Here is a 142,264-nt window from a genome sequence, read left to right on the forward strand (position 1 = left end):
TTTTCATGCACTGTAATAATAATAAGAAGAAGCCTAGGAAGAACAGTAGAGTGCATTTTCATGCACTCTAATAATAAGAAGAAGAAGAAGAAGAAGAAGAAGAAGCCTAGGAAGAACAGTAGAGTGCATTTTCATGCACTCTAATAAGAAGAAGAAGAAGAAGAAGCCTAGGAAGAACAGTACAGTGCATTTTCATGCACTGTAATAAGAAGAAGAAGAAGAAGAAGAAGAAGCCTAGGAAGAACAGTAGAGTGCATTTTCATGCACTCTAATAAGAAGAAGAAGAAGAAGAAGAAGAAGCCTAGGAAGAACAGTAGAGTGCATTTTCATGCACTCTAATAAGAAGAAGAAGAAGAAGAAGAAGAAGAAGAAGCCTAGGAAGAACAGTAGAGTGCATTTTCATGCACTCTAATAAGAAGAAATCGGATAACAGTAGATTGCATTTTCATGCACTCTAATAATAATAAGAAGAAGAAGCCTAGGAAGAACAGTAGAGTGCATTTTCATGCACTCTAATAATCGTAAGAATAAGAAGACTTGGAAGAACAGTATAGTGCATTTTCATGCACTATAATAATAATAATAATAATAAGAAGAAGAAGCCTAGGAAGAACAGTATAGTGCATTTTCATGCACTATAATAATAATAAGAAGAAGCCTAGGAAGAACAGTAGAGTGCATTTTCATGCACTCTAATAAGAATAAGAAGAAGAAGAAGAAGAAGAAGCCTAGGAAGAACAGTACAGTGCATTTTCATGCACTGTAATTATTGTGTTGCATTTTGGAGACACCAAGCGCTCCGACTGATGAACGGCCGGTGAGGCCTGATGTGCAGGAGCGCCTGTTGAATTCACGGAGCTAATGAGGACAGGTGTTACTAATTGAATAAACTTGTCTATTTAAAACTAGGAAGTAGCCATAGGGATGTAACACACTGACGAAGGCCATCAGGCCGAAACGTTTGTCAATCAACCCCTGTGCTAAAATGAATTAAAAGCAAGAAAAGACTTTTTGGAGTGCGACCATTTGTTATTTGCTTTTAGACCAACAAATAATAACCCAAAATGATTGTCATGATACTGTCATGCATGAGATTTTTTTTTCTGTCCTGGACTCGGTCTTGTCTTGGACACAAACCTCTTTGGACTCGGTCTTGACTTGGTCTCAACTAGACCTGGTCTTCGACTTGTCTTGGACTCGACAAAAGTGGTCTTGAGCCATGTGGGACACCTAAGCTCCAGTGGATGTGGCTCTTCCCCAAACTAATGAATAGATAGATAGATAGATAGATAGATAGATAGATAGATAGATACTTTATTGAAATGTAAGGTCTCAGTAGCTTAAGACATCACACACAACATACACTACAACATAAACAGGATGATTACAAAACAAATCCACATGCCTAATAAGGACAGACTAAAATATACTAATGGATCCACATGAATGTAGGCCTACTAAGGATGTATAAGCATTGTGGCTCTTGCAGTGACAGGGCAGGAACTGATCCTGTGTTTCAGTATGTGGTAAGGTGCTCTATGTCAGGGAAAATATGGGAAAGCTGTAGGGTCTTGTCAAAATTGCATGTGGATTTAATGTGCCTTCACATTGTAGCCTATATGAGGTCCGGAAAGCAAAACAATTTCCTCCATTACGGCAACCCATCCCTTATAATGTGTTCTCTCTGCTGGCTGCATAACAAATTGCCTATTGGTGATAATAAAGACACCTTGATAGCCTACATTTAAACTTATCTCGTGTTTCGCTTTTATTTTGACGCTTTTCGGCGCCCTATTAACCGCTTTTGCCATGTAGGCTATTGTCGCTAGCTTCCTTATGCTTTTTTTTTTCACATGGGAACAGTGTGGGCATCACCGCCACTCACTGGCCTGGAGGCTTGTGGAACCTAATGTCAGCCACTTGCAGCCAACCTAAATTCACCACGTCGGTGTAAAAAAAATAATTGGGGAGGACTCATAAAAATTTGTCTGAGTTGTTGTTTGTATTGAGCTTGTATTGGCAAAGTGAGCTCTGAAGCATCAGAAACAATTTTATGCTTTCTCCTACTCAATAGATGGCAGGATAGCCTACAGAATAGCAGCTGATCTCCACAACGCCATAGAAGAAGAGGACGGAAGAGAAGAAGAAGCGGAGAAACTGAAACAACTGTTGTGTGTTGATCATTGAATCGACGGCTTTCTTTCAGAATGATGCCGCATCGACGGTGTCCGTTTTTGTTTTACGTAAATATGTTAAACATGAGTGTAGCTGCGTTAGAGCAGCAAGATGCCCAGTTAGGTAGTAAATGAAAGTGAGAGTGTGCATTTTTTGAGTTCACGTTCAAGGTAACAGCTAAGTGAGATGGTCCTTATTGGGCAGCTAACGAGCTAAACGCCTAGTTAGCTACCTAGCGAACTTGTTATTCCTTATAATCTCTATAAAGATTGTAAGTGTACACGGAGTCGTGATGATCTGGATGCATGAATCACAACAGGAACAGACCAGGATGGGCGAGGTGTTCAAAGGAGATAGTAAGGGAAGATAATACGTTACAAAAGGCCATTGCGGGACCCTGTCCAACTGAACAAAGTAATAGTTCACGACTAACTGTGATTGTTGTAATCTGTCGACATCCTGTACACTTGGACAGTGCATTGTTGGGATTCTTCAAATCACAATCCCGATAGTGAAGGTAATAAATCAAATTCATGGCCAGCACTTTGAGCTCTTTGCCTACTTCTTAAGTTAACTATGTTACCTTTTTTGCTTTTTGTTTATGACTTGAATGTCAGAATTATTTAACATTACACTAACATGTAAGCTTAATATATAGCTTAGTATATATGTATAATATATTTTTTGTCATTTACATAAGTTAATAAAAACTCAAGTGTACATGGTCGCAGTAGCCGAGAATAGAACAGTTCATGGACTCCATTTACTAGTTGCAGTCATAAAAAATCGTGTTTGCACTGCCACCTACTGGAGTGGAGTAATTCTACTGTATGCAGGGCAAGAACATCCTTGCAAAAAATGCTTAATATAATCCCATTGTTTCCTCTGAAAATACGTTTTAGTTAAACACTGAAAATGATTGTTTACTAAACACAATATTTCACCCCTTTCTATCAAATTAGTTGAAAAGCAAAGTGCTGCATGATTTTCATCATTGATTTTATTCTTGCTACTCTCAAATTTGTTTTGTTAAATAATACAGTGATCCTCCTCAGGACATTACAGCCTAATGAACTCCTATGCTTGGTATGTGCATGTTACAGATGAACTCTGTTAAGGGTGGCACAGTTACCTGGCGGCCACAGCCGTGGCAGGATGCTGACAGTGGCGGAGGGGAGCCTCTCTCTGACAGCGACTCAGAAGAGGAGGATTTTCCTGATGACAGCACTACGCCACTTGGAGACTATATCACACATGGTTAGACATAATCATTGTCATTTTCATAAGATGGGCCTTTTGATGTATTGTCGTTGCTGTAATTCTGTGTCACTTCTCTTATGCAGGCCTAAAGCAATTACTTGATGCCCAGCAGCTCTGTGATGTCACTCTCCTTGTGGAAGGGAAGAGATTTATGTGTCACAGGTGAGCTGTACCTAATGGCAAAGTCTTTTATGGATATAATTATGCTTGCTTTAAAGGAATTATCCGGAGTAAAATGCACTTTAGATCGATTTACGGATGATTGGGGGTACATACGTTGAGTTGACATCAAAATCATGTCATTCGGATGTGTTTTGAGAAAGTTTGATTGTACCGTTTTCAGTCACACAACTCGTAGCCTGGAAGTGAGCAGGGCATTTCAATTTCGCCGCTACAAAACGCTATTTTTATACCTCTTCTACAGTTCCAAACAACATAACACTTACGTGGTAGTGAGTAGAGTGTCCCTAAAGCCAAACCGAAGTATCCCGAGGTCTTTATGTGGTCGAATAGAGAGTCCAGAATGAATTTCATCAAGCCAGTACCTTTCCGGAAATGTTGCCATCTTTGCTGTAGGAGTCTTATTGCTGAGTGTGTTGTAACATGCTCTGGAAATTCACAATTTCGTTGACTTTTAAAAAAAAAAAAAAACATAGTCCAGTCCATACAACTTCATTTAAATTTCGAAAGAAATACTGGACTATGTTTTTTTTTTTTTTTAAACGGCGACGAAATTGTGAATTTCCTGAGCGTGTTACAACACACCCACCAATAAGACTCCTACAGCAAAGATGGCAACATTTCCGGAAAGGTACTGGCTTTATGAAATTCATTCTGGACTCTCTATTCGACCACATAAAGACCTCGGAATACTTCGGTTTGGCTTTAGGGACCCTCTACTCACTACCACGTAAGTGTTATGTTGTTTGGAACTGTAGAAGAGGTATAAAAATAGCGTTTTGTAGCGGCGAAATTGAAATGCCCTGCTCACTTCCAGGCTACGAGTTGTGTGACTGAAAACGATACAATCGAACTTTCTCAAAACACATCCGAATGACATGATTTTGATGTCAACTCAACGTATGTACCCCCAATCATCCGTAAATCGATCTAAAGTGCATTTTACTCCGGATAATTCCTTTAAGGCATGGGGCCATTATGTTAATGATGGGCAAAGTGCAGTCTATTATTCGTATGTAATGCCTTGCGGTATCCAGCTCTTTATGTACATTACATGTCTCTTCACCCAGGATATAGTGTACCCACCACTGAAAAAACTACCTGTGCCATAATTTGAATTTTTTTGAAAGGAAAAAAGACGGATTTGGCTAAAATGACCAAGATAGGAGAATATGGCAACACATGCTTGAAGATGAATTTACTACTCTTATTGTAAATGGAAAGGTATGTCCATTTCATGTGATTTGTACAAGTCTAACTAATGATGGTTAGAGGCTAAACATGCCATTCTTATGGCACCTGAAGAGATATGTATGAACAAAATAGAGAGGGGATGGGGGTCTACACAGGGGGCCAGAGATGTAATGATCTCATTAAGATATTAAAAATGATATAGAAAACTGTTTGAAAAGCGTTTGCTCTTAATAAGGTTTTGTTGCACCATGTTTTCAACAAATGTGTGTGTTTTGGCCCTAGGCTATCATCAGCATGCAGCATGATATTAACCAATAAGAAAAACACCTGCACAACATTAACACCTGAGCATTCCTACTGCTATGTAAGCGAGGGTAGGGGTGGTGGTGGTGGGGTTGTACTGGCTGAGAAACTCCAAGAATGGAACAAGGGAACCTGGGTGTTCCATGTTAGGGAGGGCTGGGTAGAGATATGAACAGAAGGACTGAAGCACTTGGCAAGAGAATCACTGCATGTTTGGGTTAAATGGAAAACAAAGACCCAGATCTTAATCAGTTTTAAATACAGGACAACTACAAACAAAGCACTGTCTCACAATGAGTGATCTGTGAAGAAACAAGATGAACGCAGAGCACAGAAGTACTCATTCTGAGAGAACTGCGGCAGTGTTTTAAAAACATAAGTAGTTGTTGACAATTCTCCTATTAATGTATATAGTTGGATAACTTATGATGATGGTTGTTTTTAGGGTTCTTCTAGCTGCAGTGAGCCCCTATTTCCGAGCTATGTTCACAAGCCCCCTGGTGGAGTCTCGCCTTACAGAAATCCGACTGGAGGAAGTAACACCAGCAGTTATGGACACGGTCATCCAGTTTATCTACACAGGGGAGGCTGGGCTTAGCCTGGACACAGCAGAGGACCTCTTTGTAGCAGCCAGCCGCCTTCAAGTCATGCCCCTGCAGGACCTGTGTTCAAGGTAAACAAATGCCTACTAATGCATTAGTACTAATGCGTTTTAATGTGACATTCAGGGGTGACACATGAATAATACTGATTCAAAAAGCAACAGAGTATTTTATTAGCGGTCGCCCCATACCTATGGCATATATTTGTGTGTATATCAGTGTACCACTATCGGCATTTACATATTACATTTTAAGCAATAACACATTTTTCTATCAGTTGATTATGGTAATGAATGTGTATGCATTCTTCCTAGAAAAAAATATGTAAATATAAGCTGAGTTGTTTCTGTCTGCAGGTTTCTGTTTGAGCACCTGTCTGTAGAGAACTGTCTGGGGATGTACTCTCTGGCCCGCTCACACCACGACCAGCTGCTCCTGCGAGCCTCCCTGCGGTTGGTGGCCCAGCACTTCCCGCGCGTGGCGCGCCAGAGGGACTTCCTCCTGCTGGACCCCGGCACCCTGGGCAGCCTGCTGGAGTCGGACCGGCTGGGTGTGGAGTCGGAGACGGAGGTGTATGACGCGGCACGCCGCTGGGCCGAGCACCAGCCAGCCGAGCGCTACACCCACATGCCGGCGCTGCTGCGGCACCTGCGGCCGGGCCTGCTGGCCCCGGAGGAGAGCCGGCGGCTGAACCAGGAGCTGGGCCCGCGCGCTAGCGTGGAGGCCATGGGCGGGCCACTGCGGCCCCGCGAGGGCATGTACGAGAAAAAGATTGTGTGTGTGGACCTGAAGCCGCGCGAGGACGACGGGCTGCGTGAGGAGGACTTCACAGTGGACTGCTTCGACCCACGCACGGGCAAGTGGGAGAAGCTGGCGGCGCTTGGCTCGCTGCTGTGCCCTGGCTGCACAGCCATCGGCGGGCGTCTGTTTGTTGCCGGCGGCATCCTGCGGCGCGGCCAGGTGTCGGCTGACGTGCACGAGTACGACGTGGTGGCCGACCGCTGGCTATCGCGCCCGCCCATGGCCCAGCCTCGGGCCATGCTAGGCCTACTGGGCTGCGGCAACTCTTTGTTTGCACTGGGCGGCTGCAACCGCTCGGCGCTGCTGGACTCGTGCGAGACACTGGACATGGGCACCATGTGCTGGTCGCCGGGGCCGCAACTGCCCCTGCCGTTGCGCTCGTTTGCCTGCGCCGCGCTCCGCGGGCGCCTCTACCTGCTAGGCGGAGCCACGCTGGAGCAGAACCGCGCCGTGGTGCACTCGGGCGTGCTCATCTACCACACGGCCACAGCGCTCTGGACCCGCGTGGCTCTCGACTCTGGCGCCACCTGCCTGGCGGGAGGTGTGGCAGTGCGGGGCGGCGTGTGCGCTGTCGGGGGCTACATGCGCGACGCCGCAAAGTTCTTGGATGGCAACTACACGCAACTGGAGCCGCTGGACGCCACAGGGCGGGTGCTGTTCTTCCGAGAGGGGCGCGGCTCCGGGGCTGAGCGAGAGGTGACCCCAAGCTTGGACCGTGGCGGGGGCAGCGACCGGGCACCAAGCCCGGTGGTCTTCCCCGGGCTGCCGCGGAGAATTGCGGCGGGAGGCGTGGCGCGGTGGAAGCGGCGCATCTATGTGCTTGGCGGTGAGAATGGCTCACGCTTCTACGACAGTGTGTACTGCTGGAAGCCAGGCTGGCGCAGCTGGGTACAGAGACGCGAGAAGCTCCCGGGGGACACAGGCGGCGTCAGCCAGTTCGGCTGCACCACCCTGAAGTTCCCGAAGAAACACATCCTGGCCAGGCTGAGGTCCGTTCAGGAGAACAAGGTGACTGACCACAAGGGGGAGGAGAGAGTAAGGGGCCGGAGGAGGAGGCGCAATCAAGAAACGTAGTCATTGCACAGCAGTACCTTTTTAAATGTCTGAATCATGCTTTGAAACCAGTACACTACATTACGCTTGAATGAGGGGGTCACAGAAAAAGCCCAGGGGCTGGACCTTTAGAATGACCCACAGAGTAACCAAAAATGTATTGTTTTGGATTACTAATTAAAAATAGGTTTTGTAGAGACGAACAAAGAATTTTTGCCTGGGTCATTGTGCTCATGTTTGTGAGCAAATTTTATGGAATGGATTGTTCAATAATTTTTGGTTACAAAAAAGCTTACATAATGCATACTGGTGTCTTACAACACTACGATAAAACACTGTGTCTTAAACATTGGTTGGCAAATACATTTCCTTGCCAAATGTTCAACCCCCTTGAAAGATTTTCTAGATGAAAAAAGATTAACCTACAGTAATTTCCTGTGTATTAGCCGCAGGACAGTGTTATGCAAGTTAAAAGAAACAAAACCATGTTAATGCCATATTAACTGCCCCCGTGTATTAACCTCATAGCTGAAAATTTAGCAAAATCAATGTATAAGCCACGGCTAATAGTTGGGAAATTACAGTAATTTACACACCTGTAATTTCTCAACTATTAGCTGCGGTTTATACATTGATTTTGCCAAATGTCTTCACCTATGAGGTTAATACACGGAGAAATTAATATGGTATTAATATGGTTTCGTTTTTTATTGAAAACACTGTCCTGCGGTTTATACACAATGTGGATAATGCACAGGAAATTATTGTAATATGCTTTTGGAAATATGCTAGTACATAAATGTTTATAACAATACAATTTCAGATATGCACAGGAGAGACATCTCGCTCATTATGGGCTCTCTAACAACAAATATCGACTAATTCTCCGGTCATTCCTCTTTGTTGCTGTGGCTTTTAATGATCTGGGGCCGTATTCACAAAGCCTTCTATCTTACCACTAGGAGTACTCCTAAATCGCACTAAAAGGTTTTAGCTAGGAGTTTTCTCTTAAAAGTTATTCACAAAGCCTTTCAGACCTACTCTTAGTAAGGAAAAATGACAACTCCTAAACTAAGAGTGAGTCTTCGTTGCTATGGATGACGTCATTACTCATGCACGAGCTTGACTGAAGTGACCACCTTGATTGGCTGATGATTGTAATGCGGGAATGATTTCAAACACCTCCCTTACGATGATGAGTGACAGGTCTGAGAATGCATGTGCTACACAAGGACGGAAGATGATGAATAACTGAATAAAAAGGCCTAGCCTAAATGAATAAAGAGTAAGGCAAAACAAATAGCCTATAATGAAACATACAGATTCATGGAGTATCTTTGCAACATTATTAAATTAATCTGTCACCATATGCCTACGTTTGCAAAGAGGAGGAACATTTTAATTTGATGCACAATGAAACGTTACATTTAATTTACATGTTGACAATGAGTAGTTCTAGTTGTTGGTTGTTATTGCATTCCTTTTATGCCTACAATGCGAAATTGTTCCCTCACGATTGGAAGCTCCTGTTGCGCATACCCATTTCAAAACATCGCAACGTGAAATGCCACAAAAAGCTGTTTGTGAATAGGTCTTACTGAGTTAGGAGTCCTCTCGACTTCTTTTAGGCTGTCCCAGACTTAGGTGCTACTTTTAGGTCTAAAATGCTTCGTGAATTACTTTTAGTGAAAAAAATTAGGAGTCCTAAAGTTAGGAGTGACACGCCCATTATTTTTAAGAGTTGCTCCTAAATTCGCCACTTAGGGGCTACTTTTAGCCTTAAAATTCTTTGTGAATACGGCCCCTGATCAGCAATATAACCACAAGCCCTTGATGTGGGCACCCACGAAAATCAACAAATTCTTCAGTCAGTCCTCTTTGTTGCAAGTACAAATATTAAGTCAGAAGATATATGTATTTACTTTTTGTTATCTAGAAAATGTTGACTTTCAGGGGGTTGAATATATGAGGCACTGTAGGAATTTTTCATGATTCCATTTAAGTTAGTTAAAATCATAGTGATGGACCAGGCAAGTGTACTTTTTCTAAGTTGATGATGTTATATTTCATTTCAGACCTGTGAAATAAATGCATACTTTGCTTTACATTATATCAAATGAAGTGTGTAGCTATTTACTTACTTGGGGGATGCATTGTTTCAGGACATACCCAGACTTCAATATGGGCTCTCTTCTTAGATAAGATCAATAACCACTATTTCCATCTCCACACCTTGTTACCATAAAGCAATTTGATTTTATGGTTTTGTAAATAAAAAACAAAGTCTTACAGAAATAAAATAGGAAATGTGACATTATAGAATGCATTTATCACAATGACATTATGTGGGATCCAAAATGTCAGCCAGGAGGGTTTTGACCAAGCTCCTTAAACCTTTTGCCAAGTTAAACTGTAAGAATGCATGACGATGCAGACACTACAAATATACATTTTATTAATGTATTTTACAAAACTACTTTACAAACTTACATGGCATTTATATCTAGAGTACAGAGCCAATACAGACATTAAGGAGGTGTTCATTAAAAGGCCTTGTAGAGTGCTCTGGAAAAATGTCCCAGTGATTACTATAGAGCGGATAGGACTGACTTCCTGCAGTTACCTTACCCAGATTTAAATCTTAAATTGATATGCATTTAGGACCTCTTCAAATGTTGGCCCAGTACAATTACAGAAATAAGCGTGGAATGGTCATCTTGTTGGTGTCAACAGGCTCAAAATGTACCAATGCTTTGCATGATTCAGTTTCTCACCACAAAAAACAACAAATTCAGAAACAACTGGAATGGAAGTTTTGTTTTGTTACCACACAGTCTTTTGCACATGCACACAGATGATATCAGAACAACGCAGAGTGGCTCCTCAGTAGTGGTAGACCTTTATCTGATTACTCTCATCCAGACCCAGTTGGACGAGTCCACCGAGGGAGGACGGAGGCCTATAACGGGTAAACAAGGGTCTGCCCAGCTTTGTTGAGGAAAAAAACATTTACAGAACTTTAAACGTACAAAAACTGAATGCAGTCAGGCATATGGGAAGATTCTATTTGACAAAAATGGTAGTTTTTCACTAGCCTGGTAATACCAGACTCACTACTTAATTTCACTCTGCGAAGAGAGTCTGGTCACTAATAGGAATTTTTTCCAACTCTAGTATAGACCTCTGAAGTTTGCCTACAAAAAAGCTGCCATCTTTGAGATTCGGTATCTGCCGATTTTTTCCTATGGGAAAATAACATGGGGATTTTGAATTATCGCACCTGTTAAACTCTCGCGGGGATGAAAAAGTCTGGAATGCAGACGCTTTCCTGAACACACTTTTGTCCTCTGCCTTTGAGTGGATACTGTGATCTCCGGTACGTGAAGGTGGCACACTTACATTTTTGCTACCCCAGAGCTAACTCGCCAACTAACTTAAAGGATAAATCCTTTCTCCTTTAATGGCAAGTTGCATCGCACATTAGCTCTAGGGTAGCAAAAATCAAACTGTGCCGCCTTCACGTACCGGAGATCACAGTGTCCACTCGAAGGCAGAGGACAAAAGTGTGTAGAGCAAAATGTTTGCATTTCCGATTTCTTCGTCCCCGCAAGTTTAACAGGTGTGATAATTCCAAATCCCCATGTTATTTTCCCACAGGAAAAATCTTAAGATACCGGATTTCCTTACATGGGCAAAGATGGTAGCTTTTTTGTAGGCGAACTTCAGAGGTCTATTGTAAAAGGTATAGACTGCATTTGCGAGCTTTGAAATCATTGGTCCAGCCTAACCAATCACATTGATCAGGGATTTTCAACAATACTTCCTACTTCGCCTAACCTGTACAAACTGATAAAAAACGGCCATGGCAAACAAGAAAGAATGTAAACCTATCTTTCCTGTACATACATTTATACATTCTTCCGACTGCAATTTGTTTTTATGTTTGCAGGCGTTGCTACTTCCATTTATCACAGCCATTTTCGATTTCAAAACTGTAGTGTCATTCCCGGTCATAGCTGATTGGCCCGTCACCCTTTGCAGTGTTGGGAGTAATGCGTTACAAAAGTAATGTAATTACTGTAATATATTGCTGTTTGCGGTAACGCGGTAATGTAAGGCATTACAAAAAAAAAATTGGGTAATATTTACTCGGTACAAACTTCAGTAACGCGCGTTACAATGCAGTTTAACCCAAAATTAAGCGCTTGTTTTGTTTTGATACATATTCGCAAACACCACGCGAGAACAACAGAGGAGAAAAAATCCGCGCAAAATAGTACGTTATCTCCTGATACTGGTTGAATATGACTGTGGCTGCAGCAGACTCGCAGGCGGACTCTATTTGCTGGATGGACATAAGCCTACGCTCATTATTTTCAGCTTGTCAGAGACAAGGCTATGAAGAACATAATAGTTAGTGCACTTTGTGTGGGAAACCGAAAGATCTCTCAGCTCGCGAAATAGCACAAGTAAATTAATGAATGAAACATCTAAAGTAGTGCCACGCTAATCTTTTTGATTCTTGATAAAACACAAACTATGCTGTTGTGCATGTCAGCTTTGTGCTGTGAACTTTAATTGAAGAGAATAAAGCGATAGAAATGCAGAAAAAGATTGTGTAGCCTGGCAGTGCCACCGCTTCCACCACGCGCATCACGCACTTTGCGTTGGGCACCAAAGGACAGAGGGGGCACCCAAATGTAACCAATGAATAGTAGATTTACTGCAAACTGCGTTTCACTCTTCATCAATAACGTTTACAATGTCAAAATGCACTAACACGATGTTACATGCAAGTTGGATACCTTTTGGGTTCTCTCAATCACCACGTAGTACTAGAATTGGTGGGTCTTCAATCATTCGTTTTCCAAGCATTTAGGCTACATGAAGCACATGATATGCTGAGTCGACTGAAACGCATTCCATTCAGATAGCTAGGTGGATACCAGGCTCATAATTCACTTGTATTCACGAAATGTGAAGCAACATGTCATTGCATACTTCCATTTCCAAAGCAAGAAAGGTTGCTTAAAACAACTTAACATTGTGCATATTATTGTTAATATTGTGCTATCAATGTAACTCAAACAAATAAGGCTTGTAAACAAGAGCTAGCAAAAGGGCATTATGACAACGTAAAGATCAATGCTCTTAAAGTGACAGTGCACCATTTATAAGTAAAACAGCATTTCTTCAGAAATTAATGTTTAAAAATACACAGTAATGGTCTGTAAATAATAGGCCTTTTATTTTACTTTAGGTGTTTAAGTTATCATTTAAATGTCACTCACTCAAAGCCACTCACTTAGGGCACCGAAATGGCCAGCAGGCCACCATCTTGACATGTCTTTATTAAAGGAACCGTATGTAAAAATTGTATTTCAATTAATCATAAAATTGCCCTGATATGTCACTAGACATTACGAAATCATGTTCATTTCAAATACTTATATCACTGACTGTTAGTCTGGCCAGGATATTGTCATTTAAAAAGTGAAGTTGCAGCCCTCAACTGATGTTGATGTTGTCATGTTGTGTTTTGGCCTAATGCGCCACCCTCCACCTATCTACTAATCACAAAGTCAGTAGTGTTTCGTCATCCGGTTGCCAACTCTGCCAGTCAGAGGGGAGGGGAAGTGGATACACTGCTCTACAGTAATTTGAAAGTGATTGTAGTACCCGTTTTGGCCACAATCTTACATACGATTCCTTTAAGCTTTGATTTACAATATAGTTAGCCTGGTGTTACCATCCTACGTACTTCCGGCCAAAATTTTATTTCAGCCTCGCACGTAGTCTGGCCCAACAGACAGTATGCGGACGAAGTCACCGGGCTGCGTAGAACAACAATCGTCTGATAAGCGGCGAGAAGAGATAAGAGGAAAACTGGCGTGTGACAAGAGCTGATATAATCTCGGTGACATGACGCTTTTGGTATACAACTCTCGGTCTGTGGCTGGCGCAAGTTAGGGATATATCCACTACGAAGAGACTGCCCTGGCGGTCAGGTAGCCTACATACTAGCCAGCGGTCTGTTTACTACTGCAGTGTTTTTCAACCTTTTTTGTGCCACGGCACACTTTTGACACTTAAAATGTCCCACGGCACACTAACATTCTGTGTGAAGAAAAAATAAACATACCATAGCCTAAAATTTCAAATAATACACAGATATGGCCTTATTATGGCTTCTATGCAAGACCTGCTCAATAAAACAAGTGCCCTCTGTTTCATTTGTAGGTGACTATATCTAATTTAATTGCTGTTATGAACTGGATGTGATGATTCTGTGAATACTGGATATGGGGCCCCCGTTGTACAATGCCTGCATACCACAAATAGTGCAATCATACAATCAATGAGACACACTAGTGTGCCCCGGCACAGTGGTTGAAAAACACTGTACTACTGAGAGCAGAAGTGGGAAGCGTAGGCTAATAGCCTGAACTCCGACGCACAGCATACGTCATTACCAAACGTTGCTGATTGGTTAAGGGAACTCCAATGATTTTAAACCTCGAAATAAGCATCCGCCCATTACGGAGACGGATTCTTATTACTTTGTTCCAGACTGTATGACGAAGAGAATTCGTAGTCACAGGCGGTAAGGGCCAGGCTACAATATAGTAGGCTCTCTGTTGATTTTAATGAGTAGGCCTAGGCCTTAAAGTTACAATATTTCTATCACAATTTACCAGACTTTGACCTTTTGTCGGTTTTAAAAAAAAATCTGACTATGATTGTTCCTTGTATTGCATTATGAGCACTGCGCCTATTGCATTCTACTGCTGCCTTAAGCCTAGCTCAGTCATTATGCTATACCACATCTCCCTCCATTGGAAGAGCAAGCTGCATTGAGCATAATAAACTGCATTTAGAATGGCAAATCCATATTTCTAGATATTTTGGTGAAAGTAACTTAAAAGTAATGCAATAGTAGTGTAATGCCTTACAATTCAGAGACAGTAATATTATAATGTAACAAATTACTTTGAAATGACAGTAATAAGTAATGCATAGTACATTACGATTTTGAAGTAACTTGCCCAACACTGACCCTTTGTGCCTGAGGGAAACGTTTGTGTATTGTTGTGTGCTAAGCTACTAGTACTGTATTCTCAAAGAAGATTCTAGGTGGGTGTGGCCAGGGTAGTTTTTCACAACCACCTCAAGGCTGAGTTTAAACAGCAGTGCTAAAGCTGTCAACTTTGTGGTACAAATAAATTATGATCAGTTATGATTATGACATGATTAGTGATAAATTATGGGCTAAATATGCTAAACCTATCCATTGAAGGGGTTGGAAAGGATACATGCCAGGATCTTTCCTGCGTGTTTCAAGCCATCTCTTGTTGCACTCAATCAGGCTTTGCAACTGCTGGTCATCCATCTCTGTGGACTTTGTAGACAACATACTCTGTACCTGCTCACTGACAAACAAACCAACAAACATGTACAAAGTTAATAAATAGAGTCATACACAGAGTATTTCTTTTACATTTACACTAGAAGAGATACACTTGGGTGGGTGTGAAACAACAAAGGGGGATATTCTCTTCTCCAGAACGTCAAAAGAACAATTATAATCATCTGGCAGATTTATTTAGGCAAGTTCCAAATGATAATTATGAGCACTGTGACAGAGGGCCCCAATCTCAGAAGTAGGAACAGAATATCAAAACACCTACCTTGTTGTAGGAAACCCTGAGAGGTTGTAATTGCCTATCATTGAATAACCTCCACGGACGTTCATAGGAAGCCCTATGACAAAGAATCTTAAGTCAGCTATGCACCTAGGTATGGCATCTGAGAAGATCAAACCATCTGATGATGTCAGAAATGTTAAAAGACACTCAAAGGCACCACAAAAGACAATTCCATTTATAAACTGTAATTGAGTGTCAATACTACAGCTGCCTTACCCAACTTACCAGAAGATAATTTGTTGGAGGCAACTGAATCCTCACGTTCCTTCTGGAAAATGAAGCTGTTGCCAGCCCTGCCTAGGTTACTGGTGCCAGTCCTTGCAGAGGCCCAAGGCCATCTGGATGCAGACAGCAGGCCAGAGGAGAGGGCCTGTTCCTGAGATAAAGGCACTGATAGGGGTTGGTAGGAGGCCTGAACATTCGGTAAGAGTGGAGCTTTCTTTTGAGACAGAGAACCCAGAGCCTCTAGGACCGTGTTGAGCTGCTCAGAGATGTGCTGCAGGGAGTCAGCTAAATGCTGCACTTTGGCTGGGACAGTTGGATGGACATCTAAATGGAAACATAGAGGTTTATAGACCCTTTCAACAATAAAAACGAAAACAATGCTTGAACGTTCTATTTGGTTCCCAATCTACTTCCTCTGCATTAAGATAACATATGGAATGTTAAAACGGAAACCTTGTGGGGCCAACTATGATGCTGATAATGGAACTCTCTTGAAAGGGTCTATACATTAAGGTAAAAGCTTACACAATAAGGTAAAGGGAAAAAAAGAATAGAAAGTACATAAATGCTAAAGTAAACACTGACATTGGAATGAAGTACTACTAACCTGTCCCTTCATGGCCATCGACACTGCTCATGTCTGAGTCTGTGACAACAAATGTGACTTTCCTATCCACATCATGTCTGTACGTGTCATTGTATGAAAACTGAAAAGAGTTGTGAAAAGCAGAGCAACTTGAAATGGACTGGAAACCTAGACAGTAACACTGACTACATAACGTATAAACACTCAGCAATCTTCAGCAAACTTCTTCAGAACCGGGTTCAAACATGTTACAATACACACCATAAATATATTCTTGTATGTCATGACATTGACAGATGGAAGAATAAAGTTGGGCACACCTCATCCACCAATGAGCTCTCCAAGTGGGTGAGTCTCTCTGCTTTCTTCTCTAGAAGACTCTGTCCCTTCTGCACAGTAGCCCTCAGCTGCTCGAGATGATTCGCCTCCTTGACAGAGAAGAGGAGGGGGCAAACACAGACCGCATGGGTGTGAGAGAGACCTCACAATGCATATGGTGGTGCAAAGACCATTGATACGCCCCAAACAGTCTCTCTGATCCATATGTGCTGCCTACCTGCTGGAGGTTCTTCAGCAGCTCCTGGTTGGCCCCCTCTCTGACGGGGCCTTGGAAACAGCTCGAGCGGGCAGCCATCAGGACTGCCTGCCTCTCACTCAAGCTACCGCTCTGCTGCTCCAGAAAGTTCCGGGCCCTCTGCAGCGACATGCCTTCTGACGATATGTAGTACCTCAGACTGAGAGACAATTTATCATGAGCAATTATGCAGTCACATACCGGTACTCGGAACAGATCACACTGGAACACCTACTCACCCCTCCATACTCTCGCTGCTTTTGGGGAGTGGAGGGGTGGAGGATGCCTTCGGGGGCTCCAGGTCCTCCACGTGTAACGACTGCTCATCACTGGGAAGTGAGGAAGACTCCCGGTCCTTCTTTCTCGTTTCTTTACCCTTGGTGTTGACCTTTGTTTGCCTTTGTTCTGACCTGGAGGAAGAGACTCTCTTCTCTGTCCGCTCCAGGTCGCTAAACACGCATGTCAGAGAAACAAACATTTGAATCATCAGTCCTAGTTTGTGTAACTGACAATCATTCAAGGTTTTTATCAACTATCAAGGTTCATTATTGTTTGGTCAAACTGTGTTGCCAGATTGTGTTATCATATGGTAAGTACAAGCGTGAACTGTGTTGTGAAGATGTCTTGTTGGCAATGGTGTGTTTTAAGGGTGTCGCTACCTGACACGGCGGCTCAGCTGGTCACAGCGCTCCTGCTGCAGTTCCAGCTTCTTCTCCAGCTTCTCCCGCTCGGCCTTCATGGCCTGGTTCTCCTCCTTCAGGCGCTCCTTCTCCTGCCTCTCCAGCTGGGCCTCCTCTCTGGCACGGTCCCTCTCAAGTGTCACTTTCTCAAGATCCTCATGAAGCCCCTCGATCTGTGGCAAAGGGAAAAGCCTAAACATGCAGCAATGATGGGGTAGCTCAACAAACATACTGTATACACACACACACACACACACACACAGTTCTCTCAGTACCTCATTTTCTTTGAGTCCTAGTTGGTGTCTTCTCTTTTGGATCTCTGATGTCTGTGAGAAACAATGGAAATTACTTTATGAATGAAGTCATTACAAAAACGTCAAACAAATTCAAAGTCAAAAGATAAAAAAATACTCCATACAAATTAGTAAAAAAAAAAATACAATTAGCAAAAAATAAATACAATACACAGTACACAAAATGACCAACAACAACATCTGATTTTAGATTGGATTGTTTAAGATAAATAGTACCTGACTAAAGAGCATGGCTTCCTGAGTCTTCAGATCTTTGGCACGTATGTCCAGTTGTAGCTCTAGTTCCTTAATCTCTTCCTCCTGAAGAGCATGAATGAAAATCATGGCATTTCTCTTGATATTTCTAATGTGTTTTGGGGCTCATTATAATGTTACTCAAAACACACATTGAACATTGAGGGCCTTAATTTAAATAGTAAAAAGTCAATGTTTGAGCAAAGTTTCTCATGCATAAACAATAGCTTCTCTGTGATATGTGGGAGCACTAAGCTGACTCATCAGCGTATGTGCTTAAGGTCTTGCCCATGGCGTTAAGTTAGAAAATAGGTTTTGCCTAGTTTATGAATAAGCTTTAGTTAGTGTAATTTCCCAACTATTAGCCATGGCTTATACCGTACATTGATTTTGCGAAATTTCTTCAGCTATGAGGTTAATACACGGGGGCAGTTAGTATAGTATTAATATGGTTTTGTTTTTTTAACTTGCATAAAACACTTTCCTGCTGCTTATACACCATGCGGCTAATACACAGGAAATTACTGTAGACTTCAGACTTTCTTCATCATTCAAATTAGGTGTATCTGTGTGGTGAGTGCTGTCTGCTGGTTTAGTGGCTACCGACCTTCTTGGAGTACGCTTGACGTGTCCTCTGGACCTGCTTATCCAGCTGGGTTTTGAGTTGCTCGAGTTGCAGGTTGTGTGAGGACAACAGACGATCCCTCTCCCCTTGCAGGGTGGTCCGCAAATGCTCCCTCTGACTGCTCTCCTACACAGACACATAAACAATACAAACAACATACCCAAACTTTAATTTAAGAGATAGGTGCTCTTGAGAAGAGGTGAAAAAAATCATAACAATTATTGTGTATGATTATTAAACTCAACTTAGAAACCGCGTAACATTGCTTAGCCTTACCTTTTAAAATAGAGCTGTTCATTAAATGGTCAGTAAAGATCCATATTTCATAACCAACTGCAACAAAAGTCAGTACACTTTTCATTCCATTCATTTTTTTACATCTGCCTGCCTTTATTTTCAGATTCAATCTTCCTAAGCAGTGTGGATGATACCAGTCCTCTGATGCCACAAATCTATGTACAGGTACTGTTATTCATTAGCCTGACGTAGCCAGACTTAATTTTATTCAGAATTTGAGCGTTGCACTGCATCATTGGGACGTGATTATGGGGCGTGTTTCAACCGATACAAGGGGAAAGATGCCTTTGCACACAATTGGGTAGACTCAACCAATCCTGTTGGGAGAACAGGCAAAAATAACAAATGAAATGACTAAATCACTGTTTTTTGTTCAGTTTTTTTAAGTTATTGCACTGTCCATATCTTGTACAACTGACGCAATAGCGAAATCTAAACGTCCAGCTTCTCTAGTGACAGCCTTTTTGTTGTAAACAAAATCAACAAAAGTGTGCTCAGGTGACGTGAATGACTAGGCACCATTTGTCTTTTATGGTATAAAGCCCGCCCAGACAATTTGATTGGTACGCCCAGCTTTCATACGGGCATAGAGGCTTCTCAATGGAACAAGTCCAGACCAAATTTCTTGACCTCGCATAGTCAATTTGGGCTGGCTTCCAGGCTATTTATTAATAGACTATTCTTTTCAGCTACTCTTTGTTGGTGGGATTTTGTCGCTACAATGGTGTTCTATTGAATTTCAGTCTGGGAACATGTATAGCCAGGTGACAGCTCAGTTAAAAACGTGCATGATTTTTGCTGGGTTTTTTTCTGTTGGAAAAAGTGCTCTCCAGCCAAGCCTTGTGAGAATAGCAGCATATAGTAACGTCTCCCTGACATCTTGGAAATCACACATCTGTGTCTGCACATTCCTACCTTTATCTCTAAGTTAGTATTATGACGTCACTGTGGTAGTCACTATGGTTGGTTGTATCAGTTCTATGAACAATGTTCTTTGCCAGTGTTTTATCAGTTGCAGTTGTATGCCCTTCTATGAACAATGGTTCTCTTAATGCAGCTCCTTGAGTGTGGCCAGAGGCGCTTACCTACCTAGTTTCCAAGGCGAGGCTGCGTAAATAGCTAATAATCGATGGTGTCATTTCTCGAGGATTGCCATTGCACCTTCAGTCAATGGTAGTATGGCTCTTCCTTTACTTACATTCTTCTGCTGACACTCTAATTTAGCTTATGTTCAGCAGTCTGCTGATGTTCTTTTACCCTCTATCTGAATGAACACACTCTCACTATTGCAATCTAATTGTTCATGCATGATTCATTGGTGATTTGACGTTCACAGGTTATTTGTGACCTTGTTCATGAAGTTCACTGCTAATCAGACGTGTAGTCAGGTTTGCTGCAGAAATCAAGATAAAAACTGACTTCAGTTATGTCGAGTTTGTACTTTTCAATGTGGTCAACCAAACCTTCCAATTATGCATACGATTAAATACTTAAGTTAAACATAAAACAATGGTTTATTGTATACTGTAGATGTGGGCGTGAAAAACCGCATCAAATGAAATGCTAGTGTCACTGCCGTAATTGTTCAATAGACAATCTAGGATTTTCACTTACTGTAGACAAGCACATCTCGGTGCTCAGTGATATAAGATATAGGGATTACTACAGCATGAAGAATAAATCACACAAGACAATACGCATCATGCAGATCTATTGTCTATCTGGATTTACTTGTAATTAGCCCAGAACCTAGCCTGGCTAACGTCAGACCTGATCTCATTGAGATGGGGTCTGGGAACTAGACATTAATTTTCTCGTATTTGAAACGTGGTTTACGAATGCCCAGAGCCGTTTATTGGGCGCTACGAATGTCTATCAAATGTGTTTGTACGTAGCTCATAACGGCGTCTGTGTGTCGTCATCGTCTTGCTGCCCTCCCTCCGTTTTGTGATTGGTTCCTTCGTTGAGGTGAAAACGAAGTCCATAGAATCCAGGCTGCCTAGCAGCGTGAATTAAATCGCGCGCGTAAGGCAGCATGGGAAAACCCAAGCTACCCAGAACCTTTATTGAAGCACACACGTTTTCCTGAACTTGTCGCAGAGGGAAGGTGGACACACCTGCTCCACATGCTCCAGCCTGATGTCCTCCAGCTTCTGACGCTGCTCTTCTTTGAACTGCTCCACCTTCCTGTTGTGGTCCCGCTGAAGCTCATCCCTGATCTCCAGCAGTACGTCTCCAAGCTGCACACACATGCCAACGTGTACAGGGAAAAGTAGAGTGAGCAGACCTTCATGTATGAGGTGTAGTTTTTTTGCGTGCAAAGGCTTCTTTATAATGATCACTGTACAAAATGGAATTTCTATATAAATGAATTTCATGATCTACATTGTGAAGGAACATTTCTGATGGGTCTAACCTCGGTCCGATACTCTGTCAACTGTTGCTTTGAGCTGCTCGGTACCTCCCTTAGCATCTCGTCGGTCTTCGCCTGTAAAGACATGCCTCACTCAGGCGTTTGTCCATGCATTGCGCATACACAACTACACAACCTGCCTTCGATCCAGGGCTTAAAGCAATGAACATTTCTGTGCCTGAAGCTATCAGACATCTATGAGGACGTCATATATACTGTAGTCTAATTGCCTATTTTCAAATCTTAAACGTACCGACTCACGCCTGAATTCAGGCACAATGCCTGAAAACTTTAAGCCCTGCTTAGACCACATCCACCAACACTGACCTCCAGCTTCAGTGAGGCCAGAGCCTCCTCGTTCTTCTTCTGCAGCAGCCTCTTCTCCTGCGTGAGCTCCAGCTCCGACTCCTCCTGCAGTCGCTGGAGCTCGCGCCTCTTCTGGGCCTCCAGACGCTCACGCTCTGCTCTCCTCTCCTCCTCCAGAGCCCTCTGCAGCTCTCTCAGCTTGGCCTCATTCTCCTCTCTGGACAAATGACATGTAATGGCGTAATTACGGCTCCCACACACAGCTGCGTTCCGTCAACGCATTCCAGTGGGTGTTCCCGACGTTAGCTATGCAAATGAATTGAAGTAAAATCGTAATGTGATTGGTTGGTGCCGTCCGTAGATTGGCTTGATTGGCCGGTGCCGTCTGTCGGTGCAGCAACAGCTGAACTCCTCAACGCGAGCAGCGGGAGAAACGCGACGCAACGGACCCACAATTCAGTTCGGCAACGGATCAAGTGAGCCCATTTAAAGTGAATGGGATGCGTCTCCAGCAACGCGATGCACGCAGCTGTGTGTGGGAGCCGTTACTCATTATGAACTTAGCTTATCTGACTTGTGCATATCTCAGAAAATTGTGATTGCTTGACACAGTTGTGATTGCTTGACACAGTTGTCATACCGAAATTACACTTGAGTTCACCTACTGATTTCCAATCGTCTACACCAGCGGTTCTCAAACTTTTTTCCCCCCGTACCACTACCTACTGTACATACTGACTCGGCTCGCGCATTTTTAACACCTTTCCGACATTGCCTTTTCTCACGTTCCCACTATTGGAAGCCCGCGTACCACCGGTGGAACATGTACCACAGTTTGGGAATCCGTGCTCTACACTACCTCCTACCATACATCCTCTCTCTCTCTCCTCGACTGCACCACAGCGGCCAGTGGTTAATTGTACTCACTCACTCTTCTGGTCTGATGCCAACAGCATGCTCAGATAGGCTAGTTCTACGACATGAAATAGTGCATAAAAGCTTGCCAGTGTCTGAAAGGATGTAGGGATGTATACTGACATGAGCAGACGCTGCTGGATTTCTCTCTCCCTCTGAGTGCTCTCCCTGAGCTGCTGGAGCTGCTGGGCCGACTCAGCTCTCAGCCTGGCCTCCTCTTCTCTCCTGCTCGAGTCCAGCTGCAGCCTCAGGGCTCTGGAAAAAACAACAACAACAACAACACAGAATCACTTAAAGATTTCAGCACCTAATGCCAGTGTCTATAAAATAAAATGGCACAGGAAAACAAATGCTATTGAAGCAGTAATACTAGCACTAATAGCCGAGCGCTCTATTCACACACCTGAGGTTGGCCTCGTTCTCCTCCTTCAGTCGTCGCTCCTCCTCTTTCAGTCGTCGCTCCTCCTCTTTCTGTCGGCGCTCCTCCTCTTTCAGTCGTCGCTCCTCCTCTTCTTCATCGATTTGCCTTGCATCCTCTTTGAGAAACGTTAACCTCTGCTTGTCTTGGTAACTCCACGGTCTTCCATGAGTGACGTCCTCTACAAGTTTCGTCCTTTCGACCCTCGGCCTTGTTTGCTCTGCTACCTGAGTGCTTGTCTCCTCTATCTCACTATTCAACTCCTCTTCTCTTGTTTTTAACTTTTCTTTTTCCTTTAAAATGTCTGTTCTCTGTTTCATTATATCAACTTCCATCTTTTTCAACTTCACTTGCCCTACCTTCACCATCCCTTTTCTCTCCTCCCCCAGTTTTTTCTCTGGAATCTTTAGCTCCACCTCCTCCTCTTCATCTTCCATCACTTCCCACTCCTCATCCTCCTCATCCCCTTCCAACTCAACCTCTAACTCCTCATCTTCTTGTTTTTCCTCTTCCTGTTCTTTACTTTGTTCCTCTTCCTCTGATTTTTGTCTCTCCCCCTTTCTGCTCATCCTTTCATCTACCGACCCTCTGCTCTTCTGCATGTCTGCTTCATTCTGCTCCTCGTGTTGGTCCTCGTCTGATGAGGCGTGGGAGCTCCGCACCAGTCCTCTCCTGGGCGCTGCCACTGGAGAGGCACCCAGCTTCCTCAGCCCGGAGCTTTGGCCCTCCTCTCCTAAAGTGCTGTGTTTCATGTGAGTTGAGGAGGCCTGGGACACGTCTGGAGAACTGGCACACAACTGCAGCCTCTGCTCAGCCAGGAAGCTGTCTCCATCCAAACCAAGTAGATACCTGTGCATCAAAACAATACAGAACATCACTCTTGTGACTGAAATTGTTGAGAGAATTGCTTTAAAACTTAAACTGTTTACCATGTTGTAATGAAAGGGTAAGGCTGAAATGAATCCCATTTCTCTGTTTTACCCCTTCCCCTTCATCTTACCCCTAGAAACCGAGTGGCAAGACATACAGTATGGGTGAAAATATTCCCCTTGGAAATGAGTCACCACTTAAGTCTTGTCTCACAAAATGACACACAAAAAGATAATACGCCATTATAAGTACTTTCCATTTCCATTTTCATAAATCATCATCATCATCATCATGATGGAAATGACACACAAATAAGCTAAACTTCATAGCATCCTTCTGACCACCAGAAATCCAATGTTTTTGACCAACCTCTCTGTGAATTTCCCTCTTTCTCTCTGGTCTTCTCTTTGTTCTCTCCCTTTGGTCTCCCTGCTCTCGTCATCCTCATTCTTTTCTCTCTAGAATAAAAACACAATGTGAAATAGCGAGCACAGCATTTATTTATTTTTTTAAAAAGGGTATTTCAATATATATATAAAAACTTGCTACATCAAAACTGCATTTATTGCTGGCTGCATCAAAATTCCATTTGTGCATATTATTTGATATGACTAATTGATTTCTGAACAGTACTTAACAACACAGGCATACCTTGACATCATCAGTGGGTGATAAGGTTTTGCGTTTTTTGCCACTGGCAGCTGTATCCTGTAAAGTAAATACTCTGTTATGGTGCTGCCTCTCCATCTCTTTAGCCCACCCCACACTACTAAACATGCAGAGGACAAGTCCATCTCTACTCTAGCAAATGAGCTCTACCCACACACCCACACTCAACACAGACACACTGAAGCCAGGCCAGCAGAAAGGCAAGGAAGCCTATGAGACAGGCGAAGGGGTTGCAGAATGATACTATAGCATATGAACCTGCACTTCTCAATCCAATCCAATCCAATCCACAAGTGCTAAGCTTCACTGCACCGATATGCATCACCTTAGGACTTCCTATCTTACATCTGAATAGGTCATCCAATTAAAGAACTACTAGAGTTTTGAGGCACTTGCATCTACCTTTCTAAAATTCTAAACTGATGGATTGGAGAGTTCAAGTACAGACCTTTTGAAAGAAGTCTAAAGCGTCTGGGGCAGGAGTGAAAGCTGAAATGCAAAACTATCTGGAGCCCTACTGGGTGTGTCACAATCCGCAAGCTTCAGACAAGGCCTAAGAGCAAGCCAGGAGAGGCATGCATGGGGAAGGGAAGAGGGAGCAGAGCCAATTAACACAGACCCCTACCTCACAGGGCAAAATAGTTCGCTGCACCGTAAGCAATTTCCCCATGCGTTCCATCCGCGGAAGCGACATGAACGGGATTTCTCTCTGTCCACCTCCAACCACTGATCTGGCTCTTTCTTCTCCCTTACAGAGGACCTCAACAGCTTCTTCTTTGCTCACAGATGCATGGCTTTTCTCTGAGTCTTCGTCCCTGGGTGTAAGTGCAGGGCTTTTGGGGGTTGCCCTACCCTTCCCTAGGGGTTTGCCACTTATGAGCCTCTCACTTTCTTTGAAGAGACTTTCTTTGCCTTGGCTATCTGTCCCTTGTTCACTACAATCTTCTTCTAGCTCTCTTTTAACACAAATCTCTAATATCTCCTCATCACTATCTGACTCCTTGGGTTCTGTTTTAACGCACTGCTCTTCTGGTGCGATGCCCTGTTCTGTATCCTTTATTACATCATCCTCTTCGCTTTCTTTAACATTTTCTCCAATGCTGTTCTTTTCTTCCTCTTCTTCTTCGTCTTTTACCTGGCCCTGTTCTATTTCCACAACCTCACTTTCCTCTTCCTGTTCAATGACTTTAGCTTCCTCTGAGCTTTGTACAAATCTATGCATCGTATCCACCTCCTCTGTCCCACTTAATTCCTTCTCACTTAAGCTCATTTCCTGTTTTTCTACATACTTTTCAATGACTTTTTTTTTCTCACTCTCCTCTTCCTCCTCCTCATCTTCATATTCTACAGACATCTCCATAATGTCTTCCTCTTCCTCCTTTAACTCCTCCTCCTCCTCAACACAATCATCACTTTCTAATACCTTTTTGTCTTTGCCTTTCAAAACAACCTGCTCACTTTCACCTTTCTGTGAGATGTTCTCTGAAACACACCTCTCCAGAATATCACTCTCCTCACCACTCTTTCCTCCCCTTGAAATGTTTCTGTCGCTTATGACACATCTCTCCAGGATGTCACTGTCGTCTTCCTCACCATCCACACTACCAACGTCCGGTTTCATATCGGTCTCAAAATCCTCTTCATCATATACCTCTTCACATAACTCAGCACTCTGCTTTTCTGTTGTCTCCCTCGTGCCGCCTTCACCCTGTGAACAGTCCCTTAAACTGATATTATCCTCACTCTCCTCTGCTGCTTTCGGGGTTTCACTTCTCTCAACTGCATCCATCACGTCTTCAGCATCTTCTAGTGCACTCTCACTTTTGTGATGCCCAACAGAGTCATCATTTTGAACAACTTCTTCATTACCTTCAAATACCTCAACAACTTCTTCACTAGGTCCACTGCCCTTTCCATTTGCTTGTTCAGTGTCACTGGATCGCTGTTTTACCTCACTCCTCTCTGCAAAAACAGCAGCCTTCTCAACTTCGCTGGTGATACACTTCTCTATCACCTCACTGTCAAATTCCTCTTCTCTCTTGCTCTCTCCTTCTATACTTAGATAATATCTCTCAAGGCCTTTACTGCTGTCATGTTTCCCTCTGGAATATATAGCAACTACTTCGTCGCTCTCTTCCTCAACTCCTTTAGGTTCTTCCACACTTTCCTGAGCTCTCTCCAACATGTCACTATCATTCTCCTCTCCCTTTTTCTCCTCACAGTTCTCCCCATGACTCATCAGGCTTTCCTGGTCATCTTCTTTACACTCCTCCTCTTCCTCATGACTCATGAACTCTTCACCAGCTTGTTCTTCCTCTGGGATCTCCTCCTCCTCCTCCTCAACCTTCTCTTGCCCGTCTCCATGATCTCTACTGCTGTGACCCCTGCTATCTCTCTGTGCGGGTGTGCTAATATGTGGGCCAGTTGTGAGGTCCTTCATTTTGCCATTTGATGGAAAGGAGGAGTGGGGAAGGAACCAGGACAGGAGAGGAAGGATGTGTAAGCGTGCAAAAACATGATCAATACCTTGTTATGTTTGGAGACAAGAAGAGTGACAAAGAAGAAGAAAGGTGGACAAGAAACTAACAAGACGAAGGATTGTATGCACATGAGTTAATGGCACATTCCAAAAGTTAGGGTCAGAGCGCATGTTATAGTCCAGCAGACAAAAGCAACTTGACAAATATGACATCAAAATGTCAAACTTCTTGCTGTGCTGTTTCTAATGAATCCCAGAATCTGAAACACTTTTTTCTCTTTTTTTGTCTTTGAACCAGACAAGACTGGTTTATAGAAACTATTAATACTTTCATTCTTATTATTTGTCTGCTGGGGCTGGTTACACCAAGCGAGCAAGTCTATACAAACTCTCTGGGTGTTTATGTTAAAAGATTATGCTCTGTGATGACACTGAACAGGCATGTAGCCAGATTCTATCTGAATGGTAGCTCTGATCTTTAGACTCCCCAACCAGCTGGCACTTAGATGAAAGAGTAAGTAGCTACTGCAGCTATCCATCCATTAACTGACCTACATACATACTCACTTTCCCTTTCCCTTCACTTGGGTATGATCTATGTTACTATATGTAACCTTAATAATTGTGTATGGCCTTTTTTGTCTACAAGTAGCAAAGTTTCCCATATCTGCTGATAGCTAACAACTCTATGTTATTGCCATGGAATTCATGTGGACACACACTGCTACAACAGGCCTCACCCAAACCAAAAGCATTAGGTGAGATGGTGTAATGGGTGTCCTGTCTAACTCATGGTTGTAGCTACAACCTTTTCAGAAGTTATGACCATGTTAGTTTGGCCCATTGATGTAACCAGCTCCTGGAATATAAAGATACTTTAAAGATAGGCCACATTTACACAAGAGTGAGGAGAGGATAGTGAAACAATGTTGAAGGACCAGAGAGAGCTGTAACGGTAGTAATGATAGTATGGAGACGTTAAATAAAAAGGGAAAGGTCCACAGGTTAGGTTTCCATCTACAGCCAAACAACAACATGCCAGGTACAAAGACACAAAACAAACAAAAGGTAAGCATGTTAACTGTCACAGTCGAGATTGTTTAAAAAGGTTTCTTGGAAATAGATACATGTACTTTATGTATGTTTTTGGACATGTGTGTGGGCTAGCCCAGTAAATAGTGACAAAAAGACATAGATAAAATATAAGCTATTGAATACCTGAGAGCCAGGCTCTGGGCTGTGGTCCCTTACTAGATCTTGTAGCTCTGGTTCAGTCAACTCCTCAGGAGGAGCACTGAGACTAGCCTCGCTGTCCTAAAGCACAGAGGGGAGTCAAGAAAAAAATCAGGAATGTGAATCTTATTCTAGAACTGGACAGTGCATATATTTTAATATTAGGGGTGAACATCTGCCTAATGTTTTATATTGTAAGTAGTGCGTGTAAGAGAGGTTTTTCACCATTAGTGAGGTTTTTCAGCATTATTCAAATTCAATCAAGTTAATTCAACTTAAAACTTAAAATATTAACTTGGTGTTGTCTTATAGTCTTATAAGACTATAAGGAGAGTACATGGAGGAAATGTTACCTCATACTGAAAGCTTTTCCCCAGGGCATCCAAATCAAAATGCAGATTGCGCATCAGTGGGCTCTGGCCTGAAGGTCTCTGAAAAAAAAAAAAGTACATTCAAGACAAGACACCTTCAAGAAAGATGAGAAAATTTGAGAGTTGCTGGCCATTACAGACGTTACGGTGCCAAAGTCATGAGGCATATGCGTATAGCCAAAACACTGTGCTCTCCCTCTCCGGTGAAGTCTTCATGCATATAGAGCTGCTGTTTTATATTCTCTTCGATTGTCCTGTATGTTGTACTCCACTCTTTCATCACTGCTACGGATGCGACCTAGCACATGCAGTAGCAACCATAGAATGTATAAATTAGGGTAGCAATGCACTGTGGCTGCTGTTTGTTCATCCATCATGCTGTATGTGGTAAACAAACAATATATGTGACCACATATATTGTGTGTCATACACCACCTTCTGCAATCTGGGTATTTACAACGAGTAGCGAGTATTACAACTCCCACCCGTCAAATGTTGGCTTGTAAGCATTATATCTGAACACCCGACTTCGTTTGAAATCCGTTCCTACTGTAATTGCAAGTACATTTTCCAGAGCTCAAGTGTGAAAAACGGCTAATGACTCCAGGAAGAGCTATTTCGAGTACACCTTTTTTAGCTCATCTTGGTCTACATCTGGAAAAATTAAGATTATCAATGGACTGGCTCCTCCAGTTTTAAATCAGTTTGTAAAAACAAATCCACCCACTTACAGATCTACACGTAACGCAGTAAAAGGAGACTGTGTAATTCAACTGAGAAAAAGTAGTTTTGGCAAATCTTCTTTTTCTATTAGAGCTGCACATGACTGGAACACAATACCATCCTATATTAGAGACATGAAAACATATGACATATTCAAATCCAATCTAAAGAAGTGGCTAATCAGCAACCAGACCTGTCAACACTGAACAAAACAAACACAATAACACACCGCTAACGACTCTACTCTGCTTGTCAGTTTTATCAGGAGACTGCACACTTACCATCCTTGCCCCATGCTCTCTCTTCTTTTCTTTCCTTCATTTTATTATGGTAGGTTAAGCTTATTTTTATTTGTTTGTAATATTTTCATAGTATGTCTTATGTATAAATTGTCATTTTATCTTTTAGGTCTGCAATGATGTGTGTAGAGTTTCTTTTAGGCACATCTGGCCTGTTAACATCGACCCATGGACAACAGATGCAAAATAGCCATTTTGGCTAATTCTGGCGCATTTACATTTTTATATTTATTAATGTGCACTGTGACACTGTCCATGTCTAAATAAACCTTAAATAAAAATAAATAAATAAATATTCAAAAATTAAAAAAGAGTCCACTGTACATTTGAATATGGCCGTCAAAATACGGCAGCCATGCCATGTATCAAGATAAAATACTGTATTTTGTATTTGAAAAATTTGAAAATGTCATACTCCATTGAAACATTTTTAATGGAGTATGAAATGTATCGGTACACTGGTGAGTTAATTAAGTAGACAATGTCTGACAGAAACAGACTTTCTACCTGACAAGCATTCCATAATCAAATATGCTGACCCCCCTGTTACTGACATCCCAATATAACCTTATGGTCATCCAAATAAAAGCTAGTTTTAAAGTAAGTCATGTTCAAATAACTTTTCATTAATGCCTCATAATGATAATCCTAATTTACTTTCTTGATGTTCAGCAATAGATAAAAGAGCTGCTATGCTACAGATAAAAGAGTAATAGATAAAAGAGCTGCTATGCTACAGGAATTCGGTTATTGGGGGCCAAGCATCGGGAGGACGCTCAAGAAATTTGGTGACATTTGACCTCTAGGGGGCACCGTAATTGACAAAAATGCATTTTGGCCAGTAGTTGATGATGCGCATTATTTTGCAATGGAAGTCAATGGCAGCCCATAGAACCGTCTGGTAAAAAGTTATACAATTTTGCACACTAATTGGGGACAGTCCAATAATTCATTTCACCAAGTTTCATGTTGGCACCTCAAGCGCTCTAGCGCCACCAACAGGCCAAAGTTGGACTTGCGTTCACGCACGTAACTTCTGACCCGTTGACCCAATTTTCAAAAATGAGGTATCGTTGGATTCCTTGGACCAAGCCGAGTTCAACGCACCCTATGACGTCATTTTCCGCCATGATGGATTTTCCGCCATATTGGATTTTAGTGACAAATTTTGTCTGATCGTCACCAAACTTGAAACACATGCTCTTCAGACCAAGCCGCACAAAAGTTATCCCTTTTCGTCTTCGGAACTCAAACCGTTTGCCCGTAACAGCCAATCGAAGTTTGCGGCGAAGCCGCCAAACAGGAAGTGAGCTCATATCTCAGCAACCCATTCATCTATCATAACCAAACTAAGTACATGGACTCGGAACCCAATCAGGGGTACGCTCAAGAAATCTGGTGACCTTTGACCTCTAGGGGGCGCTGTAATTAAGAAACATGCTTTTTGGCCTGTAGCTGCAGTTGTGCTTAGAATTAAAACGCACTAGTGGTGTCTGGTAATACTGTTGGAGGTCCTTAGGCCGACCGAAGCCAACTTGTGATGTCATCATAATTGATTCGGCCGCCATATTGGATTTAATCAAAAACACGTACAAATTTTCGCAGGTCACAAATTTCATCTGTTCTTCACCAAAATTGGCAGAGACCATCTTCAGACCATGCCTGATGAGTGCAATGCTTTCTGGAACAATTGACAGAAGCATTGACCTGTACCAGCCAATCGAAATTTGCGGCGAAGCCGCCAAACAGGAAGTGATTTTATATCTCAGCAACGCTTTCATGTATCAAAACCAAATTTAGTACATGTACCTCAGACCCCATCGGGAGGACGCTCAAGAAATTTGGTGACATTTGACCTCTAGGGGGCACCGTAATTGACAAAAATGCATTTTGGCCAGTAGTTGATGATGCGCATTATTTTGCAATGGAAGTCAATGGCAGCCCATAGAACCGTCTGGTAAAAAGTTATACAATTTTGCACACTAATTGGGGACAGTCCAATAATTCATTTCACCAAGTTTCATGCCGGCACCTCAAGCGCTCTAGCGCCACCAACAGGCCAAAGTTGGATGTGCGTTCACGCACGTAACTTTTGACCCGTATGGCCGATTGTCAAAAATGATGTATCGTTGGAATCCTTGGACCAAGCCGAGTTCAACGCACCCTATGACGTCAATTTCCGCTATGATGGATTTTCCGCCATATTGGATTTCATCAAAAAAACTTAAATGTCTTCACAGGTCACAAATTTTGTCCAATTGATACCAAACTTCACAGATATCATCTACAGACCATGCCTCATTAATGCATTGCTTTTTGTCTTCGGAACTATAACCATTCGCACATAACAGCCAATCGAATTTTGCGGCGAAGCCACCAAACAGGAAGTGAGCTCATATCTCAGCAACCCATTAATCTATCATAACCAAACTTAGTATATGGACTCAGGACCCAATCAGGGGTACGCTCAAGAAATCTGGTGACCTTTGACCTCTAGGGGGCGCTGTAATTAAGAAACATGCCTTTTGGCCTGTAGCTGCAGTTGTGCTTAGAATTAAAACACACTAGTGGTGTCTGGTAAAACTGTTGGAGGTCCTTAGGCCGACCCAAGTTAACTTGTGATGTCATCGTAATTGATTCGGCCGCCATATTGGATTTAATCAAAAACACGTACAAGTTTTCGCAGGTCACAAATTTCAGCGGATCCTCACCAAAATTGGCACAAACCATCTTCAGACCATAACCTATCAATATATTGCTCTGTATAACAATTGACAAAAGCATTCGCCCATAACAGCCAATCGAAATTGGTGGCGACGCCGCCAAACAGGAAGTGAGCTCATATCTCAGCAACCCTGCCATGTATCATAACCAAAGTTACTACATATATTCATGACCCCATTAGGAGGACGCTCAAAACATTTGGTGACATTTGACCTGTAGGGGGTGCTGCCATTAGCAATATTGCATTTTGATGTGTAGTTGCTGATGTGTTTTATCAATCTTTTATTTTTTGATGTGAAACTGATGACAACATGTTCCATCCAGTTAATTCTAATGCGTGCGTGCAAGGGCAGGGCAGGGCAGGACGGGGTGGGACGGGCTGGGGTGATTAGGTGTGTGTGGGGGGGGGGGGGGGGGCTGGCTGGCGGAGGCGGTGGCAATACTCAGCCCTGTTGATCCCGGGTTTCTGCTGAGTTCTATCTTGTCGCCATGGCTACTCCGGCCTATTCTGCTTGGCCCCCTCATTGCTGCTTGCAGCTATATTGTTCATATTTTGTTGCAAAAGAGGCATATTTCATTTGTTTATCTTCTTTAGTGCTGCTTTAAGTTAAGTTGTTTACATGAGATGAAGAGTTCGGTTCCAAAACGCTATATCTCCATTTTTGAAAACGTTAATAAGTCATGTTATTTAATTGTGTATTTCAGGTAATATTAATGAAACTGCTGTTGTGTTATTTGGACAAAGTAAAGATAAATTACATTTAAAAAAAATATTCATTAAAATGTAGGATATAGCGTTTTGGAACCAAACTCTTCAGATATTCATGCTATTTCAACATCATTGTGTTATACAGATAGCATTTAGATATTTAGCATCGCAACATCAATGTTAAAGAAAGAGAACTTTGATATTTAAGACTTCAAGATGAAAAACCATCAAACCATCAAAACCATCAATAAAATCCATACCAGAACCCAGACTTCTGGTGATCTTTACTGTTTCTCCCTGATTTATTTCTCAAATATAATTCTGCAACCTAATGACTTGTAGGACCAGTAGGAACTTATGATCCCCCTATATATTTTTTTTGTTTTATAAAAAGTACATATATTATCAGTTAAGATTCAATTATAGACCCGCCAACCTTGAAGATTTGTTTTGAGTACCTCAAGCCGAGAAAAAAAAAAAGCTCACATTGGCCTTCATGCATGCAGCCTAAAACAGCCATACGCGCAAGATACATTTTGGATAGCGACCCATCTTTAATGTCGCATATCTATCTAAATTTGATCCAAGGTGAAAATGTGAAACTGAATCTGAATTTACAGAAGCTTTATAACTTTGGCAATCTGTTTTAGAGCTTAATAATCCTGAACTATGCAAAATTGATGGGGACTGATGTGGATATGTTGTCCATTTACTTATCTCTATTCAATGTCTGGTCTATTATTACCTCTTTTCAATCCATTGTTATTAGATACTTATTTTGTAAAGAAATACATCTACCCCTCATGTTATGCCAACATATTTAATTCAACTGAATATAGGCTACAGTAGGCAGAGGCTTATGGACATCTGCTGTTGTCAGTGTGCAAGCTATCCCTTAAAGGCACCCTTAACAAGATTTGCTCTCGGGGTCCCCCTCTGGTTGAGAAGCGGCATAATAAACAAAGTAAATATGCGTCTTTTGCAACAAAGGTTTGAACATAACTATACTCTATGTTATGTATAATATAGAGGGAATGCACCGACGGCAGTCTGTAGAAAAAGATTTTGCGTTCTGATTTCGGAGGTGGGGGGCAGTGTCCTGCCCGAAACAAGAAAGTTCCTAGGTTGGTAATCGTCTACAGAGGGCTGCTCAGACAATGGCAGAAGTGCGTCATGTTCATGAGGTTATGTGCTCTCAAAATGATTTTGGAAACGTTATGTTAGGTGGAATTATTAAGGGTGCCTTTAACTTACAATAGCCTATATGTTTGTTTTTTTAAACATTCAATGTTCAATTCTTACCTGCTGACTAATTCAAATTACTGATTGCTTTTAAAGAATTTCACTTGCACATGTACTCAGTTTCTTTCAGGTGGCGGTGTCTTTCTGCCATCCGTGAGGCTGCAATGATTTCATTATCACAACTAAAAGCTGCACGATCTCCATCTGGAAGCCCAATATTGGGTCTCACTTATTTTCATGCTAATAACCAAGAAGAAATGGATCTATATGCTCCAAATAAAAAAAAAAGTAAACTCTCATCACTGAGCAGCTTAAAATGTTTAGCCTAGGCCCACTTTCAGACTCATTGTTAATGGCTACATTTGGAAAGATCTGCACTCCCTGAGAGCCTTTTAGTTATGAAATCTTTAACCATCAGCAACACATGGAAACTATAATACTAGTTAGAAATAAGTGGTGAACAAGTAATAACTTTCCAAGACAACATCGAACTATTAGGCCTAGGTGAATTCACAATCTTTTAGTTAGTAGTGATCACAAATTTGCGAGTGAACAGAAGCTCACATCATCAAGTCTCATTTAACCCACTGTTGGCCGAAGAAAAAAATAAAAAGAGGCTCACTTGTCACTTTTTCTCCTACTCTTACCCTCGCATGAAGTAGATCTGTGGGAGATTCTACGCTCCAGGGAGGTTTCCGGAGAAGTTGGATGTTTGTTCGTTTTTGCGTAGTTTTAAGTAAAAAATCGTACCGGCGTACTTTGATGGGAAAATGCGTGGTTGCTATGCAAACTGCGGACAGGTTGGCAGGTCTGCATTGTGCATTGACAGTTGTCTACTTCTTGAGTAAACCTGACAGATTATACACTGTACTCATACCTCCCTGTCTGAGGACTTCTCCTCCTTAAAGCCAGGGCTGAGACGGGACATCTGCTCCTGTTGCTTCCCTTCCAACACACTAGACCCTAAACTGGACAAAGGGCCCTGTGGAACAAAAAACACCATTTGGAAACAAATAACAAAAAATCTTACCAAATACACTATCCTATGATCTTCACATCTCACATGAAATGACAATGCAACACTCTATAAGGATTCATCTTTACCCCAAGAGAAGTCTTCAGGGGTTCCAGACCATCTGAAGAGAGGAGGGACCCACGAAGAGGCGGAATGGACGTGTCAGCTCCAAAACCCCGCAGAGGTGCCAGGGAACTCAGAGGCGCTGGCAAGGACCCAAGACCAGAGCTGAGAAGCTAAAAGTGTTTGAGAAGACATTACAATGTCTGCTGAGAAGCACACAGATGACTCTTTAGTATTAATGAAAAATATTTTTTTCAAATAAATGGACCTGCCACACTAACCATTCCACCCAAACTAACTCCTGGAGGGTTGAGTTCCTGTTCCTTCTTTTTCCCTTTCTTCTCCTTCTTGTCTTTCTTCTTCTTCTCTTTTTTCCCACCAGATGTGACTGCTGTCTTGGACGTGCGCGGCTGGGCCCGCTCCCGCTCCTGCAGCACTAACTGGCGGTACTGTTCATCACACGGGTGGTCCCAGGTGGACTGCCCAGAGGAGAAATTGAAGTAGTACACGTCTCCAGTGACATCCTGGCTGTAAGAGGAGAGAAAAAACATGTCGACTCACTATAAAGAGGAGAAATATGAAACAATTCTTTATCAGAGGCTAAATAATGCCAATGGAGATAATCACAATGGTGAAACACAAAAAGGGCATCATTAAAGTATCAGCTAACTGGAAACTGGCACACGGTGTCACAGTATATCATGCAAGATATTTCAAGATTCATCTTCATCTAACCATGGTTTCCACTCCGGAGGTAAAGGGGCCACAATCCCCTCTCTCGCCAACCAAAGGAACTCTGGTTCCTTAACAGGATCGATTCCAATTTCTCGTGCATACTCATGAATCTCTGTCGATGGGACAACAACACTGCAGGTTAATAGAAAGTAATTACATCCAAATAAAAATCCTTTTTTTTTTCTGAATTTAAAAATTCCAACAGCTACTCCAACTACTCAGATACCTAGTTACCTTACCTTGTTCGGAAGGGATATAGTTTTCATCATATTCCTCCTCAAGGATCAACTGATCTCCAATCTTCAGAGCAGCTGCAGTCATGGTGCCTGCACAGCAAATTGAAGATACATAGCTACAAACTCCAGAAACAGGTGAAATTCAGATCAACTATTTCAGAGGACAATTGAAAAGAAATTAGTTGCGAACAGAACACACAATGCTAGTAATGTCAAAGGACCCCTGTCATTATTATCTATCTATCTATTGTTGACAGCAGTTAACATTTGTGTCAACATGCCTGGCCTGCTACTGTCCCTACTATTCTAATGCACTGCGTTGCATGTGTTGTTATACATATGTATGTGATGCTGAGCCCACCTTCTTTTGCTGTGGAACACGGAGTGATATATGAAAACAACAACTACTGGAGACATCGATCAATCAATCTATAAACGTCTTAAGGGATAAACTTCATCATTTTGCGAGTCTCAGTCATAGGCGTCATGTCTTCACATTCTATATCAAAGCAAATTTTGTGGAATGGTCTAATTTAGCTCACTCGAGCAGAAACCCTACAAAGTCAGAGGTCAAGTCGCCAGTAGGTTTGACGCTGTCACCTAGCAGCTTATTTCATGTGTTGGCCAAAACAAACCAGCTCGTTCATGTTTAAACAAAAAGTTGAAAGCTATTAACGTTAGCTTCTGATTGCTAGTAACATCCGTGTGCCCATCATCTGCGGAGTAATTGTAACGAACAATCTTAAACACACCTTGTTAACACTGTGATTAGCTAGCAGCATTACCTAATAAGCTAATTTACGTTACCTAAACCTCTGCCAATGGATAAACCTGAAGCTAAAGTAACGGTAGCAAGTTAGCAACACGTTAGCAATTGTTAGCTGAGGTTAACCCTGCCGAGCAGGCAGTTTTACAAAGATATCGCCGGGTCCTTACTAGAAAAGTGAAGTCGCGGACGGTTTATAGTTTCGTTTTCATTTTGAGGTGCCACGTAATAAAAATGCAAAATGAAATACTACACAGACACAATAATATTAATCCGTATAAAGAAAGTATGCTTCCGGTGTTCACACATCCCCTTGGCAACCACATCAGCGCGAGGCGTTCTACACAGAGCTTCTTCAAAGTTGTTCAGCCAATCCCAACACTTCTTTCATGCTGAGTGCAGACAGCCAATTAAAAATGACCTTTTTTCTGCGGCGGGCAGAGGTAGACAAAACCATGAGCAAAACGAAATATTAGAAAACACAAATCAAGGAGGAAACGTCTAGCTAAATCAAAGTTCTTATCCAGGTACATTCGGTGTCTCTGATGTTAGAGGTTAGAGGTGAGGTTAGAATACGTATATGCATTGTGTCTAGTCTAAATGAAACAGCCATATATTTTGACTTTTCACACATTCAATAATAATTTTTTTTCTTGTCTGTTAATCATTTTATTGTAAAACCGTAAGAGAACATAATACAAGTCATAACACAAAACAAAAGATACTTTATCCCATTATTAAAGGTGTAACCTTTCTAAATAGTGCAACAGCTGCTCATCACAAGCATGTTCATGATTTACTGATATACAATCAATTCTTGTAAGATCAATTCAGCAATAGTACAGTATGGGAGCTTGACCACAGGAAGGACTCAAAACATTAAAGGCCACTGATTTGGCAAGACACATATTCCCTCTCAATCACAAACACGTAAAAAACAAACATCCTGATTGCAGTTATACAGACAGCAATGACAGTAGTCTCAATGGCATGATTGAAATGTGCAGGGATGTGATGATTTAACATTTATTAATTGGCACACTGAAACCATCCACTTGCCCGGGGCACAAAAGCGTTGTGTGAAAACCGCCAGTCGTTCTTTCTTCGCATTTACGTGCAATTAGGTTTGCGCCCATGCAAATGACTAACTGGCACAGGTGAGAGTTAGTCCATGGATTAAAACACATAGATTTTGTCTCTCTGTACGTTGTCAAGATCGTCATCCATAGTCAGCAGAACCTGTAGGAAGAAGTTGAAAGTTGTTGTCAGGATAAAGGCTCTAAGAGATGGGTCAGGTTGGCACAGCATTTGAGCAACTACAGATGACTCACCAGGAAGGAGCCAAACATGGCGATGGAGGAGAGGAAATGCCAGATGTCATGATCATCAAAGAATGAGAGCAGGATGCACTCTCGGTTGTGCTCACGAGACTCAGCAGGAGTTTTCTACAGCAAGACGGAGCATAAACTAGTGACCACACTGATGAATGCAGTTGGTTGGTCGTGTGAGTCTTTTATGTTTTGCATGTATCCATGACAACAGACTGGTTAAATTACTTCTAGATTAGTGTCTATTCTTATCAGACATATGAAATATATACAATTCATCCGATATATTACAGATTCAATACACAACAATTTAAGTGTTTATATGCAATATTTTCCATACTACACAGCTGACATTAATGTATTTAAAATGCTGCCGGGTATGGCCATGTTCAGTACTGACCTGCCACGTGCTGAGTCCTTGGAAAAAGAAGAACAGTGCAAAGCCCCAAACCACTGCTGTGAAGAGGATACACACCAGGGCCAAGCACTGGATTCGCTCACCACTGCGGAGCTACACACACACACACACAAACAAATAATTTAAAAAACATTGTCACATTGTACTTTGTACTTGTACTATGCACAATGACAATTAAGTTGAATCTAATCTAAAAAAAAAAATGGGTAAGTCACCGTTAAAAATGCACAGAATTGTATCCTCACCTTCATAATGATGTAAAAGGCAAAGTACAGCAGAAGATTGCAGATGGCAATGGCTAGTAGATATGAAGCAAAGTCACTGGGCCTCTCAATCAGACCATATGCAGCCCTGAAGAGCATTTGAAGGGGTTACTGGATATCTGATTCTGTTCTCTACTGAAATGTTGTTGTTCCACTAATACAAAATATTTGAAGCAACTATTCATGCATGAAATGCTACTAAAATCTTAACATTAAATGTAATCTTATATTATTTCATTCTCATTCTTTACAGTATTTGTGTCTAGATACAAAGACATGCCATATACACAGTCAATAGGAAATGTAATTGTTATATAGCTGTGAAGTGTATACTTACAGGGACCAGTTAACAATGTTTCCCATGACAAGTAACACCATCCGGTCCTGGGATAAACAAACACCAGACACAAATACTTTTTAAAGTGTACTCACAGATAATCAAGCATCATTTTTGATCTCCTACACTATTTCTTGACCTCCCACATGTTTATAATATTTCCTGAGAAATGTTTTACCAATATATGCGCAAAGTTGTTTTTCAAGAAACATGACGAGTCTGATAATTGTGTCTTACTCACAATGTACATGGGACCACTGCATGTTCTGATACAGTCTGTGTAGACAATGTGCAGTATCCGACGGAAAACTCCAGAATCTGTAATCCACAATTGATTTACAAAAAATGCCTTTTCATATACAATATTTTCTGTTCTGTTACAGCCAAGGAATAGCATTACATGCTAAGCCTAGACTGAATATATAACATATTGATAGAAATAAAATAAAACAGTGTAATGACCTATATATTGTTTATTTTTCTGAAAATATATTATAATGTTTGATACACCCTATTAAAACCAACAGTCATGTGTATGGGCCAACACTGAGGGCACGACCATGTCAATTCTGCCTCTGCTATGGAAATCATGACAAAGAGCTCACCAAGCCGCCAGCGGCCCATGTAGTACAGTTGAGTACTGAGGAGCATTGTGGCCAGGATGTGGATCACCGAGAAGACGATCCAGAAAACAGTGTTCCCTTTTCCAAACACCTACGAGGAAACACAAAAACACACTTTGAACATTCTTCCACACACAGCAGTGACCAATGATATTTAGAAAAATCATTTCATTCCACACAAGCTGGCTGTTTATTTTCTTGTCAACCACAGGCAGTGAACAAAACTAATTCACGATCAGTTTCAGAATAATCTACCCATGACGTACAGTATACTTGTTTTACCAAGGGACAACATTAAGGCGGAGATCACACTGGAAATAACGAAGGGGCAGCGGTAAGCGTAACACAACGCTCACACCATAATAAGTTCTATCTCGTTCCCAAGTAACACAAACTACGCTAGCATTGCGCTTTAAAAGATGAATCAAGTTCAATGCTCAGCTTGTTCAACGCTAGCGCTGCCACAGTTCCGCTGCCAAACCATATAATAGAGAACGATATGAAACCTGCCGCTTGCCGCTGGCCAGTGTGATCCCCGCATCATGCAGATGGTGATTAGAAGGTTAAATCAATGCTGCACTTACCACACCCAGCACAGAGAAGAAGATGACTGCCGCAAGGCAGGCATAGGCAGTGTAGGCACTGGCATTGATGTCTGGATGCCTCTTTTGGTAAAGTTTCAGCATACAGAGTCCAGCAATCATATACATAAAGGATGTGTCTGCGAAGGAAGGGGAAATTGATTTCAGACAGAACCCCTTGATCTTTCTAGTGTGATTCCTGCAATGACCTGTTGTGTCCAACTCAAAACAAAAATGTGTGTGTGGATCGAGGTCATAGCAGAGCACTCTGTTTTCTGTCCTGTAACAAGGTCTAGCATTTTGGTCGGAGCAGTAGTGGCTCCTAAATGTTTCAACTCCATAACAGCAAAACTAGAAGTTGACTGGGGCAAAGTGAAAAACACATCTTAAATAATCATGCACATGAACAGTTAACACAATTAAGAACTTCCCTACCCCTAAACATCCGCTTGTCGAGCGATAACGTAGATTATGACAGCAATTCAGCGATCGGCAAATTGGTAATACTGTTAACCTGCTTTTTAAATTCAATCTTATTGTTAGCATGTGATTGTTTTGAACAAAAGCATGAAGATATATTTTTTACAACAATCAACATTGATTTACTGGATAACACTGATTCAAATATAGCCTATATACCTACATATGCTTATTTATCATTATTTTTACCATTTATGTGTCAAAATCAACGTTATCGCTCGATAAGCGGTGTAGCCTTCTGACATTCAACATAAACCGCATACTCAATATAATGATCTCACCAAACTGAAAGTTTGTGTAGTTGGGGCAGACATGGTAGCAGGCACTGAGAAGCCCCTCCATCATCAGAGCTGTGCCCATTGCATAAAACAGACCAAAGTGTTTCGGAATTCCACATTCCTGAGAAAGAGAGAGAGAGAGAAACAGAGAAACAGAGAGGTTCTATTTAATACTTTATATAATCATAGCGGCATAATGTATGTGTTATATTTCATGTGATGCATGGGATAATCTACATTATATTGCTCTCTGATTTGCTGAGATCCATCTCACCAATGCAGCCAGGTCATTCCGTACAAGCGCGCGGTTGTGTTTCATGTCTCTCTGAAGCACAATGAGGAGGAAGAGCAACCCCAGCATCACGTAACCAAGGTTACTCAGAATATTGTTGAAGGAACTAAATGAAAATAATTAAAAATAATTCAATAAATAAACTCAACATGACAATTGAATGCACTAAAATCAACAAGTGGGCTTCATAACTGCTTCATTAATATTCAATAAACATGTAACATTTTCTAAGAGACAAGTGAAGCAGTGCTTTGTGAAAAGAAAATATATCTAATACATTTTTCAGTGTCGAAGTCTCTTGTAGTACATACTACAGGTTTCCTGGTCTGGATTTCAAGAAAAAAATGTTTTATTTAGTAAAAGCCCTACCAAACAACAGGGAACGAGGGGTTAACAACTTATGTAAATAAACAAACCTGAGTGCTCCCAATGGGTGTGCACACAGGAAGTTGTAGTAACAGATGTCTTGATTTCCTGTCACGTTCACAACCTGTTAATATATATATATATATATATATAAAAAAAACAAAACAATTTAGCATTAGTGTTGTTTGACACACATCAGTTTTACTGTAAAACTGTTTTCACATTGTTTCGGTCTGATGGAGATCGATGAGGAGCCTGAGCTCAGGCTGGGGCAGTCAGCCTAATCCAGTCTAATTATAACACCTACTTTCACAGGCCCAAGAGAAAATAAGGTCTCTCTATTCTAAGGCTTTATCAAATGTCCTTGCAAGGGGTTCTGCAATGTAACAATCTGATTACTGATGAGGAGTAAAATCTATGTGTAAACCTCCTGTTACACATTAATTATTATGACCGCCGCTAGCGAAGCTAGCGAAGCGGTCATATAGGGATTGTCAAAGTTTTTTTTTTTTTTTTTTTTTTTCCCGTCATCTACTTCCTGAAATTTTGGTCAACGATACCCGGGGCACCGAAACACCAGGGCACATGAAATTTGGTGGGTATGTAGCCCCACTAGACTTTTACGGAAAAATTTCGTTTGGTCCCCGGGGGCCACTCCCCCTCCGCGCTGGGCCCCCCGAAACCCAAAAAATGCAGTTTTTCCTCAATAACTACCTGAACCGTGGCACCGAGGATGAAGAAATTTTTATGGTATGTTGGTCTCAAGGGCCCACATCAACTTAGCCCATAATCACTCATTTGTGATTTGCACCCCCCCGGTAAAAAATGAAAATGCAATATCATTCTGCTTTAATCGCCCCTCTCTTCAGTAAAGACGTTCAGAACTGCACCAAATTTTATGTGTATGATTAACCTGACATTCTCTGGGGGTATGCCAAGTTTCGTAGAATTTCATCCATGGGGGGGTCTAAAAAATTAAGTTATGTGTACATTTAGTGACTCTACACTCATTGGCCTGTAGATGGTGGTGCACACATATACACATGCACACACACACACAGGCACCCACATACTATCGGTATTAGAACGGCCGATACATAATTACAAATTCAGTAGGATTAAAAGAAAACCAAAATAAATATTCATCATCATCATCATGGCTGCATTTCCAGTATTGGCGATAAGTAGTCGTTTGTCCACTAGATGGCGCATCGTTGCAGTGAGACGTAATTTTGTTGGAAGTTAATCTTAAATGGGTTGGAAAGACACTATGCTTCCTACAAGGACAAGACTGTAGGCTACAGTAGTTTACCGCAGAGAACGTCTAAGGGTAGGATGATTTCTGCATGACATGTAATTCCCATTTCCTCTTGAAGCCGAAATAAATCTGAGAATGTTTATCGGACATGCTTGTTTTTTACTGCAGGTAGGCTACGTTAATCCTATCAATAGCAGAACGTAGGTAAAATAATGTTACCGTTAGCATGGTTGAGTGATGGAGGCCAATTTGATTATTGATGTATTTGTAGAAAACCATAAATGCGTTTATAAGCTACCAAGCAAATCGATAACAGCACTAATTGTATCTTTCGACTGTCATCTCATTTGCTTATGACCATAACCTAGGCTACTAACAGGAGCTAAGTGAGTTAGCCACAACACGTTCGCTACGTGATGGTTTTTAATGGAAAATATATAGGCTACCTGAAAGATAACCTGTCTATGATCCCGTGATGATCTACAATCTCCATTTAAACCAGATGTTTTAGAGCGCACGTTGAGATGTATTCAGGGCAGGGCTGTACCTACACATATTTGTTGCACGTGCTACAAAAATCATTCTTTGCGATGAATGATTTAGTACCAACGTTACAAGGGTCAGATACAGTTTTGCCTATGGCTATTCCGTGAGACTGAGGCGCTTTTTGTTTGTTCGAAGTGCGTGTTTAGGGTGTGAGAGGGGAGTCGATGTGCTTTGATTCCAGCTTGGTAGTTGTAGTCTATGCGATTAAAAAAACACGTGTGTGTGAAGTATCCAAACAATGATAACGCTTTCATTATGGCTGCTTTAGCCACAGACCTTGAGCTACTGTACAGTGGGTTGGGTTCCGTTTAGAAGTGTCCACTTCATTCGCCCTTTCCGTGATTCACAGCTACGTGAAATGTATTACTACTTATATGCAAAACTATTAACTTTTTCGCCAAGAGGTGGCAGCTTGATACTGTAAGGTGTAAGCCATTGGTTCCAACGGAGATTTTATTTGGGTCGCCAGCATAGCCTAGCGACAATTTGTGTTGTGTAATAGGCCTAGCATAGGGCCTACCTTATATAGCTTATAGTTTGTTAACAGTCACGGTTTTGTCATAACTCCCTCTATGCATTTTTGCATTTAGAATAGCTCTAAAACCGGGGGGCGAACACGTCGCAGGGGGGGCGCCAGTGCGTGGATATCTCAATCGCAAAATTAAACAATATTTCTATCGGGCGCCTACCATGGACTAGGCTGGGTGAAAATCAAAAGATTGCGTCAAAAGATTGAGCTTAACCATTGACCTCATGGTTGCAAAATGCAAGGGAACATGAATCAGCATATTATTTGCACAAACAATAACGGAGAGTAGCTCTTCAACTTTGCCCGTTAAAATGTGTATGAACAGTCTCGCAACGCATTTCATGAAGGCCCTTTGGACATGTCAGTTATTTGCACCACTGGGAAAAACGGCATTTTGTTTTAGACTACTGGTATTTCATTTGTGCATTGGCAATAAAGCTGAATATCATTTGAACTAGATGACTAAACTTATGCATATGTAGAAGAAGAAACATTCACAAAAATCCATGACATGACCTCTCTTCTTGATAGCTGTTGAAAACTGCATGGAACTGACAGGGATTGTTTTGTTTAATAATAAATAAATAAATACATTATGCTGCTACCTTCTGCTTTTCCCAAATACAATGTAGCCTACAGGTGTACCTTTCATCAGTCCAGTGGAATGGATGGACTGTGATGAACTGCCCTACTTGTGATTGTTTAGAGATTTTAAAGGTTTTATAACAATGTTACAGATTTTTTGGCCCAGAAACAAATCTATTCACCTTTGCAGCGCCAGTAGGCTACTTTGTGTGCGGAATGTGTGCAAACACACATTTCAAACAAGCATACACAAAAGTTTCAAGAGTGGGGAATGGAGTAGAAGATGGAGACAAATTCATTAATATGATTTATTTTCGCGGAATGGATGTGCAGGACTGAGCGGCGGTCATATTTTGTACCGCTACGCGGTACATCTAGTTTATGTATATACTGCAAGGACTACATCATATAAGTGTTTAAATTCACCACTAAATTCACCACTGTAAGATATGACAAGTGTAGTGTTCTTAAATATGTTACAAAACAAGGAGACAGAAGTACCGTCTGGTATGTGATGACCAGCTGGATCACAGGTAGAGCATAGAACACAGCTATGGTGGAAATGTTCCTGTGAAAAAAAAACATCCACTTGTTACCTCACCATCATTCCCTAACTGATCATATTACAAATAACAAGGCATAATTTCACATCAATTCAGGCCTCCCAAAACTGAAGCTCAAGGTTTTGTTGTATATGAAATTAATACCCACACTATTACTGGAATCATAGCGCTAAACATTATGGACATATTGATGATATTGATATGTGCATGTTCTAAACATGCAGTTACAATAACGAAGAACATGCTGTACAATCTCTGGTCTATTTCCTACCAGTGAACATATTTTCCAATTGCATATTTATGAAATGGTAAATAAAAGGTCCCATACTATGAAAAGAGAAATACTTTTTCAGTGCTTTAATGCATGTTTTGGGGTATCTGGGATGGTTAACAATGTAACAAGCCATTCAGAACTTCCATGACCTCAAACAGAGAAGCTTGTTGAATAAAACCACCAAAATTGTTCCTATCTGGACCACGTCTCCGTTTGTGACTGAAGAACGAAAGTGCAAAAATTTGCTTTTATCCTGCGACCTGTTACTAAAATGTTGAAGCAAAGCCATTGTGCAATATGCTTGTGTTTGTAAAGGAACAGCTACACAAACAGAGTGCTCTAAACAGGGCTCCTCAGACAGAGCTATTGACGTGGGTAAATAGCCAAGGAAAATGTCTTGTCCTGAAAAACATTATTTCTGAGTAGAAACAAATCAGCGTTTATTGAGATCTCACCTGTTTCCTCCAAACCCCTCTTAGTAGAAATAAGGTGACATCCTTTAAACCAATGAGAGTGACATCTGTCATTCCCTTTAACAGCAAGCAGCATTTTTTTCTTGAATTTCCCCTTGGGGATCATATCTATTTATGTATCTATCTAGCGCAACTTCAAACAGCGCATTGGTATTTTGATGGTCACCAGCGTATTTGAAGGAATCTGCTTGCATGCGAGACCATATTGAACAGGTATTCCACTAAACCATGCTTTATTAAAAACCTAGCAGAGTATAGCCTACACGCATCTGCACTCCTCTATTATTTGAACTCATAGGCAAAGTGAAACTAACTTCACCGTCGCTTTGCGTCGTGATGAGAATACGCTTTGCGCTGCACTTTTGACAATCATAATAGAGCCCCTTAAGTTGAACTTAAATTCAACTTGAGCTGAGACAAGAGGAAGGCCATTTCTCAGCTGTGAAATGGAGAAGCAGGTCAGATCTCATTTCATTGCTTCCCTATGAGTAAATAAAGAACCTGGCCAAAAACTGAAAGGCCTTGGATTCTGTGGTAACTGGGTCACTCTCCAGATACAGTGCATACTGGACATTATAGCAATATTACCACCTTTTGTTACCACTCACCAGAAGTAGATCTGGTACTTTTTGCTCAGGATCCTCTTATCTTTGCGAGCCAGATCTGATACACAAAGGTATTTCTGCGACAGACAGGCAAATGAATTTCAGTAGCATTAATTAAAAAACATTTGAATGACATGTAAGATATGAAAAAATGTGAAAGCTTTCCTGAATATAACATCAAAATGGCATCAACATACCTTAGTGCGGACAATGTTCTTATCGGAGTCAATGTCTGCCAATGTGTCATAATCGTCTTCTTCAACAGAACTGAGAGAATCCTGTCGACTGCAGCCAACACTCTCCAAAGACCGTTCTAATGGAGAGACATGGTGATGGACAACAACATAGTTGGAATAACGCAGAGAGAGTGATAATGGAGACAGATTTTGGTGGCCAAATCAATATGATTATAGTGACACAAATTAATTTAAAAGCCTAGAATCTTCAATGGCACGCTCACTCAGTACCAACTGATTACAATGAATCGATATGAAAATGTGCTATTCTAGGGAATTCCTATGACTGTAACAATGACCCTTTTTTGCAATTTTCTTGTGGCAACATGTACAAGATATTTTAATAACTGTTGAATCCATTCTAAATATACATTAAGGATAATATTATCTCAATAATATTATCTCATTCAATAATGAGATTGAAATATATTGCACATTTGTGTGCTTCTGTTGTCCATACCCATGTATCCATAGTGAACTTCAGCTGATGCTATACTGTCAGTAATGGCCTCTGAGCTGAAAGAGCTTCCATTGTCTGCTAAATTAAAGAAGGAGAAAAGACAAAACAGAAGTTGAGGGAAGGGTGTACAGAAAGATGCAAGACGCTAGAGTAAGGTCGGTGATTTATGCCATGTGATATTTCCACACATGACTATGGCTCTCATGGGAGATAGCTCTCAGATTGAGGATAATGTCGACACATGACTTACCGACTGAACCGTACTCATAAGGTAAGGGAGTGACCAGGCCTTTTCCTGCAAAAGGACAGAAAAACACTCAGAAAAATACAGAAGTTATAATTCATACTCCAATAAAAATGACCGTTTAACACTATAAAAGCATTCAAAACACTGGAGAATTGTTAAGCACATGATGGTTTGTTTCCCTCAACTGACCACAATGTTATCCTAGTTTTACACTGCTCAAATGTTGGTTGATTGGTTGCAAACTTTGATTGGTTCATCAAAGAAGGACAAGACATCCATGTTTTCCAGGATCTGTTCACATCTCTACTTGCTCTTAATTTAGCTGTAATTTCATTTCAGCTAAATCATTTTCATAAAATTTGAGAGCACACTTCGTAGTTTTATGGTTTACTTTACTTAATAAATGTTAGTTTTCTTATGTATATTAGTTCATTTAAATTAAGTCAATTAGGATTGCCTATGCATTATCTAATGGACATTATCAAACCAGCATTGGAAAATGCATTATTAGAGACAGTATAGCAAAGAAACAGACACTAGTTTGTGAATGTAGAAACCTGTAACCCAAAACAATGCATGCATGCATGCATGCATGTGTAATGGTAGCCAGTTGGTATGATACTGTAGCTGCACAGTATGTATGTTGAGTAAAAAGACCCTCTCTGAAGCTTTAAGAGACATCCTAGTAAGAGATGCTAGCACCTAACAATGCAGCTCTGGAAAAAATTTAGAAACCACTGCACATTTTTCCGATGTCATCCTACGATTGCTGAGTGACATTTGAATGAGTTGACGGTCATATTCAAATGTTCAGTGGTCTCTTAATTTTGAATAAAAACGTCAACTCATTCGTAAGACACTTGCAATGGTGCAAGCAGCGGGTTCAAGTCCGGGCAGGTGCAAGGCTGAACCGCATAACACAGTTACACAAGTGAAAAGGAAAATTATCTTTTACTAAACATCCTGCTTCAATGTCTGTATATTTAGCCTTCTCCTGCTAAAGCCCCCACTGCAAGTCACCTGATAAGCTATTGATTGATGGAGAAAATCTGTCCAACAGCACTGATTCACTGTTTAATGAGATATGGTGTTGCGTGTTTCTCCTAGTTTAAATATTCCTTTGTGTTTGGAGTGTTTCCTCTTAGAAACATGTGACTAATGCCGGTTAAAAAAACGCCGGTATAGACATTTACACGCTTTATATGAATGTGACAGATTCAAGCTAAGCAACGTGAAATGCACTTTGACTATTGGTATCTGATGTGTGCACATTACAGCTAAAGGAGAGTCACTTTTCAGTGACTTATCAGAAACATTGCAACAAGATGCTTACCCAACAGAGAAGCTGAGTTGAGAAACACAGGGATTTCAGAAGAGAAACAAAAAGAGTGGAAAGTAAATTTAATTTCACAATCAACAATAATGTAAATGTTAAGAGTATAAAGCAGAAGAGCATTTGCTATTTTACATAAAATTTGGTTTCTGACCCTTCAACCATGTGGAGTTCTAAAATTATGCCACTCAGATAGACACAATATAATGATTTGCCTCTCAAATTCTATGTACATGCAAATAGGCACTACTTTATATGAAACAAACACACACTATGTGGTCATAGCTATTCAAGATTACAGTTCCTACAGTTCCTCTACAGCAGCTAATACTTGTCTATGTTGACATGCGTTCTCTGTGCCAAGTTCCTGAAGCTTACCTGTCTCTGCAGGTGACATATCTGGGTGGCACTCCCTCTTATGGTGACCTCTGCAAAAAAAAAACACCAGGAAAGCACAGAAAAATAAACACAACAATTTCTCTCAGGTGGTCACTTTATCTTATTACATCTTCATTCTATCCTGGTAGAACTACACACAACAGCTGGATTTTCATTTGGATATGGTAGAGGTCATGTACACATTGGAAAGTGAATCAGTCTCTCCATAAAGGAGGCCTGCCCTCTCTCAGGACAAACAATCCAATCCTTCCTCCAACAGTGAGTTACTGAAGCACCTAACAACACTGGTTTTATAAAATGTAAAATCAATAAAACGTAATGATCTATTAGGCAACAAGGTAACAATATCATAAGCATTAGTCATTACACAAGGATAGCTATGATGCTTACTTAAGATACTTAAAGACTTAGGACTTAAGTCTAATGTTTGAACATTAGTCTTTCATAAAAATAAGGACCTGCTATGGCATATATACGCTACATTTCTGAGACATTTCATAGGTCTACTGACACTTATAAAATACAGTACCATGTCTGGAGTTTATTCAGTAGACATCTACCCCAAAAACAGGTATGGACTTGACTCTTACTGTTTATCTGTTGTGTCATGTGGTTGTATGGACTTGACTCTTACTGTTTATCTGTTGTGTCATGTGGTTGTATGGACTTGACTCTTACTGTTTCTTAGTGACATGTCACGTGGTTGCTGTTATTTTGCTTACCTCTTACTTTCCACACAGGCCATCAGGAAGGTGAGCACGTAAAATGAGAGGAAGATGCCCAGGCAGAAGAGCATCCCCATGACATACACCTCAGCTACAGGAAAAGGAGTGTGAAAAACCAAGCATGTTTGAACTGCAAATTACAAATTAAGGTCTAGTACTTACAAGAAATAACCAGCAGTAACAATGTAACTTACATTTTATAGCCGGGGAAACAACTACATCAAGAGTTTTACTCCGGTTTCCAGGATCCATCAATTGATCTGAAATAGGATTACAGACAGACATCTGCATTTCATAACAGCAGCTATACAGGGGGTATTTTTTGTAATGTAGATAGATTCTTTATTTATCCTGAGGGAAATCAGTCTAAAGGAACAATGACCACTATAAAGAATAATGTGACACATATTTTGTTTTTTAACTCCCATTCATCTACATTGACTGGAATGAAGTTTACTGCTTCAACTGATAGGAGATGATCATTTCTGACTAAACCACTTAGTGTGTTTAAGGGTCATAAACAGACAGTGAACAGAGAGAGTCACCTGGCAATAGTGGGTAGTACTTCAGAGGACCCCCGCATGCCTCATCTTCAGTCTTCACCACAACAACCACATAAAAACTGTTACTTGGGAAATCTTTTCTCTAAAAGAAAAAGAAAAATTGACTGTAAGAAATAGGAATGCAATATGTATACATATTCTTCTTATTAAACAAACATTTAGTTAAATAGAAGAACTTTTCCAGAACGCATTCATTCTCAGAATCAACAGGTGTTATCATTTGAATGCAATACTCATTTTCACATAACAGAGGATGGATTGTACACACAATACTGTCCACTTGCCGAGTGCACTTTATTCTTTGAATAATTTAATAAAACATAGACATCCTATTAATATGTACAATTTGGCCAATGCAATCTCTCTCTACTCATTAACAGCAATAGGAGAGTAAGACAGAATAGATGTCGAGAACTTACGCTTATACTGTATGCACAGATTATGTTTACTCATTACCTGTACAGTAATGGCTGCTGTCTTGGTCATTGTCTGGTACATCCCAATGAAGGCAACATTGTTGTCCAAATCGTAGACTGGACACTATCAAGGTTGAGCACAGGGTATTGGCAAACGGATTATGAAAAGTGTGTCGCTGCTCCACAAACTGAACTGACATCATTATGTTACACAATGTGAGTTTAGGTATAAGACATAATGTTTCATAAGTATCATAGTCTAAAATCTGTCTTAAAAAATCATTTGGATCCATGTGCAAAGTAGGGTCAGAGACACATGACTGTGCATGTGAATGAAAAAGTGGAAGTGGTCAGAACTGCTTACTTGTATGTCCTGGATGGACATGACTGAGCATGGGAAGTTTGTCTGCGAGTTCACTTTCACAATAACGGAGTCCACGCCATCAGGAAAGTCATATTTGAAATACTGTAGTGGGTTATAAAAAACAATCTCTATTTACCTTAGATTGTGCAATGGCTGCTGTTAACCAAGTCTGTGTTAATATTTAAACATCAGCAGTTTTGTCAAGGCATAAACTGTGCTTATATGAAGGCGACAACTCGGTGCTATCAAGTATCATACCCATTTACACAGACTTGCCACGCATCCTTAATATTCTAGAAATGTCTGTGCCACTTTAACAATTAGAAAAAAAATGAGGAAAACGGGGGGTGGATGACTCTCCTACTTACTGGATGTGGACATCAAGCCATGCAAAACATCCAGTGTGCACTTCTCTAATGTTTGTCAATTACACTTATCAATCAAACCTTTCTTGACCGAGTTCCTACCTGAGGTTGGGATGGAGTTGCAGTGAAGCTGAATTTCAGATCGGTCCTAGTGGAGGAAGACAGAAACATGTGAGCCTTCAGTTCCTCCTCTATTCCAGGGGACGAATTGGCACTTCAGCATTTAGATTACAAGGGCTCATTCTGAATGGTCTGAATTTTGTATGGTCATTGTATCATTGCTAACATCTAGGCCTATGTTATCTCCTACTTACTGCAATGTGAAACTGTCCACACGACTGATTCTGAACTGGTACTTGATTGTGGAACTTGAGAGCGTAGACACATCCACATAAAAGTACTCTGTCTCTGAGAGAGCACGTGTAGGTGGCTGACACAATGTACGTCCCACTTGGGTGTACAGGTATTTCCTCTGGTACCTGCAAAAACAAAAGAATGGGGTCACACACATAAGGTACATCTCAATGTCCCCCCCTGCATGAGGACTCGTTCACACCCTTTCTGTGCCTTTCCCTTAAGTCGGCATCTCTGCAGACTTTACTCAAGGGAATAACCAGCCAACTGACAGAAAATTAAAAAGGAAACGTGTTTGCAACACGTTTTTGGTGTAGTCAATTTAACAATAGGTCACAGGTGCTGTCCAATCCTTGTTATTAGGAATGTGAAGCCCTACGGCCTCTAAAAACCCAATCACTTAACAACAGAGGTCAGTTAAGTCTTTGAGGGTTCAGGGCTTAGACCTTAGGGTGGGACATCGAGATTTACTCACAGAGTAGAACTCAACAGATTGCAAGGAGTTTGAAAACCTCAGAGTAACATACAAAGTAGTTATCTTATTTGCTGAAGTCTAGTGGTGAACAGCAAAAGAGGAAAGGAATAAACTGCTGTTCCCAATGGCCAGGTGTAAGGTGTCTGTTTGCCAAGCCTTCTCATATGATCTATTGACAATGTACAAGTGCAAGTGAGATTGACACCCTCTGAGTACTTTCAGCTTAAGAACGCGTCAAAATAGTTTAAGCAAAATACCATAAGTGTGCAACATATCCTTACATTACATCACATCATTAATGATATGGAATCCTCAACAATGTGTTATTACATGCATAGAGAAGAGTCAACACAAATCCAGTAACATTACTCACAGGCCACGTAGGATTAGGGGGACTTGAAAAGACAACACAGCCTGCTTCTGCCTCACAACAAAAAGGATGGGGCTTTTTGTATTCTCTGTCAGCAGATTCACCCACACTCTTACGCCTTCCGTCTGGATAAGAAATAGCAACAAATACGTACTGTCTGTTACATTTGAAGACATCACTTGAATGGTCCAAATATGTATTGTAATTCACATAACGTTACCTTGTTTCGAGAGACCGTGTGGTTGAAAGCGTAGATTGTCTGGATGCCAGTGTTCACTTCATCGTTGTAGGTAAAATCAAACTGCGCATCTTTTTGGACTATCTCATTTGTTTCTGTTGCTAACTCGTAACAGCTAATATTTAAGACTAATGTAAACAGCACGTACAGAGACCGTAATGTAAAATCCCATTTAAAACAAGTCGACAGAAAGCCAGATGGCTTGTGTCGAGATTTCCAACAGATCAGCATCACTTCATTGAACTACCTTACCACAGTAACAGCCTGAACCGTTTGCTTTACTAACTTTAATCTATAGGCCTAAGTTAAAATCACAAAATATCGAACTGTCATTTACCAACAAGAACAAGAAACCTTAACCAACGACAGCAAGCTGTCTGGTTGTATCTAAATCGATATAGCTGCTAACGTTACCCTCACTAGTGGATGATTACATTGAAAGTACAAGTTGCCTGGGTAGATGAGCAAACCGATGACAAAACGTTGGAATTAGACACGACTAACATAAAATGCTACTGCATTTTCAAGACTATCATTTGGAAGCTAGCACCACTAGATACCTCCTGTAAGACATTTATCTATATGCATGTCAGCCAGCCAGCTAGCTAGCAGCAAGCAGGCTGGCTAGCTGTTGTTTCAGTCCAAAATCCCGTGTAGCCTACCTTTCCAGCAAATATATAACGTCAAACGTTACCAATCTGGATGATAAGAAGAAGATGTAGATGACGTCAAAGTGTTATTGGACGTTTATTAACCTCTCGCTAAAAGTAACCGTACGACTCAGTTCTTAATGGCATCTTAACAGGTTGATTTCTAGCTGTTGTTGTTGTCACTGACTCACGGCGTATCTTACGTCGACGTAAAGTACCCACGGCGTAGCCCTTTACGTTCCGTCTTTTCAACAAATGATACTGTCCCCTTCTATGCTTCACATGTGTAAAGGCAATAAAACGTATTTATGCTAATAATACTACATTAGTTTTCCTACTTATCTTGTTAGGTTATTCTCTTGAGAACGAATTTTCGAAAATCATATTTCATTGTATCGGTGAACACCCCAGCACAGTAGGTGGCAGTATATATCTGTTCTGCTTCTAGTGCAATCATACTTTCCCATAGAAGGATGGCAGTGCAGCTATCGGCTGCTACAAGTTAATGCTAACTGAAGTGATTCATTTGACTAGTCAGGTAGGTAAAGTTGGATTACTTTTTTCTTCGAAATATTGAAGGCATAGATAGGATGCATAAGTGTTACATTCCCACTGAACGTTATACCACTAGCATCTAACTGGTACTGCGTTTTTATTGGTCTCCATGTAGCGTCAAAGTGAGCTAACACATTAACGTAGCCAAGCATTTGCTAAAATATCTAGCTAACACCAAATATAAGCTACACTAAATGATCAAACGTTTAAGTAGATAACTTGACTAGATGGCTTTATTAACTTGCAAATAATATATTGTGTAATTCATATATATGTTATAATATTAACATTATTATATTTGGGAGTATATATGCTGTGTTATTTTTAGCAACTTTAGCTAAAGTATCTCTTGTTTTTTTTTCGCTAACGTTAGCTAGCGATAAGATAGCTAACTAACGTTAACGTTAGCTTGTTTGCGGGCATGTCACCACTCGCGTCTACCGAAATTAACCCAACGTTTGAGCATAAGAGATCACAGGACCACGGACCACAAATTGTTACCTACTACTCATAGCGCATTGACGTAGCGTTAACTTCGTTGTAACGTTACACTGGTAATGGCTTTACGTGGTGGAGGAATAGCGTACTGTTTATTAGCTGTATTTAGTTGAAATGGCATGCTGAATGCAGCGACTGATGTTACGGGCCCAAGTATAGAGCAAGGTTATGTGATATTTTGCATCTCATGTCGCAGTGGTTTACTACATCGTTTTGGCACTTGCTTAAAACGCTCTCACATGGTACTGGAAAACGCATGACCTGAATGGCTTAAAATTGAGGTCAGTTTAAATTTACTAGAGGACCTCTTCTCCACTGCGCAGGCCCAGGAATGGTGAAAGGCCCTGGTTTGCCATGCAAAGTTGCAATCTCTTGCAACCTTGGCCACAACCGAAGTGAAGTGTTTAGTATAGACTCACAATAGTATGGACAATCTCAATGCATTCTCAGTCATTTATTGCATGTGATATGGCCATTAGCAGTGTGCATGTTTTACCACAGCAGTCATGCCTATCTTATGCATTCAGAGCAACAATCAGTAAAATCCTGTTCTGTTCATAACCGAACACAGTGATGTGTTGAAGTCAAAGACAACATACATTTGTTTAACAAAAGTCAGTTATTTCAAGCCAGTGCCCACAAGCATGGCGGGTGATTCTTTTGGGTGCCATGGTAAAGAAAAGGTATATATTTCATCTGATGACTTAGTTGAGAGCACTTTCTAGTTATCTAATTCATATCCACAGGGTGTCAAGATTATGTGGGTGACATACTTTCCTTTTACTCTAGATAGAAGATTACTGTGATCAGTTAATTGTTTCTAATCCAGCTGTTGTTATGTAATAACAAAAAAGGAAGCATCAGGAATGAATTCTTTCAATTTTAGGAGAGCCAACCCTACTCTCTCCTTTTACTTTTCCATCAGACGTGTTTGTGCCCACCCCAAGTGGTGCCATCATGTGGCAGGAGGCTCGGAGACATGAGCGCAAGCTCCGCGGGATGATGGTCGACTACAAGCGGCGTGGAGAACGAAGACGGGAATATTATGAGAAGATTGTGAGTAGCAGCTTTTCACGATGAGCCTATGTTAAATCCACCCTGACTGGTCTTCCCTTTCAAATATAAACTATTATGTGTATCCTCATCTGCAGAAAAAAGACCCAGCCCAGTTTTTGCAAGTGCATGGGAGGGCCTACAAGATCCATTTGGACTCAGCTGTTGCTTTGGCAGCTGAGAGTCCAATCAATATGTAAGTTAACAATTATGTACATTCTCTCCCAAATGAAATGGGCATTGTGCTACAACCAGCTATCTAGTTAATCACAAGATATCTTACCATTATTGATGGCAGACAAGATCTTGTGTAATTTTCCATATTTCCACATTTTAATTTAATTTTCCACTTTTTTAACGCCCTTGACACAAGAAGTGTCATTAAATGTGGTCACTGTAACTAATATGATATACCGTAAAACTCCAAATAATAGCCTGGGCTTTTATTTTCCCAAATCGCCAAACTGCACCGGCTAGTATTAGAGACAGGCGTCTATATGAGACAGGCCTTTAATTCCCTTTACACAAAACTTTTCCTCTGCAAAGATGGAAAATATTATTGAATTAATTATTTCAAACACACTGAATGTCTACCTATATGACTAGGCTATCTGATGACAATTACGGATCATCATTCATTTAGTGTTGAGATGTTGTTCATTGAGTGAGATACAGTAAGATCCAAATAGCGGGGATAGCCGAACAGATGAAACACGTTTTAGTTAAACGTAATCTACAAAGAGATCGTATCACACTGAAAGCTCATATTTTGTCACTAGAAAATGGCCTATATCGGTCCTTTGTCAAATACAGTTGCATTATCAGCCCTGACCAAAACCTTTCAGGAATTATTTATGCAAAAGTGGAACGTGCTTAATGTTTCATTCTCCCTCCTTTTCGGCAGGAATGAAACAGCATGAGAGAGCATGAACCATACTGTTTGTCCCATTTTGTATTTGCCAAATTTGGCAACAGTCTACATTCAAATCATAGCCTTCTTCCAGGCGCACGGGAACATATTTTTGACCAGGGGTGCTGAATAACAAAATAATCATGGATGTCTGACGATTTCTCTCCCAGCATATGATTCGAATTTAGACAGCTAAATACGCCATTTCACTGCCGTGTATGAGTAGGTCTAAGAGTGAGAAGTTTTATAATGCCCTGCGGCAGCCACATTCCACTGCAACTATGCGCAGCACTTGCCACTCCGACGCTTCAATAAAAACTGTGCGCGCACACACCAGTCCCATAGAAGTGCACTTGACTTTACATCATTAACCTATTTCAGTAGGTTATATAGCCAGAGAATGTCCGTAGACGGGCTCTGATCTAGCCTAGTCTGAGGTAAATTCCTTTTCTGACTTCTTTCTCTTTATCGCCATGGCATTTAGAATAAATAATAACGTTCGCGAACCGTTCTGGTTTTGTTGCCAGCATAAAAACAAGCTTACCATCGGCCTATCCGCAAATTAACACAAGGGATGAATTGAACGATGACGAAGTCGGACATATAGGCATAGTTCATATTGGAAAAAAAGTTATACAATTTGGAATTCTAGCTTCTCCCCACCGCAGTCTTTTAATGCCATCTAATCATAACGTGCGCAGTCTGCGCCTTAAGCCCAAATCACACCCAAGATTCGCAACGAGATGAGCAGCAACTTGATGCAACATTCTAAAACCTTGCAACTGTGACCAGACATGTGAATGCTTAACGACGTGCAACATCTAATTCACACTGCTGTAACCTCCTTTCTGTAACGGTTTCGTGTCATTGCGAATCTTTAAACAGACGATCTGACGGGTTTTAGAACATTAAATACAACCCGAAACTAAAAAACAGACCAGGCCTCTACTGGAGACCGTCCTTTAACCCAAACCTGTAGCCACGCCAGGCGTTTAAAAGAGACAGGCGTCTCTTAGGGACTCGGCGATTATTTGAAGTTTTACGGTACTACCAAGCTGGACAAACTGGTTATGACCGTGTTCCTTGTCAACAACCCGCTGATGATAGCCTATGGTCAAAACGTATACATTTGTTGAAGATATGGTCCAGTAAAAACTTAACCTCACACTCAAGTGTTTTTGACTTCATGAGATTTTCATAGTGTTCCTGGTCAACCATGTTGCACAGTACAATTTCTCAACAGAGCACCAGTGACTAAAGCACTCTCATGATCTCTTCTACATCATTTTTTTAAAAGGATGCCATGGCAAGGTGATGTCAACAATATGATTGACAGATTTGATGTGCGGGCCCATTTGGACTACATCCCTACTTACACACCACCTCTTCTAAACACAGTGTGAGTATCTAACACCCTTCTGGTATATGTCAGGAATTATATTGTCATTTTATCCCATGGCAGGTTGTCATAACACAGAAACCGTACAGAGCCAGAAATAACTGAGAAATATTTGCTGCTGTTCCAGCTTGTTATTTTTGATAACTCTGGCTATATATACTGTATGTAGTACTACTGTAATTTCCCGCCTCTTAACCAAGGTTTATACATTGATATTGCAACATTTCTTCAGCTATGAGTTTGATTAAAGCACAATCTGATTCAGATTATTTGGGGTATTGGGCACTGTGATTAATACATGGGTGTGATCAATACACATTGACACGTTGTGCGGTCCATACGCGATGCAGTTAATACACAGGAAATTACTCAACACCTGTAGTCAATACCTGAAAGTGTTCTGAGGTGTGTTCTCTTGTGTGTTCTGTGGCAGCACCCTGGAGCAGGAGTCTGAAGAGAGAAAGTGTAACTATGAGCGCTACAGAGGACTGGTGCAGAACGATTTTGCCAACAGTGAGTGGCTATGGCTCTTGTGTCCTATTTGATGGCTTCACAGTGTGTTGTTCTCCTCTGACATACCCGTCTTGTGGTGTTTTGTGGAATGTATTAATTCAGACTTTATTAGTGTAGTATTGCTAATAGAAAAACACAGCAGTTTATACTCTCCGGAGTTGGCCCCCTAGATGTCTTTGTTTTCCCTTGTGTTTTAATTATTTCAATAGCGTACATCATTAATGTTTTCTACGCTGATTTGAGTGTCTTTCAGACTAACCTACCTGTATTTGAAAGTGCTGTCCTTGTGTCACTTTTATGAGGTTAACATTTCTCTTTTGTCATTTCATAGTCTCTGAGGAGCAGTGTTTGTATCAGATCTATGTGGATGAGTTGTATGGTGGCCTGCAAAGACCAAATGAAGATGAGAAGAAAAAGTGAGAACAGTAGCTTTTCATTTTTAATCTTGTTAAATCTAATTTAATCTTGGCTTGTTAACAACAGTTTTTTTGGCTTGTATCTCCAATTTCTTTATCTAAAATTCAAAGTATATTTTTCCCCCTAAATTTCTCAGTATCTTCTGTCAAAGGATTTCACAGGCCTATCAACAGTTTTCCTGTCTTGAATATATTGTATTATATTTTGCAAGATTCTTGCTAAGTAGTTGCTGTCATTATGTGCTTATATTCCAGGCTCGCAGAGAAGAAAGCTTCAATTGGCTACACATATGAGGATAGCACAGTCACAGAGCCCGATCCTCTGTCAGACAAAGGAGAAGAGGAAGACTCTGAAGAGGAAGACTCTGAGGGGGATGAAGGCATTCCCGACATCGGTATGAAGTCATGATGTTTGTCATTTCTTTAACACAGAACCACTAAATGTCTCAATCTTTACTTGACTCATGAGTGTGTGTGTGTATTTGTGTCAGATGTTGAAGTGGATGTGGATGAGCTCAACCAAGAGCAGGTGATGGACCTGAACAAAATGGCCACACCTTATGGAATGGCAGAGGGAGACTTTGTGAGGTAATGGTGTTCACATTAGTGTTGCACAGTGCACCGATACTACAAAAGTATCGCAATACCCTGAAATAAATAATTTTAAAAAACCAATACCTAATTGTATTAGTATCGATACTTTTAAGAATGACCGCGTTCTTTTGAGGTAACATGCGTGTGCGCAAAGCATGCTTCTAGTGCCTCCCCTAGCCTGCGTGTCTTCTCCTCACACAGGTATGCGCAGCTGTCGTGCCTTAAAACAGTGTGGCTGCTAGTTTAAGTGATGCTGTGGCCGCAAAGCAACACATAATAATAGGCTGATATCAAGTTGATTTGCTCACTTGCATCTCAAGTTTGCAAGACACTTATCTCTTCTATCATACCAGAAAGATTTTCTTCGACTTGTTAGTTGTTTTTATTTATTTTTGTGTTGATTTATTTTAACTAATGAAATAGAAAACATGACAAATTGCATCCACATCCTTATGTGCTATGCACAATTATTTTTCAATAGCTTAAAACTGTGAGACTGAAGGCTAATTACGCTCAAGTATTTCTTAAAGTGACAGGCACTCAGTTACACCTACACACCACATTAAAGATAGATATGCCTAAGGCAAGTGTAATAGTTTAAAAATCAATATGAAGTATTCAACTTCCTAAATATTTTTAGCGACTAGTAATTGCAGAATATAAAATACTATACATTATTAACAAAATATATACACTTTTATATGAATTCCAAAATATATGAAATAGAAACATTTGACATAAGCCATCATTTTCTGTATGTGTGGAGTGTCGAGCAGAATCTAGGATGGCCACTGGTGTGAATGATCACACTATATTCAATATTACCGATAACTTCAAGGTGGTGGGGGCTCCCAAAACTAATCAAATTTTTAAAAAGTATCGAAAAAGTATCAAATGCAATTCTTGACTTGGTATCAGTATCGAAACAATAATTTTGGTATTGTGACAACACTACACATTGTCAACATAATGTCAACAATGCCTCTTGTTTGATTGATTGATTTGTTTGTTAGTTATTTGCTGTTTTGCTCTTCCAAAGTTAACCATCATCTTTGATTGTGTGTTAGGATGCTTCGGAAGGACAAGGAAGAGGTGGAGGCCATCAAACATGCTAAGGCTCTGGAGGCAGAGAAGGCCATGTACTCTGTAAGTCTTAATGTTGTCTTATTGAAGGTATTGAGTTTAAAGGCAAAGTGCTGCGAACTTGTGAGCTGATGGCGTGCATCACAGTATCCCATCTGCTCCTACTGTTGTAGTTTTTGCACTTAACTGGAATGAAATGAAGATGCATGCATACATTTATCAGAGTCAGCTTTGGTAGGCTTTCTGATATGTTGCTGATTGGATCATAAACGGCCACAGCAACGAAGAGGAATGACTGATTCTTGTTTATTATTGTGTTACATGATCCAAATGTAAAGCACTTTGAGCTGCATTCTGTGTATGAAAGGTGCTATACAAATAAAGCATTATTATTATTATTATTATTATTATTATTATTATTATTATTATTATTATTGCCCAGCCCTATATGCATAGTGTGGTCTGAAATAGTTTCCATGACGGACTGTTTCGCGTGTCCCATGTGACTCTCAGGGCCGCCGCTCTCGCAGACAGAGACGAGAGTTCAGGGAGAAGAGGCTGAAAGGCAGACAGATCAGCCCACCCAGGTAGGAACATACGTGATCTTCAGTCCCTCAGCACTCAACATTAGCCACTCGCAGCAGCAGTTAGAATTAATCTGAGATTCTTTGTCATTTCAACAGCTATGCAAGGAGAGACAGCCCAACCTACGATCCCTACAAACGGTGAGTGTTCTTGTGTTTTCATGAGCTGTTTCTTACCCCCCCCCCCCACACACACACACACACACACACACACACACACATAAATAAATGGAAATTTGAGTATGTGCCTCATCTCTTCCTTGCTGTTCTATCCATGTACAGTTTATAAAACCGGTGGTGGGTGGAAGAAAGTCAGTCAGAAGCACATTGTAGTTGTTCTGCTCTTTGCTTTATGTAATGTACTGGAGATGGATTCCCCAGAAAGAGAACATCTATTGTTAAAAACTGGTTTTAAAAGCCTGAGGCAGGAAGCCAGCCTCTGCATTTCAGATTTCCAAAGAGAGAGCCGTTTGCATGGTGGCACGTTCATAGCAGTATGTTTATTTATGTAACCATGTGTACAGAAAAGAGCATGTTTCTTTATTCTCTAAAAACAAAATATGTTAATTGAAACTATCTATGCACATAACAGGAAAATCAAACATGAAATCTATGCACATAACAACTAGTACATGCAATTTCTTAACACTTGCATACCGCGAATACCCAACACCGTTCAGTAGATCTCTCAAAATGCAGTCTCATCATTGCTCGGAACACTAAACAATGATCTCCTAATGGGTCTGAACTTGTTGGCCTTGACCTGAATGTCTCTTCCTCTTGCTCTTCCCCTGCTCGCCGTTCCCCGCCACAGCCCCCAGTCGGAGTCCAGCTCTGAGTCCCGGTCCCGCTCGAGGACCCCCGGCAAGGAGAAGATCACCTTCATCACCAGCTTCGGAGGCAGTGATGAGGAGGGCGGTCACCCTGCCCAGGCCGCGGCCGGCGGCCACTTGGCCAACGCCTCCAGCAATAAGCAGGAGCAGCACCCCGCAGGTCATAGCAGGGGCTTCCGGTCGGTAGCTTTCCCCTTGGCTTGTCATTGGCTGTGTCCTTATTAGTCATGTGTGTGCTCCTCAGAGATGGCTCGCCTCGGAAATAGGTTCAGGCATTGCGTAGCTTTAGCGAGGAATTAGGAAAATGAGGCAGAATGTTAATGCAGAGTTGTCGTAACACCTGTGTGAAATGACGTGGACAAAGTTGTGTTTTGGATTGAAATGGTGTGGCACATTTTGATGGATAACTAGAATTTCATATGTCTTGTTTAACTAAGGCCTTCTCTCTGAAACGGCTTTTGTGGTTTTAAAATGTGTTACATCATCCAAAATATACTTGTCTTCCAATTGTCGGTAGTTTTAACATGACTTTTTAATTTTCAACCAAATTAATTTGTGGACCTCTTGGCTCAACTAGACAAAAATGCGTAACCTGACATTGGTAATGTGAACGTCAAAATTGGCATAGGCAGTTTTTATGACTGAGATTAGCTTTATGAAACATGTATGATGTTCTTCTATAGGACTTTAATATAGGGATTGTGTGGGTAGTATACCTCTATAAACGATGCTCTAGATCAAAGTCTCTAGCTCTTGCCTTGTAAAAATTGTTGTTATCCATTGTTAACGATCCTTCTTGGTTATCACAAACGTCCTAACCTTTAAAAAAAAAAAAGTGGTAGGTAATGGTTTGGTAGGTTAAAAAGCACACAAATCTTTTCCATTGAGCATGTGAACAGTTTGCTGTTTGCTGTTCAGCACAACCGTCTGTATAAGTAACGTCTTTTTTTGTTTCTTTTGCCCCTTGCAGCCGACGTCACTCCTCCTCCAGCCCATCCTCCTCCTCACCGTCTTCATCACGGCACTCATCGCGCTCCTCCTCCCACTCACGCCGCAGCGGGTGGCGAGGAAGCCGGGATAGCCGCTACTCCCGGTCCCACTCACGCCAGTGCTCCGACTCCCACTCCCAGCAGCGCGGTGGAGGTGGTAGCAGCGGCGGCAGCAGCCACAGAAGACGCTATGACCGTGGACACTCGCGCTCCCGCTCCAGAGATAGGGACAGGGACAGGGGCCGACGATACACTTCTCACAGACGCACTAGGTGGGGCATTCTCAGCCGGAGCTGGACTGGATGATGTTTAACCATAAAGACGACAGAGAACTGCACACGTTTCAGCACACGCACCTACCCATGCAATCAGCGAAACTTTTTGAAAACTAAGAGCTATCCACCTAGAACTTTCACCCAGGTTTCACTCTCAGATAAGCAAGAATAGTGTGAAAATAGGTTTTGTGTAAATAAAAAATTTTCCCCAAATATAATTTTTTTTATAGAGGACTGTTTAAATGTGCTCATGTATCCTCCTTAGGTCACGTTCCGTATCTCGCTCGGCTGACCGTTTTCGGAGAGGCGGTCGGACGTCTGGCCATCATCGTGGTGAGAGCCGCAGTCCGAGCCCCTCTCAGTCCCCTGTCCGGAGCCTGTCCCCGTCCCTCAGTCCCCGCTCAGCCCCACCCTCCACCAGCTCCCTCTCTGACAAGCTGAGAAAGTGAGTGACCAAGGACACATCAGCCAAAAGCTGACTTTATCATTTCTCTACTGTCTAACTAAATGGTCTTAATTTCCCTTTTGTTTTTTCTTCTCCCTCCGTCTCGCTCTTGCAGGGCTGATACTCCAGGTGGTAAAGAGACGGGAGCTGCCAAAGTCAGTAAGAATTTGATCTCGCTGGGTTTCTTGCTAAAGTCAACGCCTCCCTCATCCCTGACAGGCAGATGTGGTTGTAAAACCAGGCCTTTGGAGCCTCGCTCGCTTTCTCTCCCTGTCCCTCTCTCAGAGGCTCTTCTGTGCAATGTCAAATTTTTTCCATTAAGAATTGCTTTAATCATCCCCCAGGCGACCATTATGCCTCTCCCTTCCAGAGCTCACATCCTGAGGACTTCATTTTCTAGAAGAGTCTATGAGCCTGTGTTTTTGTTTGTGCTAATGGTGCATAATCTTGTTTGTGCAATTTTGTTTGTTTTCTTCTCCATTCCTATACAGTATTTTCTCTTCCTGTCCCATGTTTTCAGAGAAATGACTACTGTCTAACAACAAAACATTAAGCTTGATTAAGATTAGGATCTTATGGTGTACTGAAAAGCTATGTGCTGTTACCATGTTTTACGTCAACACGCTTGAGTGCATGAGACATTTTGTTGGAAGCATTCTGACTAAAATCAGCCAGACATTCTGAGCATCACCCAAACATATATCGGACTTTGGTTGCATAAATGGACAGTGCTTACAGCGCTATTTAAGTATTGACATTTACCAGCTGACCAAATGTCTTTAAACCTGACATTTAGCTATGTTCTAGCCACAGGAATATTATGTAATGGTAAGTCAAAATGCCCTGGGATGGATAGAATGTCTCTGAAATTTCTAGCAAAATACCTGCTCAGATAAATTGAAGGAGAAACTTGCTGTTTTGACACCGTGTTGTCAGTAGTGCGTGTTTGAGTGATTGTTACACATTAGGCATGGTCATGTGGTCAAGTTTAAAGAGCTTTAGATCTGTACTGTTCACACTTCTGCAAACGCACCTATGCTTATACAAAATATGAGGCTTTCAATTACCTCACATGCCTTTGACAAACTTGGCCTTGTAGGCCTATCTCCAGTGTCAATTTAGTCTTATAGCACCAGTTCCATAAACATTCATCCCTCTAGTCGCTTGTTTTGATGCCGGTGTATTTCTTTTAGCCCAAGATGACGCCACAAGAGAAACTGAAGCTTCGGATGCAGAAAGCCCTCAACAAGCAATGTAAGTAAAGAGCATTCAGTCCAACACATCAGATTAATTTGGATTGCGGGGGCTCTTTTCTAACAGCTTAGAATTTGACATTGTTAGCATAGAAATGTTCCACGTGCGACAATTTCTTTCAGTAAAATGTGTATTGTGTAATGCACACATTCAGACAAACTGAATACTTAGGTCTGTGAGGGCTGATGTTCTCCAGATTCATGGGGAAATGATATAGTGTGTCCACCTGAATAGTACTCAGGCTTCACTTGGGCTTCAAAGCACTATAAAAATGTAACATGTAGTTGTTGATGAGGCATGGTTTTAATATCCTGTGTTGTCACTTCCTGTCCCAGCCAAGGCGGATAAAAAGGCTGCTCAGGTGAAGGTCCAGCAGCAGGAAAATAAGCGACAGGAACGCGAGGGGGAACTACGAGCCATGGCCCGCAAGATCCGCATGAAGTAAGAGCTCTGTGTGTGTGTGTGTGTGTGTGTGTATTTATTTGTGTGTGTGTGTGTGTGTGTGTGTGTGTGTGTGTGTGTGTGTGTGTGTGTGTGTGTGTGTGTGTTCTCATAGCGGGTTTGTGAATAGCAGCCTGCTACACTGAGTGCCGCTGAGGACTCTGTGCTCATATGAATGCTCATTACAGGGAGCGTGAGCGCCGGGAGAAAGAGCGAGATGAATGGGAGAGGCAGTATGGAAGACAGAGCCACTCCCCGTCCCCTGTGCCCAAATATAGTAAGTGCTTTAAGTCCACCGCTTACTTCAGCCATAACACAACGATTATTAAAGAGTTTGTACAATAAGAGAAAGAAAGTGCTGTGAGAAGTAAACAAATCTGTTCCCTCCCTCAGGCCGAGATTACAGTTCCTCCAGAAGGTCAGTGGCATTATGTTGTTTTTTAAAAAGTTGTGACCGTTTGACAACCCAGTTAAAGATGGGTGTAGTTCAGTATGAAAATAGCAGTCATTATTGACACAAAATGTTATGTGTATGATATTTGGTCAGTCTAACTGTGATTTGTCTTGACCCACAGGAGGTCGCGGTCACGGAGTCCCTACTACCGTTACTGATACACAGAACAAATCTACAGCACTCATCCTGGAGGAACGCACAGGAAACACACAGGACTTTGGAAAACCACCAATATTTTGAATCAAACAAATTCAATGTCATATGTCTTATATTCTGTATTATACCTCCTTATGTTTAACTCAAATTCAGCAGCTTCCTGCTTTTGTTTGTGTATATGTTTTGAAGGAGTAAAACTGCACAGTTTGAGTCCATGCTGTAAAGAATTAGAGGACAATATAAAATGCGCCCCCCCCCCCCCCCAATTCTCCCCTTTTGTCTTCCCTAACAGGTTTAGTCATTGTCAGAATGACCTTGTGGAAATTTTGGGGTTTATATTTTATCAGATGCCAATTATCATTGCAGTGAACCAACCTTCTCTTGGTTAAAGTACCGTACCCCCCCCCCCCCCTTATACAGTCATAACATAATTGCCTCATCACAAGGCCCATGTGAAGTGTGCATGTGTTTTATCTGCAGGGAAATGCTAATAAAATACTTCATAACTTCAAATGTGTCTGTCAAATTCAACTGAGATGTTATTGATATATTCTGTTGGATCAGTCACCCCTTTATGATGACCAAATCATTATCACCCATAGGTGCCATCATACCCCATGCATGCAAGGTCCACATTTTCACCAAAGACTGTAGCACAATAAAACCGATCCATTGTAATCTAATAAATTAAAGAATCTAAGAATAACATACAAACATCTACTTGTGACTTATAAAGCATTTGTAAATGGAAGAGGAGCTGGTTAGTTCTAAGAGAATGTATAATTTCTAATGCTGTTACCTATATAATTTCACCACTAGGTGGCGAACCAACATCATGAATGTGAGGATCCCATTGAGTTTTTAAAACTGAAGGAAAGGACTACAGATTTTAAAGCTAAACGACTGAAATAGGTTATTTCTTCATGGATTGTAGGGGTGTAAAAAAACAGTAAAACAATTCTGCAATATAACAAGAGCTCTCACTACTTTTCTTTCTAGAATTAACAATTGGTCAAATAGATACTTCTTTAAACCTATGCCACCAGAAGACTCAGTTAAGGACAAGATGTTAATTCTCAGTATACTAACTTTTATTTAAGACAAATTTGTTGGAGCTTTCCTGAGCACGGCAGCAGACTATTAATTGAAAGTCCTACTGTAAAGAGCAATTTTTGTATTAATTCCCTGGAACTGGTAATGTGGCAAGATTGATTTCATGGAATACAAGTGTTTTACTTTTCTTTCATATTAGAGGCTTCCCAATCCCAAGATCCCTATTGTGCAAGTGTGTGTGTATGTTAATGCTCTCTGAAGCACTTCAGTGCAGTGCAAAGTTGAAGTTTGACTAAATGTTGAATGAAATAAAACTAGATTGGGCCCTCCTGACACTTATCCAGCTGCCACCACCCTATTTGCAGATCTTAACTGAAGTGGATTTCTCTTGGAGGTTAATGGAGAATGAAGATCACGTTTAACCTAGTTTACAGAGCAAGCCAGAGGTCTTCAATGAGCCTATAAGTCAAGTAGGCAAAATGCACAAACGAGTCCACATTGAGAAATGTGAAATGTGTAGGCCTAGGCTATGTATTTTCTGAGTAGCATGCATTTTCCTGCATAATGCCTCTAGAAGTTGTAGTTTTGCCTTGGTTACCGTTCCTTGCGGTTGGGAGGGGGGCGCTTTAGTCACCCAATGCTGTGCCAAGGTGTGATAAGGGAGTCTTTAAATTAGTCACCCTAATTCCCATGCAATAACTTTTAGTTTGTGTGACCTTTGGCATTTGAATAGAATAACTTTAGGAAAATGTGCTAAATTGGTTTAAAAAGAATTGGAATTTAATGGTGACGAGTGTGTATGTGTGTGTGCGTGTGGGGGGTCAGACAGATCAGAACATTCTGGGGGGCATTCACATTCATGCATATGTTTCTATTACAAATCAGTAAAGTGATACACCAAAATCAATAATCTTGCAATCGAAAACTATGACTGACCCAACAAGAGGGATGGCAAAGGCCATTCTCAACAGTTTTCTTGGGTCGAGGAAGTCTGCATAAGCATCATGCTCTGAGAGAATCTGGATTTAGGGATGTGAGCACGACAAAGCAAAAATATGTATGAGAAAATGACACGTTTACCGAGGGCAAAGGGGAAAGAGCGCGAAGAGGCGGGGTTGAGAAAACTTTGACAGGCGGCGCTTCAAAAAACGCTGCCCCTTTCTTACGCACGAGCCAAGGTTGTCTCTACAACTTGAACACAGCTTACTGATGAAGACAGCGCAGAAGCATACATGAGCTGCCAGTATTTGTCATAGCTTAACCTTTGTTTCCTTCAACTACCTGTCTGATATTCACAGATGAAAAATTGTCCTCGCAAAATTCAATAGAATGTCTAGACGTAAACTTGGCAGTCGACCTCAACACCTACGCGCAATTCAAGGTAAGCCTGGACATATCAGAGACTGCAGTTGTATCCTAATAAATTGTATCCTATCAACGCAATTGATAACGCATCACCTAGCCTACAGTAAATACGTTACGAACGTTAGGGTAAAACCAGACTTCCTGTCCTGACCTGTTTGTTACCTGCACACGAGGCTATCGATCTTCCCCTTCCTCTTCTCATTACTACTATAACTACTACGGATTAATTTACCATTTATGGGTAACAACAACGTAGGTAGTGCACCTGCTTGCTCCTTTAATTTATCCTATTTATCTTAAACGTTTTGCTGAAGATCAAGGTCACCGCTCATGCCACCAGTCCTGAGGCAGTTGTTTACTTTCTTTCTTTTCTCTCACAAATCTGGTGAGGGAAACTGTCTGCTGTGCTACTTCCTTATTGCACGAAGTCATGGTCCTTCTGTCTTGAGTCTTCTTCACCGTTTCCAGCATGTAGCCTATTTCTAATCAAATTGACAATGATTAAAACAAAAGAGAGCCTATTGACAGGTCTCTCAAAACATGGCATTGTAAACAATTTCTTATCAGATTAGCAGTAATGATGTCCCTTTAATTTATTTGTTCTCTTTAAAATACTACTGAATTATTTGTTAAAGTTACAGGTATGTTCTGAAATGTTTAAAAACATAGTGTGGAACTATGAAGGCCAGTTGAGCACAGGCTGACCACAAGCTTTCGTTGCTGTATGTAACTGAGCCGCTTGCGGTTTCGCAAACACCCAGCACTCTTCAAACAGGAAAAGTGACATTTTTGAATAACCAGCCGTGAACTTCTGCTTTCCGCTGAACTGTCTCTACCTGCAGCGCGTCTTATGTTCTAGTTAGGGCAGGTGGGTCAGGCCAAGACTGCAAGCAATGGTATCCTGCCTACAGGGCATTTTTTAAATCTTTCCAGTTCAAACTGAAGGTTTTATAAGAAGAATGGTCTCTTTTTTTGATCATCAGATTTACACATGCATATGTTGGGCTACTGATATGTGCTGCTTTACTTGTGGAGATGAGCTGTCAGAAGAATACTGCAAGTGTGATGCACTGCACTGCATTGCATTTCACTGGTCATAATGATGTCGCTAGGCAGAGCGTTGACAGAGGAAGTGGTCAGGTGCTGTTCGATATGACAGAGCGAGGCGCTGAGACATCTTGATATGGGTCATGGTGACCCTGGGGAGCAAGACATTTCATGTTTTGAGTGGCGGGGAAAAACGTCTGTAAGAGCCTGACGGACAACAGAGCTGATGGGAAGATTGAGGTGTATTTGATATTCATCACGGCCCATTCTCTGTCTTCATCATTTCCTCTCTATTTTAGATGACCCTGAGCCAGCAGTGTCTCCTTCACTGAACACCTCCTCCCCTCCTAAGACTGTTGGCCCTGATGTTCTGACGTGTGGCCAGTGTGGCCAGGCTTTCCCCCTGGGCCACATCTTAGACTTCATCCAGCACAAGCAGGGTGGCTGCGGCCGCTACGGAGCTGGACACCAGAGCCACGCTCCCCCTTCGCCCACCACCAGCTGCATGCTGAGATGCAGCCCAGGAGCCCAGGTTGGGATGGGGTACGTGGAGCTCAGGAGGGTAATGGACCGGTCCTCCTGGCCCGAAGAGTCAGAACGACATAATGCTGGTGAGTGTGACTCGTAATGTCCTCTTTTCTCTCTCTCTCTCTCAAATGACCACCCTCTGTTTAACAAACGTCCTCCAGTCAGGCTCATTAGTGCAGGTTACCAAGGCGGCAGGTCCTTGGTGACTGAGAGACAGGTGCACTAATTGCGTGGAGAGGGCAGCCGGTGGCGCTCCATAAACTGGCCTCAGGGACAGCCTGCCAAAGTTGCACCTGAGCATCCTCCTGCTCGGCTCTGGTCTCAGGTGAAAGGGACATGTAAACAAGGGTAACAGCAAGCTGGGCAACAGCATGTACACACACACTTTACATGTTTTTTCTTATGTTATTGTTGTAACACACAGTCAGCAGTGATCTATTGGTTATGTTTGAAAACCTACATGAGACATGAGTCCAGACCACAGGTCTGTCATATCTCTCCTGATTTGTAACTGGTTCCTCTTTCCCCTGTCCGCATTGGCCTGGGGCCCCACAACCGAAGACTTAGGCATTGGCACCAGACTTGTGCATGTGTGCGTGCACATGAATGCAGATAGAGTTCTGTAGAGTTCCTGATGTGTGGCTATGTGTTTGTGTGCGGAAGGAGTGGCTGTTGTGAGTTTTGCCATGCATGTTTTGGCACTTCCTTTGTGGGGTGCTGAGTGGTCAGGCCAAACAGTCAGCTTCCTTCCGTCCAAACCCCCGTGTCTCTGGAGGCAAGTTGTTTCTCTATTCTTACAACTCTCATTTGCATTGGGTTTGGTATGGTAGGACGAACATCATCCTTTATCCACTTTTTGTGATATGACCAATGATAGTGTGTATGAAATAACACTGAATTCTCCAATGTATATTGCAGCTTTCTGGGTGCAACCGTGTACATCATGTACTGTGTATGTGTGTTAGGATGATCTGTTCTCTAATGATCTTTTACAATTTTTAGTACCTCACTCTTATCTCAGTCTGGGTCTCTCTTTCTCTTTCTCTCTCTCTCTCTCTCTCTCTCTCTCTCTCTCTCTCTCTCTCTCTCTCTCTCTCTCTCTCTCTCTCTCCCCCCCTCCTCTCTCTCTTTCGCTTGTTTCCCCTCCCCTCCTTCTGGTGGGGAAAGAAAAAGATGCTTATTAGCGCATCCAGCCAATGTGGAGTTTTAATTAGCAGGTATTGCTTTTGCTCAGTATGCAAGTGGTACTCTGGGCCAAATGTGAATCCTCACAAAAAAGCGAGCCTGAGAAAGAAGGACTACTGGTATTGTGTTTCACTCCATCACCCCATGACAAAAGGTCCAAAGCCCCCCGCCCATGGTGCTACAATAGACACACACGAAACAGAAGGATGGTGGGGAGGGACAACACTTTTTTTTAAATTCCTATTACAGTCCTATTTCTGCATTTGTGTTTGATTGCTGTGAAGGTGAAGATGGCTGTTTGTGTTGTGAAAATATATAACTATATGATCATCTAAACTGCAAAACATCTCCCATCATATCCTAGTTCACAGTGTAATTGGTGGATGGCTCTTTGGAAGAAGAATGACTATCAACTGCTTTCCTGAATATTTAAATTTTCTTTAATTATCCATGTAGTTTAGTTATCAAACAAACTATGTATCAATTATCTCTGTGCTTTGCTAGGAGAGGGAGAATTTTGCTGTTGTGTAAATGCTTTGGTAAAATTGACCTGTTTAAAAATTTTTGCTAAAGGATAGATCATACAAAAATATTTTTTTCAGCCTTTTTTTTAACATGCTACAATACAGCTTCACACTTCAATCCTTCATAAGATGTTCAGGGCAATTGGACTGAATAAACACTGAAACCCAGATACACAGAAATACACTGAAACACACTCTCTCACACACACACACACACACACACACACACACACAAACACACAAATTCGAATGCATGCGATTTTTCCTAGATAAACGTGACTCCTGCCACCCAAGTCTTTTAGTATTATTATCATCACGAAGAAAAATTGGATGGCAAAATGTGATCTAGCAGAGATTATGTAAATGTCTATTTCTCTATTGATTTTAAATACCAAAATTATGTCACAGGTCAATTTGACTCAAGCAGTACCAAAGGGTCCAAAATGTTAATATAATATATGGGTTAACTCTGTATAATACAAGGTTATTTTCTCACCATTGCTTCTGTCCTCAGTCTTACAAGTCCAACTCAATTAGGTATCTATCTTTATTTATGTTTTTCATGTCTTCTCTATATTTTGGTTTTAGTGACAGAGGAACCCTCCAGTATCATCTGCCAGGTGTGTCAAACCGTGTGTCTCAGTGCCTGGAGCTTGCTTCAGCATGCACAACACACACACTCCTTCAACCTCTACCAGGTAGATGAGGATGCCAATGCTGACCACCCGGCCGCGTTCACCTCATCCGGAGAATCCACCAGCATGAACTTCTCTGAGCGCCTGCGGGAGTTAGCTGAGGTCAACGGGACGGCGGAGGATGGGGGAACGGGCGTTATGCTCCCGACCTCCGCCTCCCCCCAGGTGGCATCCCCCTTCCCCCGCACATCCCGTGCGCTCCACACGCTGACCTGCGAGCGCTGCGGTCAGGTCTTCCGCTCGATGCGCAGCGTGCTGGCGCACCGCCGCTCCTGCGAAAGGCTGTACCCCTGCGGCCTGTGCCGTCGCACCTTCTCTCACAGCGCCCAGCTGGCACAACACATGAGGAGCCATCGCGGCGCCCTCGCACCCAGCGAAGCCTCAGTGTGTCCACAGGAAGATGGCAGTGCCGGCGACGGTCAAATAGAGCAAGGAGCGCTGAAGGAGGAGACGCCTCACCCTTCGGCCGGCCCGGGCCTGATAGTCCTGTCGTCGCGCTCCACGGCGCCCAGCCGGACCCAGCTGCAGTACTTCCATCCCCAGCTGGAGGTGGACGAGGACGGGCAGGAGGAGGCCCAGCAGCCCTCCCCACTGGGCAACTCCTCCGAGGGCTCCGTGGAGAGCGCGGGCAGTGGCGAGAGCGGAATCGCTAGCGGCAACTGCACACCCAAGGGCCCTGAGCGAACCGAGTGGGAGAGCGAGAGGGATGCGGAAGTGACAACAACAACAACGACGACGACGACGCAAGCGTGGCCGCCATCGGAGAACGACCGGGGGCGACCCACCGAGGCTGGAGGAGGTGGAGGTGGAGGAGGCTCGCTGCGAAAGAAGAAGGAGGAGGCATGCGACTTTTGCGGCAAGTGCTTTCGGAACAGCAGCAACCTGACGGTGCACCGGCGCAGCCACACGGGCGAGCGGCCGTACCGCTGCAGCCTGTGCAGCTACGCCTGCGCCCAGAGCAGCAAGCTCACGCGCCACATGAAAACGCATGGCGCCCGCGGCACCCAGCCCACCTTCCAGTGCCAGCTCTGCGGCGTGCCCTTCACCGTCTATGCCACCCTGGAGAAGCACCTGAGAAAGATCCACGGCCTCAGCCACGCCAGCGCCGGCGCCTACACGCTCAGCAGCGACTTCATCAAGAAGGAGGAGAAGACGGACTCGGAGCCGAGCCAGACCCAGGAACAGACAAGTCCACGCACCAGTGAGGAGTGCACAGAGGAGAACGTGGATGTTCCAGTCACACAGGACATGAGTGTGCTTGTCTGAAAGAATGTGTGCAAGAAGCTCTCTGTTCAATACACACATATGCTGCCATACACAATACGCAAAACTGCCATTTGGAACACGGGGATAAATGTAATGTCTTGGTCAAATTCAGTGACTGCGTGAGCAATTGGGCAAATGAATAAAATAAAAATGGCCACTGTTGGTGCCTATTGTTGTAGTATCTGACTACAATGAACTACCACCCTGTGGTAAACTGCTTTTGCAAGGAACTGTACAGGACCCAGTGGAAGTTAAAGCACTCGGTAGAACTTAAAGACACTCAGTCACCACACTGGAATATAGAATGCACTGAACCAGATTCCATGTGAATATCATGTGAATGTTTGGTGAGGTTCCCTCTCCCTGCTAAGTTGATGATTCATAGTAGGGGAGAAAACTGTAAAAATAGCCTAGCACTTTCTTTGTAAGGGTTATTGCTGTTGTTTTGGGGGGATTCCTTATATTTGACTTGTTTACAGGTACAGAATTCGGGTTTGTGTTTTAATACAGATAAAATAACTGTCTGGACCTCAGGAACTTTGATCTAGTTCCCACATACTTTTGTCATTAGTAGAATGAAATGGGTGCTCCATTTGCAGTAGTTTCTGTGCTTTTTATTGTAAACCTTTTTTGCGGTTAGGTATTATATATTCTAGAATAGTCAAAAGGAAAACTGCAGTAATCTCAGGGACTTTGATGTGTTTACTGTGTTTAATGTGTTACTTTTGTTTTGTGTAAACAAAATGGTGATTCAGTTTTGATCACCAATAGTCAGTTTATGTTGCCTGTATACTTGTGATGTTTAAGCCACTCCTTCCTGTGCCTCTTTTGCTAAAGAGCTCTTCTTAAGTGTATTTGATCGTAGTGAGTACCCGTTTTACAGATATGAAAATATCTGAACTGTTTCATAGAAAACAGGGTGTTGAGCCATTTATAAGCACTTGAATGCTTTTGGTATATGAACGGTAGAGGGTCTGATGCTCACTTTATTTAGTCAGGGACAACATACCTATATATTTTGTTGCTTAGAACTTCAGGGAACTGATACTGTACTTATTATTCTCAGTAGTTAGTATGGATGTTTTGCATATATTTTCTCCTTTTTTCAGGACAATCCTTTTGTACAGTAGTAAAAAAAAAGTTGTTAGTTGTAAATGTTCTTCATTTGTAAGTTTATATCAGAATTATATCAGTTTCTTCTTCTTGTAATGACGACCATGCTTGAGAGAATTATTAAAGAATGCAAAAAAAAAATCTGAGCTTTACTCATGTGTCATTTTGACCAGTGCAGAGACCTGCCCCTGCTTGTCGGGACACTTCCAAGTTACAGCGGTTCCATTCAGCAGCTCAACATGTTTCACTGATGGTGTTTGCCAATTGAAGGGTTAGGCCAGTGGAAGAGACCATGTGGGTTTGATTGCACAACTTATTTTTCCATAAAGGACTTTCAGAGACATTTCTCTGTGTAAAAAGGTAGATTCAGGTGAGAGGGAGGTAAGGCAAGATTATGCAGGGGCATATCCCTCAGTTCTGAATCTGTAGCTGGAATAGTAGTATTGAGTTACCAGAAAATTACTTCATAAAAAACACCCAACTAAAACCTAAAATCTAACTTGACACCGACATAACAACTTGCATACTCAGGTACTGTATGTTTACAGTGTCACGTCCTAAGACAACAGATATAAATACAGTGGTGATTAATTAAGGAGTAAATGGAAATGTTCTGAACATAATTGTTGTACATTTACCACTCACTGCAGGTTTCATCAGGTCAGGTGTTAATCAAGCACCATGCAGTCTGCATTCATAATCTAGGTGCTTGATTTTATACACCTGTGGCAAGGGACCTGATGAAAATCATGAATACTTAAAAGGTCTGTGTGATTTTCTTGATTGCTTCTTTTAGCAGGTGCTACAAAAAAAAACCTCACATTCCTCATTATTGTTTGCATCTATAACGAGTGTCTCATCTTCTCCCCTCCCCTCCTAATGAGAAAAAAGCTCTGTGATCTCAATCTCATTAACAGGGTTTGTTTAATTAGCATTCAATCGGAATGCGGAAAGAAATGGGGACCATAGCCCACAGTGATCCTGCAGAATCAGTCCGGTGACATTCCACCACCCCAATGCTTCCATGTAAGTGATTTACACGTTAGCCCTTAGGGATAGCCTACAGCTGCGATGTACTCAGTGACACACCAGTTGGTATCTGTGTGAGGCCCAATCACACGTTGTAATGTGAGAGTGCAGTCGACTGGCCATCCCCCCACCAGTTCTCACCAAACATTCTGACATGGGGGTGTTCTCAGGAGCTCCCGTCCCATTGTTGGGCCTTTACCTAACCCTTGGACACAAAGCAACAGCAGTTGCTCCACCCCCAGACAGACTGGCCTTTGACATGGTCATCAACCAATTAAGAAGTTCTTATTATCACTGGTATAGTTAACAAGTAGTTGAGTTGGTCTTGTTATCTAATGAAGCACTTCTTACATCCCTGCTTATTGTGAGACAGCCCAAAGAGGATTCGACAGGAAAGAGAGCTGATTATTAGGCATTCTGATGGTAATGGTGGTGGTGGGCCATCTTTTCTCCACATTTGCTTGTGGTTTACCAACCCAATATTTATGCAGCATGTGAGCCATGGGTGCATCAGTGATTGTTCTGAGCTCGTGTGAATTTTTTTTTGAGGAATGTTGCTGGTCAACCACATAGTCAGTTCCATGTATTGTGATTGGATGATCATAACAATTTGCCTACTGATGATACAATTTGTCTACTGATCATAACAATTTGCCTACTGATCATAACAATTTGAAAAGTTTTTCAGAAAAACATAGTTGCGCAATGTCAATGGGAAAGTGCCAGAATTATAATACTCAGGAACATTGACCAGCAACATTGCTCATAAAGTTGTCTTCTGTATCACCAGTTTAAGTCTCTTCTCTGTGTCATGCAGTCCCGTTGTCAACAACAGATAAGAGGAATATTGGCACAAAAATACATTAATGATGAAACTAATAAATTATGTCAGAGTGCCTAAATCTGTACCAATTAATTGTTGTTTTGTGCTACCATACAATTCCCAACAACTTTTTCATTAGGTTTTCATTAATATTTTGTGACATAGGCTGAGAATCTGTGTGATCGTGAACCTGGATTTAGTGAGTGGGAAATGTACATCAGAAAATTGATTGAATTGATTGAAGATACTTTTTAAATCCATTGTCCATTAAATCCAAGTACATTAGATGTTATTTGTATCAATTTGGCATATTCGCAAGCTGAACATTAATAACACAAATGTCCTGTTTAGTGAGAGGCCTATCTTAGAAAGAAGGATTAGAAAGTACAGATCGTGCTGACCACATGCCTTGCTTAATACTATTGGTGGCCTTTCAAGAGATAAAGAAGCTGTCAGATGCCAAACAAGGATGAAAGAGCCGAAACATATCTGTGTGCTTGACCCACGTTCTAGAAGTTGTGAAGGAACATATTTTATTGTCAACAACAGAACCTTGTGATACTGGACTCAATATTATAAGACAATCGTAAAAGAACATGGAGATCAATAATGTCTGTGTACACATGGGCTTTTGCGCCCTCTGGTGGTGCATGTGCTAACACAGGGAAGGAATATACACTGAAAAATGCTGCTGATCATCAGCTTTGACACTGCTCCATATGCACTCAATTCCCAAGAATGTTATGGCATCCTCAGTATTTTTTGTTGATTTGACATTTTCATCTTTTAAAACACAGTCGAGTCTGTGTAATACACAGCACTTTGTGTTGTGGGAACACTGCAACAATTTGTTAAAATTGATTAACATTAACATTTTTTTAAAAATATGCAAATCTGTTCATTTCATATTTCACTCTTAGAAATATTTTTTTTCCACCCCTTATACAGACCTGCTCATGCCAATGGTCAACCAGTCTCGATGCCACACAGAAAAGGTCACATCCTGCCTGGTGCCTACCATACGTATGCCCATGAGAGGTGGCCAGATGGGCACGCGGAGCAGCAGGGGGGGGGAGGGCCAGTGGAGGAGGGGGAGGAGGAGGCTGACGGAGGAGGTGGAGGTGGTGAGATAGGGGGTGAGAGAGGGGGTGCCGGTGCCACGGAGGAGGAAGGGGGGATTGGCGGCTGGAAACGGGGGCTAATTGCGGAGTGTGAGAACATGGCAGTTTGGTAACATGACAGCTGGCATGGTGAAATTCACAGGAGCGAGGAAAGCTTGGGCAGAGACTTTCACAAGGCGATGCTCCTCAACACGCCTCTGTTGACTGGAGTAGTTAGCTCTCTCTTCAGACTATCAGACATCAAATGTATTGGAGACAGAGATGTAAGGTAACAAAAACCCAGCAGACAATCCTATTGTGAAACCAAGGTGTTGATCTTTCATCAAGACGAAATATCCCTGTGGCATGCAGAAACCTGAGCAGAAATAGTAGTCATCAGGTGGGAAAGACAGGTAAAGTTGAGTATCATCCGCGTAACAGTGAGGCAAATCTGGTTCACCTGAACTAGTGCTCTGAAAAGCATAGGTGGATGTGGTAGAAGGCTAGAGTGCATACATTACTATCACCGTATTTCCCTGAACCATAAAATGTCATTCATTTCATAGCTAATAAGAGTTATTGTAATACTAAATTGTACTTCACTGCACTGATGACCTTCAAGTATATGATGCAAGTGGTACACACTTCAGTCCAAAACCTCAACATCTCTGATGTACACCCTGGAAAAGATTACAGTGTTTTTAAACAGCACAAGCAAGGCTACAGCCCATAAACAATTCTTAAGTACGTCCTTCGACCATTCACCATGGATATGCATTGCATTGCATATCAGTGTTCCTATGGTAAAATTCCCCTAACAATGGCCGTCCCTATCTCCCTATATCATATACAAGGTCAAGGTGCATCTTTGTCTACTTCTTGATCTCTTATTTGTAAACATGTTATTTAACATGTCGAATAACGAATAACGAATAGTCCATCCATCAAAAATGCTTCATTTCCAGAAGCATGCTGTGCAGGCAGATGGTATCCTCTGCTCGACCTGCAGTAATGATCGTGTCTGTTGAGCTTGCCATTCACTTACGTAAGGTTACGCCTCCTCCTGGCCAAGTATAGTAAAGCACCATCAACTGGGTCAAATTCGAAGAGAGATGTCAGAGACAGGCCTTGAAGGAAGATGATATACAAAGTAGACTAGTTGGGGGCCAAGCAGCGAAGCTACGAAGGCACCCATTGAGTTACTAGCTTTTCCTATTATTATACTTCCGCCATTGGAGTCTATGGCAGCCCATAGAACGCCTGGCTAAAAAGTGCAGATTTTTTGGCCGAAAGTTTCTAGACACTCCACTGACCACTCACACTCATTTACAGACCTCGAAACCCAGCCGTCTAGCGCCACCAACAGGTCAAAATCTGGCCGAAAATTGAACCGCTGGGTCTAAAGTTATGAAATTCGGCACACTGATTCAGCACTGTCCCATGATCACTTTCACCAATTTACAGAACTCTATGCCCAACACTCTAGTGCCACCAATGGGTCGAACCTGGATTGCATTCACGCATGTGACCATTGAACGGTGAATCCGATTTTCAAAAATCAGGCAATGTTGGAATCCTTGGACCGACCTAAGTTCAATGACTCCTATTACGTCACTTTCCGCCATATTGGACCTCCGCCATATTGGATTTAGTCCAAACTCTACGAAAAGTTTCAGCGTTCACAAATTTCATCCGATTTTCACGGAACTTGGCGGAGATGATCTTCTGCCCGAGCCGCACAAACGATACTTGTCAGATTTTTCAATTTCATTTTTGTTTGCCCGTGACAGCCAATCAAATATGGCAATGAAGCCACAAAACAGGAAGTGGGCTAACATCTCGGCTATGCTTTAATGTATGAAGTCCAAAGTTGGTACAGGGACTTGGTATCTGATTGTGAGGACGCACTAGGAAATTGGCATCATGTGGCCTCTATAGGGGGCGCTGCAATGCAGGAAGTGAGCTCCTATCTTAGCAGCGCTTTGATGTATGAAGTCCAAACTTGGTACAGGGACTTGGAACCTGATTGTGAGGACACAGTAGGAAATTGGCATCATTTGGCCTCTATAGGGGGCGCTGTAATACAGGAAGTGGACTCATATCTCAGTAACGCTTCATTGTATGAAGTCCAAACTTGATACATGGACATATTAGCTGATTGTGAGGACATGCAAGGAAAGTGGTCTCATTTGGCCTCTAGGGGTGCTGTAATAAAGAAAGTGAGCTCACATCTCAGCAACACTTTGGTGTATGAAGTCCAAACTTGGTAGAGGGACATGGTAGCTGATTGTGAGAACGCAAAAGGACATTGGTGTAATTTGGCCTCTAGGGGCGCTGTAACAAAGTAAATGAGCTTATTTCTCAGCCATTCTTTATCCAATTGCAATCAACCTTGCTGTGAGTGCTTGCTCATGACATGGCAATGCCATTCCTACTATAGCGCACTGCTTGGCCCCCACATTGCTGCTTGCAGCTATATTTTTGCTTTAATTTTACATGTACCTGTAATCTTGGTAACCTCTACATACAAGTATTAATTCACACATAAATACTTTTTAATTTACCCAGTGATGTCTGTTTTCTCATACAAGTTATATTATAGATATTATATAGTTATAAAAATGGTTATTGTGATTTAAGCACTTAAAGACTATACATTTGCACCAAATTCAAGGTTTGTGGTTTAAACAAATGAGTCATTCCAGGCATATCTGGATTTTTTTGCATAAACAAAACAACATATTCAACCCAAAATGTGTGGTTCATTCCGTTTGGAGAGCATTTAGATTATTTAGACTAAGGCTATAAACAGCAGATGGACTGAAGTCATATGCTGAAACCTAAAACCTGTGCTTCTACAAGCCTCCTCCATCGCAAGATTAAAGTGCAGCGTTCAATTGGCATTTTTGTGGATTACATTCATGAATACAGCAGAGAAATCCTCCATGTGTGCTCTCATAACAATATTGACGAGCTAAATATAAAGGCAGATGATCAGCGTAATACTACTGACACCTTCATCTGCCCAGACACCCCCTTCTCATGCACAGGGGGGGAAGCGAGCCACACTGCAGAGGGTGTGAGAGTGACTTGGGGTGATGTGTCAGCAGCACTGCACGCAGCGTCTCTATTCTTAACACACTGACGCCACACACAGCGTCAGCACGCACACTCTCACTCCTCCTCCTCCGCTAGACTCGTCCTCTTCCTCCCTCCCTCGCTCCCTCCCTCCCTCACTCTCTCCATCTCCTGTCCACCCCCTCCCTTCCTCGCTCTTTCTTTCTAGTAACAATGTGTCTCAATCATTTCCCCCTCAGCCCCTTTTATACAGTACATGTACCTCCGGAAGATCCTAATATAAACTGGCAATTGTCCTTCTCCGACATCTCTGAAGTAGGGCTGCAGCTAACGATTACAATTACTTTAATAATCAATGAATCTGTTGATTATTTTCCTGATTAATCGGGTCATTGTTTGATTGATAAAATGCCGATGGTGAAAATAATGTTGATGAATGTTTCCCAAAGCACAACGTTTCCTCAAATACCTTGTTTAAGCCACATGCCAAATATATAAAGTTTACTCCCATGTAAAGCAGAAAATAAATCAGAGGTAAAATCAGAGAATTTTGAGGTAAATTCCTTTAAAAAATTACACAAACCGATTAACGATTACCAAAACATGTTGTGATCAATTCAATAGACAACTAATCGAGCAGCCCTACTTTGACGCAACTCTAGTATTCAGTATATGATGAAATATTATTATTTTTTGAAAATCAAGGATCAAGAAAGATGTGTGTCTTTGTGTATGCTTATACCAGTCCACATTACCACATCTGTCTAAGGACAGGAGCCATAGGACAAGCTTAATGACATATTAGTGGTCAGCATCATAAAACCGTTGCCTAATGACAAATACAGTAATGTGCACTATACGGACACTACATGGCCTGGGTCTGACAACGGGTACACATTTTATTGTTTGCTTGGTTGTGTTTGTATATTTATTCAACTTATTTTTTAATGTGTGTCATTATCCAATCTGTACTGTGGTTAGCGGTTTTTCAATGTATTCTATCAATAACCTTGACCTGATTCACATAAGCAAACAATGTGATCTCATTTAGAGAATAACTGGCATGACTTCTTTGACAAAAAGGGTTTTTTGAACAAAAAGTTAAAAATCATTGATACTGTGACTGTGACTCAGCATTAAAATGCACCTGGAAAAATATATGAATGTCACTTCAAACCTATTAACTTATTTAATGTCTATATACATAACTTCTCTCATCACTCAAATAAATGTAAATTAATTTGTCTTAGTAACCATAAGATGTAGGATTTAATAATACCCCAGACAGATGTCATATTCCTTGTGTCCACTGATTCTCCTCATACTAACTACGCACGTCTTGGTCCCAGTGTGGGCCACTTTTGACATGCAGTGATGCAGTCTGCTGTTGTAAGTCGGGGGTGGGGGCAAGATTAGCATCCGTGAATAGCATGTAGGTGTAGGTGTCTCAGGAATAGGGGGCTGTGGAAGTCATGAAGCCATAACAACCAAACAGATGCAGCATTAGCCAATGGATTGTATGGAGGTCTTGGAGGATAATTCTGAGTTGATACAAGTCATCAGAACTGATGTGCATAATGGGGATGATCAGATATACTGAGACATTGCGACTGTCTATCTTGCCTTTAGACTGAGTCTATGTGATCTTGCCTGTTTTGTTGTCATGAATGCAGTCACGTTTTGTTTCAATTTGCTCCAGGGATTTAATTAAAAAAAAAAAAGATATTTAAATCTCAGTTGGACTCTAAATAAAGGATATTAAAAATGTCCTTTCTGGTGCATGGTGACATCCTGGAGGCTTTTGGTACAGTGTTCTTTTATTCTTTATTCCACAATACATATCAAGCAGCATGTTTTGTCTGCTTATTTGTAGTATATGGATAATGTTATCTCGTGAAGGGTGGGCAAAGACTGACTCAGTGAGTGAGTCTAATGTGTTGGACATACTGTCAAAAAATATGGTGAATCTTAATGAATACATCACCACATCATCCTGTGCTGAAATGTCAAGAGATGACACCAAACAACGACTCAACTATATGATTCCAACTAATCTGACAAAACTGAACTTTAGCACAATTTGAGTCATTTGCTAACATTTTCTAAAATGTCAGTTAGTTCCCTATCATTTATCAAACCGTTTTCAAGTTTGAAATTGACAGATGTGTACCGTCACATCATGTACAGAACTAAAAAAAAGACCACAAGGTGTCACTGTTGCCCACATATAAATATATTGGCTTGCATTTTTGGAAGCATATGTGAGATGCAGTTAGGGGAAATCACTCACATCCTGACAGGCCATCTGTACATGTAAATGGCCAGAACTGTATCAACGTGTATGCGTGTTCTGCATTTCTGGTGTCTTCTAAAATGATGCTCTTCAGATTTACAATTTTGTCACGTGCAGAGTAAAACTGTTTGATAGCACAATGAGCAGATCAGATGGAAGTAATCACTGAACTGACAGATCTCTGATGTTTCCTAATCTGTATTTAACCACTGTTTGATGCTATTCAAATGTACATGATGATGCTCTTAAAGATGGTTATGTGTTACTCAAACTATAAAAGGAACTCTTCATTGTAAGTTACATTCTCTGTTGTCTTATAAAAATCCAGGTCTTCTACACTTGATCAAACTGTCATAAAGGCAAAGAGATTGTTCCATGTACCCAGACAATGTAGTCAAACAATGAATGGAGTTTGATGGCCTAGTTGATTTTTTCAACTAGCCTACAACAATCATACTTCACTTTTGGTCTTTTAGCTTTGTTTTCACAAATATAGACCAAGTGCCAGACTTTCCGATCAGCAGTTACAGAATCCTTTAGTCTTATTTAGACTTACCATTTCTAAAGTCACAAGATGCAACTTTATCACAGAGGCTATTTGGTCCACATCTATGTGGTCGTCATACTTAACTGGTGATATTGCATGCATGCAAAAAAATGTCCCACTCAAATAAATAGAGTAGTCAATGACACACAAATAATGGAATAGATACTGAAAAGGAACAGGAGATTAAACTATTTATTAACACATTTTCATTGCAGTTCGGTACAAGTTAATTCTGTGCTTAAAATATGGCCTATACATTCCCGTAATAAGCACAGTATTACTAAAACAATCCAAAAATAAAAATGTTTATTGTTCTAAACCATTCTTATTTTAAGTAGACTCAATATACTATCTCTGATTCAAAATGATGACTACTGATTCCTGCCCCTGGTGACAGTGCGTTAAGGTAGAGTAACACTTCACAACACACAACTGAGCCAGCCTAAAAACTATTTGCTGGGATCTAACAGAATTGTTTATCAGCATTACAACATGAAGTTCATGTCATTATAAAAATACCCGTCCATGTGGCATGAACATAACATTACCACATACTTGTGCTAGAATTCAATACACAGCGGTGTACAAAATGCTCTGGAAGACGGGCATATTGGCTCCATAAGGAATAGGCTCTTGCATACATCTCTGCCCAGTCACAAGGCTGCGTGAGAAACTCTCACTGAAGCCTTACTACTCCATTTATATATATGGTGCAGACCACAGCTGTCACCGTATCACCTGTGTGGATGGCATATTTTGTGAAGCCAGTAGCACAAAGCTGCTTGGGGGACCTTGTAAGATTCATTCAGCTGTTTTACTTATACAGTATAGTCTGGCTGACACTAGACCACTTCTCAAATCTGAATTGAGATTGAGAATGGTCTTCCTTTCATTTCCGATTCCCAAGGGGCGTAACCACAAATTAAATAAAATTAAATTGGTATAATAAACTATTAATCAAATCTTTTCGGAAGAACAGCACATATCTTTCTTGTAAACAAAGGTTTTAAATATGATGACACGCTCTCTGTTCAAATGAACTCTCTCCATGTTAATCTCACCACCTAAAATGAATCTGATAAATGTGCTGTGTGGTACACTCTGGAAGCAGTGACTTGATCTGAGGGTGGCAACTAAACACTAGCCTGGCTAGCGCCACCACTTCTCAATGAGACGTGGTCTGGGAACCAAACGTTAATTTTCTCGTATTTGAAAAAAATGCCCAGATCCGTTTATTGGGTGCCACGGATGTCTATCAAATGCGTCTGTGCATAGCTCATCATCGTCTTGTTTTCCCCCTTGTTCTGTGATTGGTCCCCTATCTCAGGCGAAAATTTGCTCCATGGTCTCCAGGTTGCCCTAGCAGCGTGAATCAAATCGCGCGCAAGGCAGCATGGGAACACCCAGGCTAACTAAATACAAGTCCACACAGTCATTTCTGTCATTCTTGCACAGCAAAGGGTGAAGGCCTCTGATAACTTGTTACAAACAGGCATTTCCAATCGGGATATCTGAATAGATAGACAAATTACTAAATTACTCTCCGGCTGGTCAGCACAAATTTGACTGCTCACTAACGTGTGTGTGTGTGTGTGTGTGGAAGGGGTGGAGGTTGGGGGTTGAACAAGAAAAATATAGATTTTTTTTTGAGATACTATTACATGTGCCACAATTGAGGGTCATCAACATTAGCGGTATTAAAAACATTAAAATCAATATGATAAAATAAAGTACCCACAAGTCACTGCTCATTAGCCACCTTGGTGTTGTAGGACTCCAAGGTAAGCATGTGGGGCAGGGGCAGATCTGTCTGGGCATGTCTTGGACCAAAACAAAAAACCTGTTTCCTGGCTGCTACAGATTTGGACACCTGAACAGTGTCAGAACAATTAAACTGCAAGTGAGTCAGACCGTAAAAGGCTTATCCCTATACCTCTGCCCAACTGTAGGGATCTGCCATTATCCTTTAATCTTTGTCCATTTTTATTGGTGGTAGGGCTGCAAAATGTGATAAGTGCATACCGCCACCTAATGCTCCTACCATTCCATTGAGTTAAATTCAAGAATTAAAAACATATATCCTTAAAAGAAAAGAAAGGACCACAATCTCCAAATGGCCCCTTCATATTGCAATACTGTAGCCTGGTGAAACTCTGGGCAACCTTCCTCCTGCACCTCCTCGCTCCACCACACCTACATTAAGGTACTCAAACAGGACATGCTGAACTGTTCCTTCTGATGAACATCACACACATTCCCTAACCCATACACATCTGGCTAAAATCAAAAATCACATTCCCCCATATTGCAGGCTGTTCAAATGGAAAGGGGGTTTTGCTGGATTTGGGGGACTTTGGGGATAGCTCGATGAACAAGTCCACTGAATCTGAGCACAACACACCCTGTGGAGTCTAATCTTCTCTACCTATTCAAGGGCCTTATTTTTTGCGTTCTATTTTGTTTTGTTGTCAATCAAGAGGCACGGGCCACTTGGTGAAAATATTGTCATATAGCAAGATATATATGTGCTATTACAATAACCTATTTTATCCAGGAAAATATTCCAAAAACCGTTCCTTCTAAATGTCAAGTGTTCGTAATCTATCAGTGGAAGGTAGATTAGGCCTACTTGCATTCGTTGAGAACTGTTTAGGCTTTGCATGCTTTTTGTTTGGAGTGATAGAGCCTAAATGCAGCCCTAACTGATCAAATTTGCATTTGCGTTGCAAACTACATAACATAAAGCATGGGCATGGGTTGTTGCTAGGCACTGTATCAACATTGCAATCCCCCCAAACAAATGGTACATAACACCTGGCAAAATGCTTTCATGTAGTGACAGATTCTATGCTTGAATAACAAACGTGCATTTAGGGTAAGTGTTTACAGTATAACTATTTTCTAGGAACTATCCCTTAACCGGAAACGAGAAAATACATGTTTGACGTTGCTTGTTGGCTGGCCAAACATTACCACGCACAAGTTATTTAGCCAACACAATGATAGGTCGGTTACTATGTAGTACAATGAAACGTTAATAACACAGTGAATAGCTAACGTTACCTTGATAATAACTATTGTCAACGTATCAATTGGCAAATATATCACACACATGTCCAATAACCAGATACCCCTTGCCTTTAATAATCTCACATAACAAGATAAGCTAACGTTAAAGTTAGCTGTCGAGACGAATTGTTGTATGTTAGCATAACGTTAGAGTATCATGCTAACGGTAACGTTAGCATTATCGACATTGGGCCACGCTATTCGCTGAAGTAGCTTCTAGCTAACTGTTAACAAGCAATACTCGCAACCCGATGTTTTCTTACTGTTATCTTAGTGTTCACACTTTAAAAACAGCTAGCTAACGTTAATGCTCAACTTTACGTTAACGTTAACACTTTACGCTAAGCGATGACAGCGAATTGCTCTCCTATAAACAAACAAATAATTTACACTTTCAGTATTATTTTGGCCTTCCGTCCAAAAATTCCGCATAAAATGCACAGAAATAAAACAGTGTCTCAGACCTACAGTCGCCTGCATTCAACTTTGATCTTCGATTCTGCTCTTATCAAACACGGGCCGGTAGGCAACAACAGACAGAACAGGCCTCGGTTCATGTGTCTCCTCCCCTTGCAGTTACCACGGAAACCAGTTGCTAGGCAACAAAACACAAAAAAGACCAAAATCTGAACGTCCTTCGTCAGACGTGCTGGAACGGCGTTTCCAAGGCGACGGAAAGCCATACACATATTATGCAGAATGGAAGAACCACACTTGCATAGCATGGTTTTGTAACTTTAAGCTGACACGACCACATGTTTTCGCATTTGTTTTACTTTATGTACAAAGTTGAATAGTTCACACACATATGAGACAATCAGCTAGCGAGATATTGTACAGACGGGAGGGTATTCGTAGTGTTATTTATTCTAGTCCTGTCACTAGCAAGTAAGTTAGCGATAACGTTAACGTTAGTGTAGCCTACACACACACACTGCTAGCAAGGTAATGTTAAATCAGCGATAATTAGCAGATTAGCAAAAGGTCGCTATGGAATTGTAGTTTTAAATTAGATATAAAAAAATCTGGTAGCGATATTACTCATCTCCGAGTACTGGACAGAAAACTCATCATTGCTGACGTCCTGTCGCTGAGTAATTCATACGTTCCTCGCGCCCAAACTTGGTTCAGCATGTCCTCACTATGACATTTTATTATAAGGTTTTTGTAATGTCTCCAGATTGTGTTGTCGTATGTCTCTCATTAGCCCCCGTGCGAACTCCCACTGTACAGATTGTCTTTAATTCCCACATAAATGTATGGCAATGAATGAATCATGAGCTGATGATGCTTCCAATGACAGCATTTTTGTAGCCTACTCGTCACGACAGTCCATATGTCCTAGGCTACCGAAGAAATCCCCTTGCTTTGTAAAATAGTATCTATCTATCTATCTATCTATCTATCTATTTATCTATCTATCTATCTATCTATCTATCCTCTTCGAAGAACATAGGCCTACCTATTAGGTGACATCCAAGGTTGACGGATGGAGCTATCCATTTACTGTAGTTCCCAAAGCTATGCAAGTTCAGACAAGGGAAGTCCTCGTCGAGTGGCCTGGGAGAATTTTTGTTTGGACATTTACAGTGGGAGTTCCTGATTTTCAAGACTGCCCTCCTCTCGAAGAGTAGCCCAGCAAGCAGTTTCCCACATAATGTCAACATAGGGATATCCTAGGCTACATTCCCTTTGTTCAATAGAAATTGCATTTTGCAATTGGTTGTTTTTTATTTGGGATTTTTATATAGTCTACGTTAACCTTGGGTATGAGAGATCAATCTCGGCCCCTTAACATGAAATATTACTCTAGACATACTTTCACGACCAACTTTCTTTATTACTGATTTGTGGGAAAATATGTTTCAGGGGAGAATGTTATTGTTAGGCCGGTGATGCATTTAAATGCTACATTCTTTTCCAGGCTCGTGGGATAGACTATATTTTTGGATTTTAAGATAATAATAAGTCAGACTATTACTTAATAGTGTCTAAGACAATAGTCATATATATCACTGCCGTGGTAGAAAAATAGCTATTTCTGCCAGCGAGTACTCGATCGGAGAGGGATTCCCTCAACGTCATTACCTAGGATACAGAAAACAAAACAAAGCTAGACAATACCATATTTGGGTATGTACGTCACTTCGGAAATCCCGAGGGCGGGACTAGAGGATACTACTTTACAATAGGCTTACTCCAGCGCTCTCACACACTTTCATTCATAGTTGAACCGCTACAGAACATTGAAATCATATGCTTGCACAGACACAACTCGCGGAATATTATGGAGTTTTAAGAGAAGAGATTCTGAGAAGAAATACCGCGGACATTGAAACGGATGTCTTATTTTCATGCGAAGGGACGTTATCGCAGAGGGTCTGGAATTTTGAGCGAGATTGATTCAGCAAGGAAATTGGATTGCCTTTTGGGTTGCAACTTTTCGGAAATAAAGCCAATATATCTTGACAAAGAATTTGAAGAACATTTGTCAGGGTAAGTAGCCTAAGTTATATGCAAGAGAGATAATGTGACTGTTGCGAAAACCAAAGACGTTACACTGCTGAAGCTAATGTGTAGGCTAAGTGTTCGCGACTTAGTGCATGTTGAGTTCTCTTTCTTTATTTTATAATGGGCGTTCTCATCACATTTACACCTATAATCATAGGCTAGGTGTCCCGGTGTCTCTCGGCTCCGCCGGGGAAATGTTCCAAGGGTTCCCCGGAGACCTTGATACCGGCTCCCGTGGAAGTTCCTCTCCTTCTCTTGAGTACCTGTCATCTGTGGACTCCTTCGGGAGCCCGCCGACCACTAGCGCTCCTCCTCAAGTGAGTTTTTTTTTTGTCTGATATGCATGTGGTATGTTTCCTGTTGCCATCGAGACTGGTCACTGTTTAAAAGCGAACGTTTGTTGCATAATTTTACACTTACATTAGCTTCTCTGTAGGTTTACCCTACTGTTTGCAAGAGTTGCACACTTCATAGTAAAGCAGTGCGTTGGCAGCTTACATGGATAGCATTAATAAAGGCCTAGGGCTACAGTAGGCTATAGCCTATACAGTTCATCAATTTTATATTTTTGTTTCAAGAGTAGCAAGATGTTGTTTGTGAAATTGAGAGAAACATTTTCCAGGTATGTTAACTTATCTGTTAATCTTCATACAAGTCGCGCTTCGCAACTTCATAGGCTTTAAACACACAAGGTAGGATGACTAGACTGGAACTCCGACGTAGTGTACGTACACACCACCCTCGCTGTCCTCGCTCGCGTTTCAGGCTGCGCTATGACGTAAATGCGTTCTATTTTGGAGTGTTACGTCGGGTTGCTAAGGGGAACACCGTGGGTGTGACGATGGGAGGAGTAGAAAGGCAGTAAAGAGGAACTACTCCAGAGCAGCGATTGGCTATTGTGTATTCCTCAAAGCTGTACGTCATTGATCCTGACACGTTTTACATGAATATTAATTTAAAAACTGACGCTGGCATCGCCTCAGTTCTAAATAAAGCTGGGACATGTTTAGAAGGCTGTGTGCGTATTGTGTAGTAGTAGGCCTTGTAACCCAGTGGATGTGCCTCTATTTTTAACTGTGATGCAGCCTGCTTTAATATCCGTGATTTAGGCTATCATATATTTATCTCTAAATATCATTCCAAATAAGATTGCCGTTATTCAGCTTTTAGGACCGGCATCATTTTGTTGTTGTTAAAGTAGCCTAGCCTAGGCTACTGAACATAATTCAATTAAGTGGATACATCTAAAATATGAATAAAATGAGATTTCCATATGATATTCTGTGCCATGAATAAACTGAGCTGTTACCCATTTAGATTTAGCAGTAGGCTAATCAAAATGTATTTTAATCAGCTATAATAATTTAAACCATAACACCAGTGACTTAATAGGCTATTCATCCTCCACATATCCTTAATGTTTCAGTGATGCAAAAAATTGCAGTGCTGCTTTCAAGGTTCTTTGCTTGTTTTCCTGTGTCTCTCAGGAGTGTGTAACAACTGCTAGTGGTGTTGGTGCTGGCAGTGGGACAGCTAGCAGTGGAGCAGGGGTGGAAATGCCAGGTTCGTTTGTACCTACGGTGACCGCAATCACCACCAGTCAAGACCTGCAGTGGATGGTGCAACCCACACTCGTCTCTTCAGTTGCCCCTGGCCAGAGTGACGCAGGGGCGTCCACTATGACCCAGCCAGGGGCCCTGGACCCTTATGATCTACCGGGACCCAGCTTCTCTTCTGGGTCTGGATTCACTCCACCAAGTTCTGACACTCCGGGTCCAGTTCGTCCATCTCGGGCTCGCAGCCGACGCAGTCGGGAGGAGAGCGTATGTCTGACCTAAATGTTTAGGGATCACTGCAAGTAACATAGATGCTAATGTCTGTGACAAGTTAATGAAAGCAGAGGCCTACAGATCAAAGTTGTATTTGATTGTATTTTGTTTAAAATATGAGGGGGTTTATGCATGCATGTTGCTGAAGAAAGGGGGAAGAGGAGTGATGTCAAATGTCTTACTTTCAGTTGACACCAGAGGAGGAAGAGAAAAGAAGAGTACGACGGGAACGAAATAAACTAGCTGCTGCCAAGTGCCGCAATCGACGGCGTGAGCTTACAGACCAGCTCCAGTCTGTAAGTGATATCGTTCTTTCTGCCAGATGACCACACACAAGTCACCAGAGTGTTCATCAGTAGAATTCATAAATACGTCATAAATTACTCAAACATACTTGATATTACATGATTGGTAATAGAGGAACATTGTAATTCATGAGTAGTTCAGACACTGTATAAAGATGCTATTGTGAAATATAGATTTACATTATACTGACACTTGTTTGGAGGAAATACAGGCTCCAGTCCAAAAACTGTCCTTTTATCGCCTCTATTTTAAATGTTTGCTTGAAGCATGACAATCCAATAATTCGGATATTATCTCTACACCACTGTTTTTGCCATTCCTTCAGGAGACAGACATATTGGAGGAGGAGAAAGCCGAGCTAGAGGCGGAAATATCCGAGCTTCAGAAGGAGAAGGAGCGCCTGGAGTTTGTCCTGGTGGCCCACCAGCCAAGCTGCAAGATCCCCTACCAGGACCAGCCATCAGTGCCTCTCCAGCAGACACCTGTCCACCCGCCACTGACCACCGCCGTCTCGGTGGTGGGCCTGACTGTGAAGGAGGACTCTTTCTACCTGCCCCCTGCCTACTCGTCGCACCACCAGACGTCCACGCAGACGCAGCAGGCAGCAAGTCAGCCGCAGCCAGGGATGATGCAGGAGGTAGCCTTTTCTAGTTCTTTCTATGGGCAAGTTGAGCTGGCACAGGGCAGCCCATGTCCTGTTGCCACTGCTGCTGCTGGTGGTGGTGGTAACAACCCAGACGCCGGCTGCTACAACCCCTCATATACATCTTCATTTGTGTTCAGCTACCCAGAGGGAGCTTGCGGGGCCAGCGCTAACCAGTGGACCAGCAGTAGTGATCAGTCATCTGACTCCTTAAACTCTCCCTCACTTCTAGCTCTCTGAATGATGCCCAGTCTACTTACTCCATATCCCAGAATTCATATGCTCCAGCATACATTATTTTAGCCACAGTGGCTTATGGGAGGAAAAGTGCTGCACTTGGTGAAATTTTAATTCAATGGGTTGATTTTCAGAACCCAATTATTACACCCTATGCCATTGCTTGGCATGCCTAGGTTGACTTCTAGGTTGTCAGGGTAACGTTAGTCCTCTCTCTATTCAGATTTAATTCAGATGCATTTCTGTGATAAAATTCATGGCCTCTCCTCTCACAAGATGTAGGTACATACACATACAGGCACACAGACACACACACACACACAGACATACACATCCATGTGCTCCTCTTGTTGCCATTTTGTGTTTTCTTCAGTTTACATTATTATCTCCATCGCTGCCCTATTACTCACTGACTGTTAGCGGAATGTGTTTGATGAGAAGTGAGGAAAAGGGGACTTGTAATTGGGTTATATTGATTTGGGCATCACTTCAAACTTCTCTCTTTGCATCTCTTGATTTGTCAAAGGCTGGAACTTGGAATTATGGGAACATTTTTTCTGCCTTTTTTTCTTGTCTTTCCTTGCAGTTTCTATCTGCCGCATCTCCATCTGTTTCTCCTATCTCCTGTCTTTTTGTCTCTGCTTCTCTTTGAAGTCCTCCACATGTGAGAACCCAACGACTCCCGACAGCCCCTGGGATCTTGACTGAGCTCCAGCCACTTCAGAACCACTCCTTCCCCAGCATGGACCTGCACACTGAGGATCCTTGGAGCTTTTCACTCAAAACTGACCAATTAGGAACATTAAACCAGAGAGGGTGGAATCCACATCCACAGCAACTGACATACAAAATAGTAGGACTCTGCTACACGATTGACAGGTCAAACGGATGAGATGAGATGTTTTCTCTTCATCTCTGGGTCTGCTGGATAGTCACCTTATTTCAACCAGCCAAGCTGATCTGTTTTCACAGATGATGTGAGCATTCCCAAGAAAAAAGAAGGCTTCAGTAGACTTGGAGCCAAGAATGAAATATAGCAAAAATGAATATATTAATAAAAATATTTTTAAAAAGAAATTATCAATGTCCCTCAGTATCGGGAAAGGCTGAAAATTTGTGCTGTCCACAGGTCTCGGTGATTTTGTGTATAGTTCTTCCGTATTGTATATTACTGTTTTCTGTTGTTATTGTGTATTACAATGATAGTGTTAAACTTGACTGAAAAAAAGAGGCATAACAGATGGTTAGGTGTTTCTTTATTGTTACTTCACAAGAGAACCCCCATTTGCTGATTGATTTCATGCAGGTGACATGCTGTGACATGTTGGAAGACAAAAAGTATTTAAGGGGTGTGGGAGAGAGCCCCTTTGCCTTTAGATAGGTGGCCTTTGTGATTCTGTGGTCTATTACAGGTTGCTGTTAACCTTGCGAGTAGATTTTTGGCTCTGCAGTGATTTTCTGTTGCAGGCTTGTAGGCTTACTGAAGTCTATACTCGTCAGTTTATTTCCTCAGAATAATACTCCAATGGTAAACCTAAAAAAAACCCCATTTAATTAGAATTGTTAAAGAAACCTTTCTATGTGTGTGTTTTGACAAATCCTTGGTTTTAGAACATGAGGTAAAACTGACCTCCCATAGACAGCAACATTATATTCTCTTATTAAACTGGCAAGATGTAATATACACACAAACAGTTAGGCTCTCATCACGAACATCATGAGACCCAATCAAGAACTGAATGCATGTAACCTTATGATATGCTCGAGTATTCCTCTGCTTTGCACTCAAATTAATGTTGTGGGTGGTGATATGTGTCTGTATATCCCTTTCATTCGATTTGAGAAGGTGGAATTGATTGGTTGTTGCCAGGTAGACAAACCGGCATAGTAACAGGTAACTGGAGCAATTAAGCTATGGTTAGAAGACTTTCTGATTCTTGTTTATGCTGCAAGTGTGTTAAAATGTGTATTAATAATTCTGAAATTATAGTCTACTGCTAAGCCATGTTTGAATCCTGTCAATTTTCTCTAACTCTAAAACCATGCATTTGAGAAACTACACCAGAACCATATTACTTTTGTCATGACCACAGAATGACATGTTTTACCTTTGTGTTTGAGATTTAACATTGGAATATTTTTTTAAGGAAGTTACTGAGGGGAAAGCACAAAAAAGTTAGACACAAGAAGGAGAGTGTCTTTAAATATGAATCCTTTATTTTCCTGTGAATTGTTATTAAGTTTATTTTGAACATTTAAATGTTTGAGTGTTGATATGAAATTTTGTAATACCTTTGTTCCATCCATTTACTTGTGCCATTGCTGCCGAATAGATGATTTTTATTTTTAGCCTTACAGTACAGTGTCTACTGTTGTCATTTTTATTAAGATAATTTCATCTGGTTTGGTCTGGCAACTTAAGAGGTTATTTTGTCCACTAAGCCTTTTTATGTCAAAAATATAGGTTTATATGCATGTGTGTATATATTTATATTCACACAAATATGCTAACATGTGGTATATATATATTGTAAAAAATGAATATTTGAATATATAAAATTGCTATTTTTGTCAATGAATGAAAAAAAAATGGGGTAAACAGTTTAAGTTTGTCTGATTTCAATGAAGATATTTTTCTCACAGAAAAAAAGAACAATAACCTCCCCTTTCCTCAAAATGAGAAGCACCACTGCCTTATCCGTCTATGCACAATAACACTATATAGCTATACATTCATGGTTGCATGACATTATTGTCAAAAACATGTTATAAATGTATATGTGATTTTATACTGCCATCTTTGTTCTCCTGTAAGTTTGGTTTACTGAAAACTGGTCCAGTAGGCTAATATATCTATAGCCTATGACAGAAAAATGGTTAATGACACCGTTAGAATGTGACTATTGTTATTGGAAGATGGGGGGTTTTACACAGTGGAAAAATGGCATCCTGTATAAATGGGTCATTTTGGGTTGAGTTTATGGATTAACGGCACACATGCTGACCAAGGTTGAACCCATGTTTTCAGATTGGGATTTTTTCAAGAGGGTTTGCCTCAGATGTTGCCATGTATTTTGGGGCAAAATAAACATAAAAAGACCCTCAATATAACGTGAAGAAATACAAATCCAATTTATTTGGGAGTTTTTTTGTCAGTTTTTGGAAAATATTTGAATGTTTTATGTTAAAGACAGTTATTTTTTTTCTTTTGTATTACTGTAAAGCATTCTGCCAGTAGGTGTTTGACACAAAAGGACTGAGGGGAAAAAAATGAACTGGGTTTGTTCATCATTATCATTACAATATCTTGGATGGAAAAATAAATACCCATGTCTGGGTTAACAGTACTGCTGATGACACCTTGATACTTCCCTCTCTTCCTATGTGAATAGTACTTAAGTGAACAGATGCCTATACTGTTAAAGGCCTTTTGATATTACAGTCAGAGGTTCAGTGCAGGCAGAAGATTCTTAAGTGGCGCAAAGAACAAAAAGCATTTAGCTTCAGGTGTGGTATCAGGCGCCAGATTGGTGAAGGTTTTAAACCACTAATTGGTTCACCCAAACTCACATACAAAGATCAATGTGGACAAAAAAGTCCCCCATTTCTTATTTCAAGTCAACAGAAACACATGAGACCTAAGATATTGTGGGCACACAATGGCTACCTTGTGGTTCTTGGAAATCTGACAAGAATCGGAGCAGCCAGCTAATGTTATTTGGAGACATCCCCTTATTTTGAATTCAAAAGCCGATTTTCACAAATTTTCCTTTGATCTTTATTCGATCCCTCTCATTGTGGACCTACTCACATATGCCATCTGCTGCCTTTTTATAGTATTGCAGCAATGTATTTGCACATTTAGAGTGGTCTCCAAGCCCACAAACTAGCTCCCCACTTGTTTCTGAGTAACACAGTCACAGCAGGTAAACCTGTAAAAAATCCTATCAAATTCACACAGAAGGTGAAGGAGTTGAAACGAGTGTTAAAATGCATACAAAGCTTATTCAGCTGTTTTGGCGGAGATGGGAATGCATGCTATACCAATATAAAACATTAGGCTATCAAAGTAGCTTGTCAACGTAGCTCTTGGAGAAACAAAAGTTGGAGATTCTTGATTTAGAACATCTTAGTTCATTTCAATTGGTAATGTTTATTTCCCTTATGAGGTACTATTTTGTTCCTCATCACATCTGGGACAGGATGATCTCTGCACTTGTCCTAAGAAATGCATATTCTCCAGGCCACTTTGTATTGTCTACAGCCAAAACAATGCAGACAAGCCATACATCACAAGCCTTCAAACTATGTCCACAATCATGTTAAATTATGGTGCAACAAAACTCATAGACATTTTTTTGATTTTTTGCTAAAAGCTATTTCTCCTTTTTCCCTTGTCTTTTAGTTTCTTTTTGCAGGCTTCTTGTAGGTGTTTTAGTTTTTAGGCTTTTAGGCTTCTTGTATGTGTTTTTAGACTTTTTTTTACTAAAGTAGGCCTATGGAGCGTAGAAAAATAACCAGGGTTTACTGCAAGGTAAATTTCTGTATACTTAAGTCATCAGAAATTCTAAAAACTATATTAATATTCAACTCTTAGATCTGAATTTCGGCATAAAGAGCCTTGAGCCCTGAATAATGCATTCTAGTTTATAAGGGTATTACTGTAAGTGGTCTTAAGTGATGGACCACTGATGCTATTGAAGCAGAAAGTGCAGGGAGTTGCTGAAGTGATGCCATTCACCTGAAGGATGCAGCGGTGAGCAAAGCAGCACAATGGACTGACCCAAGCTGGGATGAAACTGGGTCATGCCCGGGGTCAGAGCAGGTTGGGGCTGAGTCACGTTGTAACAGACTATTTGTGTTGTAGGGGTCTATTTAGTGATGCGCAGTAATACAAATACACATACAACATGATATGTTATGTGCCCTATATCTGATGTTATGGGTATTAGTCTGCCACAGTAGAGCTAACTCTAAGTGTTGGTGCTACATCTTTGCAAGAAGTTAAATAAAGAGTTGAAACGTAACAGAAGACTTGTGAGTTTCTCTTAACTTCACAGTATTCAGATGAAGGGCTCCAGCCTCCCTGCTCAGTGGCAGTGTCCTCTTGACAGGCAAAGTGATCTCTGTGAAGTGATCTTCCTCAGTGGTTCCTTGTTGGTGGAATGAGTTGCCCAGTGCTCTCCGTTCCTGTGAGAGATTTGGGTCTTTCAAGAAGGGTATAAAGACATGTCTGTTCAGTGTACAATTAGTTAATTAAGCGGTTCTTATGACTGTTCATTTTTTTTTTTTGGGCATGGTTTATTTATTCATTTTCAAAGCATGAATGCAAAAATTGTAATGACTGTTCATTTTAACTATTATATTATTTTTATTTGTAAGTCCCATGGACAAAAGTGTCAGCCAAATCCCATAACAATAACCATAGGTCAGGGTGCTCACAAGACTTGGTGATGAGCTCACAGGCCTGGAGGTTGAGCTTGATCATTGGATCACTGTAGGCCAGGGATGTCAAACATAAGGCCATGGGGTCAGATCAGGTCCACCAGCAAGTTTCATACGGCCCCCCAAGAGTTTTGGGAAAGGAAAATTAGGGGAAAAAAAGATATTAACATCCATTTGCTTTTCAACAATGTGCAATAGGCAGTATTTTCATGAATTGATAAATTGATTAAACCTAGCACTATAAACCATCCTCAGGAAGTACTTGTTTGCTCAAGCGTGTATAGTAAAGAAGTATATCATCAAACAACACTCTGATATCATGATGTCTCACGCCAACAAATCCGGCCTACTGCCTAATATGACTTTTACACCCCTGCTGTAGGCCTTACCTCAAACAATGATCTTCAGAAAGCTCAACAACATTCCATCATTTTTTCCGGGGAATGTGTGTGTGACTGGTCTGTCTGTCTACACTTTTCAGTTATCTCCTTTAACCCTTGTAAGGTGTTCATATTTTTGTTACTCAGCCAATGTTCCCGGGTCTGGTGGACCCACCACATTATTAGACTTCTTCATGCATTGTTCTCTCTCTCTACTTCAGACGTTCATATTGAATAACATAGGTGGCATAGTGGCACTAACTGGGCAGGAGGTGTATTGCACTATACCACATGAATGATTTTTGTTTTTTGTGAGAAAATGAGGAGTAAACAACGTAACAAAAATAGAAACAAGATTTTTGATCATTATTGATGCTTATTTCACCAGGTGCAAGTGCTTGAAAAGTAAAAATTTTGTAACTTTGTGTGGGAATAGCAAGTGCAGAAAGACAACATTCCCGCACACAGACACGCACACATACAGACACACAAACACAGACACAGACACACACACACACCACACACACACACAGAGAGACACACACACACACACACACAGAGTGAGACTCTCTCTCTCTCACACACACACACACACACACACAGCAGGACCAGTTGGGAAGAGGACACAGTTAAACAACACCAACAGACCCTATGACAGACAATAGTTGTAACGATCTTACTACACAAGCAGGTAGGCCAGCTAACAGTGAATTAGGCCTACAATAGTCCAGCTTGGAGATAACCATGGCCTGTACAAGAAGTTGTGTGGAATCTTGTGTCAGATAAGGTCTGATCTCCCTAATATTGTAAAGGATAAACCGACATGATTTTGCAATTGAGGCTATAGGCTATGCTACATGCTCAGAGAAGTTAAGTTGGTCATAAATTAGGCTATGACGCCCAAGTTATGTGCCAATCTAGTTGGGGTCAGTGAAGATGAGTTGAGCTGGATATTAATGTGTTGGGGAATAGCTGTTTTAGCTGGAAACACCAAAAATTCAGTTTTTGAGAGATTGAAGGTGCCGATCTTTCATCCAGACTGAAGTAGCCTAATTAAATTAAATTAATTTATAAATTATAAAATATGCACCAAGACCATTATATATTTAAATACAACCAAACTGTCGATATGGTCATTAGTTGAAAACAATATTTCAGTTGATTGACACTGATGGGATAAAGGACTTTTATCTTGTTCAACCGGAAGTCTGATCGCATTTTTAGCTCCACCGGAAGTGTCTGGGTGCATCGAAGAGCCACTGAGCATTGCGGTGAAGATGGCGTCAGAGAAATCAGGTTAGTGTGGAAAAAAGGCCTGATTTTCAACACAGTCTCATGGTCAAGTGTTTTATTTGTGGGTTGATTGGTATAGCACAATATCTACACTGTTTAATTAATCTACAGCCATCCAGTTAACATCCAAAATTACAGTTGAAGTTTGAGTGAAACGTGCCATTATCCTGCTAGCGGACAAAGCTATGATACCTCGCTACTGAAAGTTGGTCGAAAAGACCGGCAGAAAAGTGACTTCAACGTTGAACTTTCATTTAGAGAGTATTTAGAATGTATTAGTTTGCAGTAACTGCTAACGTTATTGACCTTGTTATCAAAGTTAAAAGTCCTGCCAAAAATATGTTTATGTGGCTAATACATACAATTACAACTTGGCTAGTGTTAGCTCATTTGGCTGATGTTAACATCCTATTTTGCTGACTGTAATGGCAGCTAGCTGGAATCACTTGTTTTGTGTTAATAAGTGGTATGTTAGCGTCAAATAGCAGGCGACTAGTGATGCTTTGGGTGTCGTGGATTTAAGTAACAGTAGTAATAGGCCTGGCATGTGTTAGTGTGACACATGTTAATGGTAGCCTATAAAGCACATTGTTGATGCTCTTGTTAGACGTACTTTCATAGATACGTGCTGGGTCAGATCAATTGGTCAGATACGATTTAGGATGTTGGCAGGTGTTACATTCCTTTGGTTTAAAAATAGTCTACTATACTGGTTCTCTAGTAGCTCATGAGTCATGAACTAGCATGGGAGTGGTGATCTGGCAACTGTTCGTAACATGTAAGGGAGGGGGGTCCTACCACCAGTGTACCTAGAGAACACATTTTGCGTGTATGTAAAAGGTGTAATGTTAGTCGTGAAATTTGTATGTTCCATTGAAACTGCCACAACCCACGTGTTGGTCATGTATCTTCATAGTTCCTTTCGAATGTGTTTGTAAACATTTATATCTTGCCTCATCCATCACAACATTGGGGGTTGCTTGGTGATTGCTGCTGCTAGCATTTGTCCAGTCTGAAGATACATGACGTTTTGACGTCTTAAGTTTGTGCTGTAAATCCGAGCAGAGCTATTAGGAAGGGAAATGGTGTAGCACGAGAGGAGAGTAGTGTCACCTAACTTTATAAAGTTTATAGCTATCTGAATATTTCTGGGACAGCACAGCTAGCTAAGGATGTTCTCTTCGGATGCTTGTTTAGCTGGTTAGTTTAATGTGAGGTCATTCATTTAGATATCACTAAATAAAGCTTCACTAAATATGGAGTGCCATTTGAGTATTCTAGGGTTTCAACTGCTGTTATGACATTTCAAGACAGTCAATGTAGTATTTGTGTTGCTGTCAGCTGGTCGTTTGCAGCTGTCAGCTAAATAAGGATGAACACAAATTCAGAATTACGCTATGTAAACAAAACTTTTTCCACGTTGTTCTTCCAGCCACTTCGGAGTGGATTCAGTTCTTCAAAGATGCTGGGATCCCACCCAGTCTGGCTGTTACCTATGCAGTGTCCTTTGTAGATAACAGGTGAGTGACATTTCCCTCGTCACTTCCATCATTCTCAAAGTTTTCCCTGTGTGTAAGTAAACTTATTTTCCTTTAATGTAGGATACAAAAGAACATGCTCATGGACCTCAGCAAGGATATCATGATGGACCTGGGAATCTCTGCTATTGGAGATATCATTGCCATTCTCAAGCATGCTAAGGTGGTCTACAGACAGGTAAGACAACTCACTTTAACATAATTTACATGATATCTGAATGGCCAAATGAAAATGTCATGGGATCCATTACTCACATTGTCACACAGGGACATGCAGAATGTTCATGTTTTTAAAGAGTTCAAACCATTTGTGGTTCCTCAGTGGTATTAAAATATCATGCTTAACTGTGATAGTTTTCCCACCAAAAAAAGCACTCAGGGTTCCCACGGGTCCTTAAAAAGTCTTAAAAAGTCTTAAATACAATTTTCGGTTTTTAAGGCCTAAAAAAGTCTTACATTGTCTGGAATGTCTTGAATTTTCGAAAAGGAGGTATTAAATTTGTGTATGGGACTGCCAGCGAGTGTGAGAGAGTGAGTGAAATGTCTCCATTCGGCTTTTCGTGTATTTAAAACGGAATTGTATAAGTGACTATAAGGCTACTGAAGGAAGTGTAGTGGTTGCAGAGTGAAGATGTTTTCACGGGTCGTTAAAGGTGTGAACATGGTAAGAATATGTAAAAATATGCCTTACGTTTTCGTGGTATAGCCGAGGCCTGAGAGATATATTTAGGCCTAGGTAGCCTACGCTAGCGGTAGAGTGAGCGGGAGAAAGAGCTGGGTAAGCCAGTTAGCGATAGGGTGGCCACACGTTCGGATTTAGGCCGGACAGTTTAAAAGTCCTGTCCAGCGCAGCCTCAAGCCGGACGCTCATTTGTCCTCTTTGGAGTTGCGCTGGGCTTCTAGAATCTTTGCTTGGACGCAGCATCGTTTCACAAACTATGGACGTGAAGACTGCTGGTCAAATTATGCATGGTGCTTCTGTCACTCATCTGATAATTTGCTGCGCAATTTATGAAGGAACCACGGACCGACAGAAAAAGAAAACAAACATTTTCTCAATCAGGAGGAAATACACATTAAGTTGATCTGTTTGCATCTCTCCAGCGTGTGTTGCTGGCCTAGCCTATGTAAATATCTGTGTAAGTTAGCTGCAGCTTGCTTGCCAGCCTTTCCCAGTACTTCACAAAAGTTGTGAAATATAAGCGCATATTTTTTTTTGAATGTCGGCAACTGGCTACATAAAAAAACGCATCTGTAAGTGTATTCATAATATGTGCGTGCTTGAGATGAAACCAGCAGTTTGTCAGCAGGAACATGCGAGGAGGGGGTTTAACTTTTCCCATACATTTTTTTAAAACAAGTCAATGGTTTACAATGTTTCAGTCAATCTTTGGTTGGTTTAAATACAACTGGTGTGCAAAATGTAAATTAGTGGATTACCTTTGATTTGCTGTGCTATGGGACAACAGATGCCTAAGTTAATAGGCCTATTACAATATTTAAATAGCTTAGTCTACCTTTGAAAAAACTATTGAAGGGAATCCAGTCCAGTAAACATGTCTTTGGCAAGTAGCCTAGGCTACTACAGACACAGGTGAAGAACAGTCAGCCTCAGCCAGTAGCACAACCAGATATGTACAGCCAGCTTCAAAAGAAGCAGCCCAGACCCTAAAATTGGGCATTCATAGCTGTGAAGGTAATTCACACATAATTATTTTCTTTCACCAAAATATATTTGGTAACTTCTGTAGACATCCCAAATGGGGTGGGTGTTAAAATGAGTAGAAAAAAAACTATTGCATAAAACAGTTTTAAGTTAAGTATAGTCTTAATTTTTCCATTTAGATGTCTTGAAAAGGTCTTAAAAGTCTTTAAATTTGCACTTGGAAAATGTGCAGATACCCTGAGCACTGCCTCAGGAGCCCGAAAAGGCAGTTTTTATGATGGGAACATTTTCTCATAAGCAAACCCAGAACACAAACCTCCTACTTTGTGTAGACCAAAAGAAATTGTAAGTTTACTAATTGTACAGGACAGACAGACCCTCATATCGTGCCAATCTTTTCTAATTAACGAAAACATCCCGAAGCCATTGTTCAGTTGGAGGAAACATCTGTTTTGTTTGATGATGATCCCACTGAAACAGCATGCCTGTGGAGAAAATGCATAATCGTGGTAAATTAAGAAGAGAAGCAAACAATAGTAGTGGTTAAGGAGCTGGGCTAGCGTGCAGTAGCCTGAAAGTTTTGGGTTCAGTTCCCGGCTTCCACCGCTGTGCCCTTGAGCAAGGCACTTAACCCCAAGTAGCTCTGTGGACAATGTAATCCCTTGTAATATAGTTGACATATATAAGTCACTTTGGACAACAGTGTCTGCTAAATGCATGAAAATGTGTAAAATTAAAAATGTACTGAAATCTCTATCAGCTGTACATCATATTAAACTCATTTTGATTGTGTACATGGTGTTTGCTTTTTATACTTGACATTCCTGTGCCACAGAAGATTGTTTTTTTTTTACCCTGGGCCACACAACATGATTTTGTTTGGACCCTTTTGCATCTACTTTCTCTAGAAGTGTGTTGTAGGCGTGAGGGACAGGAATTGACACTACTTTTAGTGAAAAATCAGAAATGGCAGTGAAGTGAGTAACTTTTGCCTTTCTGTTTCTCTTCTACTGAAGGATATGTGCAAGATGGCCACTGACGCCATTAACTCCGGACAGACCAGTGTCCAGGCTGAGCTGAGACGCACTGCGAACACACGTGAGTGTTTTTCCTCCTCCTCCTCCTCCCCCCTTCCACTGACTGAGAGAGAGACACCCTGTCCATGACTAATAGACCTCATTTAAAGAAAGAGGGCCCACTCATCAAACCCAGAGTATAAATAGAATCCCTTTGCACCCTTTTCTCCTCTCTGAACAGCTGCCACCCGCATGATAGCCAGTGCTCTAAGCAGGGATTCGCCACCAAGCACGCCTGCGCAGTGGCCTGACAACCGTCTCTCTGTGACCGTGTCCAACAAGGGGGCCAAAGGAGGTAAGGGTAAAGAGACACCTGCTTGGTGCTCTCCATTCATGACATTTGAAAAGGAAAACAAAACGTAAAAAAGGGACACAAAAAGAAAATTCTAGCCTGCTGTGCATGTTTTGGGAATCGGGATTAGTGATGACCATATATGCCTACAACATAAGAGATTTACGGTATTCTCATGTAGTCTGGTTTTTAACAGATAAACATTTTATGTGTTTTCCTCAGTTGCATCGAGTGAGCCAGCCGAGGAAGGGAATGGCCTGCCAGTGAAGCGACGGCGTGTTACTGCAGAAATGGAGGGCAAGTATATTGTAAACATGCCAAAGGGAACAACCCCACGCACACGACGCATCCTTGCCCAACAGGCCAAGAAAGGTACAATCCTTTTCTTGAGAGAATGAGCACAGACTTGTTCATAAAGTCACTGACATTTCTGATCTGTCAACACACAGATCTAGAAACCAGAACATTTGAATGTTCTTTCCACAAATTGATGTCTAAAAGTGTGTTTGGTTTGTCTTGGTGAAATGAATGTTTGGTTCATTGTTTGCTCTTGATGCTCTGTACCCAACAGGGAAGGGCCTGAAGCGCACCTCTGTGTTTGAGAGACTCGGGGCTGAGTCAAAGGCAGACACTACACCCTCAGCAGCTGCCAAGGTAAGCCAAGTCAACTCATTGATGCTGAACATAAAAAAAAAATATCTTCTTTGAATTTCCCCCCATATCCATTGCGGAAACTGAAATATATGTGCAGAAAAATAGCAAAATCTTTCACGTCATCTTGTGTCGTTATCGTAATCCTGTCTGTCTTACCTCTTTTTGTCTCTCCTCTCCCCCACATCTAGACCACAGGCGTGTTCAGTCGGCTAGGTGGTGGCCAGGAGGACGCTGGCTGGAGAGAAGGACCCAAACCAGGTGCTGCTGAGGAGGAGGACGACGATAGTGACGGTGAAGGCTCTGTGCTCCAGTACGCAGGCGTGCTCAAACGGCCTCACCCCTCCACAAAGAAAGAACTGGCTGCTACCAAACCAGCTGCTACCAAACTAGCTGTTACCAAACCAACCAAGACGGCCCTGAGCAGGCTGGGCAACAAAGTGAAGGTGCCCCCCAACGAGTCCTCTCCTCCACTCCCTTCGTCTACTTCCTCTGTTCTTGAAGGGGGTCCCAAGCGGAGCATACTGCAAAGACTGGGAAAGCCCCCCAAAAGTGGCTCTGGTTCCCTCAGTGCCTCGACCAAGCCGCTCCACTCCGACACTTTGCCCTTGGCTAGCCCCAAGGTCAGCAGCAGCACAAGTGCTGCAGGCTCAGCAGACTGCCCCAATGCACAGATGGATGCCACGGTGGTCAGTGTTTTTAAGAGACTAGGTGCCAAGAGGACCTAAGTTGACATATCAAAAAAAAAAAGAAAAGAAATCTCAACTATTTCTCCACCACTCCTCACTTACCTCACGTTACACAGGCAAGACAATTTTGGGTAATGGGTTTTCTTTCAGATGTTCATTTGCAACAAATGAGATTCATTCAGATTGAGTCAATACATTTACAACGGAGTTAGTTGAAGGTGTACAAACAAACAAAGTAAAATCTGATAAAATAGTTAAAAAAGGTTATATGATGGTGGTTTGTTTCGACAACCCTGTATAGGCAACATAGCGATGTAATTTACAGACCTGCATTTTAATGGTGTGGAGAATGCAGCCCATACTAGCACCTGATTCCCAATAGGAGTTTTTATTGCCCTGACTTATTCCTGAATTCTCTTATGCTCCCTTCTATAGCATGTCGTGCTAGATCTCACCATACCTCTCCATTCTCTGACACAATTATTGGATAATGGGAAACCAACTCTCAACATTATGGTTGCAGTTTGCGTGGACCAGAGCTCAACACCTTGGTTATCTTCATGTGTGTAGAATGCTAACATTGCATGCTTATTTTCAATTTACATCCTTGCATCAATCAGGAAATGCATATCAGTGGCCAAGTGCCACTTGTTTATTGTTTGTTTGTTGACTGTTTGCTAATATCATGCAAATCATTGTTTCCCTTTCAACGCTCACCGTTGCTTCCAGGGAGAGTTTTTTTGCTCTTTTTGTGGCCAATTTTAAAAAACTAGGTAGCCCACATATTAACAGCATTTTTCAACTGCACCATTATAAGATACAAAATATTTTACACCAGAAAACTGGAAGATATGTTTCACTGATGCCCCATTGTCAAATGTATCATCTGAGATATGGTACTGTTACTGGAACTTGGTTGTTGGACCAGCAGCACTGTTAGATAGTTTTCTGACATCCTGTGGCGCAGTGTTCCATTCTGTTTTGGCTATATAGACAGCCTTTATACCAGCAGCTCTGTTATGCCCCTTGGGTTTCCAACTCTGCATATTTCATATCTTTAGTAGCCCTCTTGGTTAGCTGAGCACATTTTATTTGGCAAGAAGAACATTTTAATTGCTTTCAGTGCTGACCCTGTGGCAGTATTGAAAACCTGGTGACATCGTTTTCCCACATTTGTTTTTTGCCCAACGACAAAGGAATTGGCATTTTTTGTATTATTTTGCCATGGCCTTGTCATTCATGGAGAAATTAGAGTTGTTTGTTCCGTCACTACCAATATGATGCTAACTGCCCTTAGCGTGTAAGCAATGTTAGCTGGAGGTCATTTTATGTTGGCACAGTTGTGAGTCGTTTTTTATTATGATGTGTTGAGAGTCTAATTTTCGTTAGCACAATAATGAGATTCTTTTTATGTTGCACCAATATTCTATGACACTCATTGTTCTCAATGTGTCTTATTGGAAGGGGAACCAGAGCTAGACCACCAGCAACCACTGGCTCATGTTTAAGCTTAAGAAAGTGCAGTTGAATAATACCCTAAGGGTTTACACGTTTCAATTTTATTTTATTGTTTTTATTCGGTAGTCTTCTGTCATATTTTGAAATGTCTAAAAGAAGAGTTGTGTGGCAGTGGTTTTTGTATTTTATAAAAATCATGTATTGAAAACCTTGTGTAAATTGTAGATAAAATGTTCCCTGCCCTTTTTGTAGCAGTGTCTCATATTTTTATGTGAAACTGTTTTGGCGTTTCTATGGACATTGAATGCCATTTTTCACAAATTAGGTAATCTGCCCAAAATTGTCATCGGTCTTGATGATTTCAAGTAACTATTGAGTCATATAACGGACATTTGATCAAGTGATCAGCACGACAATGTACTTTTATTTAAGTAGATGAACAGTGATGAGTAACTTTGTAGCAGGCAAAATCGCCTGTCAAATTCTTATTACGCATGTTCAGTGTTGTAGGATACCCTTTATAGGAACAGGAAAGTGACAATTACATTCTTTTGTCTAATTATAATAGTGTGAGAACTGTAAAACAAATGATACATCATTGAAACAATATACGTTTAAATTCTTTTTAAAAAAACATTTTTTTTTTTTACATTTTGGGCTTTTTATGCCTTTAATTAGATAGGATAGTGGAGATTGACTGGGAGAGAGTCGAAGTGGGATCCGGAAAGGACCACAGGGCGGGAATCGAACCCGGGTCGCCGGCGTACGGTGCAGGGCGTCGTTTAAATTCTTACTAAACATATTATTGCCGCAATATTTATTGTTAAAGATCATATAAACGGTTATAAATAATTTACTTTCACTGGTTATGTAATTCATGTCTTACTCCTGCTACTAAGCTGGCAAAATACATGGAGGTTCCTATCAAGGGAAATCCACCGGGTCTAGTTTCTTAGTAACCAATAGTCTCAGAGTGCATGTCTGTTTGTTGTCAGGATACTTTTTGTAAGTCAACACGAACCACTGGTTATTCTAACACACTAGTTTTGATGGTAGGAATATTCTGCTTTACTTTTGAAATGAATATTTAAAGCCATGCAAATACCACTGTCCTTGCCTTTCCCCCTGACTGGAGGTACTGCGTGGTGGGTGAGTTGCATGTTTAACAATGATCGTGACATTCAGGTAAAACATTTGAAAACCATTCTTTAAAACTTGCCCATGGTTTTAGGCCTTCCTAATGTAATAGTAACCAGCTGGTACATAGCTGTGCAGTATGTGCATTAGGGTGAAACCTCGCTCCTGATGCCTTAAGAGACGAGCTAGTAAGAGACACTAGCACCCATGGGCTTTTAACTCCCTTGGGTGTTACACTAACAACCCATCAGAGACATTTGTGTTGTACACAGCAACCTTCAGTGATTCAGAAAGTATTTGGACCCCTTCTCTTGTTTTGGTGTGTTGCAGCCTTCTGCTAAAAGCATTTGAAATTCATGTTCTCCCTCATAGCCTGCTATCAATACCCTGTAATGACAAAGCAAAAACAGGATTTTAGGAGGGGGGGTTTGCAAAAGGGCAACTGAGATCACACTGACATTAATATTTAGACCCTCGATTCAGCATATAGTTGAAGCATCTTTTGCAGTGATTGTAGCTGCGACTTGGGCATATTGGGACAAGATTTTCTGCCATTCTCTGCATATCCTCTCAAATGGTCAGGTTGGTGTGAAGACATTTTCAAGCATCTTCAGAGAACCCAGATGTGACTGGGTTCAAAGTCTAATTGGGCTCTGGCTGGGCCACTCAGCCTGACCAGCTTAAGATGGTTTGCTGGTTGACCAGCTTGTTTGACCACCATATGATGGTTGACCAGCTAGACCAGCAAAACTTGCGAAAACACAGCTGGTTTACCCAGCTTACGATGGCAAATTAGCTTGTTTTGGTTGTCGTACCACCTCAGCCTGGTCGTTTTAGCTGGTGTTGCTGATCTTACGTTGCAGGTTTAGCTGGTCACTCCAGCTTATGTTGGTCATTCTATAAAACCAGCATGACCGATTGCTCAACTTGGCTGGGTGGCCAGCTTTTGGAAGTGTCCTGTTTGTGACAAACTTCTTTGATCTTGGAATTATCTGATTTGGAATATTATTATAAGGGCTCTGAAACTGTCTTTGGCCAAGCAGTGTCTATCTACATTGTGATGTGCCTTTCCAAATAAATCACAGGTGGATTCAAGCAGACTGTAGAAACATAATACATAAGACTTATGTATTAATAAGATCAAGTGAAGTGGGAGGCACCTGAGTGTCAAAGCAAGAGTGTTTTGCATGAATATCAAAATCCTTCTTAAGCTTTGTAATGGGGTAGGTGGAATAGTGAGATGTGTCTGCTACATCACAGCAGCACATGCTAGCCTATAGCCTACTTGAATGCACGGTATAGCTAGCTAAATGGCCTTGCTAGTTTTATCTATCTAGGCCGTAGGCTTTTTGCTCTTGGAGCAATTATGGTAGTGAAATGTACTTATCAGACAGCATTTTATCATAGGGTTTATGTAATTGGAGAATTAAATTCTTAAACTTCAAAAGGTTAATGTGAGAACAAAGGGGTCTAGGCCACAATTATACTATTTTAATAGCCAACAAACTACTGAACTTGGTCTATTGTTAAAACAAAATGAAGTTAAATGGCTTCTGTTATGGATATTTTTTCCTTTCAATAATGTAACTGTGGAAACTAAAGCCTTATTCATATGCACTTATGGCCGTTTTCTTCACCGTCTTCACCAAATTTCGCAGTTGTAAACATAGCCTACAAAGGCAGGCTATTCATTTCACAACCAGAAGGCTACCGTTCAAAAACAGGGAAATACGATGATGGTTGGAGCCTAAAAAAATTGTCATAGGCTTCGAATGAGTTCTTTTCGATAAAAAAAAAAATCGCCATACATTTCGTGATGGTCATAGCCTACCCTTAAGTATTATGAGATTAGACATTGCTGATTTCAAAGCTGATTTCAAAATAATCACGGCGTTAAACATAGACAGATCGTGATGCGACGAATCCTCTCTTCCCACAATGCCGTGCAGGCTAGTCTATTTGAGCTGTCTGTGGTCCTGAAACTGCGCGTGCCGGCGGCTCGAGAGCAAACTCAACACAATCGCGTGATCCATCCTCAGTCCTCCAGCATCCTTCTCGGAGAGCCATCACACCGAGGCTAAGAGGACAATAGAGGAGCAGGTAACGTTTTAATTGAGTTTTTAAACCTATATATGAATATTTTCTGGACTCTTATGTCGTGTAATTGGTTGTGTGTTTAAAATGATTTGGTGTTTCGATGTCTCACTGTCGGTAATTTTCTCCATCACCACTGGGTCCCAACCTCTATGTAGGCTACAGCCCGCTTCTAGTGCTACCAGAGACAACAGTCGTGGGCCTACGAAACAGACCAGCATGGCATTTCGCGGAACCTTCTACTGAACGATATGGAGGCCAAACAACATTCGATTAAAAGCTTGAAGAGCTATCCTGAGGCGGGCGGCCGAAGTCTAGCGGCGGCTGCAGGTGGAGACGGAGGAGGAGGCTATCGTGTCGTTACAGCGGAAATGGAGATGGAGACCAAAATACAGAAAGCCATTGACTTCAAATTAGAGGGCCATCGATGTTACAAAGAGAAGAAATTTCGGGAAGCTATCGGAAAGTATCACAGGGCTTTGCTGCAGTTGAAAGGAGTTCATGTTGTCGATGGGACCACGGGTTCCGAGGTCAGTCTGCTGAACCAAGCCGCAGCCAAGCTAACAGAGGAACAGCGGAAAGCTGTGGAAAGCACCGAGATCGAATGCTATGATAGTCTGACAGGTGAGTTTTTCGGTGCCTTTTCTAAGCTCAATGTTGGCGTCACGGAGACAAAATCTCCCCAAGCGTCACTGATAAACTACAGATGAACGAGGGCACTTTACTTTAGGCGGGGATGGTAAGGGATGTAGGCCTATCTGGTGATTGTATAGGCTCTATCAAAATATAGTCCTCATCCGACCTAGGCCCGGGCTTCAAAAACATTAACAGTGACAGACATAAATCAGAATATTACCTCATTATCAGTGCCCTTAAAATGTCCATCTTAAATGTAGCCTACAACTGCACAACCATAGGCATATGCATTCCTTCCTTGGGGTATATGTTGAGATATTGATCCCCTCCCCTCTCACAAAAAAGCCCTATAGCGTGCATATGTCAACACATCATCACTAGGCTACCTAGGCATTAGGCCTAAGTTTAGCTATAGGATAGTGATGCTGTAAATATTGTGTATACATACATGCATATTCAAACCCAGTTAGCTAAATAGTTATCCTTCATGTACTATTATACAGCTGTCAATATGTACCTAATGCTCTGTTCGATGAATGAATCTTGCGCTACTGTTACAATCTAGACACTACACAATGCTACATACTGTAAATGTTATATTTTGGACCCCAATCCCTCAGGTTTGAATTTAGGAGAGCATCCCAATCTTTCCTCAGTCAGGTTTCAGCTGTGTCTGTTGTTGATACGCTTCATTGGTGTTCTTCAAGGAGATATTGCTACATTACACTATTGCACATCCTACTGCAAAGACTCCCTTCCAATCTCATCATCTACACCTGATTTCTGCTCCCTATTGTGTGAAAAGATGCTTTGGTCAGGTTGCACTCACATATCCAAGCGACTAGTATACCGTCTTCGTGTTTGTTATCATAACAGCATTAAACCTGATAATGTAAGGTAAGGAGCAGAATTTGTGTGTGCCAGTGGATGTGTCAATTTGTTTTTTAATCTTAGGAAAACCAGAGGAGAAAGACTACAGTACAGACAAAGAGAAGTCAGTATTCAGCGAGAGAGAACAGGTTGCAAATTAAAATGAATCCAGCCACTTATAATGATGATGAAACTGTCTCTCTCTGCTATACCAGAGATCTGAATAGTCTATGATTTCATCTGTAGTAGGAATAAATTCCCTGAAGTGATCCATTTAAAGGGTCAATGAGGGTTATGCTTTTATGCTGGCTATAGTTGTGAGTATCAGATATTACCGGTAATCACTACAAGCATCGAAGACTAATGAGTTTACGGATCACTGATCTGAAACCAATGCAACACCAGTGCATTAGGCTACTGTTTGTTCCCCCTCCTACACCCTACACACAGCTTGTAATGTGCGTGGTGGGAGTGGTGGTGTTCCCTCTGTTAAGCAAGGAAATCACATTTAAGTTGTGGGATTCGGTGGGTCAGAGTTAACCATAATTGTACTTTATCTATCTGTCAGAATCTCTTAAATGTGCTCAATTTGGCTGAGGGTTTCAGACAAAATGGCATTTACCCTACCCCCCTTATAACAGAAACTGCTCAGTTCCGAAAGTGTGAGTCAATGTTAGCTAAGATAAGTAGATAGACAAATGTTAGCTAAGCTTACAGTCTAAAAATGTAAAGGTGCCATGTCATGCATTGTTGTGGATGTAGCTTGTAATATAGGAAGATCCATTAGCTGTGTGACAAGAACTATTACATCCTTGTATTACTGTAATACTAAAAAATTCATGAATCACATCTGTCTGCATGTCTGAAAAGCTATTTATTTCAGCCTCTCTCTTTACATCTGACTTGCGTCTCCTTTTGGGTTGATGGAATTCTGCTCTGGTCTGGCACTTGATTTTGGTCGGGGTAGGGAAGGCACCATTCCTGTTCTTAATCACTAACGTGTGTTAAGGTTGTGGGTCAGATTTTGTTTTCTTACATGGTTATTGCCCAACTATCTCTCAGGTGCGTTTTCAGTAGGACTGCAATCTAGATAGAGGAGAAATTGTAGACCACATTTCATAGTGGATAACAAAGAGGATGGCATGCACTATAGTGTATTCGTAAGTCATGCTTTAATTGGATAATTGCATATGTATAATCAGACCATACCAGTGCCTAGGCTACTTGTTAAGGATGTGATGGCTTATCTCTCCCTCAGCAGGTTTTTCTTAACTGTCCCAATTGCCTTGCACTACTGTGATTTCATCATTCGTGACATGAGCTATGGTCTGATCTTATCATAGCATAATTTGGACAGACGCTCCTTTGCTACGCCCTTAGCCCAACTGAAATCCAATAGAATAGATTCAGACCACCATGAACCCAGTGGATGTGTGCTGGCGGCGCCAGGCTATATCAGATTGGTCCTCATGGTGGGGAAAATGCCAGTGCCAGGTCCACAGATGGCAAGGCTAAACTATGGGAGTTGCGCTTGGTAGTTTCCACAGTATGATGCTGCAGTATAGATCAATGTTGTTTACAGTATTTGTGCCATTTTTAATGGCTGTGTCCTGTGTGAAAAATGGCGATTAGAGTTTTCCTGTTTGTCTAGGTACTACTAGGCCTACTTCTTTGCTGTTAAACCATACCAGTCTCGTAAACAACAAGTGATAGGCCTACAGTAAGCATACCACTTTTCTCTTTTCTATTCTGTTTTGGCCTGTGTGACAACTCAAAGTTACCTGTCACTAAATATTTCTAAACAGGAGAACACAGAGGGATTGTTACAGCAATGAGGTTTTATGTGTGATGACATGAACTAGACTGACAGTGAGGTTTCTAGCTGGATGTACAAAGGAACATGCATAGGGCCTCTGTTTTGTGATGCTGAGTCATATAGTCTGAAAGATGCAGAATAGTGTATATAAAATGTATGATTTGAGTCTTTTTTGCTTCAGTATATATATATAAATGAAATTATTTTAAATTCTGTAAATAGTTAATGTGTAATGTATTCTACAAACTGAAGATTGTTTTGATGGTTCTGCTGCTGTAGTGTTGCTGTTGCTGCTGCTGCTGAGTTGCTGAGGTCCAGATTAGACTGGCGTGGTGGTGCTTGCGTCAGTGCTGTCTGTCAGAGCTATCTGTGTGCTGGAGGCGCAGGTCCTCTAGGTGTCTCTGTCCATGAGGCAGTCTAGGTCATTCAGGGACAGTCACCCGCCTCACTCCACCGCGCTGCAGCCCCCTGCACTAAATGACTGTAGAACTGATGAGTCTTCTTTCGTGTGCAGATAACGTGTTGTTACGTGGTACATTTTTGTGCACAGTGTCCTTAAATCACATATACGTGTACACTACTGTGTCCTCTCTGCAGTATCTCGGTAATATCTATGAACAAATGCTATATACCCCATTTTCACATGAATGCTGTGCCTTGGGATGGTTGGATTTTGAAATGCCTCCCTTGCAGGGTCATGTTACAGTGAAACCACTTGCATTAAGTGCCCTCCTCTGGGCAGCAGTCTTCCTCCTCATCCCTCTATTTGAAGGGATGGAAAATGAGAACACTTTTCTAGTCAAAACACAACAACAACAACAACAACAACAACAACAACAACAGCTCTGAGAAACTGATGCAGACCCCACCACCACTGTCTCCGGTCATGACATAAGTGTTTGGCGGCTATCATGAAGAAGATTAGTGGTATTACTCAGCTCGGTACACGCAACTCAGAAAACATGGTTGGGGAGATCTGTATGCAGAACAGAAAACTGTGCACAGACCAGAGGGCATTTCAAGAAGGTAGCAAACGAAATATGCACAACCTCATTTAAACTGCAGTTCATTAATTGTGGCTCAGTCATGTCAGGAGGACTAGTGAAGGATGAAATTATACATGCTAACTCTGCTACATGCTAACCCTCAAGGACTGGCCAATGGGGGAGGGGTGTGGGTTTCATTTCCACTTTTTAAAGCATGCCAGTGTATATCAGTATGTTTCCCAGGCTGTCCTGGTAACACAATACACCCTTTTCACGACAACACGTTTGTGAAAGTAGAAAGAGTTTTTAGACTACATCAGAAGAGAAGGGAGGCCAAGCTAATGTGAAATTGGAAAGATGTCGGCCGGAGCACTCTGGTGAAATGCAGTGTCAGCCTTCTGTAGTATGTTGATGTCATTTAGTAAACAGAGAATGCCCACATTACAGAGATATGAGCTGTAGTTCTGACTTACGAGAAGTCCACTTCCTAGGACTGAATGATGATATTAGGACAGTTCCTTGTGCATCTTTGTCATTAACTTATTTTGAGAAGCATATTTAATAAAGGAACTATAGAGGTTCCTGGTTTCATAATAATTTGTTTACAGACCCAGGGGTGGACTTATGGATGCAATATCTACTCTGGTAAACACGCTTAAGCAAGAAATGTTTGCACAGGCCTGCTTATTATTGATTTCTTATTTGCTGCCCATAAACATAATTACTTCAAAACATTGTAACCATAGAGAACCCAGAGATTACGGGTATACGAGAATTGCTGCACCAGACAATGTAAGTAAGTTGAATACTGGGTGGGTGCCATAATGAGGATATATGGTAGATATGTGAGGGTATGTATGGATTTGTCAGCACTGTTCATAAACGCTGACACCCACTGCTGTTTGCCTTATTTATGACAGCTTTTGTTGTGTACAGTGCAGAAGTGTGAATAGGGTCCATTCGCAGTTGTGCGTGAAAACCTTGTTGTTTCCACCTTCCACAGTCTGCTATGTGCTTGAACAGTTCCCAAGTGTTGCCTGTTCTCCCGAATATTTTTTGTGCTTGCTGGTGTTGACAGTGGCATTGAATGAGAAGAAAGGTCCTATTTTATGTTAAATATTTTCACATATTGAATTGTGCTTGAAATGTACAGTTTTGAAGCTATTAGCAGTGATGACTTCCTTAATGGTGCTACTGGGCTCAAAGATCAGGGCATCCATCCAGAAAACGGGGCCTACTGTGGCCCACTGCTACACAAACTGACCCTGATTGGCAAAAGTGCCCCATAATTCATGAAATGCTTTATCTGTCTGTTTGCCTTCGACCTCAGATCATGTTTATTAGGGCAGGCTGATATGGCCCTAAAATAAAAGTCAATAGCTTAATGGCAAATGTGCATAATTATTCCTGGATTAGCAAGAAAACTGCTGTAAATGGATCCTATTCACACTTTTGCACCGTACACAATACTAATGTCAAAAAACCACTAAATTTAAAGTCTTTGGGACAAAAACATCTGTGGAAAATATTAATACAATACCTTTTCAATGGAGATTAAAATCGTTGATCTGTTTGACCTAGTATTAATGTTTTTATGTTAAATTATGAATAGCACAATATCAACCCATCACAACCACTACCATCACCACCTGATCGAATCATTTTAGTTTTAGTTGGTAAGAGTTAGTTTTTGGTTAATTGCCCATTTATGTATTCATCTATATGTTGAGGGGCACATCTCTCTATCATTCAGCCATTGTTAAATTACATCTAATGACCCCTGACCACCACGGTCAACCAAGCCCAGTTTAACCATTTAGTATTTGCCTGAGACAAGTGTTATTCTGGAAATATCTGGCCAACTATGACCATTAATTACAGGACTAGATAAATTATACCCCCCCCCCCCTTCTCTTTTTCCAGCCTGTTTGCTGCAGTCAGAGTTGGTGAACTACGAGCGAGTGAAGGAGTACTGTCTTAAGGTTCTGGGACACCAGCAGGACCATTTTAAGGCCATGTATCGTGCCGGTATTGCCTTCTATCACCTGGGCGATTATGAATGTGCCCTACGTTACCTGCGTGATGCCAAGTGCCGTGAGCCCACAGGTATGTTCTACAGTGCTGGTGTGGTTTGGATGAGTGCACTTCTATGGTTCTGAAAATACTGTATACTGATGTGCAAAGTTGACTATCTAGCAGACACTTTTATTCAAAGTTACACAGATTCTCAGCAACAGGTTCGAGAAGAGAAACACGGATCAATCGATTGTCAGGTGGCGACATTACTGCTGTGATGTATGCATGGTAAAATGCAGTAAAAATAGTAATAAATAGCATTTGCTATGTGAAAATGGAGGTGGTGAAATAATAAAAAGTCATTCATGTTTTTATTAGCTTCTGTCATGCATGTATACTAATGGTTCTAAATCCAAATGGTCTTAATCCTAATGCAGTGACCATGTGACCAGATAAAGTTGAAAAATGATTTATTGTTAATTTGTAATTATTGTAGTAATACCAGCACTTTACCAGGTGATGTCCAATGGGTTTCTTCAGCAGTCATCTTGACCAACCATTATTAATGTGGAGCATTTTAATAATAATGGAGGGACTATGGAAATATTAGTAAAATAATGTTTATGTTTAAACAATATGGATGTAAACAGCCGGACAAGAAAGTAACAAATCAACCATTTAAATGATAAATAGTTTAGTGTATTGTTTGCTCTCTACAGGTTCTGTAAGTTCTCTACAGGTTTATCTTACCATCTCACTGAGCTGACAAAATTGTGTAGCCAACACACTGTAGCTTAAAACTAGTGTTTGAACATAGAAACAATGTGGCAGAGGGAACTTCTTTGAAATCGATGTCTAGATGTTTATCTTTTTTAGATCATGTAGGCGCTCACGGCAGTGTACTGAAACTTATCCAGCAATGACCACTTGTTTGCAAAATGAAAGGGACTCTCTTGTGACAGATTGTCACTGTGCAGCTCATGTTTTATTGGTGTGACATGATTCAGTACAAGAAAGGAATTCAATACAATATTGTCTGTGCCCATTATATGTCTCTCTGAGTCTGTTGAGAAGATTCAGACCTGTAGTACCATCTCTCCTTTGCTCTGTCCCTCCCACAGATACAAACGTTCTTCGGTACATCCAGCTGACGGAGATGAAGATGAGCAAGAGTGGACAAAGAGAGAGAGAGAGTGGCAAAGACGTGCTGGGCTAACGCCTCTGCCCTCTCTCTCTCCCGTCCTTTTTCTCCTGACCAAGCGTCCTACTCCTCCTCCTCCTCCTCTCTGCTTCCTCTGCCCGTCGGCCATCTGAGGCTTAGCACCGCTCGCAGCTGGACACTTTCAGGGCACTGCCCCCCCCTGTACCCCCCTGTCCCCCTTTAGAACAACCCAATTCCCTTATGGTAAGAAGCCTGTTTTGGTCCCTTTAAAGCCCATTGTTCCCGGTGCTTCGATTTCTTTGCCAGGTACAGACTGACAGAAGAACAACCAACCAACCAACCAACCAACAAACCACCACAGAGAAGGAATCAGAAGGGAAGTAGTATACAGACATAGTAACAAATGCTAGAATGGCACAGCAACTTAAAAAGACACTGATAATACAAGATTTCGCATCATGTACCAAGGGTGTGTATGAAAAAAAATCATGCTTTTTTAAGCCAGAAGACATTGGCTGAGCTAGGACTGTATGGAGGTTTCTTGCATTATGGCTTGGCTTTGGATATGAAGGTTATGTTCTGTAATGCATATCAAGGCTTTAGTTCCCAATAAGACAAGCTAAACGAGTCATCATACATAGAGTAATGTATAGTGCTTGATTGTTCCAGTGTCCCCTCACCCTGCTTCTACATAATGGTAAGAATAAGCATCGCTATTGATAATTCTCTTTCCTTTTTATCGGTCTTGGTATTCATCTACCTGCCTTTGTTTTCCTCTCTCTCTCTCTCCCTTCCTCTCGCTCTGTCTTATTTCAGACATGAATTAGATCTCAGTTTCTCAACTCTTTGTATTCAAGGGCTAATTCAAATACTTGTAATTTTTCCCTCTGTTTTCTCTCTACTTTGTTGATTTGGGGGTTTAGCATCATTGGAGTTACTGATAGTGGTCGAAAACAAGTGTATGTCTTTTCTCTTTCTGTAAGGACAAAAATACAGCTCAAGTACAGTCTCTGTTCTACTGTTATCAGGTGTGTTTCGTGAACCAGTGTCTTGAATTAGTTGTCCATTTCTCCTAGTGTATATTGTTAGAATGTTAAGCCTGACCTCCCCTCTTGCTTTGAATGGTGGTCCAGTCACAGGAAAGTGTTACCAACCGTCTGATGCTGATGAAACAATGGGGGGTACAGTACATGGGGTACATGCTAAAGGTACTCCAAACTCACAGGATAACTGTGTATTTGAACTGATACGGTAATCAGATAACACATAAAATTGGATTCCCTTTACTTTACTACAGACAAGAATGTAGTAAAACCTCTTTAGAAATGATAACATGGTTATTGCGGTCAAACTCATAAAGCAGCCAAGAAGACCATTCATTTAAGGAATTGTATGCTTTGATTTTCTTGAAATAAGTTTAGGTGACAATGTCATCAATACCAGGCCAGGAGAAGGACAATTCAAGAGCATGTCTTGATTTTGAGTGTGCAATATGTGATGTATGTGTAAGTTGCGGACGTTTATGTTAGGTTTGTGATCCGGAATCTTACTTGACCTTTTGTCAATCATGTCCAGGTAAATTTTCATGATCCTTTTAGTGTCATTTCAATGCTGTCATTTTCTTCTGGATCCAGAAAAATCTTATTTAAATAGTCTTGGTTGATTCTAAATGGATGTCTCTCAGTTGATTTTCTCCTAGTGTTCCCTGCATGTCTACAAACGTTATGGGCATTTTGGAATGGTATGCAGTGGTCTTAATTTCTTGTCCTTTGTATCCAGTATTCGTTGGGCTTAAGGGATATGGTTACTATACAGCAGTGTGTATCAGTAAAAAGATACTGAGGAGGTTCTGAATTAACTCATTTTTTCTACTACCTTATACAAAGCAGACAGCTAGTTATGTCAGTGGGACTTAAGCCATTGGAAGAGAAAAGCTATAGAAGGATAAAGGATCTGAAAGATAAAGTGACCCCACCCACAGCTTCGGTGTTTTTTGATAGATGTCATTGATCAATATGAAATCACTGCATTTCAAAATAGCTGCGGAAACTAGTTATGGTTCTCTCTGGAATTTCTTAAAGAATCACATGAGCTATAATGTAATTTGAATTGGTTAGCTAGCTAGAATAATGTAGAAAATGGTGTGGATTTAGTTCTGTTTCTGTCTCTCTGTCAAAGAAGACAGAGAGAGTGCTGTTGTGGAGTGAAGTTATCAAAAAAAATGTCTGTATTTATTTCTCTGGTGCCTAATTATCTGGGCGATATCTTCTGGGCCAATGAATAGGACATACCATTGTGCTTGCAACTGCAGAGGCTTACTTCAGAGTGAGAGCCACCCCATTAATCAAAGTGTGCAGCTCAGATCAAAACAAAAGCACAAACATAAGGACATGGATGAGGAAATAGTGTCTTTTTTTCTTTGATGTCATTTGAGATGTGTGTCTGTCAATGGTCGAAGTAGAATTTTGTGGTTTTGACAATTTTAAGGGGGGAGGGATTGAGAAAATAACGGTTGTAGAGAGCTTTACTTTCATTACTGTAATGATATTAAACTAAGAGAGTAAAATTCAAATTTGAGATTACAACCTCTGTGATCGTAATTCTGGAGATAAAGTTCATGTGTGTGTATGTTTGCTTGTATGTGTGTTGGGTCATTTTCTAATTTATTTTTGGATATCTGTAAATTGCTCCAAGGGTTTGGGTTGGTCTCTGACCTCTACTGGAGAAGGTCTGTAAATGTCCTGCATGAAAGAGATGGGAGGAGGCAAAGCGAAAAGAGGACATTCATTTTTTTCCCTCTTTCTTGCTTTAATTTTTTATGCGTTTTAAGGGACTCTGAACTGGAAATTACCCAGTGGTGGTAGGTTTGTCATCATGGATCATGAGTCTGTCCTAAGAGAGAACATATTGTGGGATATTGGATATTATATGACATTAAAACTGGTTGTACTGAACTGCTAGTCCAGGAATGCACTACTGATTGGTATTCAAAAATGATAAATAAAGTTTAAACAAAACCCATGGTGTGATATGGTTGTCATGGAAATATTTATTAATTCCGACATGGTATATCATACTTAACCAGTAACTTTGAATGGGCTCTTTTCAGTGCATTAGTGTATTCGAGAGTTGTCTATACCTGTAATCTATAAAGAAAATATGTCTTCATAATGGTAGTGAATAGGGCCCTATGTTTTAATAATAATTTCAAAGCCTTTAAAAGCCATATTGCATGAGAGTATTTGATGTTTCAGAATGTGTCTGCTGCAGCCTTACAGATTACTGCAGCCTTACAGATTCAGGGTTTTGATTTTTATTGTTGTCTCCTATAGACAGCTCATATTGGACTTCTGCTATTCTACCAGCGATGATAATGATTAATGGAAACCTCAGAGGTAACAGTTATTTTAATAAATACCATGGCCGTTCACACATAAAATACAAGAATGGGCCTAGTTCACTCCTTCACATAGCATCATAGTTTCCAAATACCCATCGTAAACAGACACACACGCACACACACACACACACACACACACCACAAGCATACAGCGGACAAATACAAACAGCGCCGCATAAAAATGTTTCAGCCATTTCTAGCTCTGTGCATGATCTCCTAAAGAATAGGATGTATGTTGGTATTGCGTCTGTCAGTGTAAAAGTCCACTCCATCCTTCAGTCACTTCAGCAGTTGATTGTATTCATGGAGGGCTTGTAGTTAGTCCAGACCCTTCCCATCCTCATGAGGACATAATAATGGCATAATGATGACTAATGAGGTTCTATTAAATAGGTGAATAGCTACGGATTGTTCAGACAAAGCAGGTAGTAGATGTTGATGTTGAAAAAACCCAAATTCCTCCTCTGTGTGATATTCACTGTAGAACTGTTTGAGAGCAGAAAAAAGAGAGTGCGCTAGAAATAGATATAGCTGCATGAGAAGGATAGAATACTCTGACAGAGAGGATGCTGAAAACTAATGGATGTGCTATGCTACTCACTTGATATTCACACAAATAAGCATGCTTCCCAACATATAGATGCACATATTCACATCATGTATATTCATAAGAAAAATAAGAAGGCCCCTGCACAGTCCAGAAATAGTAAGAAATAGAACCTCAGTCCTATTTGGTATTGGTGCGAGAGAGCTTGTGCTTTTCAAATTAGGTTTGAGTAGGTCCTTTTTTCAAAATAAAAAAGGTAAAAATTAAATAATTTATGTTTATAGTTACATCTAAAGAATATCTATAGGTTGACAGCCATGTGAATATATTACACATCAATGTTGACAGTCATTTGGATATATTACAGATTGCAATGACAAATGCCCTATCAGTCAAAACATCCATTCTTATATTCACACACACACACACACACACTTACAGGCATTAAATAAATGTAAAAATATGCACACACAGTAAAGACTCTCAAGGTCCTAATCACTGTTGCATAAGAGAGCATGAATCCACATCTTCGGTCGAGTCCACCGGAGTCTATCTGAGTCGGAGTACAGAAATATATTCTAAGAAACAACAAGTAGGCCCCTTAAAGGATCCATATGGGGGACCGGGATTGAAGGTGTGTGTGTATGTGATTGAGGGGTTGGGAGTTAGGGGACTAAGAGAAATGATGTCCACAGAGAGTGGGAGGGGGGTGCTGGCTGCACAAGGGCAGGGTACTGTCCTGGTTCTGCCCCTCCATGTCCATGTCCAGGAGCGTCTGTTGCGCAGCGCACACACTGCTGTCCCCAGAGCCCAGGAGGCTGTCACTGCTGCTGCCAGGCGACAGGCTCAGTGTCCGCGAGAAGGACGCCAGCTTCCAGGGGTCCTGGCGGGCCCGAGACGACGGCCGGGGCCGGGGTACGAACTCCAGCGTGGTGGGCCTCTCCAGGGTGGGCGTGCCGGACAGGCTCTGGTGGTGGTGGTGGTGGACTGCCGCTGCCGGCGGAGGAGGAGGAGGAGGCGCTACAGTCAGAGGCTTGCGACGAGGCACTGACGGGAATAGGCTGGAGGGGTCGGGTAAATGGGGCATCTTGAAAGTGCCACGGGGTCCTAGGAAAACAAAACAAACATAATTATGAACTAAAATTCAAAGTTATAGTCAAATGATTTATGAAGAAAAGACAATATTATGTAGCCTGGTTTCACCAGACTCACTACTTTATTTCACTTTATGAAGATCTGTCAGTCTGGGTACTCACAATTGGAAAATGTTTCCAACCCTAACAACATAGTGGGCATAGACTTTAGGTAAACTTTAAAATTGGTCCAGCCTAACCAGTCACATTGATTAGTGATTCCTAATGTTGCTTTCTACTTCTAAACTGCTTCTGCAGTCATGTATTTACCTTTGCTGTATACATTTACACATTCTTCCGACTGCATTTTTCTGATGTTTGCAGGCATTGCTACTACCATTTATCACAGCCATTTTCGACTTCGAAACTAACGTCATCCCTTCTCGTCGCTGATTGGCCTGCCATTCTGGTGGCTGAGGAAAATGTAAATGCATTGTGAGGAGCCAGACTAGTATCTCAGTGAGATGAAAATAAGCGGAGATACTAGGCGGGCAGGGCCAGGTTAGAAATTGTGGCCAGTTTGCTTTCATTTGCAACTGAAAACTGATTAATTTTGTCCTTCAAATTAGATATACACATTTTTATGTACATACAGTAAATGTACAAATGTGTATATAAATGTATGTTAAATAATGAAATGTATACCAATATTCTTTATTTGTTCATTTTCATTCTTAAGTACAACTCCGGTCTAAGAACAATGATTTTTGGAAGTGTTAACGAGTGATAACTTTCATCGGGGACCATAACAACGTAACGTAATGACCAGAAGAAGATTTTAGATAATGCACTGACTGCACAGTGCGCATCAAATGTGTGACGATTTGAGCCTAGGTAATGGCTTAAAAGGGTGATTTATTGTGATGTAACGAAGCTGCCCCAAAAGGCTATGCTACTGTATGCTATTAAGTTGTACATGCATATTTCAGCATTACTCAAAACTGCATCTATTCATGACGCTTTGGTCCCCACGAAACGAGTGTAAACTTTCGTTGAGGACCAAAACATAGACTCTAGGCCAGTGGTTTTCAAAGTGGGGGCCGGGTCCCCCTGGGGGGCCGCGAGGGGGTGCCAGGGGGGGCTCACCAAGTTGGATGGAAAAATAAAAGCAACAAATAAATACATTTGAATAATTTAAAATGTACCTATTACTATAAGGGTTGTTATACAATATCATTATAATAATGTGATGCATATATGAACATTATATTTCCCATGATAATGACTGGGAATAATAGTAGAGTGATAGCTCTCATATAGAAGAAAGCCCCAAATACAATTTTTACACACTGTATGCTCCATCGCGAAGTGCTTGTGGCTAAAATAATTAATGTATTTTTACATTTGCCATAGTATTGTCGATGGGTTTCATAACACATCAAGGGGGGCCTTGGCCAGAACCTAGTGGTATTTGGGGGGCCTGCTCTAGGTTGTTCTTAGACCGGAGTTGTCCTTTAAGAACACAGTGGGACACGGTCAGTAGGGACACTGGAAGGTCAGTGGAAGGCCTCACCTGTGTGTGGTGCGGTGATCAGTGCTTGCGTGGGGGGAATGGACACACTGCCGTCAGACGGAGTGCGCCGATGAAGCACCACAGGCGGAACCCTCGGCCCGATGGCACTGTCCGACGGCGTGCGGCGGTGCTTGCGGTTCAGGGTCATGCCGGCCGACACGTGAGTGGGCGTGAGCGACTGATTGGGCTCACGCTTGAAGCTCTCGGCCCGCAGGTCCAGCAGGGGGTTGAGTGACGGCGTGGGCGAGACCACGGGCAGGGCCGGCGAGGGCAGCAGGTGGTCGTCGGGGTCGGAGGGCAGAAGGGATTTGGTGGAGTTGCAGTCGGACAGCGAGGAGAGGGAGAGGAGGGTGACGGAGGGCGAGGGGTCCAGGCAGGCCAGGGCCGAGTCGTGGTGATGGCTTTGAGAGAGGGACAGCGAGAGCGTGTGGCTGGGCGGGGACGTGCTACGGCGGAAGCGGCTGGTGCGCTGGAACAGACCCTCCTTCTTCTTCTCACGGGCCTCCTGCTCATCCTGACTCACCTACAGGAGACACAAATAAAACGTAAGTATGTAACTGATATGCCTATTTGCATTGTGGGGTTGTGGCAGTCTAGTGGAACTAGGGATCTGGGCATCCAAATGGAACACCAGCAGGCTGTGAGTTCTGCCAGCATGGCGCCCCTTAGCAGAGCACTCAACCCTGTGTTGCTCCAGAGGACTGTAGTTAGTTCACTGTTAATCACGCTGGATAAAAGGGTCTGTTAATGACATGTGATACAAATGTGTTGTAACATGATGGTTTCTATAAAGGGCATCTGATTTGCTATTGACACACACACACACACACACACACACACACACACACACACACACACACACACACACACACACACACACACACACACACACACACCAGCCCTCAACTCACCTGCAGACGTCCCAGCTGCAGGAGGTCCTGTCCCAGAGCCACGGAGGCCAACACTGAGGCACAGCCCAGCAGCAGCAGGTTGCTGTTTTTGTGGTGTCTGCAGCGCTGGACAGAGCCCTGGGCTCCGGCGGCCGAGGCTGTGGAGCCGTTACTGCTGGCCTCCAGATGCAGCTGAGACGGAGAGGTGTCCTCACAGTTTTCCTCTGTCAGCAAGAGATGGATTCATTAGCCATCTTAATTAGAAGGGTGAAGTTACACCTTATCTAAACAAACGTAAAGCTACCAATTTAACAATAGTACAAGCACCCCAGTAAAGGAGGTAAAAATTATAATGAGTACTATATTCAGCCATAAAATAATGAAAATATTAACAAACCATAGTGACAACACATGAGGGCTTAGAGGGAACAAGTCTAACCACCCACACTCATTTGAACCTTTTGGATCTCAGTTGGCACAAGGGCCGGCCCTAGGCATAGGCGGTATAGGCAAATGCTAAGGGTACTCCATCCACGGGGGGCACCCTAAATGACAGGGACGTTTTTTTTACGTACTTTTTCTTTACTTGTTTTTTTTTTTACAATACAATACAATAACCAAGGGGGAGGGCGGCACCAAAGTAAAATATTGCCTAGGGCTCCAGTGCAGTCAGGGCTGGCTCTGGTTGGCACTCAAAGCAAAGCGAGTGATCAGAACCACACAGCCACATAGACTCACCCATTTCATTTAAGCTGGAAAAACCAGCTGTCATGGGAATGTGCTTTGGGGATTTCCCAAGATTGGGGGCACTGGAGGACCATGTCTTGCATCCCTCGCCAAGGGACTTCAATCTAAGAGAAGAAAAGAAAAAGAAAATATGTTTTAATTATCTAGACATTGATATGGCATGAATGGAGCTAAATATTATCACAGTGTCAACATCACTGACAAGTATGTTTACTTAATAGCACTCTAATTACTCTTAAAGCAAATATTGCAGACATCACAAGTGGATTCAAACAGTAGAAGTTACTTCATGGCTCCTGCCCATCCAGCATAAACACAAATTTTTTTTTTTTAAATATATATATTTGAGTTCAACAGACGATTAAATTGCACTAATGTTAAATAACTAAAGAGGCAAGATATATTTGCAAATCTAATACAACGAGCAAGATCCTAAGTTCAAACCTCCGTGTATCAACTCAATGCTCCCACACACCACATAATAGCTTTAGTTAATGCACGAGACACTTTGCACATTGAGTGTCTTTGCTCTTTGCCAATCATTCAAATTAGGGCCCCCTGTCTTTTTATGCTCCTCCGAACCACAATGTTTGTTTCTCATTTACAGACATTTACATTTGCAAGGACTGGCTGTCAAACTGCTTTTGACACCAAACACGGAACAAACAGCTAGACGACTGTGAGACGGAATTTGCTGTCTTTTAATTATTCTACCTTGTGTGTTTTATGTTTTCTTTTTTAATTATTCTTCATTTTTTAATTATTTTACCTTGTGTGTTTTATGTTTTCTTTTTTGCTGATTTAAACTATTCTTTGACTATTGCCCTTCTATCTTTTTATTTGCTATTACTGTTTGCTTTTGTTTATGTAAAGCACATTGAATGACCTCTGTGTATGATATGTACTATATAAATAGACTTGACTTGACTTGATTTGACTTGCTGAATTTGACAAACGTATGGGATCATAATCTGTGAACTGTGCCTTTACAATGAGCCTCAGTTGAACTGCAGACTCTGTAACAGTAAGTGGCAGACAGGGAAGGGGACTGGTTTTATACACCTATAAATTATTAAAGGCTGTAGGAAGTAGTCCTCTGTATTCCATCAGGAGGAACTGATAGTAGCTATTAGCAACCACCCACAGCCCATTTGTTGGTCCATCACACTCTTACTCCTGGAAGAATAGGAGTCTGAATAGGAGACCACACTCTACAAGGTACAAGCTTTTATCAGCAGTGTTTTGTTCTGGCTTACTCATATGTCCAGTGAGCTAATGCAGAATTTAGCCAAACAGAAAACATGCTGAATGGATGGGAAATAGATGACAACCCCACAGATCCCAGCCCCTGCGTCTGTTTAGATAGATAGATAGATAGATAGATAGATAGATAGATAGATAGATAGATAGATAGTTTTATTCATCCCCGCAGAGGAAATTCAGATGTACAGCAGCAGCAGATGTACAGCATTCTCACTGCAATACACTCATAAAAACCCTGACGACAACAGTTAGAGTCACAAAACAAGCTACTATCATTAGTAGTAAATAATTAATGCACTTCAAACAGGTCCGTTGTGCAGTCTTATGGCGGCCGGAACAAATGACCTCCTGAACCTCTCAGTCCTGCAGCTCATGGAGAGGAGTCAGTCACTGCGGCTGCTTTGCTGGGCAACCACAGTGTCATGCAGCGAAGGGGTAAGTGTGGTATGCTCTACCTGTCCTCCCCGCCGACTCTCTCCTTCTGATGGGTCGAGCTGGGGCCCCAGGTCCGGCCCTTCTTCTTGCTGTTCACCACCTCCTCCTTGCACACAGCCGTGCGGCCCCAGGTCTTCCTGCCATCGCAGGGGGTCACTGGGAGGGAGCCAAACAAAGCCACAGTACATTTAATACGGAACACAACACACTGTTGCAGTCGCAATCTCCCGCTAACAGAAGCAAACACTGATGCAGCACACGTTTTCATATTACATGATGGCTGGTTGTGCTGCCAGCAGAGGGGTCTATTCTATGCAAAGTGACCCTGTGTTGCCAAGGTGATAAAATAACAAGAGCATGAATACAGATTAGTGGCATACATTTCAGATAGACTGACAGGCCTAAATTAATAAACTACCCTCATTTATACCTATTTGGCCTTGAGCTCAAACAATACTAGAGAAAATGTAGTCTGATTTGTTGAATCATGCTGACCTAATATGTAAGGAGAATTTTTATCTAGAAAATGCAACCCTCTTCGCTGAAAATCTGTGCTTTCTGTGCTGTTTTTTAATCGATTGTCATATTAAAAAAAGAATAAATAAATAAATAATAATAATAATAATAAAAACGTTAGCCTACTTAGATACTGAAATATTAATCTATGTTTGTTCAATAATGTCTAGTCAGCACACCAAATAAGGAAGGCCTATAGATAGAAATTGTGAAAATAAAATATGTAGATTTTAGTAGTTTGGTCTTTTCATGTAGCCTTGGCAACTAGCCATCTAGTATAGGCCTGAATAATATGCACCTCAACATGTATTTTGCAATCATTTAACCCGCCATGGGCAATGCTAAAGTCACTGTTACAAACAGTGCAGCGTGCAAGACTAGGCCTATCATTCTTTTTTACTCTTATGATTATGAGACAAGGGTACACTTTGAAATGGGTCTTACATTTCCTTTTTTGGGGGCACTGACTCTGCCATGACGCTCCTGTTCTTAGATACACTGAACTGATTAAGTTTGGGAGAAAAGAGATAAAAAGCTCGCCTACACTGAAAATTGATTAGTTGATTTAGCGAAACAGGCCAATCAGGATGCTCTCTGTCTTGGATGCGCTCAGGCACACACGCAACACCCCTCTCTCTCCCCCCTGTCGTGTGCACACTACACTCAGATGCACACGCGATTTTAAGTCTCGGTCTGTGTGATCGCTCGCTCTAGATCCAGGGAGATTGTATCTAATTTGCGGGCGTCAGGGAGCCGCTATCAACATGCGGGAGACTCCCGGAACTTCCGGGAGACTTGAGATGTCTGCATTCCAGGCTTGTGCACAATTCAGAATTGAATTGAGAATGACTCCTAAATTCCAATTCAATTCTTGAATTTGAATTGAATTTGAATTAAGGTCAAAAACAGGATGTAGAATTACAATTCGAATTTGAATTAAAGGAAGTAGAATTGAAATTCAATGAAATTCGAAGAAATTCATATAATTTAAGGGTAGTGTTTTACAATGAAACAGTATATGTCAGATATGATAGCATTAAACACACAACTTGTAACTTAAAACAGTAACAAATTATATTTCCACACTGTAAAACATAATAGTTTTACTTACTTAAAATGTTATAGTAAGTAGAATTCAGGTTTTGTGTTGAGATTACTTGCGTAAAATGAGTGTTACTTCATTTTGAGGTAGAACAGTCAAGTAAACTATACTTGAATTGCTGAAGTTTGTGCTACAGTCTAAAATTAGTTTATAATCTTAGTTAACCTGTTAACAAAAGCATGCAAACTGATTTTCTATGCAATTCCCATTCCAGATTTGTCTGTAATGTCAAGTTGCTCACTTAGTGTAGTGCACTTACAGTACAGTACACAGAATTGCTATTTCAACTAACTTGGTCATTACAATTACAAGTAAAGTATACTGTATGTTTATTTAACACAAAAGGTGTATTGAAGTTGTGCTAATAAAGTTGTGCTAAACTAATGTCACAGTTCAGCTAACTGATATGACAAAAATGCATTTCCAGAATACCACAGACCCCGCCTACATATTGTTTAAGGGATCACATATTAATTTACAATAACAAAGTGACAGTGACACTAAAGGCTATATATAGTGTTGTTGTGTAATTGATATGTGATTTATATTGATACATCACCCCATCAATGACTATCCAAAACAGACCAAACCTGTGAGTAGAACTAGTGCTGACAGTTATAGACAGACACAGATTTGTAGCTGGAAACCATACATACAGGTACCCTGTCTCTGCTAAGTTACTGAGGCTAAATGTGAGCTTGACTAGGATTTTTATGGGTGCTCTCCTTGCAAACTTATGTTGCTATTTGACATGGTGGTGTTAGTGGCTGTCCATTACATGCACTCTCCTCTCTGGTCAGGATATAAATATCAACCCCAATGCCTTCACAACATCATGGATACACTGAAATGCCAAAATCAGGCCTTTGAATGAAGTGGTAAAACAAAGTCCTGACTCACTGTGGACATCAAAGATTAGGGGGTTCCCTGAACCGCTGGACAAACCCAGGTGGGACATAGTAAGGTCTCCCCTTCATTGTGCAGTACTTTCAGAGTGTAGTAAAACAAAATACCAATGTAACATGTTGCTGAAGTTCTACCCACAGCATTAGAGTGTTTTGGATAGTCATCCACATAAATGACACACCAACAGTATATATTTGTATATTTGTCACTGTCACTTATAATTTAAGATTGAATTTCAGTAAGGATTAATATGTGATATCTTTACAAATATGTGGGCCAGGGCAGTGGCATTCTGGAAGTGCAGAATGTAACATCAGTTAGCACACCTTGTGTTTACACAATATACTTTACTTGTAATGACCAAGTTAGGTTAAATAGGAATTCTCCTTAGTATAAGTGTACTACACAAAGTAAGCATTTGTTTGCACAACTTGGAATTCCTATCCCAGATTAGTCTGTAATTTCAAGGCAATCGGTTTGCATGTTTTTTTTTTTTTTAAACTACAGTTAACTAACAGGTTAAGTAAGGTTAACTAACTAACTAACTTCACAGTGTAGCAAAACTTAAGCTATTCAAGTATAGTTTACTCGATTTAAATTATCATGTTCACTTAAATTACTCCTTTTAGCCAAGTTATCTCAAAAAGCAAAATCAACATAATCAACAAAAGACAAAAACTGAGTTATACTAACTAAACATTTTAAGTAAGAATAGCTATTCAATTTTACAATCCAAAGTAACTTTCCCAAAACTGAATGCATGTGATATTCAACACATTCTTCCTGTTGTTTGACTGTGGAATTACATTGAATTGCCATGAATTTAATTCCACTTCCTGTCATTCCAATTCCAATTCAAATTCAACTTCCTGTGGGGCGGAGCCAATTCAATTCAAATTCCAATTCGTGAATTGAATGGAGATCCATTCTAAAATTCGGAATTTTGCACAAGCCTGCTGCATTCACGTTGCCCAGTGTGAGGGGCAGCACTCACAGCGAATAGCCCTGAGGCGAGGGATGACTCCTGGGCTGGCTGGAGGAGTGGTGGTCTCAGCTTTCCCCTGCGCTTTTCTCTTGTCCACACTCGGCGAGGCCTGCACAGTGATCTTGTGCTCGAAACCTGTTGGAAGAGGGTTCAACATTCAGTAGAGTCCCATCAATGCATACATATAACCGAAATAAACCAATGTGTGCATCTCAACTGATCCGGAGGCCTAATTTGATGGAATTAATCTGACTTTAGTTTGACATCTCAACTCAGTACGTATCTGTTCTAGCATCTAACATATTACATACTTCAGCAGCACGGCCCTAGATATAGATGCATGGCCCTTTTGGGTTAAAATTAAATTCCATTTCGACCCACCAGAGGGCAAGCTGATGCTGTTGCTGTCTCGGCCCAGCTTGAGCAGGCGGCTCTTCTTGAAGTGGCCCTTGCGCTTCTTGACGTGTGGCTTCTCCTGGTACACCTGGTGGATGATGATGTTCAGCTCCCTCTCCACGATGTCGATCTCGCGCTCGGCCAGCTCCTGCTCTCTCTTCCGGAGCTGCTCCTCCTGCTCCCGCTGCTCCTCCGCTGCCCGGGCCAGCGCCTCCTCCCACGAGCGGAGCTCCTGCAGCGGCCAAACGCAAACAAGGAGTCACTAATGTAAAGACTGTGGTCAACATCATGGTCATACATACACAGTATTCTAAAACTGATAGTTCCGGTCCTTGATTGTGATTGGCTGAATCGCGTTCGATGCCGTTGTAAAATGCAGCATAAACATACACCTTGACCGCATTTTGTTCTATATTACTGCGCTACCATAACTTGATACTAAAGTTAAAGTAGCTGCGTCTCGACGTTGCTTGGCAACCATTCAGATAGAGGAAATATATTTCTTGGCGGAAGAATGATTATCTAGGAATAACTCATTATATTTCTAGTTGCTGTGCCTTTACTTTATGAAACTTTGCCAGGTATTTATAGTAACAGTTTTAGAAAAGCAATAAGCCACTCGAGTCCATTAGTTACACTGATTCTACAACAGCTAAGGGGGGTTTTAGCAACGCCCCTTAGCTGTTGTAGAATCAGTGTAACCTACGGCCTCTCGGGGCTTATTGCTTAAATAGCAATGTGGATGAAGGATGGATGAAACATCCTGACTACCATCATTTAAAAAGGGTGAATAAACAACAATAGCATTATATATAATTTCCCTATTCATACTAGTTTAATGAATTAAAATGACTCATCTTCACTGCTGGCTCCCTGATCCCTATTTGTAGCTTCTACACATGATATCACATCTCTATCAACATTACTGTCTCTACTCCTCAATGCTTTGTTCACCTTTGTATGTTGCAACTGTCTGCCATCTTGGTTAAGTAGCTCCTACTATATGAAATATTGATGAACTTCATTAGTTGACAATGACTCGATGTCAAGACAACGATGAACGCATGCAGTTTCGGGTGGCACATGCCAGTAACTCCTAGTATGAGTGCAACTGGAGAAGACCCTCTGATTGAGACAGACCACAGGAGACTGTATACCAAAGATTCTAGAACAGAGCAGAGAAAAGAGCTCTGTTCTAGAATCTTTGCTGTGTACTGCACCACACCAGCTCCGCACACACAGGCTGAGCTTACAATGATGACTCTTGAAGTATTTCACACTTGTTTTTAGCAAGTCCTGAAATAACATCTTTATATGCTAAGCTTACCCTTTTGATCACTTTTCCTTAAAATAGATCTGTCGTGAGTCAAGATCAATAAAGAATTAAGAGGGATGGCTTACATAACTTGGGTGGTGTGGTATTTCAAGCATGCTCACAATCCATACCTGGACCATGCAAAACATGAAGGACATAACCTGCATCTATATTAGGATACGTACTACCCATAAATAGTCAGATTTATTGACTAATGCATGTAATGCATTATATGCATGTTTCATATGGAACATAAAGGCACTTAATAGATTATCTTTTTGTTTTTCTTGGTAACATCTCAGCTACCAAGCACACATTTTATATTTAGTTCTGTGTCTTATGCTGCTGCTAGTTTTACAGTCATGGAAGCACATAAAGGAAATTAGCTTCATGTGATGCTAAGATACCTGAATATATTATTATGACCATATTTGCCTGTAAATGTGGAGTTAAAGTTTAGGTTAGGCTTATGATGTCTTGAAAGTATGGTGTATTTAAGGCTACTTTTATAGGTCTCCAGACTTCATCATGGACCAGTTTCAGCACTCCAAGACACAAGAGACGCTTGCTCATAATGGAGGCAAGACGAGTAAGTGAATGACAGTGCACTGAGTACTCTCAGATAAAAGTCCCAAAGTTCCGTTCAAGTATCTCCCATCTCCCTTACTTTTTCTTTTGCCCGCAGCTCATCAAACATCTGCTGGATCTCCAGCCGCCAGTCCTCCTGCAGAGAGTGGAAAGACTCCAGAGGCATCTGGAACATGGCTGACTGCTCGATGGCCAGCAGCCGCTTCAGGATGCTCCCAAAGGAAGGGCGGCTGTGAGGGTTATGGCTCCAACACTCTGGGCGCCAGACGGAGGAAAAATAGGACAGAGGAGATGAAATGAGAATGTGTGAGCATGTAAGGGAAGATATGGCCAATGACCACACTGAGAAATTTCAACAGAAATGTGCTGTAGGCTAATCAGAATTTGAGACTGGTAGCACGGCATTTGGATTTGATTGTGTTTCAACCTAGCCTGAAAGCAGCCTGGATTCACTCCGCCCACAAAATTTGAGGATGTCAAATGCCTTAATCGCTGTTTTCTGTTCATCTTGTAAAGTTATTGCGCTGCCAATATCTGGTATAACAGATGCAATAGTGGAATCTGATCATCTTGCTTCTCTAGCAGTAGCGATTTTGTTGTCAGCTAAATCAATTCAAGCGCCCTCAGGTGACATGACTGCTACACTGTTGCTCATTTGTCCACCATCCCATAAAGCTCACCGAAATGATTTGACTGGCCCGAACACATCTTATCCGAGCATAGAAACGTCTCAATGAAGCGACTCAAGACCGAATTTCTCAAATTTTGTGGGGAGGATACATTTGGGCCAGAGCGGTAGAGAAGACAAAGTGGCAACACTCCCATAAAAGACCGTGGAAAAAAATGGCAGCAATTTTCCATGCCAGTTTCGGGATGATGAGAGAGTGTTGCAACTCTCTCTTTCTGTGGCTCTGTTCCAGGCTAACCTACTGCAGGCTGATATGTCTTGAACGGGCTCTCAGTTCAGAACCACTGAAATAATCAATGACCTCTTACCTTCAAGCAGGTGTGCGAAGGCCTCTGGGCAGGTGGATGGGATTGGAAGCGTCAGCTTATTCATGGCGACACCGTAGGCCACGGCCAGAGCATCAATCTCCCGATACGGAACCTCTCCCGTCAATAACTCCCACAACAGAACCCCAAAACTGGACACAGGGAGAGTAAATGAGTCACACGATGTCAGAAATGGCCTTAAGGGATCATGCACTGTAGGTGCTGCTTACTGCTTAACCAACACCAACACTTAATCCTTTCAGTGTCTTTACTGGAAGTACATGTCTAAAGCCAATGTCTTCCTCTGAAGCTCATCTTTCCTCTAAGAGGAGAAAAGCAGAGTAGTACTGAAACTCATCCCTCCTGATGCACTGCAGACCTACCTCCAGACATCACTGCTTTTGGAGAAGAGAGACAGCTTTATGACCTCTGGTGCCATCCAAGCGTAGGTACCCGCTGCGCTCATCTTGGTGGTGCGGTGCCACTCCCGTGCCAACCCAAAGTCGGTGATCTTCAGGGTCCTCCCCCATACGTTATCCCTCTCCACTGGCTCCAGAATCAAAACTGATCATATAAGAGATAGAGTGACAAAAGAGTAGAGGACCAATAGGATGGTTAAAAAAAGAGAGAATTGCTAAATGCTAAGAATGGATACCAGCAATAATTCATGAATAGATATCAACAATACTTTCTGTCTTAGCCATCCTGTCACAGCCAACCTGTGAAGTTTAACATGCTAATTGGTTACAGTCTGGTGTTGATAAAGATCAGGGAGAACTTTAGGGGGAACTTGAGAAGGGGGAGAACTAGCTAGCATGAGTAAGAACAAAAACTACCATGTTTTGATGCCCTTGGTTTTGACTGAGAAAAAATATTACTAAGCTGTTTTAACAGTTTGCAGATAACAAGACCAGTAGACTGAAAACTGAAGAGAACAGAATGTTCCAGAGAAGTCCAACCTAAGGGAAAATTCATGCAAATGTCCATCTCTATATCTGCTACACTTGCTGGATCTGAAGCTAAATATCAAAATAAACTAAATTTCAGTAAGACATAAACATCTAACACTATGTTGTATACTACGTTTCTTCCTGTCACACAGAACATCTTCGATCATCCCCAGTAATTAAGGGTGATGATTTCTAAGATGGGAAACATCACTCCACCCAGTGGTAGAGGGGTGATCATTCCAGTGCCATATGTAGAGAGAAAGGATGCCGGGAAGTGATAGCCGGGGTGTGTCGTCATGGCAATATATTCAGAATACCCCTTAACTTATCCTTTTGTTCCGGATTTCTTTTTTTCTTCAGTAATTTTGTGTCAACCATTCCCGGGACACTGAAAGACCAGGGTGCACGAAACTTGTTGGGCATGTAGCCCCACAAAGATGACACAGAACCATGGCAGGTATCTTTGGCTGACAGGTTCAAAACTGCACTGAATTTGACATGTCTGATCATTATGACACCCTCTGAATGCATGCCAAATTTCGTGGAATTTCATTCATGGGGGACCATACAATAAATTAATATATGTGTACAATTAGTGACTATACATGCACACACACACACACACACACACACCAACACACACACACACACACACACACACATACACACACAGTACACTTGTAGGCATACGTACGCACACACACACACTGGCACGCTCTCACAGACTCACACACATACACACACACACACAGGTACACACACATAAACAAAAACACAAACACGTGCGCATGCACAAACACACCCACACACACACAAACACGCACACACCTATAAAAACACACACATGCAGACAAGCAGGCACACACACACACACACACACACACACACAAACACACACACACTCCATTACCACAAACCCACTCACAAGCGAACACACAAACAAGCACAGACACATAAAAGACACACACACACACACACACTCCCCATTGGATCTGGTAAAACATATGTAATCAGCGTCCCATATCAATGTAAACAATGATTGAACTGAAGCAGACTTTGCAACATTGGAATCAACTGTAACATAGCAGACTACCCACCATAATTTCCGTAACCAATGAATGTAGTAGGCTACGACAAATTTAACAGGTCGGCCTCTTTTTAAACTAAACTGCATTCCCTTTTTTGTCCTATAAATGCATGCCTATTGCCTACATACATGACTGACAAACAGAATAACATCATGTAAGGTGTCCCGATATACAGAATTACAGTTTTTTTCAAATGCTTACACACTAAATCTTTGCTTGTCACACAATTTTCTAATCATGTCTTCCAAACATCATAACCCCACACCAAATCTGCAAAACCATACACTAATTCTCAGTGTTTGACTCAATTTTCAATGGACTAAAACACATTTTGCAAAACACCACACACAATTTTCTACTTAACACACAAAAATCAAACAGGAAGTAACTTGATTTCATTTTTCAAACACAACCCATCAAAATGCCACACTAAATCGCCAGTGCTTCACTCTCTCTCTTCACATGTGTAAACACTCATTACTTTACGGAACACTATCCAATCATTGCCTTAATATAGGTCTATGAATAGATATACTCTCTATATAGGTATAGACTCTTTCAATCTGCTCCTAGAGGATTTCCGGTTGAAATATTCAGAACCAATGCAGATACTTTGAAAATTACAGTAATCGGACTTTAGCTTACAGTAATGTTCTACAAAAAGTTGACTTTATGTAAAATTGTCTTTTTACTCTATTTTTGTTTGTCCCCATGTTACAGTATACCATTAGCTCAATAAATGTTTCTGTGTCTCCAGAAATGCCTTAGGAACACTTACTGTAGAATTGTTTGTTTCTGTAGTTGAAAGGGTCTATAGGCCTATGAATACATACTGTACACGACCCCCCCCCCACACACACACACACTTGTCTTTAGAAAAAAACAAAATCAGTGTTTTCAAAACTCCATGTACATCTGTCACTGTATTCTTCTTTGCTTTTTTTCTTGTTTGCTGTAAAATACTGTATTCACAACAGCAAATTATTTGGGAAAAATCACTATTTTTGGTTTCAATATTGCTTGCATTTTTACTGTGTATTTCAACTTCTCTTTGTTGATACCGTAACTTTCACTCTTGTATGGAAATACATATAGAAAGCCTAAGACAGAAGAGCTTTAGGTTTTGAGCAACAGTGTGTACATGATGTATCCAAAATGTCATATTATGACAAAAGTGTTTGTAATGTGAGGCGAATGTTTGCTTTAAACATTTGTTTTTGACATTTTGAATGTTGTGTGTCATTTTGCTGGAGATTTGGGGCATTTTGCATTTTGTGTGAGCAGTTGTGGGTTTTGTGTGTGGAGTTTTGAAAAATAGACACAGAGATTACAACCCATGTTGACCATTTTGGCTCCCTCAGTTGACTTTTTTTTTTGATTGTATTTTTTTCCAACTTCAGACATGTCCAGAAGGGATTGTAAAAGAGAAAAGTTGGATCTAACACATTGGTCACAATGTGGCATACTACTATTTTTACGTATTTGAAATACTTTAAATACAATCCCTCAAAGTATTTTGTTACAAACTACATTAGATTGGTTCCAATCCTGCAAAATACAAATGACAATATTTAAAATACATATAATAACAGTAAAATACTGTGCATGTCTGTGCATCTGTACGTCTGATGACATTTAGCTGATGATGATTAACAGCAGGTGTTTTTTGTTTCATGTCACCTTATTTAGACAACCCTCCGTCTCAGCTGGGAAATGTCTAAGAAGTGCATTTCAGTTAAGTATTTAGACAGATACATAGCTCTGGTCTCTCTCTGTGTGTGTGTGTGTGTGTGTGTGTGTGTGTGTGTGTGTGTGTGTGTGTGTGTGTGTGTGTGTGTGTGTGAACATTCACTTTCCCTGGGTATTTCCGTGTGTTGGCTCAGCTATGGAAATGTTTGGTGTGTCAACAAGAGTGTGTATCCGGGTAGCTCCCAGCAAGGAGAGGCGGGCCCAGTCCTTTACCCTTATCGGCAGTATGCAAAGTCAGATGTGGAGAACACACAGCACAGCCTTTGTTTGATGTGCAAAAGAGCATGTCTCACCTGAAACAGCTGATTGCTGGATCACTCCTCCAGTGAGTGCTGCCTGATGGCCATCTTTGGCCACTATTGTGTACAGACTGACCTCCACAGAGGACAACTCCAGCAGACATCCGTGTCAGTAATCTGATAGCCGAAAAGCAATTGGTTGGAGTGGCAGTATAAGATTTTGTCTAAAACTAGCAAGCTAGCTAGCTAGCAGACAACAACCATTAGCCTTTTAAACAGCTGGTAATGATAAAAGCTAGTTAGCCTTCAGACTGGTGAATTTCAGTGGCAGTTTTCAACATTTACACTGTGTTTTGGGCACACAACCACAACACGGTAGAGTGCTGATAGTGGGATCGAGGGCCGATATATGCTCCCTTTCATGTAGTCCTACCATGAAAATTAATTTTGATAAAAACTGTCTGCCAATAATATACCAATAAAAAAATGAAAAGAGATATTATGTTGTTAAAAATATGACGTACATAATTGTATTATGCAGTCTGTTCTGAGACCAAACAGAATCCTATAGTGAATTTAAACTCCACTGTAAAAACCACAGTTCACATTTCCTGTCATCATTAAATTTGTTTACTAGACAAGTGCATCACTGGCACCACCATGAAGCATGAGAGTAGAAGCATGTTGGTTTGACCAGGGCCAGAGGAGAAAAGAAAAGAAGCTTAGTGGAGTTGAATTCCATCCAAATGAATTTGGCCCATGCGCCATGGCTACCTTAACAAAAAGCAGCAGGTCCTCCCATCTACTACAACTCAGAGTGATGAGTTCCAAGTGGAACAAAAGTACCAATTATTTGATATTCTGCAGGCAGGCTGAGAAGCAGGTTAATATTTCTCATATGTCATGCCAACACATTGTTGATTCTGTGGGGTGTAATACTCCTCACTGAGGAGGGTGGATGTCACGTGTCTGTTTCACAGTGTGTTTTAAACATTGGCCACACTGGGCACACACTGTGTGTCAGTCAGGTAAACAACAAGGTTACATAAGCAAATTTTAGAGGCTAATCACAGACTTAAGAGTAATTTATACATCTGAGCTATCAGTCAGACTGCTCGTCCACGGAAAGAGAGCTCAGACCAGACAACCTAGGATCTGGTTAAGCCACTTTCCCAGTGGCCCAGAGGGCTCCACCCACTTGTGGGATCATATTGACCCTCACCTTTTATGTTCTGTCCTATTCGTCTTTCCTGTTCTCTTTGCTCTGTTTCATACAGAGTCTGCTTTTTCTGCCATATAGCTTATATTGCGACTACATGCTAGTCTTGCATCACAAGACACACATTCACTGCATTTCGTAACGTCCATCTAGCAATGCTCCACTGGGATTCGTTTTCATCCATGATGCCTCTAAAGGCCATTGACCTGGAATAAAATCAGCCTTTAACCAATCGGAGGAGAGTCCCATTACTGTTCTAACTCTTGAATTTGAAATAAAATAATAAAACAAAAATTACAAAATATACTGTTCTTTGGATGACATTGTCTAAACCTTTGGTAGCAAGCCACTGGTAGGCTTTACCTTTGGTAGGAAGCCACTGCTGAGACTTACAGTACAAGCCACTTCTAAATTCTGCTATCTGATGGTACATTTCATGACAAGCCATCTTTCTTGGAATTTCCTCTACCAGCATCTAATTTTTCTGCTATGTATTAAGATGTCTGAGAGACCCCTAATTGTTTAGCATTCCAGGCCATGTTTCTAATTAACTGAATAACATTTCAAGCATCATCGTGGATAGGGACTTGACAACCAGTGTTCCCACTCTATGCTTCTAAGATGGAACAGTGAGTCCCATGTCTGCATCATTTCCCTAGTGTGATATTACTTGCAAAGAGAAGAAGGTCGATAGTTGCTTTACAGTTTGTGAGTATCTAGCCTCTATTTGAGATAATCTGGCTAAAAGCAATCAGGTCTTTGGAGAATAGCCGTGCTGGTGCACTCCTGTAGTCAATCCAATGCTCCGAGTTTATTTACATTGGGTGTCAGAGCTTTGTCTGCAAGAAACTGGTATTTGGAGGCAACCACGCTTTGAACATTTCCACAGTGATTTAAAGAATGGGAAAACTTACACAAAGACAGACACACACACACACATAGATAAAAGCACATACATAAAGTATAGTAGGTGTACACGCATGTACTATTGACAGTCCCTACACACAACACACGGTCAGGCATGAAAAACCATAATGTGTGCTTTGCCATGCAAAAACACACACACACACACACACACACACACACACACACACACACACACACACATATATATAATTCCCCTTAAGTCATTTCAATTAAAATCTTAGAGGCTCTTATGCGCCTGTGGCCATTTCTGCACTCACTATCATAATTCTAACAAACAAGAGATAAATAAACAATCCAGAGTGGTATCTTTAGATAACATCCAAAAGGCCACATGACCACAGGTCTCTTCTTTGAAAACGTTAAACATTAAACTGGAGTTGTGTTTGCTCGTTTGTAGGGTGAAGTTAGCTGCAACATACTAATCTATGACCTCGAGACCTGAATTTCAACTCAAGGTCCTGAAATGGGCTTAGTCCAGGTTTGAGCTTTTGAGTAGGCTTTTTAATTAATCTAAGGCAGTGTCCCATGGAGTATACTAACTCAGTACAGGTCAAATGCCTCTTCCTTGTTTTAGAAAACAACCTTACTTTACTTTCAAGCTGCTGAACGCTGCAGCGATGTCAGAAGTGGCTGCAGTTGAAGAAGGATGCTGGAGAGTTTAGAGCTGGATTATAAGTAATCGTGTAACTTTTTCAGACAACTATCCTATGTTGCCTGTGTCCTTAAACTTCAGTCCCATAAAGAAGAGATTCTTTAATGGAGATAATTGTCACAGTGTAGAATTAATGAGTAAATGCACACAAAATCTATATTCAGCCCAAAACCATGATGCAGCACAATCAGGGGATGTGTTCCCTCTGATACACAATAGCAACTGCATCTTTAAACTGTAAGTGGCACAAAAGACCAAAATAGCTCAGCAGTCCAAAGGAGAGACAGTAGAGTATGGTAGGAGGAACAGAATGGCTTACTAAGGAAAATAAAATGCACACAAAACTGCATATCTGTCTGAAAATGTTGATTGTTACTGCATCATAAATGCATATGCAAAACATTTCCATATTTCGGAAGGTTCTTTCATGCTGTTTGCTTGCCTTGATTAATCAGATCTGGGTGCATTCATTACAGGAATAAGAGTCTCTACTGTGTCACAGATCTACTGTTCACAGATAATATTGCTGACCTAAAAAAAACAGCCACCATCTTTATGCCAGGTGTGAGAACATTTATGTGTACTTACTGTTGCTGGACTTGAGGTCTCGGTGGATGACAGGAACAATAGTGTGATTGTGAAGGTAGTCCATCCCCGTGGCGATCTGCACGGCCCAGTTCACCAGCACCCTGGGTGGCACCTTCTTGCCTGCCAGCGCTCGGTTCAGGCCTCCGCCGCGGGCGTACTCCATCACCAGGCAGAGATTGGGCTCCCGCAGGCAGACGCCACGCAGGGAGATGATGTTGGGATGCCTCAGCATCCAG

The 142,264-nt window shown here is 41.4% G+C and overlaps 9 protein-coding genes across 25 annotated transcripts in view; 6 read left to right on the top strand and 3 right to left on the bottom strand.

Moving 5' to 3' along the window:
• The first annotated feature begins 2,112 nt into the window (after window positions 1–2,112).
• Window positions 2,113–8,088, top strand: LOC143121897 (kelch repeat and BTB domain-containing protein 8). 3 transcript variants are annotated; one of them, XM_076282561.1, is made up of 5 exons: window positions 2,113–2,692; window positions 3,279–3,432; window positions 3,519–3,597; window positions 5,558–5,785; window positions 6,071–8,088. In XM_076282561.1, exons 2-5 carry the CDS (start codon window positions 3,279–3,281, stop codon window positions 7,587–7,589), a joined length of 1,980 nt encoding a protein of 659 aa, XP_076138676.1. In that variant the 5' UTR covers window positions 2,113–2,692; the 3' UTR covers window positions 7,590–8,088. The 3 variants fall into 3 exon arrangements, with proteins under 3 accessions (XP_076138676.1, XP_076138677.1, XP_076138678.1); XM_076282562.1 differs by lacking the exons at window positions 2,113–2,692; window positions 3,279–3,432 and adding an exon at window positions 4,686–4,839 and having other exon boundaries at window positions 3,518–3,597; XM_076282563.1 differs by lacking the exons at window positions 2,113–2,692; window positions 3,279–3,432 and adding an exon at window positions 4,746–4,839 and having other exon boundaries at window positions 3,518–3,597.
• A 1,918-nt stretch (window positions 8,089–10,006) lies between these two features.
• On the bottom strand, window positions 10,007–37,320 carry cep164 (centrosomal protein 164). Of its 3 annotated transcripts, none has more exons than XM_076282566.1 (27): window positions 37,166–37,320; window positions 36,233–36,319; window positions 35,994–36,105; window positions 35,540–35,786; window positions 35,285–35,431; window positions 35,058–35,162; window positions 28,466–28,543; window positions 28,098–28,193; window positions 24,383–24,439; window positions 24,101–24,189; window positions 22,847–23,710; window positions 22,567–22,698; window positions 21,550–21,745; window positions 21,226–21,297; window positions 20,927–21,049; window positions 18,495–18,638; window positions 17,870–17,953; window positions 17,615–17,665; window positions 17,319–17,512; window positions 16,899–17,108; window positions 16,642–16,819; window positions 16,406–16,513; window positions 16,107–16,206; window positions 15,500–15,823; window positions 15,257–15,329; window positions 14,882–14,998; window positions 10,007–10,548 (listed from the first exon to the last, which is right to left on the bottom strand). In XM_076282566.1, the coding sequence occupies exons 2-27, from the start codon at window positions 36,312–36,314 to the stop codon at window positions 10,452–10,454; spliced, it is 4,080 nt and encodes a 1,359-aa protein (XP_076138681.1). In that variant the 5' UTR covers window positions 36,315–36,319; window positions 37,166–37,320; the 3' UTR covers window positions 10,007–10,451. The 3 variants fall into 3 exon arrangements, with proteins under 3 accessions (XP_076138681.1, XP_076138679.1, XP_076138680.1); XM_076282564.1 differs by having other exon boundaries at window positions 15,491–15,823; XM_076282565.1 differs by lacking the exon at window positions 37,166–37,320 and adding an exon at window positions 37,037–37,159 and having other exon boundaries at window positions 15,491–15,823.
• A 309-nt stretch (window positions 37,321–37,629) lies between these two features.
• On the bottom strand, window positions 37,630–54,341 carry sidt2 (SID1 transmembrane family, member 2). Of its 4 annotated transcripts, none has more exons than XM_076282568.1 (27): window positions 53,322–54,341; window positions 53,105–53,226; window positions 52,217–52,381; window positions 52,005–52,050; window positions 51,538–51,639; window positions 51,214–51,297; window positions 50,740–50,839; window positions 50,389–50,454; window positions 50,192–50,285; window positions 49,449–49,498; window positions 49,071–49,082; window positions 47,741–47,785; window positions 47,491–47,565; window positions 46,992–47,107; window positions 46,798–46,871; window positions 45,381–45,447; window positions 42,012–42,085; window positions 41,578–41,701; window positions 41,307–41,424; window positions 40,549–40,685; window positions 39,947–40,055; window positions 39,583–39,659; window positions 39,342–39,388; window positions 38,987–39,092; window positions 38,724–38,834; window positions 38,327–38,440; window positions 37,630–38,234 (listed from the first exon to the last, which is right to left on the bottom strand). In XM_076282568.1, the coding sequence occupies exons 1-27, from the start codon at window positions 53,568–53,570 to the stop codon at window positions 38,172–38,174; spliced, it is 2,547 nt and encodes an 848-aa protein (XP_076138683.1). In that variant the 5' UTR covers window positions 53,571–54,341; the 3' UTR covers window positions 37,630–38,171. The 4 variants fall into 4 exon arrangements, with proteins under 4 accessions (XP_076138683.1, XP_076138682.1, XP_076138686.1 ...); XM_076282567.1 differs by having other exon boundaries at window positions 47,491–47,568; window positions 53,322–54,340; XM_076282571.1 differs by lacking the exon at window positions 49,071–49,082 and having other exon boundaries at window positions 53,322–54,340.
• A 116-nt stretch (window positions 54,342–54,457) lies between these two features.
• Window positions 54,458–66,954, top strand: clasrp (CLK4-associating serine/arginine rich protein). Of its 6 annotated transcripts, XM_076282573.1 has the most exons (20): window positions 54,458–54,527; window positions 55,968–56,098; window positions 56,194–56,291; window positions 58,303–58,404; window positions 58,838–58,917; window positions 59,249–59,333; window positions 59,589–59,728; window positions 59,825–59,921; window positions 60,995–61,073; window positions 61,524–61,597; window positions 61,694–61,735; window positions 62,409–62,606; window positions 63,398–63,688; window positions 63,957–64,136; window positions 64,252–64,291; window positions 65,330–65,390; window positions 65,726–65,831; window positions 66,020–66,108; window positions 66,225–66,249; window positions 66,407–66,954. In XM_076282573.1, exons 2-20 carry the CDS (start codon window positions 56,000–56,002, stop codon window positions 66,441–66,443), a joined length of 1,923 nt encoding a protein of 640 aa, XP_076138688.1. In that variant the 5' UTR covers window positions 54,458–54,527; window positions 55,968–55,999; the 3' UTR covers window positions 66,444–66,954. The 6 variants fall into 6 exon arrangements, 4 of the variants coding, with proteins under 4 accessions (XP_076138688.1, XP_076138690.1, XP_076138687.1 ...); XR_012986554.1 differs by lacking the exons at window positions 66,225–66,249; window positions 66,407–66,954 and having other exon boundaries at window positions 64,252–64,295; XR_012986555.1 differs by lacking the exons at window positions 66,020–66,108; window positions 66,225–66,249; window positions 66,407–66,954 and having other exon boundaries at window positions 62,409–62,587; window positions 65,726–65,742.
• A 1,718-nt stretch (window positions 66,955–68,672) lies between these two features.
• On the top strand, window positions 68,673–75,342 carry znf296 (zinc finger protein 296). Its single transcript, XM_076282576.1, has 3 exons — window positions 68,673–68,875; window positions 70,206–70,517; window positions 72,732–75,342. Exons 1-3 carry the CDS (start codon window positions 68,824–68,826, stop codon window positions 74,102–74,104), a joined length of 1,737 nt encoding a protein of 578 aa, XP_076138691.1. The 5' UTR covers window positions 68,673–68,823; the 3' UTR covers window positions 74,105–75,342.
• A 14,047-nt stretch (window positions 75,343–89,389) lies between these two features.
• On the top strand, window positions 89,390–95,861 carry fosb (FBJ murine osteosarcoma viral oncogene homolog B). Of its 3 annotated transcripts, none has more exons than XM_076282579.1 (6): window positions 89,390–89,652; window positions 89,825–89,984; window positions 91,155–91,490; window positions 91,685–91,792; window positions 92,128–92,439; window positions 92,586–95,861. In XM_076282579.1, the coding sequence occupies exons 1-6, from the start codon at window positions 89,498–89,500 to the stop codon at window positions 92,616–92,618; spliced, it is 1,104 nt and encodes a 367-aa protein (XP_076138694.1). In that variant the 5' UTR covers window positions 89,390–89,497; the 3' UTR covers window positions 92,619–95,861. The 3 variants fall into 3 exon arrangements, with proteins under 3 accessions (XP_076138694.1, XP_076138693.1, XP_076138692.1); XM_076282578.1 differs by having other exon boundaries at window positions 93,337–95,861; XM_076282577.1 differs by having other exon boundaries at window positions 92,128–95,861.
• A 3,865-nt stretch (window positions 95,862–99,726) lies between these two features.
• cunh19orf47 (chromosome unknown C19orf47 homolog) lies at window positions 99,727–107,574 on the top strand. Of its 2 annotated transcripts, none has more exons than XM_076282580.1 (8): window positions 99,727–99,803; window positions 101,233–101,320; window positions 101,402–101,516; window positions 104,021–104,102; window positions 104,262–104,375; window positions 104,595–104,744; window positions 104,944–105,026; window positions 105,215–107,574. In XM_076282580.1, exons 1-8 carry the CDS (start codon window positions 99,785–99,787, stop codon window positions 105,749–105,751), a joined length of 1,188 nt encoding a protein of 395 aa, XP_076138695.1. In that variant the 5' UTR covers window positions 99,727–99,784; the 3' UTR covers window positions 105,752–107,574. The 2 variants fall into 2 exon arrangements, with proteins under 2 accessions (XP_076138695.1, XP_076138696.1); XM_076282581.1 differs by having other exon boundaries at window positions 104,595–104,669; window positions 105,215–107,573.
• A 2,631-nt stretch (window positions 107,575–110,205) lies between these two features.
• On the top strand, window positions 110,206–118,054 carry ttc9b (tetratricopeptide repeat domain 9B). The gene is made up of 3 exons (XM_076282584.1): window positions 110,206–111,025; window positions 116,633–116,815; window positions 117,847–118,054. The coding sequence occupies exons 1-3, from the start codon at window positions 110,653–110,655 to the stop codon at window positions 117,939–117,941; spliced, it is 651 nt and encodes a 216-aa protein (XP_076138699.1). The 5' UTR covers window positions 110,206–110,652; the 3' UTR covers window positions 117,942–118,054.
• A 3,222-nt stretch (window positions 118,055–121,276) lies between these two features.
• The window catches only part of map3k10 (mitogen-activated protein kinase kinase kinase 10), a 23,252-nt gene continuing 2,264 nt past the window's right edge, over window positions 121,277–142,264 (bottom strand). The window contains exons 1-12 of one of the 2 annotated variants that reach the window (XR_012986556.1): window positions 142,029–142,264; window positions 135,000–135,180; window positions 134,620–134,768; window positions 133,703–133,878; window positions 131,706–131,952; window positions 131,334–131,459; window positions 127,836–127,971; window positions 126,109–126,221; window positions 125,392–125,594; window positions 124,481–125,003; window positions 123,238–123,380; window positions 122,853–122,941 (exon numbers count right to left, since the gene is read on the bottom strand). The exon at window positions 142,029–142,264 is cut by the window's right edge and continues 2,264 nt beyond it. Coding sequence is in view for 1 of the 2 variants with exons in the window: in XM_076282582.1 (XP_076138697.1) it covers window positions 122,508–122,941; window positions 124,481–125,003; window positions 125,392–125,594; window positions 126,109–126,221; window positions 127,836–127,971; window positions 131,334–131,459; window positions 131,706–131,952; window positions 133,703–133,878; window positions 134,620–134,768; window positions 135,000–135,180; window positions 142,029–142,264 (2,524 nt within the window). In the remaining variant the exon portion in view is untranslated. Of the gene's footprint in view, window positions 122,942–123,237; window positions 123,381–124,480; window positions 125,004–125,391; window positions 125,595–126,108; window positions 126,222–127,835; window positions 127,972–131,333; window positions 131,460–131,705; window positions 131,953–133,702; window positions 133,879–134,619; window positions 134,769–134,999; window positions 135,181–142,028 lie in introns of both variants that reach the window. The other variant, XM_076282582.1, reaches the window with a different exon arrangement.

Source organism: Alosa pseudoharengus, unplaced genomic scaffold (assembly GCF_046254945.1).
Source record: "Alosa pseudoharengus isolate Yale_2024_CS ecotype anadromous, Long Island Sound unplaced genomic scaffold, YU_APseudo_1.1 YU_APseudo_1.1_scf_13, whole genome shotgun sequence".
NCBI classification, from domain to species: domain Eukaryota; kingdom Metazoa; phylum Chordata; class Actinopteri; order Clupeiformes; family Clupeidae; genus Alosa; species Alosa pseudoharengus.

Bases quoted from the DNA above. Each gene is read 5' to 3' on its own strand.
- LOC143121897 (XM_076282561.1), top strand. From the start codon at position 3,279: ATGAACTCTGTTAAGGGTGGCACAGTTACCTGGCGGCCACAGCCGTGG. The intron at 3,598-5,557 runs GTGAGCTGTACC...GGTTGTTTTTAG, and splicing joins AAGAGATTTATGTGTCACAG to GGTTCTTCTAGCTGCAGTGA. The intron at 5,786-6,070 runs GTAAACAAATGC...TTCTGTCTGCAG, and splicing joins CTGCAGGACCTGTGTTCAAG to GTTTCTGTTTGAGCACCTGT.
- cep164 (XM_076282564.1), bottom strand. From the start codon at position 36,314: ATGACTGCAGCTGCTCTGAAGATTGGAGATCAGTTGATCCTTGAGGAG. The intron at 17,666-17,869 runs GTACTATTTATC...TGTTTCTCACAG, and splicing joins AAGCCATGCTCTTTAGTCAG to ACATCAGAGATCCAAAAGAG. The intron at 16,514-16,641 runs GTAGGCAGCACA...TTCTCTGTCAAG, and splicing joins TGCTGAAGAACCTCCAGCAG to GAGGCGAATCATCTCGAGCA.
- sidt2 (XM_076282567.1), bottom strand. From the start codon at position 53,570: ATGCTGATCTGTTGGAAATCTCGACACAAGCCATCTGGCTTTCTGTCG. The intron at 52,382-53,104 runs GTGAGTAATGTT...TTGTTTTTGCAG, and splicing joins CCCCTAATCCTACGTGGCCT to GTACCAGAGGAAATACCTGT. The intron at 39,389-39,582 runs GTGAGTAAGACA...TGTTTATCCCAG, and splicing joins GCAGTGGTCCCATGTACATT to GACCGGATGGTGTTACTTGT.
- clasrp (XM_076282572.1), top strand. From the start codon at position 56,000: ATGTGGCAGGAGGCTCGGAGACATGAGCGCAAGCTCCGCGGGATGATG. The intron at 56,099-56,193 runs GTGAGTAGCAGC...CCTCATCTGCAG, and splicing joins GGGAATATTATGAGAAGATT to AAAAAAGACCCAGCCCAGTT. The intron at 61,736-62,408 runs GTGAGTGTTCTT...TCCCCGCCACAG, and splicing joins ACCTACGATCCCTACAAACG to CCCCCAGTCGGAGTCCAGCT.
- znf296 (XM_076282576.1), top strand. From the start codon at position 68,824: ATGTCTAGACGTAAACTTGGCAGTCGACCTCAACACCTACGCGCAATT. The intron at 68,876-70,205 runs GTAAGCCTGGAC...TCTCTATTTTAG, and splicing joins ACACCTACGCGCAATTCAAG to ATGACCCTGAGCCAGCAGTG. The intron at 70,518-72,731 runs GTGAGTGTGACT...TTTTGGTTTTAG, and splicing joins GTCAGAACGACATAATGCTG to TGACAGAGGAACCCTCCAGT.
- fosb (XM_076282577.1), top strand. From the start codon at position 89,498: ATGTCTTATTTTCATGCGAAGGGACGTTATCGCAGAGGGTCTGGAATT. The intron at 89,653-89,824 runs GTAAGTAGCCTA...CTATAATCATAG, and splicing joins TTTGAAGAACATTTGTCAGG to GCTAGGTGTCCCGGTGTCTC. The intron at 91,491-91,684 runs GTATGTCTGACC...TCTTACTTTCAG, and splicing joins GACGCAGTCGGGAGGAGAGC to TTGACACCAGAGGAGGAAGA.
- cunh19orf47 (XM_076282580.1), top strand. The intron at 104,745-104,943 runs GTACAATCCTTT...TGTACCCAACAG, and splicing joins TGCCCAACAGGCCAAGAAAG to GGAAGGGCCTGAAGCGCACC. The intron at 105,027-105,214 runs GTAAGCCAAGTC...CCCCACATCTAG, and splicing joins CACCCTCAGCAGCTGCCAAG to ACCACAGGCGTGTTCAGTCG.
- ttc9b (XM_076282584.1), top strand. From the start codon at position 110,653: ATGGAGGCCAAACAACATTCGATTAAAAGCTTGAAGAGCTATCCTGAG. The intron at 111,026-116,632 runs GTGAGTTTTTCG...CTCTTTTTCCAG, and splicing joins ATGCTATGATAGTCTGACAG to CCTGTTTGCTGCAGTCAGAG. The intron at 116,816-117,846 runs GTATGTTCTACA...TCCCTCCCACAG, and splicing joins CAAGTGCCGTGAGCCCACAG to ATACAAACGTTCTTCGGTAC.